The sequence below is a fragment of the Thalassophryne amazonica genome, chromosome 20, assembly GCF_902500255.1.
Source record: "Thalassophryne amazonica chromosome 20, fThaAma1.1, whole genome shotgun sequence".
Lineage (NCBI taxonomy): Eukaryota > Metazoa > Chordata > Actinopteri > Batrachoidiformes > Batrachoididae > Thalassophryne > Thalassophryne amazonica.
Window position 1 is genome coordinate 22,074,371 of NC_047122.1, and position 116,206 is coordinate 22,190,576.

General features: G+C 40.1%; 2 protein-coding genes and 1 pseudogene across 2 annotated transcripts; all 3 read left to right on the plus strand.

Annotated features, from left to right (window-relative positions):
* The first annotated feature begins 599 nt into the window (after window positions 1-599).
* rnf139 (ring finger protein 139) lies at window positions 600-26,668 on the plus strand. Its single transcript, XM_034160452.1, is given in 7 exon segments — window positions 600-843; window positions 846-914; window positions 9,881-10,536; window positions 10,713-10,860; window positions 10,941-11,047; window positions 23,981-24,232; window positions 24,348-26,668. Coding segments are annotated over 7 exon segments (2,112 nt in total). The 5' UTR covers window positions 600-752; the 3' UTR covers window positions 25,137-26,668.
* Window positions 26,669-27,687: 1,019 nt separating this feature from the next.
* On the plus strand, window positions 27,688-61,422 carry LOC117501465 (annotated as a pseudogene).
* Window positions 61,423-78,239: 16,817 nt separating this feature from the next.
* LOC117501467 (transmembrane protein 65-like) lies at window positions 78,240-89,356 on the plus strand. The gene is given in 7 exon segments (XM_034160367.1): window positions 78,240-78,264; window positions 78,393-78,437; window positions 78,543-78,616; window positions 78,692-78,746; window positions 82,645-82,687; window positions 83,144-83,249; window positions 88,582-89,356. Coding segments are annotated over 7 exon segments (477 nt in total). The 3' UTR covers window positions 88,711-89,356.
* The last annotated feature ends 26,850 nt before the right edge of the window (window positions 89,357-116,206 follow it).

Here is a 116,206-nt window from a genome sequence, read left to right on the forward strand (position 1 = left end):
AGGTATAGTTTGGACTATCTGTGACTGAATTCTATGGAGTTATGGGATAAAAACAGCAAGAATGGTGACAAAGGTCAGTTTCATTTTGGACAGGGGTCAAAAGTTAAAGTTGCTCCAATTTTGGTAAAAAAGTGATGCAAATTACTAGTTGAGTTAACACGGTTTTAAAAGGGAATAGTTTGGACCATGTATCATCCTTACATATCATGTTACGGGGTAACATATGTCACATGTCGTAGAATCCAATAGACGTAGACCTCGTTTGACCTTTACTTTGGAGACCAAACATTCAACACTGTCAAAACTATTCCATGTATTAATCCTATTAGCTCAACCCATAATTTGCATCACTTTAATGTAGGTTGCGCCTTTTTGTGGAACTGGCTGATCTTGGACTGACCACATTTTCCTTTAAGACTCTTTTTTCGTATCGTGCGAACTCTGAAGAAATCAGAAGTGCTATTATTCGTTTTCTCTGCCTGACTGGCACTTACTCGAGAATATAGTGCAATAACGGAATCATAACAGAGGAGGGCAGCATTGCGCATGCCAGCGTATAGCCTGCCAGAATTTCATTAGAAGAAGAAGAAAAGGAAACAAGTTCGAACGATCGATGACGTCATTAGCAGGCATGGCGGAGTTGGAAGGCTTTTTGACGTCAAACTGACTGTCGGGGAGGAAGTGAAGGCTTTTGGACTTTGTGTTAATGGACAAGCGGAGATCTATAGGACTTTAGTCGGACTGGAAGCCGGATGGCGTCCACTCAGGCCCGTTTCGGCCAGCTGGCCTTAGCGGTCCTGGACGTGGCTCTAAGAGTTCCGTGTGTCTTTATTATTGACGTCATTTTAACTCGTACTGGGACCCTAATTCCGGATGGGCCGGGACCGTAGGAAAGGTTCTGTTCAGAGTTCTGGGTAAGAAAGTTCCGAGGAATCCGGATTGTGCCGCTAGCGGCTAAAGTTAACTATTAGCTAACAGTGTGTAAAATGGCTAATATGTAACCTCGAAACCCCCGACTCAGCTGCTGCTTCACCTTCCTTGATTTAATAACTACTAAATTATGCTAGCTGCAGTATATCAGGTGTTTTTACCGGACAAAACAGCTCCCGAGTTAACAGCTGACTTTGTAGTAAACTCATAAACACACACTAGCGTGTTGACCGTGGGGATCCACGGGCTCTAGATTGGGTAGTGTTTATAAAATATGTAGCTGACATTTTTCAATGGTGGTAATAAATTGGCCAAAGTTTCTATAATGAGTTGGAATGGTTTGTGATTTCAGAATGTTTTTAGAACCTAGACCTCAAACCGTTTTTAGAAGAACCAAACCCTTTTCTTACTTGTTAATTATGTACATTTTAAAGTTAATTTACTGTCTTGATGTACTGTATTTATAAATTTAGATTCTTCTTATCATATATACACTTCTGTTTTGTCATTTGATTTTTAAACGGACCACAATGGAACTTTTTTACAATTGTGTACTCACATTGAACTTACTAAATTAAATCAGGCAGGCAGTCACGCTTTTAATATATAGATGATTTACCGCTCCCTACTGGATTGGTGTGTAAATCCAGAATGTAAATATCAGTGTTCACTGTTGTTAGCTAATATATGTAGCTTCTCTGCAAATATTAGTCCTATCAGTGTTCGGTTTTGGGGAGGTAATGGTCTAGTGGTTAAGTGTTGGGCTTGAGACCAGTGGATCCTCGGTTCAAATCCCAGCCTGACCAGAAAATCACTAAGGGCCCATTGAATTAATCCACTAGTTGTTCTCGGTGTTTAGTGGGCGCCTTGCATGGCAGCAGCCTCGCATCGGGGTGAATGTGAGGTATTGATGTGTAAAGCACTATGAACGTCTGGCGCTTTTCCATCTGCATCTAAATGCTGTCCATTTACCATTTTTGGTGCCGTTCATCCTTGACCCAAAATACATAAACATACAAAACAGCAAATGTCAGCCTGCACACACGCACGCAGAGCTTTTGTCTTTTCTGCGTTCTTCTTCTTTTTATTTCCGGCAGACTAGGCGTGGCTAGTGCATTGCTGCCCCCCACTTGTCAGAAAGTGCACCTAGAAAACGCAATGCATTATCTACCCTATACTTTATTGTAACACCCTGTGCTCCTCAGAAAATTTGACTGCCATTGCCCTCTTTTTCTGCATTCTGCTATAAGCAGGTGCTTTTAATTTGACAAACAGACATTGAAAGCTCTATACTTTCCACTTATGGCACTGGAAGCATGACACTTAAGTCACTCATGGTAACAGCAGTATAACACTTAAGTAAACCGACTAAACCAATTGAACTACAAAAAAAACAATAAAATAATAACACTAAACACTGTTAAACTAGCATAAACCACAATAATGACATTTAAAACCCCAAACTCCCTTGGTGCATTGCAACACAATGTCCATTGTTTACTGGTTAGCTAAAATTTTTAATTTCTCAAAAAATATTAGTCCTATCAACTTTCTGTTTTTTGCAGCGTTCATCCTTGACCCAAAATACATAAGGGTACCAAATGGCAAATGTCAGCTGTCCCCGGTTTCTCCATGATCAAAGCCATGCACATAGGGGCCACTTGGCTACTATAATATAGACTAGCCGGAACAGTAATTCTGCTTTGGTTACAAGCTTTGACACAAAGATGGACCTTATGATGTGATCACACTGAACTTCAGAGGATTTTAATGACATTTTGGGTACACTGATTAGGGAAGGGTTGATTTAGCTTTGTACCTGACAGGGATCTAATTCGATTTCAGTTGTTTCCATAAACATTAGAATGTTTTTATGAGTTACTCGGCATCAAAATCTTCACACAGATGCACACTGCAAAAAAACAACAACAAAAAAACAAAACAAAACAGATACACTGTTAACTGAATCATTTTCCATGGACAACGATGCATGACCTCAAAGAACCTCTGGGAACGAGAGTAGCTACACCTCCACAAGTCTGGAAATGTAGGACCATGAAGTACAGAGTACTCATTGGAGATAAACCACCTTTAAACTGCACAACAGTAGCACTTAAATCCTGTCCAACGATTTACCCAGACTGACCTCCAATGCAGGGGTGGTGGCCAAGTGGTTAGAGCGCTTGGTTTCAATGCAGAAAGTTCCTGGTGGTCGTATGTCACAAATAGGTGTCAGTTTGCGTTATATGGTCAAAAATACCAAATTTTACATTTTTTGATATTTCATTACAATGTGGAAGTACTTTCAGGAAATCCAATCAAAACAGCAGAACTCAGTTTTAAACGTGAGATTTTAGAGATTAAACATTTCAGATTTAATGGAAAATGCATTAAAGCATGAAGCTGTTTTGTCCGTTTTTTCAAAATAGGGTACCTGTGATGAATTGGTCATATCTCTCTTGATACTCAATACAACTCTGTCTGGCGTTTTGCAAAAAGAAGAAGAAAGATGGCTCTTTCAGATAAAACCATCAACTCTTTAAATTACGTACTTGAAGATCCATGCCCAAGCTTTGAAAATCAACAAAAATATTTACCCTTTTCATGGGCAGAAATTGCTATTTCAATATACAGGACAGTCCAAGTCTCTAATTACACCCAGGAGACTTCTTTAAAAAAAAAGTATTGACATTAACAGGTTTATTGCTCTCAGAAATGCGTCTTTATTCACAGATCAAGTCACTGACATCAAAACAAAATGGAGCAAAGTGTGACTGAAGGAGTGATAGGTATTGTAATTAATCTAAATTAATGCTTTATTTTGACAGCCACAATTTCAATAGTTAATAGCAACAGCCCGCAGTTATTACTTATTTACAAGCTACTTAGGAAGCTAACAATTAGCTTACCGTTATGCTTTGTCTCTTCGTCTCTTTAGCAGCTTGTATCTTCTCGTCCATCTTCATATTGTTGTATGAATTCCCAAAGTCTTCTGTACTTCTCAAGCGTGTTTTGTCTCACCGCCAGCAACTTTCTCTTAAAAACTCACAGCAGTAAACACACGGAGTCCGCCATTGTTTATGTTTGTGTCGCGTATAAAATGACGTCACCGCAGTTTGCTCTGCTGACCCCGCCCACGTTGAAGAGGTACTATTTGCAGTAGAAAACGACGCGCTTGGAACCAAACCGAGTAGAGCTGAGTAGAGTAGAGCCGAGTAGTGCTGGAGCTTTGTAGTAGAAAAGTGCCTTTAAAGCTCAGAGCCCGGTCAGTTTAGTGGACCTGAGATGTTTCAATCTTAAGTGGGAAGCAATTGCACACATAACATCCTCATTGTCCTGAATCTTTCTCAGTCAAGTCTAGCCCAACAAACATCACACTCAAGGATACAGTAACCACTTCATTTTTTTTATTTATTTATTTATTTTACTTTAAGACTCAATAAAATGTTGTTGACATAGAAAACCTATAAAGCCTATTTTGAGTACACAGAAAAATCACAAGAGGTATTGATAAGGAATCAGATCGATAAGCAGAATCGATAATAGCATCGATATTGATTAAAATCTTATCATTACCCATCCCTACCCCCAGGTGTCTCTACTAACATTACCTGTCACTAGAGACACCTGGGGGCAAATCCATGAGCCAAACCTAGGTTTCCAGCTGTATGCAATACATAGTGTATTTACCCCCTCCACTGCCTCCCATCCACCCCTGACTTATTTTAGTTTGTCCCCTAGCTCCACAGCTATTGCCTCAAATAGAGAATGGAGCATATCAAATGAAAGCCAAGAGACAGTAAGGAGCAAAATGGTACTAGATTTATTCAGATGTCTTTCATTACAAACCAAGAAAATCCAAATTGAATGCTGAAAAAATATAGTAGCGTAGCAAATCCTGCCTTTTGTGTATACCTATTTGCGACATACAACCTGGTTCGAATCCCACCCTCGCCACATTTCTCCATGTAACGTGGAGTTGCGTCAGGAAGGGCATCAAGCGTAAAACCTGTGCCAAATCAACATGCAGATCCACCTTGGATAGGCTGTGGCAACCCGAGTGCAAAACAACTTACTTTTACCTTGGCTGGCTCCAAATGTGAGTAAATTAAGTACAACCCCAATTCCAATGAAGTTGGGACATTTTGTAACATGTAAGCAAAAACAGAATACAATGATTTGCAAATCCTCATCAACCTATATTCAATTGAATCCACCACAAAGACAAGATATTTAATGGTCAAACTGATAAACTTTGTTTTTGTGCAAATATTTGCTCATTTGCCATTCACAAGCAAAGATGGGGCGAGGATCACCACTTTGTGAACAGCTGCATGAAAAAAATAGTCCAACAGTTTAAGAACAGTGTTTCTCAACGTTTAATTGTAATTAACAGTCCATAATATAATCAGGAGAATCAGAGAAACTTTGTACATGTAAGCGGCAAGGCCTAAAACCAACATTGAATGCCCGTGACCTTCGATCCCTCAGGTGGCACTGCATTAAAAACTAACATCATTGTGTAAAGGATCTTACCGCCTGGGCTCAAGAACACTTCAGAAAACTGTTGTCAGTTAACAGTTCGTTGCTACATCTACAAGTGCAAGTTAAAACTCTACCATGCAAAGCAAAAGCCAAACATCAACAACATCCAGAAACACCGCCACCTTCTCTGGGCCCGAGCTCATTTGAAATGGACAGACACAAAGTGGAAACGTGGTCTGTGGCCTGATGGGTCCACATTTCAAATTGTTTTTGGAAATCATGGACATTGTGTCCTCCAGACAAAAGAGGAAAAAGACCATCCAGACTTACTGGCGCAAAGTTCAAAAGCCAGCATCTCTGATGGTATGGGGGTGTGTTAGTGTCCATGGCATGGGCAACCTACACATCTGTGATGGCACCATCAATGCTGAACGGTACATCCAGGTTTTGGAGCAACACATGCTCCCATCCAAGCAACGTCTTTTTCAAGGATGTCCCTGCTTATTTCAGCAAGTCAATGCCAAGCCACATTCTGCACGTGTTACAACAGCGTGGCTTTGTAGTAAAAGACTGGCCTGACTGCAGTCCAGACCTGTTGCGCATTAGTGGCGCATTATGAAGCGCAAAATGCGACAACAGAGACCCCGAACTGTTTAACAACTGAAGTCGTACATCAAGCAAGAATGGAAAAGAATTCCACCTACAAAGCTTCAACAATTAGTGTCCTCAGTTCCCAAATGCTTATTGAGTGTTGTTAGAAGGAAAGGTGATGTAACAGTGGTAAACATACCACTGTCCCAGCTTTTTTGAAACATGTTGCAGGCATCCACTTCAAAATGAGCAAATATTTGCACAAAAACAATAAAGTCTGTCAGTTTGAACATTAAATATCTTGTCTTTGTGGTGTATTCAATTGAATATAGGTTGAAGAGGATTTACAAATCATTGTATTCTGTTTTTATTTACATTTTTCACAACATCTCAACTTTATTGGAATTGGGGTTGTACTTATATTTTATGTTTTGCTGGTTTCTTGTGGCATTTTGTAAATGCCAGGAGAAATGCCAGGAGTCCCAGCCCTGCCGGCGCAGCATGGTTCTCAAAACGAGCCACAAACTTCATGCTCCCAAAACAAAAGGAGCTGCAGTGCACATTTCAAGATTTGCAAGCATTTGATGAGGAGAAGAATGTTTGTTTCACTTTTTTAGTAGACATGCTATAGAATTATAACTCTATGGTTTTTGCTGAAACTGCGGTCACCCCTGCTTCATGCTTTTGTCACAGTGTGACTGGAGCTTCAGGGTACCTCACTGTGTCAAAACAGCTGTATGCGATTAATGCATTAATGTTGACAGCTCTTGCTACAATGTCATCTCCTCGAGAAAATCACTGAGTTATTCCCAAATAGCTAGCCTACATTTATACTGCAGTATTAAATACTCAAATTAACTCTCACAATATATAATGTATATGGATCAGAATATCTAATTCATATATGTAATAAAGGATTATTAACCGAGCCAGGGGTCTGTAAAGGGAAATATCAGGCCGAGGTATTCGTACGGACGGAGCGCAGCGAAGTTAATAATTTGTTTGTTATATGGCTGTTATATACATATAAACATGCAAACTTACAGTATCACCCAAATATGCTGCTGATGTTGTTCGGCTCGTTTGCTTTCTTTACCTCTATGAAGAACTTGCTAACAGATGGTCCTGTCATTAGCTGGCAGAGATTTCAGTCTGTGTTTTTTTCCAATGCTGTTGAGATATTTATGGAGTACGTTCATGTCCGACTTGCTTTTTCTAATTGCATTTTTGGCTTCATGGTTTGTAAAGAAAATATGCATTGTGGACCGATTGCCATGGAAACCGGTCCGGTTATGGAAAAATATCTGACCAGTAATCAGCCAGTCAGAGTGCGCATAGCGTCTCAGCCATATAATAATATTCATTATTGTTCGATTTTCAAAGTCAGTCTGGGTCAGTGGCTGAAGTTCCATTTCTTGATCACCAGAGGGCACAGCTGCCCCAAACATTACACACAAGTATTGTTTTGAGGAAGGACAGAATTTCCAAAATGCCACAAGAAACCACCAAAAATAAATAAGAGTACTCGGTACCCATTAAACCTGTGTACCGTGCAGTATGCAAACATGGATAAAGTTAGTATATGGTGGATCAGTGGGTTTCACTCTTGCCTCACAACAAGTTTGATTCCACCTATGCACAGGTCCTTTCTGTGTGGAGTTTGCCTGTTGTCAGCACGGGTTCCCACACTTCAGTGCCGCATGGTTGGGGTTCCGGCTTGAGAGACTGTTCCAAATAACTGATTTGCACATGAGTGCCAATTGTCAACTTTGATATTTTGGAAAATATATGTAGTAACAGTATCAATTGAACTTATCTCCTGCTTCTTTGTGGTCTGAGTAACATGCATGTTTATATCAAAATATTGTAATTAGAAAAACCTGTCAACAGGTCAGAATCTCCACAACCAGATGTCATCACTAAAATGGACACCATGGTGGAGTTTCCTGATGTCATGTGACATTCTTGGTATTGATATTTAGTTATAAAAATAGACGTTACAAAGACCACAAAGAAGCAACAGGTATGTAAATTGGGTTTGTCGTTGGTGTACGTTTTTCACAATATCGTTGACATTTAATGCTCATGCCTGGATCGGTCACCTTGATCCCAGCCGGAATGCCCACCACGTTACACTGGCTTCCTCCCACTTCCAAAAACATGTAGATTAGGTGAACTGGTGACTCTAAATTGGTCGCATTATTTTTGTTTTTATTGACGTGGGAGGACGCTGATTATCACCACTTCTCATCCTGAGCAGTTTGTGTAAAGCGACTTTGGTTTCCTTGAAAGGCGCTGTGGAATTCTACAGTAATAATAATCTTTCACTCCCAAAACTGGCCACCATTTTTAGAAGGGTGCAATGTGCATCTGATATCAGAACAGCACGTGAAAGCATGTCCCAGCTCCTGAGCAAACTTGTAAGTTCCTTTCGCTTAAGTTTTTTAGGAAAAGTGCTGTGATTTTGCTTACATTTTTCTGAAATACATAAAAGTTTGGAATTTTGATCATTGCTTCCACTTCCGGACTGCACTCATTGATGAGCCCTGGCTGTTTGACCTGAAGGAGATATCTCAAGGATTTCCTGCGCCTACTCTCTTGCTGTCTTGGCATCGGTACTACATGACGGAACTGGGTTCTGATGTTAAATGCAACGACTTCAACGAACGTGTCCATCCTTCTCATCAGCTTTTCCCTCTTGTCTCAACTACATCCATGCAGGAGCTCTCACCATGCTCATGCACGACAACTCTGATTACTTTCTGGAGTCTGGAGAAACGTTCATCTATGCTTGCTGCCGAAGTCCCTGCAGCTGCATCTTCATTGTGTTTGTTGCACTCTTTGTAATCATTTGTCTTGTCACCCTTCTTAAATGGGATAAAAGGTCAGAAAGTGGACGGATGGAGGGTTGCACCCTGTCAGAAGTTGAGTAAAGTTGTGGAATTCCAGTACATTTTGGATTTGATTCCTCAAGAAAGTTTGAAATGTTTATCATTTTACTGTGGTGAATAGATCCAACAGGGATTCTGAATAGAGCCCGACCGATATATCGGCCGGCTGATAATATCGGCCGATATAAGCCCTTTTCGAAGTACTCACTATCGGCTGAAATGTTGCCAATAGAACGCCGATAATTTCTCATAAACAGAACAGTTACTGAAATAATGTTTGTCGGCAATGCAAAATGTCCTTGCACCGTCTGTCCAGTAGATGGAGCTCTGACTCCATTCAACTGAGAGCTGCTTACACCCCTGCTTAAATGTGTTCATCGCCGGCCCCTGTAGTTCGCCGTCACACTCCACTGATCGGCTGACAAAAGCGTACAAATAAGTTTATAAGGATCTATATCCTTATCCTGAACCTATATCTAAGTTGTAGCAACAAGAGGTACAAGATCAGATGTATTTCACAACTCTTTTAAGGATATGTATTTGCTAATTTCACAAAGGTATAATTCTTGATTACATGTTTTGAACTTGAAAATTCTTCTCTGTTATAAAGTTAATATGAGGACAAAGCTTCAGCTTTTAGCTCATACCTTTTTTGTTAAGGGTCCAAAACAGAACATTTTATTCATTTTAAAAAAATAATAATAATATCGGCTGATTTATCAGCTATTGGCAAATCAGCCGATTTATCGATTATCGGCATTTTTTTCATCCAAATATCGTTATCGGCATCGGCCTCAAAAAATCTATCGGTCGGGCTCTAATTCTGAAGGGGTTAGAAATGTTGATGCCTTTTTCTGTGACTTTTTTCAATATAATCAAACATAGCAGCCTGCACAGATTACGATTAATTTCTACTACATTTAAGTTTTTGTTTTGTGTGTGTTTTGTTTGTTTTTCATCTGCTTTTGTTGCGTCCTTGTCAGGTGTCCTCGTCTCCAGTGTGGTGCTGCTGCTCTCCCAGAAGGCCTTGTTCAAATTCTACACCCTATTCTTTGCTGTTCTTCTCAGCACGGCAGTCATCCTCATCAACTACTACACCACCTCCCACGTAGACTTCTACCTGGCCTACCACAAATCAGTGCTGGGCTTCAGGTTGCCGCCCAAGAGTGGGCCCACGCTGTGGCTGGGCGTGGCTGGCATCCAGCTCATCTTCTGCGTGGGTTACGTGTTTTTGCTCAACCTTCATTCTGTGTTTGCGGCGCTGGTGGTGCTGGACGTCATGGTCCCCCTGTGGGGGCTGATGATCGAGCTGCCCGCTGACGTCCGGCAGGTGTTGGCTGTGTTCTCAGGCCTGGTCTTGGCCCTGAACACGCTAGTCTGCCTGGCCTTGAGAATCAAATGGTTCTACTACTCGTGCCGGTACGTCTACCTGCTCATCCGGCACATGTATCGGATCTACGGACTTCAGCTGCTGCTGGAGGACACATGGAAGAGGATTCGCTTCCCCGACGTTCTGCGGGTGTTCTGGCTGACTCGGATTGTGGCGCAGGCGCTGATCCTGGTCTACGTGGTGCAGGCAGTGAGAAGAGAGAGCGGTGACCCCATTGGTGGCGCAGCTGATGGGAGCATCAATTCAAAGGTAATATGTGTGCCTTAATGTAGCAATAGTAAAGTAACTTTGTGTAACGAGCTTTGTCCTTTTTGATGTCCACCTTCTTTTGTAGCATACTTGTCGCAGTAGTGAGATTGGGTTTCTTCTTTGCACTCTCCTCTGCTTTCTAATAGTGAATGTGTGTGTGGCGTGGTTTCCTGCAGGGTTACTTCTTGAGCTGGGATGTGTTGTGGGATTTGACAAGTAACCTGATCATCTCTGGCTGCGACTCCACGCTCACAGTGCTGGGAATGAGTGCCGTCATCTCCTCTGTGGCGCACTACCTGGGCCTCTGCATCCTGGCCTTCATAGGTACAACTGCACGTTAGCAGCTGCAGTGGTGTGTGTGTCTGTGCATGTATCCAGTGTTAAGTCTGGTTTCTTGTGTCCAGGGTCCACGGAGGAGGAGGACAAACATTTAGGCTTTGTGGCTCCTGTTCTGTTCTTCATCTTGGCGCTGCAGACAGGCCTCAGCAGTCTGGGTCCCGAGGAGCGTCTGGTATGTCACCTGTGGGCTGAATAGTTCCACAATCATGTAAAAAAAAAAAAAAAAAAAAAAAAGCCACTTCCTTAAGTAGGAACTTTTTCATATGCTCTGTAATGATTTATTCTGCAGGGTTGAACCACTAATTGATTTCGACATAGAATGTTGATTGTTTTCTGGTGACTTATTATCACAGCCAGAAACTGTAAAAAAAAAAAAAAAAAATCAGGTTTTCACTAAGGCTGCGACCAATCCGATCCGGTATCAGGATTGGCTTCCAATACGACAAATATGGATCCAACCTGCGATGTTTTCCCATACGTGATGAGCCACTGTGACTCCTCTCAACTGCTGCTGTTTGCTCTCTGCTTTGTTTGCTGCTGAGCGTGAGGAGGGGAGGTTTCTGAAGCTGAGATGTTTGAGAGTTCTCTCTTGTGCAGTGTTCTAGCTGTGAATAGCGGCACATTTCCGTCCGGCTCTTGGGTTCAGATTTTGTCAAGCGGATTTTCTGAAAAATGTACTGAATTGTTGCTAAAAAAATGTGTGCTGTGAAACGTCAGCTCATATCGCATCTGAGGAGGACAGCTGAACAGAGATTCTGTCCACTGAAAGGGAAAAAAATCTTCAGTAAAATCCTGCGCGTGAGCATCGCTGATGATATATTTAGAAATGTATGTTTTATTTTACAGTTGAAAGTCTTAGTGTTTCCAAAAAGTTTGAAGCTTGCGCAGCTTGAAAACAGTGAGAGAGTGAACGAGAGAGAGAGAGAGAGAGAGAGAAAACACAAACAAGAGAAAGAAAGTGAAACAGAGGGAGAGAGAGAAAACTTAATTTTAAATTTTTACTCTTAACACTTGCTTTGACAATGTAAACATATTCCTCCCATATTGATTGATAGCTTTATTTCAGACTCATAGTCCAGTTTAAAAAAAAAAACCAGACAAACAATAATAAACATACAAACACAGACACAGGTCCTTAGCCACTTAAACGACAACTATACCAGTGCCTCCACATTTGGGAAGTGAACCGGATGGCACTGTAACCAATATTTGTTACTGACAAAATTATTTCATTTTCTGACTTATTTTATCGGCACAAAAATCTCTACATGACGTTTCTTAAATAAGCCTGTAAAGTATTTACTCTGAGACACAAGCAGTTCACTGGCTCTAGTCCATCTGGGCTTTTTTAGCAAGAGTCTGAAGGCATCATTATAGGCCACTCTCAGCCTCTGAAGGCTGGACTGTTTGTAGTTCAGCCACAGATGAGCCGTGTACAGCGAGGTGCAGTATGCTCTGAACAGAGTGACTTTCACACCAAGAAAGCAGAATCCAAACTTTCGTGACAGAACATTAGCCTGTGCATACAACATACGGCACTGACGATACATGTCCTCATCATCTGACAGACTGTCTGTCAGGATATGCCCAAGGTATTTAACACTTGTCACAGTATTTAGGACTTTGCCAGACAATTTAAAATCTGGAAAAAGCATAGCTCTGTCTTCCTTTGTCTGACATATCATTATGAAACTCTTGATAGCATTGAATTTTACATCATGAAGTTCTCCAAAAACAGAGCACACATTCAGCAACTGCTGCAGACCAGCTGAACTAGGGCTGAAAATCACTAGATTGTCTGCATACATTAAGTGATTGACCACAGAATTACCAGCCATACACCCAGTTCTGCAATGGTTTAAGAGTCAAGACGGAAGTCAGACTACCAGATCAAGAATTTTAGCTGAGGAAGCGTCTGCGATTTGAAGCAAAACGTCCTCATGTCAAGCAACCCAGTCCAGTCAAAGATTCAAGCTTCTCTACTATGGAAACCACCTGGACAACTGAGAGCCTACACAGAAATACCTTTCCTTTTGCATTTATAAAAAGGTTTGCTTGCTTCAATCAGTGCATCAGCGATATGAGAATACATAGAAGAAATGTCAATCTTGTGCTTCTCACTAGTGCAGTTGCAGTCTGTACACATCACTGCATCCTTTGGCAGAAGAATATTGCTTAATAGTTGATCACTGTTTGCGCGATAGCAGGCAAGCTCCTCTGATGAGAGGGCAGACCAGTCCAAATATTCGCTTCTACAATTATTGGCAGTTTGGATGACAGGAATTCTGTCAAATTGAATGGACATGCATACAGGAATATGGTCGGCTGTGGCCATTTCATATAAAATCTTCATGCCAGCCAGAGCAGCATGGGCATCATCTGTAGTGATGCAGTGGTCTAGCCACAAGGTAGTATGCCATGCTTCACTTATGTATGTGTAACTCTGGTCTGGCAAAATTACTTTACTTGATAAGGTTAGTTGATTATCTGCACAAAAATTTGTCAGATGATCAGCAAAGATAGAGTTTCTGTCTAAGATATTTGCATTTAAATCACCAATAACATACACACTAGAGGCACTTTCATTCTCTATTAAAACACTTATGAAAGCGAGCTTATCCAAGTACTCTTCTTCATTTTGTTTGCATTCATATGGGGAATAAACATTTAATATCAAAATTTCTTTGTTGTGATGTGACAATCGTAATGCAATACACCAGTCCACCCCAAGCCTGGTGACGCTGACCACAGAGTCCAGTCTCTTATTCCAAAGAATAGCCACACCTCCTGCTATTCTTCCCTTTTTTTATGCCTAAACTTAGGTCAGTTGCAGACTCTCCCGCCCCAAGGAATCTATCATTAAGTGAATTGAGACCTTTAAGGTCTTGCTTGGCAAGAAATCTCTCTTGTAAACATAAAATGTCACAATGATCCAACAACTGGTCCACTACAATACGATGCGCTTTATCCTCCGCACTCTGACTCAAGCGCAGACCATGACAGTTGTAAGATATAACGTTTATAGCCATGATAGCTGTTTCAAGAGTTCGCACCAGCAACAGGCACACTCGTGGCTCCAAGTGTGGTAGCAGCAGCATTAGCTACAATGACCGTGGCAGCTTTACGCGGCTCATAATAACATCTTACAAAAGTTCCATCAGGTCAAAGCTCAGGATCATACATGACGTCTACTGCATTGCATTCTGCAGTCACTTTAAAGGAAGCGTATCGGTCATTAACAGTAGCAATTTTGACACATGAAACATCATACCCAAGTTTGTTTTTGAGATATATGCGCAATGTTTCTGCCTCCAGATCTGGAGAGAATTTTGAAGCAAAGACATTCACCAATTTTGTCTTTATCATTTTTGATATTCCCAGTTGCTCCAGTGCCCACCACAGTCTTGACTTTCCTTTGTCCAGATGTAGAGAGCCCAATGTGGGACGCAGGCTTAGCAGTCACCGGCTCCTTCTGCCGTCACTGCCCGGCTTTAACAACTTTACTCCATTTTGGAGAGCTAGGTGGTAGTGGCGTCGTTCCTTCGCTGAATTCCTCCTGAGAAGGTCTTTCCCCATGAGAAAAGGGTGGCTCCTCAGCTCGAGTAAAGCTGCAAGCCGATTCCACGGCCCTGGTTTCTCCCTCAAAGGAGTTAGCTCAGTTAGCCTCCACAGCACCTGACGGCTTCCCCGCAGCGCGCAGCCCTGCACCGCCGTGGCCCGTGCGCAGTTCCAGGGCGCACACCCAATTGCTCACATCCATCGTGACAGCCCACAGGCTCTCGCTGGCCTCGGCCTGCAGGTTCAGTGTATGTCGCATAGTAGACACTGGAGTAAACCGCACACATCCATGCTTGTGAAAGTCACTGGAGGCAGTTCATCCAAGTAGTGGGATACAAATCTTGGGATATTGTCTCCACACTCATTCATCACTTTGAGGCATGCCTTGATGTTGTTCACATCTTTATTTGTTCCTTTGTGGGACACATTGCGCTGTGAAGTGTCGCACAGGTCAAACAGCGCCTTCTTTGACATTTCAATCTGCTCAGAATCGAATGTATTAGATGCCAGCAGGATCATCTCGTCCTGGCTCAATGTGTTTAATTTCATGTAGAGAAAGTGCAGGAATTCATCCTCAACTATTACTTTCCCATCCGTCGTTCGGTAGATCTCTGGTTTTAACCGAACTTTGACAAAGCCAGGAGCTCCAGGCGTGCGTGTGACCATCCCGTCACCCATCTTGTTGCTGACGTTAACAAGTCAGAAGCTTTGGAATAAGGTGGGAGCTTATTACTAAAAATGAGTAAAATTCTGCGCTGTTTTTATTCGATCCCATATCCATATCAATAAAGCTCCATAGAAATTGAAAATTGAGAAGGAGAGACATACACAGAGAGAGAGTGCTATCTTATCTCTTTAGGTCTATATAAATAAGGCTTTAAAAGTCTATAAAACATAAAAGTACTTAATTCTTTCACCAAAATATCAAAATCTAGGCTTTCATCTTGGATACACTTTCTGGCAAATTGTAGCTCAACTTTCACGTCTCCTTTTTAAGAAAATCCTCATATAAAATCAACAGTAATGATAATAATACAACCCCTGGCAAAAATTATGGAATCACCGGCCTCAGAGGATGTTCATTCAGTTGTTTAATTTTGTAGAAAAAAAGCAGATCACAGACATGACACAAAACTAAAGTCATTTCAAATGGCAACTTTCTGGCTTTAAGAAACACTATAAGAAATCAAGAAAAAAAAGATTGTGGCAGTCAGTAACGGTTACTTTTTTAGACCAAGCAGAGGAAAAAAATATGGAATCACTCAATTCTGAGGAAAAAATTATGGAATCACCCTGTAAATTTTCATCCCCCAAATTAACACCTGCATCATATCAGATCTGCTCATTGACATTGACCCTATGCCATGACATTGACCCTATGTGTCTTTTTGCAAGGAATGTTTTTGCAGTTTTTGCTCTATGGCAAGATGCATTATCATCTTGAAAAATGATTTCATCATCCCCAAACATCCTTTCAATTGTCCAAAATATCAACATAAACTTGTGCATTTATTGATGATGTAATGACAGCCATCTCCCCAGTGCCTTTACCTGACATGCAGCCCCATATCATCGACTGTGGAAATTTACATGTTCTCTTCAGGCAGTCATCTTTATAAATCTCATTGGAAAGGCACCAAACAAAAGTTCCAGCATCATCACCTTGCCCAATGCAGATTCGAGATTCATCACTGAATATGACTTTCATCCAGTCATCCACAGTCCACAATTGCTTTTCCTTAGCCCATTGTGACCTTGTTTTTTTCTGTTTAGGTGTTAATGATGGCTTTCGTTTAGCTTTTCTGTATGTAAATCCCATTTCCTTTAGGCAGTTTCTTACAGTTCGGTCACAGACGTTGACTCCAGTTTCCTCCCATTCGTTCCTCATTTGTTTTGTTGTACATTTTTCGATTTTTGAGACATATTGCTTAAGTTTTCTGTCTTGACGCTTTGATGTCTTCCCTGGTCTACCTGTATGTTTGCCTTTAACAACCTTCCCATGTTGTTTGTATTTGGTCCAGAGTTTAGACACAGCTGACTGTGAACAACCAACATCTTTTGCAACATTGCGTGATGATTTACTCTCTTTTAAGAGTTTGATAATCCTCTCCTTTGTTTCAATTGACATCTCTCGTGTTGGAGCCATGATTCATGTCAGTCCACTTGGTGCAACAGCTCTCCAAGGTGTGTTCACTCCTTTTTAGATGCAGACTAACGAGCAGATCTGATATGATGCAGGTGTTAGTTTTGGGGATGAAAATTTACAGGGTGATTCCATAATTTTTTCCTCAGAATTGAGTGATTCCATATTTTTTTTCCTCTGCTTGGTCTAAAAAAGTAACCGTTACTGACTGCCACAATCTTTTTTTCTTGATTTCTTACAGTGTTTCTTAAAGCCAGAAAGTTGCCATTTGAAATGACTTTAGTTTTGTGTCATGTCTGTGATCTGCTTTTTTTCTACAAAATTAAACAACTGAATGAACACCCTCCGAGGCCGGTGATTCCATAATTTTTGCCAGGGGTTGTATTAAAGCAAACAGAGTTCTCATATCGGATCGGACAAGTATCGGTATCGGCAGATATCCATATTCATGTATCGGGATCGGCTCTGAAGTGAAAAATTGTTGATCGCTGCATCCCTAATTTTCACATTTCTTTTTTTTTCTTTTTTTCGCCCACCCCCCTTCGGAGGGCAACTTTATTATTTAATCATTAAAAACAGTCAGTACATCCCTTTAATAGAGAGGGAATAACAGAGTAAACAGACAAACAAACATACACTAAGGACAAAAGTGACAGACGGACGGCAGACATTAAACAAAACAAACAGAGAACAAAAGTGTGTGAGCGTGCATGTATGTTTTGCGTGTACAAATATGTATGTATGTTTATGTATATATGTCTGTACTGGTATGTGTGTATTGAATGTGTGTGTGCGTGCCTGCGCGTATCAATTAAGTATGTATGAGTGTATATGCAATTGTGTATGTATAGCTGAAACTAGGGTATGAGTTATGGTTGGTGGTCAAGCAAGAGTTACTAAATCACTTTTGAAGGTAAGTGTGTGTCTAATTCCTTAATGTCCAGAGATATACAGTAGCGAAAAATAAGTATTTGACCCCCTGTCAGTTTTGCAGGTTTTCCCACCTACAAGAATGGAGAGGTCTGTAATTTTTTTCGTAGGTACACTTCAACTGTGAGACAGAATCTAAAAAAAATACAGTAAATCACATTGTATGATTTTTAAATAAATAATTAGCATTTTATTGCACAAAATAAGTATTTGATCCCATAGAAAAACAGAGCTTAACAGTTGGTACAGAAACATTTGTCTGCCATTACAGAGGTCAGACGTTTCCTGTAGTTCTTGACCAGGTTTTCACACACTGCAACAGGGATTTTGGTCCACTCCTCCATACCGATCTTCTCCAAATCTTTCAGGTTTGGAGTTTCAGCTCCCTCCAAAGATTTTCTATTGAGTTCAGGTCTGGAGACTGGCCAGGCCACTCCAGGACCTTGAAATGCTTCTTACGGAGCCCCTCCTTAGTTGCCCTGGCTGTGTGTTTGGGGTCATTGTCATGCTGGAAGACCCAGCCATGACCCATCTTCAATGCTCTTACTGAGGAAAGGAGGTTGTTTGCCAAAATCTCGCAATACATGACCCCATCCATCCTCCCTTCAATACAGTGCAGTCGTCCTGTCCCCTTTGTAGAAGAGCACCCCCAGAGTATAATGTTTCCACCCCCATGCTTCATGGTTGGGATGGTTTTCTTGGGGTTGTTCTCATCCTCTAAACATGGTAAGTGGAGTTGATTCCATAAAGCTCTATTCTGGTCTCGTCTGACCACATGACCTTCTCCCATGCCTCCTCTGGATCATCCAGATGGTCACTGGTGAACTTCAAACGGGCCTGGACATGTGCTGGCTTGGGCTGGGGGACCTTGCTGCCCTGCAGGATTTTAAACCATGACAGCATCATGTGTTACTAATGTAATCTTTGTGACTGTGGTCCCAGCTGTCTTCAGGTCATAGACCAGGTCCTCCTGTGTAGTTCTGAGCTTTCTCAGAATCATTCTTATCCCACAGTGAGATCTTGCATGGAATCCCAGACTGAGGGAGATTGACAGTCATCTTGTGTTTCTTCCACTTTCTAATAAATAATCATAACAGTTGTTGTCTTCTACCAAGCTGCTTGCCTGTTGTCCTGTAGTCCATCCCAGCCTTGTGCAGGTCTACAGTTTTGTCCCTGGTGTCCTGAGACAGCTCTTTGCTCCTGGCTATGGTGGACAGGTTGGAGTGTGATTGATTGAGTGTGTGAACAGGTGTCTTTTATACAGGTAACATGTTCAAACAGGTGCAGTTAATACAGGTAAAGAGTGCAGAATAAGAGGGCTTCTTAAAGAAAAATTATCAGGTCTGTGTGAAGCAGAATTCTTGCTGGTTGGTAGGGGGTCAAATACTTATTTTATGCAATAAAATGCAAATGAATTATTTACAAATCATACATTGTGATTTTCTGGATTTTTTTTTTTTGTTTTTTTTTTTTTAGACTCTGTTTCTCACAGTTGAAGTGTAGCTATGATAAAAATTACAGACCTCTCCATTCTTTGTAGGTGGGAAAACCTGCCAAACTGACAGGGGGTCAAATACTTATTTTCCTCACTGTATAGTCTAATAGTAAATTTTTCCAATGAGCAATGTTTGTTTCCCAGTTCATAAGAATAGTCTTTTTGGCGACAGCTAGGGCTACAAGAAGTAGTTTATTATATTCATTATTGCTTAAATTCATATTTGATAAGTCACCTGGTAAACATACAGCTGGGGATAGTGGGATGTGACAGTCCAGAAAACGGGATAGTAATTGTGTGACTTCCTTCCAAAATCGTGTTACCTGTGTGCAATCCCAAGTGGCGTGAATGTAATTGTCTGATTTGTTTTGAGTGCATTGAGAGCAGCTAGGAGAAGGTATGAGTCCCATAATGTACATTTGTTTTGCCCAGTGTAGTGAAAGCTATGAATTACTTTGAACTGAATGAGTTGTAAGTTTGTTATTGGACATCAGGTAAATATTTTTACAGCTTTGGGTCCAGAAGATGGCATCTGGGATAATATGTAGGTCTTCTTGCCATTTTACAGAAGGAATGGATAATTCTGTATATGATGAAGATATTATTCTATAAATTTTGGATAAAAGTTTTACTGGAGAGGAGATGCCAATCAATTGTGTAACTAGAGGGGGCAGATCTACATTGAATGCTTTAATGTTAATTTTTCTCCCTAAAAATCAAGTTGAGTTTAGAGTATGTTAGAAAGTCTGACTCCCTGATGCCATACTTTTGAACCATTTGAGGAAATAACATCATGGTGTTATTGTGACAAAGATGTTGAAGATGTGTGATGCCCTTTTCAATCCATGTGTTAATATTAAGCATTTATTAATAATATCAGGATTATTCCAAATCTGGGTTAATTTTGAAGGTGAGAGAATAATATTGGTAATTTTGTGAAATTTCCACCAGACTGTCAGAGATGCTGCTGTTGTTAATGACTGAAAACAAGGATGGTGTTTAATTGATGTGCTAAGAAATGGTAAATCCGAAACTGAAATATTATTACAGAGTGCTTGTTCGATATCTACCATTTTATATCTGAAGTGTTAGGGTCAATCCATTTGTATATATTGTAACTGGTTGGCCAGTGAATAATAAATGAAATGTGGAGCTTCCAGACCTCCTAATACTTTAGACTGTTGCAAAGTGGACAGTTTGATTCTTGGTACTTTATTTTGCCAGCAAAATTTAGTGATTATGGAGTCTAATGAACTAAACCAGGTAGAGGTTGGTTGGGATGGAACTATTTGAAAAAGATTAATTATTTTTGGGAGTAGTCATTTTTATAATTGCAATTCTGCCCATAAGGGATAGATTTATCCACTGCTGAAGATCATCATTTATTTTTTTGAGTAATGGAGTGAAATTTAACCCAAACAAATCTGACAGCCTGGAGGATATTTTTATACCAAGATATGTAATATGATCAGTACGAATAAGGATAGGTAGTGAGGGGGCACTCACATCCCAACTATCACCATATAGTGGTAGGATTGATGATTTATTCCAATTGACTGAATATTCTGAGATTTGGGAAAATAATTCTATTACTTTCATAGTTTCTTGTAATGATGGTAGATCACACAGAAACGAGAATATCATCTGCATAGAGACTGATCTTATGATGTGTATTTGGTGTGTGGATTCCTTTAATTTGACTATTTTTACAGATGGCCGCTGCTAATATTTAAATGAAAATCGTGAAGAGAGATGGGAAGAGTGGGCATCCCTGCCTTGTCCCCCTGTGTAATGTGAAACTGTGATGTTAATCCATTAGTGATGACAGTAGCAGAAGGTGAAGTATAAAGAATATTAACCCATTTAATAAATGACTCTCCGAAGTCAAAAGCCCTCAGTGCGGCAAACAGTAGAGGCCAACCAACCCTATCAAATGCCTTTTCCGCATCAAGCGCTAATATAAATGTTGTTGTAATGTATTAAATTGAATAGCCTCCGTGTATTGCTGAATGCTTGTCTACCCTTAATAAAACCAGTTTGGGCTAGGTGAATTATGGATGGAATTACGTGTTCAATTCTATGTGATAAAGCCTTACTAATAATTTTTATGTCTGCATTAATGAGAGAAATGGGGCAGTAACTTGATGGCAAAGTTAGATCTTTATTGGCTTTCAAAAGCAGTGAAATTGTGGCTGTGTTCATGTTAGCTGAGAATCTTGATTTTTCTTTTGCTTCATGTATCACATGGATAAAAAGTGATGATAAAATAGACCAAAATTGTAATTTTCACATTTCTGTTGGTCCTTGAGCGAATCATGCATACCAAACACTTCTGGAAGAGAAAAATAACCAACTCTAATTTTAAAGTAGTGATATTTCATTAAAATAAAGTTCTAATTTAACATTTTGCCCAGCAAACCTCTTTGCACAATCCAGAGCTTGCTGTTAATCGTAATAATTTACAACTGTAAATTGTACTTGTCAGGAGAAATTATGTCCTTCCGTGCATCCTTCCTGCAAGCTTTCGTATCTTAAAGCTCAAGAACTGTAAAACTCTCAAAATAAATTTTTTATACATTAATACAGGGAGGTCAAAGCTCTGTCATTTAATTATTTATTTATTTGTTTTACTGACTTTTTCCTTTCAAGTCGGAAATGTACCAGAAGCCCTGAAATGCTCAGTTCTCAAATATGAAAGAAATTCAAAATTCTTTTTTGACAGAGGTATGAATTTTTTTTAAATTTGTTCAGTGTTAAAGATAGGGATTTTTCCTTACTTTGCCCTTTGACCTATGACCTTGAAAATTGAATCAGTTCTTGCCTATCAGGATATGAATCTTCAGTAAAAATTTCAAAGCGATACACGTGAGCCCCGTTAACTCGCGTCAGTTGGGGTCCACAGAATCAGACCGCAAGTTATCTGAAAACGTGAGTTAATAGGTTCGACCAAAATAAAACTTAATCAGCTTACCTTGCAGTTTGAAGTGTGATTCTGTGGTCTCTGAAAGTGGTAAGGGCGTAGTGAATTGTTGTCACCAGCAGAGAGTATTACGCACTATTATAAATGACCGAGTGAGTCGGCACTTGTTAATTCGCTGTTTCGCAATTGTGACTCTCGCGATCCGTGACTCGCGTGAGAGGTCAGTTTCAGCAGCGTTCGGGGCACAATGTAAACAAACCTCTTGAAGTATAGACAACTAGACAACATCGGGGCATGCCAGAAGTCCATCACAGGTGCTACACCTCCACTAGATAACCCTCTCAACTTGGGAGAACGTGTCATAGTAATTGCCGTGAACTTGCTGGATCAACGCCATTCACGTCCTTGCTAGTCATTGTTTACATGCGCCGTGAGATGCTGGAACTCTGCTGGCACTGCAGTGCATTCTGGGAAGCACAGGGGGTTACCAGGGGTATTATGGGAAATGTTAAAGTACTGAATAACGTAAATAAACGTTCTTCATCTGGAGTGGGTTTGGGATGGGTTTTTTTTTTCCCTTCTCCAGCTGCTGCATGTGAGTGATGAGGGGTTTGTCAGTGCGGAAGATTCCTAACGATTTGAAGATTTTGGATGAGACTCTTTGAATCCTTACTGCTGGTTCAGATCAATGTCTTTTATTTAACCAGGTAAAAAAAAAACTCATTTCGATTTAAAACCTCTCTTTCAAGAATGACCTGGCACTGAACAGAGGGCACAAACAGGCAGTCAGAAGCAGACAAAACAGTCTGGCTGTGAGCAGGGAGGACCTCCTGTGGCGCTCAGCCCGCGAGCACAGAGAGATGAGCCGCCCACTGCGACTGCTGCACTGCCAGGATGGCAGATTGGGCCCAAATTTACACGCACTGGCCACACATGCAGTGGGTGCGTGTATGACGAACAGGAGCGAGAGGAGGAAGAAGGAATCATTGTCCAGAATCATCCGCACTGACAATCTCCCCCCCCCAGAAACAGTCCAATCACAATTGACTTAAATACAACAGTCTAAATTTTCAGGGTCCATAACTTGACCATGAGTAAAGCTGAATCGCGACTGACACATGTGCGAGTTAACGCAAGCGTCACATATAAGTCACCTGTATATGAAAAATTGTGGATTGTAGGCTGTTCACAAACAGACAAGTCCAGATTTAAGACACTTATTTTCCCTTTCGTATAGCTAGCATACTGGCATAGTATAGTTCTACAATTTTTACTCTTAATTCATTTTATTAGGAAACGGAGCGTGCTGCGGCCTCAACTTTACCTAAATTCTGGTTCTTTTAGTGAAGCTTAGGGCTAGTGGTTGGCGATCACCTTAGTATTTCTTGTTTGTTAATGCTGACAAATTATACTGTATTTCTTGTCTTTCTGATGCCTGATTGTTTTTTCTCTCTGTTTAATGCGCAGCTCCATCCAGAGATGGGTGTGGTATCTGTTCCAGAAACCCTCCTGTCCTGTGCACAGCAACATTTCCTGTATATTCGTTTTGTGAATTGTTTTGTAGTTTGTGTCTGTAGCATGGCCCAAGCAGTGGGTCACCCCTTTGAGTCTGGTCTGCTTGAGGTTTCTTCCTCAGAGGGAGTTTTTCGTTACCACTGTTGCTCTGGGGGTTAGTAATGTTAGACCTTACTTGTGTGAAGCACCTTGAGGCAATTCTCTTGTGATTTGGTGCTATGTAAATGAAATAAATTGAAAAAATTGATTGTGCCATTTCCATAATATTTTTCATTTTGTTTCATTTTTTTAAACAATTTATAATCTGGTAGAGATTTTAACGGAAGTAGAGTTTGTGACTGGATCAGCTAACCAGGCTTTTACGCCGAGTCTGTGATTGTTGAATTCTTGCATGCAGGACGCTGCCACTTAAAATGCACAAATCCCCCGTTGTTTGTTTCAGAAGTAAAATCTGCGATATTTTGTGGCCGAGGTTTTGGTCACTTTTTTGTCCCTGAATAATTCCACACAAATAACTGCCACTCTGCACCACTTTGCTCTGAAGGTCCACCTGAGTCGGAACATGTGCCTTCTGCTGACGGCCATCCTGCACTTCATCCACGGCATGACCGACCCCGTTCTCATGTCCCTGAGTGCTTCGCACATCTCCTCCTTCCGCCGCCATTTCCCCGTCCTGCTGGTGTCGCTGATGCTGGTCGTGCTCTCCGTGGTGCTCACCTACATCCTTTGGCACTACTATGCCCTCAATACCTGGCTGTTTTCGGTCACCGCCTTCTGCGTGGAGCTCTGCCTCAAGGTGAGGACACCTAAAAACCTGTCAGTTTGAGGGTTCAGAGCCACATTTTAGGAACTGCCAATCTCTTTGCTGTTGATGGGTGTTGAGCACGTGATCTCACCTTGTTTCCTTCCAGGTGGTGGTGTCGCTGACCGTCTACGTCCTGTTCATCGTCGACGGCCTTTCCAGCGTGCTGTGGGAGAAGCTGGATGATTACGTCTACTATGTGCGCTCCACAGGCAACGTCATCGAGTTCCTCTTTGGCGTCATCATGCTGGGTAACGGCGCCTACATCGTTATGTTTGAGTCCGACAGCAAGATCCGCGCCTGCATGATGTGCCTGCACGCCTACTTCAACATCTACTTGCAGGCCAAGAACGGCTGGAAGATCTTCATCAACCGCCGCATTGCCGTCAAGAAGATGAACTCCCTGCCGGAGGTACGCGGCGACCAGCTGAGGGACATTGAGGATGTGTGCGCCATCTGCTACCAGGAGTTCTCCACTGCGGCGCGCGTCACGCCGTGCCATCACTACTTCCACGCTCTGTGCCTCAGGAAGTGGCTCTACATCCAGGACACGTGTCCCATGTGTCACCAGAGAGTTTACGTCGAGGACGAAAGCCGAGACCGAGCGGCCTTCTCCAACAACAACGGGGGCTATGCAGCACCGCAGGACGCCGCTGGCGCAGCCCCGCCGCCGCCAGGTGAAAACCAGCACCCGCAGCCCGCTGCCGAGCAGCAGGCCATCGGCGAGGCCGAGACCATTGGCGTGGCGGCCGCTGTAGGGTCAACGAACGAACAGGAGAACGACCTGCTGGAGGACAATGACAGCATCGAGTACGATGAAGACGAGTGGGGGAGTCAAAATGGTGTCACGCCAATAGATGAAGACTATATCAACGACTCAGACTCCACAGAGGACTGACGACGACTGAGCAATAAACAGAAATATTTAAGTAAAAAAAAAAATCAATAAACCCAATGTCAGCATCTTATTTTGAAAATGTCAGGGAAATAGTTTTTCCTTTTTTTTTTTCTTTTTTTTTTAATTTTTGGGTTTTACTCTTGAAGGGCTTGTTCAAAGTATGGCTGCTGCTTTTGTTCTGTGTGCGTGATGAAGACCAAAAACATTAACACTGTTCCACACACGAGTCATGACACTTCTCCCCTAAAGCACTTAAAAAAAAAAAAATCAGTTTAAATTTTAAGACGAGTGAAGTGGCCCTTTAAATTTTTATTTATTGTCTTTCCATCTGTTGTTTTAAATGTTGTCAAGATGCCATTTAATGAGAAAACCCATGCGTTTCTCAGTCTGCAAAATCAAAATCTGAGGTCATGGGGTCAGGTAATTCAGCATTGCCCCCCCCCCCCCCCCCAAAAAAAAAAAAAAAAAAAAACTGAATACATTTTTGAAGGTATTGTAGGAAATCGGACCAGTTTCTAACTGGATCTGCATCTGTCAGAGGGAGTTTAAAAAAAAAAAAAAACACCTACCTTCTGTTGTAACGGTTGACGTTCCGTCATTGTTTACTACCAGACCTGTATGTGACCTTGCTGACCTTTGAGTTTTTCTTTAATAGCGTGTTTTTTTTTTTTTGTTGTTTTTTTTTGCCGTTTCCCATTAAAATACCGAGGAAAATTTATGATTTTCTCGGTGCGAGCACGTTTAAAAAAAAAAAAGTCAAGTTACTGATTTAAAGTCATACATGTTGAAGCCCGGAATGTTTGTGTCGATTCTCAGAGTAATTGTCACTTAATTTTGCCGATTATTGTTATATATGTGTTATATAGGTACTGAATGAGCACTGAAATGCACATTTGTTTTATTTGTAAACACTGGTACCAGGAGGAGGTTCTTGTTCTGTCCACTGCAGGACGGCTAACCAGGGCCGTGCCTTCCTGAAAGCTGAGTTTTTATTTCTTTGGTTTTCCGTCTCAGGGTCCCTCTGCAGGTCTGGATGTGGACTTTTCCTTTTTGCTGAAGAATTCCGATGCCTTACGGAGCAGCACAGGCACATCCTGCTGCAGCACGACGAACCGTGTGTGTGAATTTTTTAATGGTTCATCGGCAGCAGGCGTCCCACAGAGCGCTGATCCAGGCACAAAAATAAGAAGGCGTCAAACCCTGGACTCTGGGTTTTTTGGAGTTTGTGTTCAGCTTTCAAGCACAATTCCTCGGAGTGTTAAGTTTGGACTTCCACAGCCTGACAGTCTTACGTTAGTGTTGTAACTGTTGGTTGCAGGAGCTTAAAGAAAAAAAAACCTGCACAGGTTCTAGCTAACAATGAGAAAGAGCGGGGGTCTGATTTTGTTTATTCAAAGCTGCTTTTTCAGCCATGAAGGATTGTAATGATCTGGATGATTATTGTAGAAGCTTTTTTTAAACTGTAAACGCTGCTCATTTTTGGCCTTTTGGTTTAAAGAGAGATTTATGTGAATAAAGATGTCTTTCATATTGGCTTTGGCCTTGGTTGATAATACCTTTTGCTGTGGTTAGCTACAGTTTCTGTACAGCTGTTTCCAGAACAAAATCTTTTTTTGTCTAAAAGAAAATGAGAAAACATAAAAAAGGATTTTCTTTCAAGACCACCTACATTTGTTCCCATTAGTGTTCCAACTGCATCACCAACATGATCAAAATTACAATTGTCGTGATCTGATTAAATCAATCAGATTTAGTCTGATCTAGGCTTTTTTTTTTTTTTAAATTAACTGATCGGAATTTGATCAGTTAAACCAGATTCAATAAATAAGTTTACGTTTTCTTTACTTCATTTGAAATGCACAGTACTAGGGTGCGAGCACACAGCGCTGCTGCTGCAGAAAGTTGGTGCTCAGCCGTTTTTCAGATTTCTCCAGAGATGTTCAACTGGATTCAGGTCTGGGCTCCGGCTGGACCACTCAAGGACATTCACAGAGTTGTCCTGAAGCCACTCCTTTGATATCTTGTCTGTGTGCTTAGGGTCATTGTCCTGCTGAAAAATGAACCGTTGCCCCAGTCTGAGGTCAAGAGCAGGTTTTCATCCAGGATGTCTCTGTACGTTGCTGCATTCATCTTTCCCTCAATCCTGACTAGTCTCTCAGTTCCTACCACTAAAACCATCCTCACCACATGATGCTGCCACCACCATGATTCACTGTACGGATGGTGCCTGGTTTCAACAAAATGGAAAAAAGTGAAGCGTACTTTCCTGATGTATTACTATGATTCTGCACTAAGTGAAATTGGTAAGCCATGTGTATATATATATATATATATATATATATATATATATGAAAAAGGTACAATTTTGCATATTTAACAAAGAATTCAGAAGATGAATTTTAAGAACAGCCGTTTAGCCTGTGCGGAGTTTTTTTTTGGGGGGGGGGGGGGTAGGTCAGTTTATGAATTTTAAAGGACAAAAAGTTGCACTCATGCACGGGAGTAACTTTTATTTTGAAAAACATTACAGGAAGTGCGCTGTTGAACTTTGTTTAAATTGACAGCTTTGTACGCTGAAGCTCAACTTCACGTGAAACTCCGGAGCGACGAAAAGACCATGAGACGGTTCGAACGGTGCGCGGACGGTATGGACGGTACACCGAACTGCGGGGAGAGTAACCGACAGTAAAACTCCGGTTTCTTTCCCGTTAAATCCGGAGCGAACACGGACTTGCTGGCGCGCGTGGCGCCGGTTCACCGTCACGGACTTTATAGTTCCGAGTTCGGCCGTAATGCTGAAGCTCTGCCTGGGGAGAGGCTTCCGGCCGCCGGTTCCGGTCCCGGTGCTGAGCCGCTGGATGGGCACACACGGCAGGAACGAGCCCCGGGAACCGCTGAACTCCCCGCAGAGAGCCAAAGAGTTCATTTACCGGCTGCAGGCCAGAGAGAGGATGTGTTTGTTGAAGGAGCTGCAGAACTTCGAGTCCAGAGCCATCGCTCAAGGTAAGGGGCAAAGGGCAAAGGTCACGGCCGACCTTATGTCAGCAAGGCGTCAAACAGTTAGGGCCATAAGTGGGAGCAGAACTATTTTTAAAGTGGCTCAAAAAGAGGTAAAGTCTTGATAGAAATTAATATAAATACCAAAATATTAAGATCTGTATCCACAGACTTATTTTTGCATTTATTCGCGCTGGGAGAGTGGAATTTCACTCATAGTGTCGAAAATGTTTCTGAAGGTGAGGGCTAAAAGGGCAAAGGTCAAGGGCTAATGACATAATGTAAAAGAAGATTGCTTAAGTGGCTTAAAAGACTAATAAAGCTATTTTAATATTACTATTCACATCAGATTTTCTTTGACAAATGAGTGTTGTCACCTAAACATTGAGATTTTGTCCACAGGGTTATGATGATGCGTTTAATTCCACAGTGCGATTGTTGAATTTCAGTAACAGTTCTTCTTTTTTGTTTTTAAATGATAAAGTAAGAACAGAGCAGCTTTTTGAAAACTGGTTACAGTTACGCCGGCTGTGACTTTAAGTCTCGGGACTTTTTCTTATGTCAGCCGTCGTAATTGATGTTTTGCGACTCGGTGTGCGCTTCCAGCTCCTCCTTAGTACAGTGGTAACTATCACTGCGTGTCATGTGGGAAACAAGGGTTCCATTCTCAGACAGAAGGTTTTTTGTTGTTTTTAATTCCTTTCATATCAACCAACATTTTTTGGTTGTTATTTTTTGGGTTCATGTATCTCTGTATGATTTGGGTTATTGAGGTTAAGGTTAGGGTGTGGGTTAGGATGTAGGATAACCTACCAACACATACATCACAGGGCGTGAGGTGGGGGTACACCCTGGGCCACATATAGACAAACACGTGCACCTGCATGCACACCTACTGACAACTTATTTCCATTCCACCTAACCTACATGTCTTTGGATGTGGGAGGAAGCCGGAGCACGTGGTGGGAACCCACACAGACATGGGGAGAACATGCAAACTCCACACAGAAAGGCCACAGGTGGGAATTGATCCCCTGACCTTCTTGCTGAGAGACAGCAGTGCTAACCACTAAGACACAGTGCTGCCTGATAAAAGATTTTAATCATTTTAATTCACAGCTGTAAATTATGCTTGTCAGGAGGAATTCCATCCTTCCATCAAAGTTTCATATCTTAAAACTCAAGAATTATAAAACTCTCCAAAAAGATTTTTTTTTTTATACATTAATACTGGGAGGTCAAAGCTCTGCCCCCCCCCCCCCCCCCCAAAAAAAAAATCATGTATTTCTGACATTTATAAATGCCTTTTCTACTAAATTTTGAGTTTCAAGTAGGAAATGTACCAGAAGCCCTGAAATGTTTAAATCACCCACTAGATGGTGACAAAAGCTGCTCAAATGTGGGGTAAGGTCTTGGCTCTATTCATTTGAGAAGTTAACTTTTGGCGAAAATACAATTGACTGATAGCCCAAAATCTACTCAGGGCAGTGACCCTGATGGATAACTTACTTGTTACTAATTTGGAGTTTTATGTCTTTAGGACAATTAGACATTGAGGTGGAGAGACCTCTGGGAAGAGCTTAAGGGGTCATGAGGTCGTTGCGTAGGTGTTTGGCAATGCTGATTCCTTCTTTAGGGTTCTGCTGCTTCTGGTTGTCTTTGGTACTCCGTCCCTTTGGGGATCGTAGCTCAGCCCACCACCCTGTGATTGGACTTTTCAAGTTTGTGAAGCAACAGTTTGAGTCCACCCATTCTGGTGTCAAACTTTAAGGGATGTTCAGAATGTCAAAATGTTATAAAATGTTTGTGATGGTGATTAATACAACCTCCAGTCAGAATACAGTGGGCAGTGGCGGGCACAGCTAACCAAAAAGTTAGCTTTGATAACTGCTAATCAGCTAACTGGAAAGTTATCTTTTATCACGTTTAACCTATAAACCACCAAAAAATAGATATATTATGCTTTGTGTATTTAACTTTAGTTCATTTGTTAATATTCATCCATTAATACAGTTCCAAAAAAAGTTGCCACGCTGAAGTATTTTCCATTTTGTAATGTTACCATTCCTTCTCACAAACACTTAAGACATTTTGGTGTCTGAATGTGTGGAAGAGTACAGGGTCATCATTGTTTTTTTTTTTTTGTTGTTTGTTTTTTTTTTTTTCTCTCTCTCTCTTTCTCTCATCTCAAAATTCTCCACACATTCTCTACTGGGTACTCGTTTGGACTGCAGGCAGTCCAATCCAGTACCCATACCCTCTGCTTCTGCAGCCATGTCTCGCCAAAATATGGTTTCGCATTGTCGTGTTGAAAAATGCACGGATGTCCCGAGAGAAGATGTCCACTTGCAGGCAGAGTTGTAACTTGTCTTTATTTGGATTTTAATTTTAGCATGAAAATAGTTTTGCACTTTGGTGCAGGATCGCACTCCGCTGAGCACGCTTCAGAATAATACTAATAGATCGCTAATAGATTTGCGAAAACACACGATATTGTTCCATGTTTGATGTTGTGTTCTTGGAGTAGTTATACTGCAGTGCTGGCCTGCAGCGATGCATATTTAATATGTTCCCCTGCTGTGCTCGCAGTTAATTATCTGGATCATCATCTTTTTAGAATGTAAAATATTCTGGATGCTGCAGTCAGCGTGCACGCTGCAGTGCACGCAGTACCTACGCACGGTGTTTCAGTATCCATCTGCTTAGATATCGACTCCATCCTGCAGTGCACATTAACGCGGTAAAACGCTGACCGGCAGCAAACGTCAAAGCCTTTCTTTTTAATCTCGAGCACACTGTGCACGTGCAGAAATCTGCAGCAGGATCTTAATCCAGCTCAGTTTAACAAATGCTGAATTAAGATCCTGCTGCAGATTTCTCTCTGATTTAAAATGACTCTGCTGTCAGACGTTGGTTTTAATCTCCCAGATTCGGATCCACACGCCTCCTGAACAAACAGTTTTCTGAGATAATGTTGTGTAATATGCAGGGTTCCACAGAAACACTTTCCCGCTTGATACAGGTGAGTGAGTGGTGGGATCGGACTCGTGCTCCATGACCCCCGTATTTAATTTTCAGGACCATTTAGAATGATATCTGGTCAAAAACATATTTTAGGGACCTTTGTTGGGGTTTTTTGATTGATTGATTGATTGATTTAGGATAATTGAAACCAGAGTGTTTTAATCTGTGCACGTTTTCATTTTGTTGCAGCCCTAAAATAAAACAACAAATAATGTTATCATTAGTATCAAGAAACACTGACATAGTTTTTGTTTGCAGACGAATAAGTGACTTAATTGAAATAAGCAGGTGGAGAAAATGAATGAATGTTTTATTTACTTATACTTACTTTACACACCAAATTTGGCCAAAAAACATAATGTTGAAGCCTGCACTGTAACTCGGCATGCCGTCAGTCATCCCCCTGCGTTTATTTCCTCTGAGACTTCAGACGGATGAACAGTCTGGTGAGGAGGCGGTTTGGGAAAAGCTTGAAGGCATTGAGATGTTTGATTGACGTATAAATTACATTTTCATGTAAGCGCTCCACCTGCCTCCTTAGATTACCGTCTGAACCTGCCAGATTGGGCACGCTGTGATGCCACACAGCGCCGCAATGATCAGTCATCGCAGCTACGCTCTGGCGCTTAAATGAAAACAGTCAGGAGCAGCCAAAAATGGAAAACTGCAGCAAGCGCACGTCCCAAAATGACTCGTTTACACTTCAAATGTCTCTCCTGAAGTCATGAAATAACCCTCTTTGAAGTGTGACACATTTATTGTTCTTAGATGTGTGTGTAGAGTGCGACTGATATATGGGTTGACCAGTATTATCGGCCGATATGAGCCTTTCACCAACATATCAGCATTATTATTATTATTTTTTTTTTCTGATATGCAAACTTTATTTCCCCCCAGAATAAACAATGCAGAAAGACACTTTGGCTGTTGGAAATGGTGTCATCATGTTGTCCAGCAGATGGTGCAAGGCTGTCAGTCATGGCTAGAAGCCCCCATCACCCCTTGGTCACCTTAGCTGCAAGAGAAAGAGGCAAAGCGGCCAGCTGCCATACATTTTCAATCAGTGTGGTGATTTAGTGACAAGGGACAAATGGTTGCTATGCTGACAGCTAGGCGGAGCCAAAGTAGATGAATCTTTTTTTTTTTGTTAAGTGAAGACCAAGTGGTTAGTGTGTTTGGTTTCAGTGCAGATGGTTCCCGGTTCAAACCCCACTCCTGCCACTTTTCTCTGTGTAATGTGGTGTTGTGTTTGGAAGGGCATCCGGTATAAAACTTGTGCCAAATCAACATGTAGATCTACCTTGGATCTGCTGTGGCGAGGGACAAGGGAGCAGCCAAAGGGACTTTATTGTTATTATTATGCAAATGCTGAGTGATGCAACACGGTGACTGTAATCCAAGTGAAGGCAGTGTGATGTGCATTGGTTGTTATATTTATAGTTATTTATAATGAAGTTCTCATTTGAATTGTCAAACATCCAGCCTCAATTACATTGCATCAGGAAAGTATTCACAGTGCTTCATTTTGTCCACATTTTATGTTACAGCCTTATTCCAAAATGGATGAAATTCATTTTTCCCCTCCTCAAAATTTTCTACACAATACTCCGTAATGACTGACTGGGAAAAAGTTTTGTTTTGTTTTGTTTTTTAAGATTTTTGTAAATTAATAAAAATAAAAAAAAAAACTAAGAAATCACATGTACCTAAGTATTCACATCCTTTGCCATGAAGCTCAAAATTGAGCTCAGGTGCATCCTGCTTCCACTGATCATCCTTGAGATGTTTCTACAGCTTAATTGGAGTCCACCTGGGGTAAATTCAGTTGATTGGACATGATTTGGAAAGAGACACACCTGTCTACATATAAGGTCCCACCGTTGACAGTGCATGTCAGAGCACAAACCATGAATGAAGTCAAAGGAATTGCCTCTAGACCTCTGAGACAGGATTGTCTCGAGGCACAAATCTTGGGAAGGGTACAGATACATTTCTGCTGCTTTGAGCGTCCCAATGAGCACAGTGGCCGCCATCATCGATACATGGAAGAAGTTTGGATCCACCATGACTTTTCCTGGAGTTGGCCACCCATCTAAACTGAGCAATCAGGGGAGAAGGGCCTTAGTCAGGGAGGTGACCAAGAACCCGATGGTCATTCTGTCAGAGCTCCAGCATTCCTCTGTGGAAAGAGGAGAACCTTCCAGAAGGACAAACATCTCTGCAGGAATCCAGCAATCGGGCGTGATCCTCGCACTGGCACACAATCTTGCGTTTACTTGTCGTAAACTGTTGTATACTGTGTGTAGCTGCGTGCCAGTGTGCAAAGAAAATTTTGAAATGCTCAGAATTTCTGGCACGCATAAATTTTGTGCCACTTGTGCACATTGCACAACCTATAAGCAAACCGGGACCAAATAATGCCATGACTGCTTCATGCATGCGCAAAGTGGTTGTGGCAATGCATGCCTTTGAGGGAACAATACGCGCCGTACGTACCATGTCGTACAGTGTACGTAAACAATGCACCAAAAATACTTGAACACGGAGTAAATCAGTTGTGCAATAGCGTGCCATTGCATGCTGATGCGAACCATTTTCAGTTACGTGTTGCATGAATAGTGCGTAACTTATGCGTAAACAGTGTCGAAAATAGGCTTCACGCTTTCAAGCATACCATCTAAATGACGCGCATTGGCGTGACGAATTGCTTGGCAGTGCGGGGATCAAATCGTGCAAGTGTCAAGGTGGCTGTAGAGTGGCCAGACGGAAGCCACTCCTTAGCTCTTGACCTCAGACTGTGGCAATGGGTCAGCTTTCAGCAGGACAATGACCCTAAGCACACACAGCCAAGATGTCAAAGGAGTGGCTTCAGGACAACTCTGTGAATGTCCTTGAATGGCCCAGCCAGAGCCCAGACCTGAATCCAATGGCTGTGCACTAATGCTCCCCATCCAACGTGATGGAGCTTGAGAGGTGCTGCAAAGAGAAATGGGCAAAACTGCCTAAAGATAGTTGCACCAAGTTTCTGGCATCATATTCAGGAAGACATGAGGGTGTAATTGCTGCCAAAGGTGCATCAACAAAGTATTGAACATAGAGTGTGAATACTTATGTACACGTGATTTCTTAGGGTTTTTATTATTATTATTATTATTACACTATATAACAAATTTTTATTTTTGTTTTGTTCCTGGGTACGCAGTGTGTTTTCCTAACCTGTTATGCCTTAAATAAATAGAAAATAGTTGTTATTCCACAGAAACTTTGCTTCTGTGATCAGGACAATGATATTTTGAAATTTGTCTGTTCTCTTCAAGAATATTCTCGATTCGCCTTCACTACTACTCAGTAGTCTTCTAGAATATTCTTTAGCTGCTAGAACGGTCCAGAATTTTCTAGAAGTTTCCAGAATTATCTAGAAATTTCAAGAAACTTTTAGAACTTTCTAGAACATAAAAAAAATAAAAAATCAAAGTTTGTGCTGAATGTAGTCATTTTTCCATAGACTTTAGACATAAGTAGTTGAAATATAACACTTAGAAGCCAGGAACAGAAATTGTTACATAGTGTTATTTTTAACAAATTGACAGAAATTTAAGAAAAACAAAAACCTTTTTTCATGTTGTCATTATGGGTTGTTGTGAGTAGAATTTTGAGGGGAGAAACAAACAAATTTGCTCCGTTTTGGAATAAGGCTGTAACATAACAAAATGTGGAAAAAGTGAAGCCCTGTGAATACTTTCCAGATACACTGTATGGTTCTTTGTCCTAAGGGTTTGATTATAAAATGATATGAATAATTGCCATCTTTTAAAAATGTATATACATATTAGTATTGTATTATTATATTACATTTTTATTTGTTTATTTGTTTGTTTTACACCCTAAAATTGGTGTTAAATCCATAGCAGTCAGGCAGTCGATCCATGTTGTTTAACACATCTTGATATAAATGCCAGAAAATACTTTTTTTTTTCCCATATAAAATAAAATGTCTTAAGTGTGTGTTTGCTTGCTTTCTCTTAGCAGGGTAACTCAAAAAAGTCATGAATGAATTTCAGTGAAATTTGGTGGACAGATAACGTAAGTGATTAAATTTTGGAGGTCATCAAGAATGTATTCTCAAACTAAGATTCAGAAGTGCTTGTTACATAGATATTTAACAGAAAAGTTCTGAGAGTAGCCTTTTGTGAGCAGATGAATAATGTCTTCAGAAATAATTTATGTAATGATTGAGTTGATCTGGGTCATATTCAGAATTAGAAGCATGTTAGAGATCTAGTATCAAAATTAATAAATGGCTCGATGAAATTTTTTGAGCATATTGATAAGTTCTCAGGCTTGATGTAAGTTAAAGTGAGTATTTTGGCGGTGGGGATATGTGACCTTGGCGGTGTCACGCGCTCTGAGTGCTGGTGTCGCAGACGGAACGGTCCCTCGCTAAAAATCAGTCAGACCTGCCTCTACTGCGCGTGCGTCATTTTGGACCACAACAGCACGTCTAAGACAGTCCCTTCACCCAAAGCCATCAAATGGATTAATAGGATTATTAACCATCAGATGACAAGGTAAAACCTCTTAAATCATTTTAAAGTCACTTTTAAGCAGAAACAAGGCTGTTTTAAGCAAAAACCAGGCGATACTCTGACCAGGGGCGTCAGACTGGGGGGGTAAAGGGTACTATGTACTCAGGGCCCAGAACATGGGGGGGCCCACAAAAAACTGGCATTAAATACATTTTTGTGTTGTATGTTATTAATGTCCATACAATTCATGTTGTAAAAGAATATAATTTGAATGAATGTATAAATGTTGCAAAACATAATTCTGCTCTAACAATAATATTGAAAGATCTCTGAGGGCCCTTCCCACCCCTGCACAGTTGTACAATGGTTTAGTCCAGGGGCACAGGTGCCCCCCAAACACACACACACACACCAAACGGGATCTCACAGAAAGAGGTGTTTAGTAGTGCTGAAACAACTAATCGATTTAATCGATTATTAAAATAGTTGTCAACTAATTTAGTCATCAATTAGTTGTTAAATATCTTTGTTTCACCGCAAATGTTTTGTTTCTTCCATATAAATCAACCGTTTCTGTAGCACGGCTTTGCTTTGAACCTTGAACCGATCGAAGCAGTGATTCGCAGATCGAAGCAGTGCTTTGATCTGGTGCTTTGTTGATTCAGTGTTTTATTTCGCTTAATCTTAATTTTTCCCCACTAAAACCCCAAAGAGCATATGTCTGTGAGTAACATTTACCTTTTTATGTTAATCTGACCTGTTATGGTCTTCTGAAACAGTTGATAAATGTATTTTATAACTTAAACGGGACCGATGCTAACGCGTTAGCATGTCTGTGGCGTTTTCCATTTTTAAGTTAGCATGAAGCTGTTGCAGCTGTCAGCACATTTGTTTTCTGTATAATAATTCATGACTCAGCGTTTGTTGTCGTAAAAGAATCAAATGTATTACAAATTGTAATATTTTATTCATTTATTTTTTATATATCAATAATAATAATAATAGAAACAACAATAATCATAATAATAACTAATAATGCCACAATAAAGTTTTAGAGAAACAGACAAAAATAATCTGATAAAACAAAACAGAAAAGATTAAACCAACTAACAATGAACATGAATAAATATAGAAATAACTGTTTCCTGTGAACACCCAGTGACTCTTAAACCTCCACTTCATCCCTGTTTTATTTGTTTAATGACAATTTGTTTCGGTCAAACCACATCTAAGCTGTGTTTTTACACAAGAAAAAAATAAAATGCAGTAAACTGCACATTTGTGTCTTTTTTCATGAAAATATCTTATTAAATATAACATATTACACTTTCATCAGGCCTTTAAAATAGTTTTGTGGACTCTTGCTGTAATATGTTGTCAGTGGTTGAGAGAGTTGCTGTAGGCATCTAAACCTGATGGAAATCTCTTTGTGGTGTGTCGGTGATGTATGTATGTGCAAAATAAAACAAAACGCTACTCCAGGTAAGTTTTTGACGAGAATATAACATAACTTTGTTACAAGGTCAAACGTTGATGTTGTGTGACAAAGTCCTTTTAATAATAACTCACTTAAACAAATAATGGCAAAACTCACATGTAAGTAAAAAAAACAAAAAACAAAATGCTTAATCGAAAAAATAATCGACGGATGAACCATTTAGTAAAATAATCGTTAGTTGCAGCCCTAGTGTTTAGGCTGAAATAAAATGTCTTTCCCAAAAAAATCAAAGTCCGGATTTCAAAAAAGAAGAGAAAAAGGACAGGGAAAGAAAACTAAATGAGGGAAAGCAGCTGCTAACCAAATTCTTTGAAAAGAGAGGTGAGCTTCAAAGCTAGCTGTATTGAGTTGGGGGGTCTGGGGGACCAAATTGCACCATTTTTCTAGAAAATGGTGCAGTTTGGTGCATTCCTGTGCATTTTAACAGAAGGGAATACACCAAATTGCACCATTTTCTAGAAAAATGGTGCAATTTGGTCCCCCAGACCCCCCAACTCAATATTGTTCCCCCAACTTTAAAAAGGGTTCTGGCTCCCAGGTGTGATCTAAGGTATACATGATTCCTAACACATTAGGAATTTGGTGTTTGCATTAATAAAAAAGAACATAACAGGGGGGTTCTTCAATATGGTTAGTGCCTAGGGCCCAGAATTTGGTGCTACGCCCCTGACTCTGACGTTTGAAATGATGAGCTGCATGGCGCAAAGCAACGCCGTGATGAAGCCTTCCAGGACATGTTCGGGCATGTCCAGCTCATGATAATCACACGACTGAAAAGCAACCGGAATCCATCTGAAATCCACCTGAAAGCCATCCTGTGAGACCAACACGGAGGTGGTTTTGTGCCGCGTAATGAACGGCTCCGTGGCGCGTCCCTCCGCTTTTCTTTCCATGAAAAAAACTCCTGTAACAGTGGAATGTGCAGAAAAGGTGCTGATGTCCACGACTTCTGCCTTTTTGTGAAAGTCAGACGATGTCCCGGATCAACAAAGCCTTCACGTTGGAAATGATCTGGTTGTTTCAGCGGGGTCTGAGCCTGTCGATCGGCGCTGGGAGCGCGCCGCACTCTCAGCAGTTGTGGGCCGTCCTTAAAGCGGCAGTAACACTCCTTAATCTGTATAATCCCCATAAAATCGTCCTTGAAAGCCATATTAATTTTCCGAACGGTGTCCACCTGGAGGTCTCTCACAGTTTCTGGAAAAAAATGATGCAGCAAAGCTCCAAATCGTTCATACATTTATTCGCAATAAAAAAACGACGAGAGGGTGGACCAGTGCTCACACAAAGCCTGCTCACAGGCGAATGACGCAACCGACAGGCGTAAAAACTCACGCATGCGCACGAAGGTTCAAGCTTGTCTGATGCAATCACACGTGATTCAAATCCATATGGTTTTTGAAAAAAATAAAAAGGTCGGATACTTTTCTAACAGACCTCGTATATGTAGACGCCTCATAACTTGTTGCAATGTAATCTAGCTTCGCCGCTGTATTGGATGGGTCTTTTCACAACAGGCTTGCACCAGAGTCAACCGCAGTCGATGGAGAGTGAGCAAATTTGCCGGTATTTTATGCTACTTACGGTTGCAATAACTGGCACAGTATAGAAACCAGATTGCGTGGGATTACCTTTCATAAATAAGATTGAACAATAATTTTGGTTATTTTACCATTTGTAATATGATGTTATGGTAACAAACAGTACTTACATGTAACATTATTACACCAGGAACTGGTCCTCTCTCTCATTAGCTGTTTCCATCCAACCAGTATCGCAACTCAAGTGAATTGTTGTTAATGTGACAAAAGGAAGAGTGCATTTGTTTGCATTTCCATCTACTTGTTATGCACTTTTGTTTCATAATTCTTTGGAATTAAGAGGTGTCTGTATTTCACAAAGTAAGGCTACACCACATCTCAAATTTAACTCCACTGGAGTTATAGAATGCCAGCACACACAAGAAGCTGTGCAACACAGTTCTTTTTTTCAAGGCTTTTAGCTCTCCAGCCCCAGTCAAGCTCAACAAGGTAGTTTAAGACCCTGGAACGACCTGGAACTTTCTTTTCCTGGCCTTGAAAGTGAAAGTCTCTGTAACAAATATTAAAGCAAAAATCCACACAGCCTAAGCACTCCCATGTAAAAAAAAAAACAACTAAACTTTTATTAGACACCCCTAATAAAATAAAAAAAAGTTTTTGTTTTATTTATTTATTTATTTATTTGCATGGGAGCACTTAGGCTGTGTGGATTTTTGCTTTAATATTTGTCTCACCTTGATCCAGCACACCGTTCTACACATCTTGGATGTGCGTGTCTTTTTGATTCATCTTTGTAACAAAACCAGCCAGGTGAGCGAAGCAGAGGAAATTAAAGTGATGTCCCGTGTGTGTGTGAGAAAGAAATGAATTCAAATGAACAATCCAAACTTGTTTCTTTACTAAATTATAAAATTAATTTATACATTTATCTATATGTCATACCATATGTCTTTGTTAAAGAGCATAAGACAAAGTCGTTCAGCAGGAAAGTAGGTATTTTTAATGTGTGACAGCATCCTGTATTGTAACTGAATCTCTGCTGTTTCTAACAAACCAAACCGTGGGAAACATTCGGGGAGTTACAGATTTTAGTTGGGGATACACCTTCCTCAGTACAAATAAATGCACTGGGGGCACAATAGGGACCCATCCAAGATGGCAGCCGACTGATAGGCAGCAGCAGTCCATGAGGCATCTACGTATATATTGTCTATGGCCGCATCACACTGATCACTTCCTCCATCTTTTATGTTGAAATAATGCTGAATTTATGTGGAAATGATTGTTGTACAAAAACTTCAGATATCTGTCGCTGAGATAGATGACTGGAGTCCAGTTTGAAGCAGAAACAAAGTGATAATCAGTGAACCGCGGCTGATGACGCATGCACAGTGAAGGCAGGGCGGACCAGTTTTTAGGGGGGACCGTTTGGTTGGCGACACCGGCTAGTTTTGCTTTTGGAAGTACGCCTAATAGTGTGGGTATAAATGTAAATATTTTTGGTTGGACAGTTTCGATGCTTCAAATTTGAAATCTGGAAGGCGTTTGTTTGTTAATGAGTCGCCTGACAGCAGGCAGACGATGGCAGCATCTGCTGATGTCTAATTCTGCTCAAATGCAGCCAGTGTCTGTTTGACGTGAGCAGCGTTCCAGTCACACCGCTGTCATGTGGCTTTCTGCAGTTGACGGGCGCAGTGAGCCGGCGCTCTCTGCTGCATCTGGTACATTGCGCCTCATTATTAATGGCGCCTCATTATTAATGTTCACGTCTGTATCAGTCCATCTGAGTTATTTTTGGACACGCTTTCTCAGGAGGCCAAGTTTGCACTCGTACTGCAATCATTAGGAAGTCGGAATCAGTCCGGGTGAAGGCGGGCTATTCCCACCATGTGCATTTGAAATTCCTGTTTCTCTCAAAAAGAATAAGTCTGCAGCCACTCTAGCGGCCTCATGGGACTGAAATGCTCCTTATGTGGATGGAAGAATCATAGAAAGACTTTGAAGTTCTGATCCAGTACTGAGCATATACAGTAGTGTTCAGAATAATAGTGCTATGTGACTAAAAAGATTAATCCAGGTTTTGAGTATATTTCTTATTGTTACATGGGAAACAAGGTACCAGTAGATGCAGTAGATTCTCACAAATCCAACAAGACCAAGCATTCATGATATGCACACTCTTAAGGCTATGAAATTGGGCTATTAGTAAAAAAAAAAGTAGAAAAGGGGGTGTTCAGCGTAGTTTGAAGTTGATTAGAGAGGGGAAAACTTATATGCAGGTGCAAAAAATTATAGGCTGTTCATCTACAATGATCTCCAATGCTTTAAATTGGACAAAAAAAAAAAAAAAAAAAACAGACGCGTGTAAGAAAATGGAAAACAACCATCAAAATGGATAGAAGAATAACCAGAATGGCAAAGGCTCACCCATTGATCAGCTCCAGGATGATCAAAGACAGTCTGGAGTTACCTGTAAGTGCTGTGACAGTTAGAAGACGCCTGTGTGAAGCTAATTTATTTGCAAGAATCCCCCGCAAAGTCCTTCTGTTAAATAAAAGACGTGCAGAAGAGGTTACAATTTGCCAAAGAACGCATCAACTGGCCTAAAGAGAAATGGAGGAATATTTTGTGGACTGGTGAGAGTAAAATTGTTCTTTTTGGGTCCAAGGGCCGCAGACAGTTTGTGAGACGACCCCCAAATTTTGAATTCAAGCCACAGTTCACAGTGAAGACAGTGAAGCATGGTGGTGCAAGCATCATGATATGGGCATGTTTCTCCTACTATGGTGTTGGGCCTATATATCGCATACCAAGTATCATGGATCAGTTTGGATATGTCAAAATACTTGAAGAGGTTATGTTGCCTTATGCTGAAGAGGACATGCCCTTGAAATGGGTGTTTCAACAAGACAGTGACCCCAAGCACACTAGTAAACCAGCAAAATCTTGGTTCCAAACCAACAAAATTAATGTTTTGGAGTGGCCTGCCCAATCCCTGGACCTAAATCTAATTGAGAACTTGTGGGATGACATCAAAAAAGCTGTTTATGAAGCAGCACCAAGAAATGTGAGTAATGATTTTTTATTTTTTATTTTTTTTTTTTTTTGGACGGCTCTGGTTCAACCCGATTGCTCACTATGAAGGTATGGAATCACCTCATGTAAGGATTAAAATATTCCCCTAAAAAACCACAGTTCAAGGCCTGGTGGAAATTTGAAGTTTGACCCAGATGACCTTAAATTTCACCCAAAGTATTAACCTCGCCGGATCACTTCAGGCATCTGCCGATGTGTGTGCCAAGTTTGGTCCTAATTTGGTTGAAAATGAAATATCTTGACCTTTGCTTGAGAGACCATGACATTTTCCAAAATAAACAGTTAACTGGCAGTTTCCTGGTCAACTTTACTGCACTGACTGTGTTTTGGTAAAAATTGGCAAAAGGACGCGGGAGGAGTCCTAGTTTGGGTTTCTGGTGTTCCGGTAAGATGTGACCTTCACCCCCAATGATTGACCTTGGCAATTCTTGGTCGCACCTAAATATGTGAATCAGGTTTGGTGGAAATATTGAACATATCAAAATGTTGACCTTTTGTCCGTAATGACCTCAACTTTTGCCAAAGCGAACCCTTTCAGGCTCACTGTGAGGTCACTGTTCAGCAACATACAGAGTTTGGTGGAAATCAGTCTGGGAGGAGTTGGGTGACAAATGGACAAACAAACGCTGTTCAAATTGTGATGGAATCAAAAAGATCACAGAAATGGAATGTTGACCTGTAGGTGGTGAAAGAGAGAGCAAAGTCCCTTTAGACTGTGTGGACATGGATTGCGGTTTGCCCAATGATTTCTTGCTGCTCCAGCTAAAACATTTCTGCTTTGGAAGGAACCTTTGTTTCCTCTTTCCTGAAATAACCCTCGACCTTCTGTGCTGCTGAAGACCGTTAGGCTGGCAACTTTCAGAAACTCTGCACAAAGTATGAAATTTGCATTAACAAGTGCACAGAAAAAGTCAAAAGTGAATAACTAGGTCACTTTAATTGGTCTCTGGCCCACAATGCATTCTGTTCTTTGAGGTTTTAATGTGGGAGAACTGAAGGCAGCAGCTTCTTTTTCTGATCACTGGAGCGAGAACGTGAGGCCAAACTGGGAAATTAAAACAAAAATCTAATATTGTGCATAATACGCCAGCAGCCATTGCTCCCATAATTCCTCACTGTGTGTCTTCAGATTTCACAAGAGTTTAGAAAAGGGAAGCAATTTTCTCGTGTCATTTGTCTTCACAATGCAGTAGTCCCAGATTTTTCAAACTAAACTACCCGGCTGCTGATCTGACACTAAGATTTTGTTTGTTTTTTTATGATGAACTGTTGCCACGGGTAACATTTCTTAACTAGTCTAAGTCTGATTTGACTCCTGATTCTCTCCAGGAGAAAATTAAATGAATAAAATTCCCCAAAATCATGGAGGATTCAGAATATTCTTACTGGTACAGACTAGTACCCAACCATATATTGGTTGGCTGATAATATCAGCCGATAAGAGTCATTCACAGAGACATCGGTATTATTTATTTATTTTTACGTATATGGCAACTTTTATTTTACTTAATAAGCACTGCAGAAAAACATTTTGGCTGTTGGAAACTATAAGGGAAACCGGGGCACAGTGAATCAGTAGCTATATCTACAAAACTACATATATATTTGCAGCAGTTATGCCATATTTTTATGAATAAAGACATCCCCCTTATAAACTAGTGTTTTGTTTTTGGTTGCTGTAAGGGTAAAACTAAGTGGCAAGTAAAGTCAGTTTTTTTTTTTCCTATCGAAAGTAAATTTTGTGGATGTCAGTGTCTTTCTATTTATTTCTCATAACAGAGGAAAGGTGGACCAAAAATTATTAGTTAGAAGACTACCCCGTCCAAATGATGAGCATGTGTTATGTCTTCTCCAGACTATCAGCTATTTGATAACATGGCTTGTGTGTCACATGTACCTGGGGCACAGTGAATCAGTCTAGAAAGTGATTTACTGAGCCCCAGGATCAAGTGGATGACAAACATCACTTGTTGAACCTCATGCATTTATTTTTCCATGAATTATTTCTATAACTTGTGTCTATAAACAACTGTTTTCATGTTTGAACAGAAATTATGACAGTTGTATTTATAATAGTTTCTAAAGGACTTGTATCACTAGATAAGACACTCACACTTTACATAGGTGGTTTGCTGGATTATAGTTTGTATATGCATCAGCATATATTTAATAATTTTGAAGAAATCTTTATAATAATGTGTTTTTTCATTATATTCTAAGTTGATTCACTGTGCCCTGTGAATTAGTGTCCAGGGCACTGTGAATCCAAAATTTTAAAATCGATTTTAAACACCTGTAAATTACACTTGGGGAGACATAAACGACACAGCCTTATAAACAATAACTTGCTGTATTAAATCCACAATAGAATGACCTCAACCTATGCATAATGTGTTCATGCTGCCACAAAACATTTCTGATCCACTGTGCCCCGACTTCGCCTATCATTACATAATTTGTTCAGCACAGAGTGTTCTGATGTAATCACCTCTTCATCACATTAGCTACAAGAGATGGAAGCAAAGTGACCAGCTGCCATTCATTATTTTATTTTTTTTTTTCAGTGAAGGCAGCGTTACATGCGTTGCTTGGTTGTTGCTTGTATTTATAGTTATTTATGAAAAATTTCACATTTAAACTGTAAAACATCATGTCTCAATTTATTTGTTTGTCAGAAGGGTTTGATAACTGTTAGGAATCATTGTCACGGTTATTTAACCACGGGGTTCTGTATTGTGTATGTATTATTTACATCAGCCCAGTGATATTTACTAATTATACAGCTTTTATTTTATTTTCTTCTACATCAGCAGTGCGATGTGGTGCTGCTCGTCCCACAGGGTGAGCTGCTGCAGCTGCTCACACTGTTTCTGCTCAAAAGACACTGTTGCATGCACGAACCGTTGCACTGGGATTGTGCACGCCTGCCCGTTGGCGCAATGTTTCATGGTGCGCTAATTCGAACTGTTTTGCTCTGTTTCACTGTAATTTCACCAAATTTGCACTATGTGTGAAGGGGCCCTTATATTTGTGAGAAGCCTTAGCCATTAGGGGAGGTGATGGTCTAGTGGTTAAGCGTTGGGCTTAAGACCAGAGGATCATCGGTTCAAATCTCAGCCTGACTGGAAAATCACTAAGGGCCCTTGGGCAAGGTCCTTAATCCCCTTTGCTCCCAGTGTGTAGTGGGCACCTTGCATGGCAGCAGCCTGACATCGGGGTGAAAGTGACACATTGATGTGTAAAGCACTTTGAGCGTCTGATGCAGATGGAAAAGTGCTATATAAATGCAGTCCATTTCACTACTGCACAGCATTTTATATTTATATATTCAAGGACCATACAAACTATTTTTGGATGTTTGAGCTCAACATGTTTGAGAATTGTAAAAAAAAAAAAAATAAATAAAATAATAATAATAATAAAAAAAATAATAAAAAGAAAAGAAAAAGACATGACTAGGACGTGGAGTCACTTTTTTTAATTCTTTTGTATGGTTAATAGTCTGAGGTGTTGCATTAAGGTGCATTGGTGAAGAACAGTTCCTCACATTCAGCTTTAATCAGTTTGGAAATTTAAATAGAATGAAAATAATATAACAGCTCCCCCCCTTCCCCAAAAACCGCATGTGATTTTTTTATTATTATTATTTCACCAGAGCATACATCATCTTATAGAGAAATGCAATTGTTTGTGATGATGGATTATCAATCAACAATGGAAGAAAAGATATCCAGTGATGCTTCTAGTTGTTGTTTTTTTTTTTTATGAAAACAAAAATGAGTGTGGCAGACGTTACAAGAAAAAGACACATGAAAATTTCTGTAAACTTTATTTCAAAGTTCTCTAAAAACCTTCAATGATTCATAATTGTGAACTCCAGGAATATAGGGAGAGTCAGCTTACTAATATAGTGACTGCAGTAGGGAACAGATGGTGAGGCACTTGGCAGCACTGGCTCCAGGATTGTGAAAAATTCCATGTGACAGATGTTACATCTGATTCATGAACATAACTTGCAGATAAAAAGTACATGTTTTCTGAAATATTTTACTGATTTTCTTAGGAAGAGATTAAATAATCCAATTATTGAAAATTTTACATCAATTTACACTTTTTCATGCAGTTCTGGGTTTAAAAGGTTTTAGGAAATCTGAGGAAACTGTTTCCACTCCTACATACCGGACCTTTATATATATATATATATATATATATATATATATATATATATATATACACTAGCATGTTGCCCATGGGGATCCACGGGCTCCAGATTGGGTATTGCTTATAAAATAGGTATCTGACATTTTTCAAGGTTGAGAATGAATTATTCAAAGTTTCCTATAATGATCTTACATGGTGTGTGAGTCCAGAATGTAATTATCAACATCCGTTGTTCACTGTTGTTACATAATATCTGTAATTTCTCCCAAAATATTAGTCCTATCAATGCTCTGTTTTGGCGGTGTTCATCCTTGACCCAAAATACATAAGCGTACCAAACAGCAAAGGTTAGCGCTCCACAGTTTCTCTGTGATCGACGATGGTACACACACGCATGCATACACATACACAGAGGCCACTTGGGTTTTAATATATAGATGATTTACCGCCTTTTGCTGGAATGACGTATGAGTACAGATTGTAATTATCAACGTCGTCGTCCATTGTTCACTGTTGTTAGCTAATATCCCTAGTTTTTCCAAAAATATTAGTCCCATCAACTTTCCGTTTTGGTGGTGTTCATCCTTTACTGAAAATACATAAGCACTCTCCCTATTTTGGGCACCCAGCCGTCAAAAATGTGTATAATGGCCTCTTACTATGTCACCATCTAATTTTGGCTAAATCCATCTTTTTCTCCAAAATATAGCGAATTATCGTCTCTAGTATACAACTAGCAACTAACTTCCAGTTTTGCATTATGCCCAGTAACACATGATGTGAGTGGTCAGTTGACACCACCTTTTGAAAGGTTGGTTTCTGATTGGTCTGTAATTTGATTCGACATGATATTGTTATGGTATGTCAAATTCAGAAATGTGTTTGTTAATGGATTTTTTATATAAAGTGGCAGCAGCTGTTCAGATTTTTTAATAGATTATACTAGTTTATTGAGTATAAATATTCAATGGTGATCTCTTTTGGTAGCTGCATATCTGGTTCTTATAAATAGTTCATTGTTTTATTATTTTCATGACTTATTAAATTTTTCACTTTTATACTTTGAATAATTCTTGTTTTTGATTTAATTGATCAATAAAATTTAATTTAGTTATTAAATGTGGTTGATTTTGATATGTGTTGACATTCAAAAAGTACAATCATGCTTGCTCCTTCACCAGTTTAAGCATGTGTGCCAGATGGCACATGCTACGGCAAGATTGAAAGAGCTATATATCAATTTGCTGATTAGGTTGTTACCATGCAGAAATCAAATAAGCACACAATATCCAATTAAAAACTAAGAATAGGATAATGTGCAAATAATGAATGTTTGAGTTCAATGGTACGAATATTTCATGAGGTGAAAGCTGGAACAAACCATTCAACGAGGCTTGTTGAATGGTTTGTTCCAGCTTTCACCTCATGAAATATTTGTACCATTGAACTCATAAACATTCATTATTTGTTTTATATAACGGCTAAAATAGATCCTTGTTATTTAATATTTTATGAATTTATAAACAACAGAAAAGGGACTTACATTTTGGTGTTTCACTGCTACTAAAGTCCATATTGTGACGTGTAGTCCGGTAATGCAGTACACTGACTTTAGACTTCCATTAAAAATAAAAGACTTTGTGTAGTTCCTCAGTCCAGCCAAAAATCACATCTGCTGTTCATCTGAACAGCTCTTCATGCATCCAGACAGCTTACAGCGGAGTGGATTTTGTGTGTGTGTGTGTGTGTTACAAGAATTAGCACCGTCAGTTAGCTCAATCAAATCGTCATCTCACTTGTGTCATTGTCCCGCGCGTGCGTGCTCACACAACCGGGTTGGCACTTGTGCGTGCGTGTACTACAAAAAAAAAGAATGTGTTCATCCTCAGTGCAGCGAAAAAAAAAATCACGTCACAAATTAGTCCAGCTTTTCATTCTACTTCCTGCTAACAGCCTCCAGACAGCGCAGTGGATTTGTTGTGTGTGTGCAGAGTGCAATGGTACCCAACGTATGGAACAAATTTGCACTCTAAATGCAATGCAATACAGATGGGACGAATAATCCATGTCATGTGACATACAAAGCACCAATCAAATCACAAGGATCCACTCAGCCGTTATATAATATACAAATAATATATATGTAATCTATATAATAGAAACTATTTCAGAATCTACATAGGTGCACAGTTTATGGGTGCAGAAAGAAGCAGTGCGCCAGCCACAGGGGTTTAAACAAGCACATGCTGTTGTGTGGGCCGCCAGAAGAGGAGGTACTGCTGGCCCACCACCAGAGGGCGCCCTGCCTGGAGTGCGGGCTCCAGGCACCAGAGGGCGCAGCCACCTCACAGGAGCAGCTAGGGTGACAGCTGTCACGCAATCACCTGCAACAGCTGTTACCAATCAGCAGGGGTACATCAGCAGGACCACGTCTCCACCTCTTTGCCGAGATATTGTTCTACCTGGAAGGTAATATTCTCAGCTGACTGCTTGACAGTAACCTTTTGTGATTTTTGTGAGTGATAACAGACCTTTTTTCCAACGAGAGGTGGAGGTAGCTTTCCTGCCGTGCGGATTACTGGGTGCAAACGCGCCCACCTTTAATTGTGTTTTTGTTCCTCGCCAGCAGTACCAGGTCCGACACGCGGAGGCAGTGGCCACCTGGGAGTTCGGGACTTGGCGGCTCCAGTATTCCCGGGTCTGGTGGCGAAGGTATCGTGTGGTTCCGGTTCTGCTTTGGACAGGTGTCTCCTATCTTCGAGCCTGCCCACACGACACCTTTGTGAATTGATTCTGATCTATTGTTGTAATCTGTTGTATTTGTTGTGCACATTCACAACAGTAAAGTGTTGTTATTTGACCTACTCCATTGTCCGTTCCTTTGCGCCCCCTGTTGTGGGTCCGTGTACCGACACTTTCCCAACACATGCAGTGAGTTGAGTCAGGCACACGACACGCACAGGTTCATGGAAAGTTGGAAACCATCACCAAAGAAAAGAAGCCATTACCTGAAAAGAAAAAAGATGACATTTAAACAAGGCAAGAAGGCTGCATTAACATTAATGTCAGGCAGAAAACAAAACATATATAAAGAAGCAAAATCTAATCAGATTTCTATGGTTAAAATATAATATTTGGTTCTCCAGAATGCACTAGAATGCATAATTTAGTGCCTTTTTTTTTTTTTTTTTTTCTCTTAAAATAATTTTTCAGAGGACTGCCTCTGTGGCAGCTCCCCCCGGATGCTGGTCAGCCCCTAAAACTTTGGACACACTGATTTCTTTCTTTGTTTTGTTTTTTTGTTGTTTTTTTGTTTGTTTGTTTGTTTGTTTTTTGTGGACACCCAGAATTTTAATTTCTGCCTAAAACTATAAGCACACCAAATGGCAAATGTCAGCGCTTCCCAGTTTCTCCGTGATCAAAGCCATAGACACATACATGTACACAAAGGCCACTTGCCTTTTGATATATGTACTAGCGGGTTGATTGGGTCATGTTTATAAAATAGGTAGCTGACAATTTTTAAAGGTGGTAATGAATTGTACAGTTTTTATTATGAATTTGAATGATGTGAGTCCAGAATGTTTTTAGAATCTTAGACCTCAACAGTTTTTAGAGGAACTCAACACTTTTATTTCCTGTTAATTTACTGTTTTAATGTGTTTAGGTTGTTGTTATCATATACACACTTGGTATTACTGTTTATTACTTCTGTTTTGTCATTTGATTTTTAAACAGACCAGAATGGAAACAAGAGCAATCAGAGATTTCTGACGTCTGCTAATCCAGATCCAAATCACCTCCAAAATTCAGTGAAGTCTTCCATGCCCTAATATCTATCTGTGGTGCAAATGTGGTGAGAATCCGTGAAGTAGTTTGAAGTAATCCTTCAAACTCTATATAAAGGGAAATCTTGATCCAGATCACCTCCAAAATTTAATGGAGTCTTCCATGACGTAATATATATCAGTGTTGAAAATTTTATTAAAATTTGTGCAGTAGTTTTTTTACTTAATCCTCCTAACAATAGTCCTTCAAAGCCAATATGAAGTGAAGCTTAATTCAGAATCTGGATCCAGATCACCTCCAAAATTTAATGGAGTTTTCCTTCGTCTAATTTAAATCTGTGGTGAAAATTTTGTCAAAATCCGTGCAATAGTTTTGACGTAATCTTGCTAAAAGACAGACAAATAAACACTGATGATTTTTATTGCATCCTTGGCGGACTTAAGTGTTTTCACTGTTTTGTGTCATTCATGTTTTTTTTTTATGTATTTACAATTATTTTATGTACCAACATTGAACTTAATAAATAAAATCACAAATGCACACATACACAAATATCACTTTGCTTTTAATATATAGATGATTTACCGCCTCCTGCTGGAATGGTGTGTGAGTCCAGAATGTAGGCTAATTATCAACATCCATTGTTCAGTGTTGTTAGCCAATATCCATAGTTTTTACAAAAATATTAAAATATTAGTGCTATTAACATTGTGTTTCGGTGGCGTTCATCCTTGACCCAAAATACATCAACATACCAAACGGCAAATCTCAGCTCTCCCCAGTTTCTCTGTGATTGAAGGCACACACACACACAGGCACATCTGTACACGGAGGCCATTTAGCTTTTAATATATAGATGTCAAACCAAAAAAATAAAATGTAAAAATCTGACAAAACTGATCATTTAACTAATCATTTGACTGTCAAAATTCATGTGGGAAAGGGATATTTCCTAATTAATTTGGCTTGTATTGTTAAGTTTGGGGTTTATAAATAACTTGCTCTCTTTTTCAGAATCTATACCAGAAAATAATTTTTGCCTGGTCATGTCCCATTGTTCATGGAATTGACTGTCAGATGTTGTCTGCGGATATCCTGAGATTCTGATTTCATTTTTGTTTCTGCTCTGCTGCAGGAGCTTTAATTCAAACCTCAGCATTTATTAAACGAGCTCCTTGTGTGTTTTTGTTGTTTTTCAGGGGCCGCGGAACCATCGGCACCAACTGCAGCTCAGATCAGATACGGTGAGAACTTTAATGACTTTGAGACACGGGGCAGAGAAGCGACTCAATAAAGAGGTGGTGTTTTTGGCTGAGTGTTGTGTGTTGATATGTTGCCCTTCATTTGCAGTGTTGCTACACAATGCCATCCCCTTCATTGGATTTGGTTTCCTTGACAACGCCATCATGATCGCAGCAGTAAGTGACTTTACTCCAATTCAAACTTGATGTTCGGAGCAGATTATCGCATATTTGACGATGTTCTATTCTCTGGCAGGGGACGCAGATCGAGCTTTCCATTGGCGTCACACTAGGAATCTCCACTATGGCCGGTAAGCGGACCTGAACCTGCTGACATAGATCTGAACTTTAAACTCAGACCAGTCCTACAGAAATGGATCACTTTATTCTCAGATGGTTAAAAGCCTGCTTTCTTTGTCCGTGTTTCAGTGCAGACAGATCGTCTTCTATTTACTTTTGTTTCTGTGGGTTTTTTTGTTTTGTTGTGTTTCAATGTCTGATGTTGACGACACATAGAGTAGCCGGTTTCGGGGAAACGCCACGAAAATCTAAAAAACCAAGATGATTGGTGTAATTTTAAAGAGAAATGTTGAGAAACAAGTGACCACCCATCGCCGTACCACAAACTACAAAAACCAGAGTATGCACCTGAATCGGTCTACGTGAATCCATCAGTTTTTATCCACCCGGTATGAAATACGGGGATGGGGGGGGGGTAGCGATCAGCACTTCTGTCCATTTTCTCTTGTTAGTGCAAAATCTCAAGAACCACTTCACAAATTTCACTCATATTTAGCATGAGGGTGTACTTGGGTGATCCCCAACACGAGTCAGTTATAGTGACCTTGGAGTCAATTTCAAGGTCTCAGCAAAATATTCAGGATATTGTCATTGCCACCATTGTTGGTGCGATATTGACGTACCACTTGGGTGATCCCCCGACATCAGTCAATTACACTGAACTTGGTCAATTTTCACGATCACAACGAGATCCCCAAAATCCCCCGACAATTTGTATTAAACTTTGCATTACTGATTTGTGGGGGCCGGGGGGGATATGTCATCTTGTGATGACTCTTGTTACTGTTGGTCAAGAAAGTAGAAAATAAGTAGTAAAAACAGTATCAAAGAGTATCAGAAAATAATCTTTTGTAAATTAATATTATAACCAAAAAAAAGGAAAAAAAAAACTGCTGTTAGGAACCAGTGTCAAACAGAAGTGTTGTGGAAATTGTTGCTAATTGGCTTTAACGCAATGGTAGCCACACCGCTGGTGGAGACGGGCTGTAAGGTACAGACTAAAGGTTAAATTGGTACCTGGTGCCAGGCCCCTGTGGTCTTAAGTTCCTGTTGTCTCTGGGACACCACATGGAGCTGCTTCTTGATTTTTGGCTTTTATGCCAGATGTCCTTCCTGACAGAACTAAAGATGTTCATGGAGAACAGGAACCAGGAACCTTCTAATTTGGAAGTGAGCACACTAACTGATTGCGCTACTATGCTTATATGAAACAGTGGTGTCTCAGCTTTTAATTAGGCCAAAGGTTACACTCTGTTAACGTCTGACACCGGCGTTGGCTCAGGTGATGATGTCATCCGTCTAAACGTCTTTAACAGTCAACTCTTTGTTGGTGCGTTCTCCCGTGTATCTGAAAATAAAATCTCTGCTTAGGGTCGTACTGCACCATGAAGGCAGCTGAGCTCGCCTTCCCCTCACCATTGGGTTATCCCGTTTCCATGGATACCTGGCTCCAGTTTCCTCTGCAAAGTGCAAATCAGGAGCCGGCAACGGGCTGGAGATCAGTCACTCTGTCGTCCTCGGATTCAGGCTCGTCCAGCCTACTGAGCCGCTGAACCGTTTCTGCTGTTTATTCTTTGACGAGTTACAGCAGCTGACACTCGTTTGTCAAATAAAAAGCTGATGTCAGCAGTGCTGGAAAAATTATTCTCTCTGCTGCCCATCGCCATCAGCGGGTTTTTTCTCTTTGAAGAATTTGGAGAGGGAAAAAAACCCGCTGGAAATTGAAGCACGATCACTTTTTTTTTCCCCCCCACTCATCACAGGTCAAACAGTAAAGAACACAAACAAACTGCTTCCAGAGACTCAAATCGCAGTCAGTGAAATCAAATCTACATTAAGTTCTTCAATTGGAACCATTTAAAATATTCTTCTTCTCTGCTGAGTTTTTTTTCTTCCTTCTTCATGTTTTTTTGCAGAATCACTAATGAGTAAAAGAGCTTATTTTCCTGCCAACCCTCAAATTTACTTAAAGAATAATTGGCCTTTGAATTTACTGCATCCAGCAGTTTTGTGTGAGAATCAGATTATTTGGGGTGGAACCAGGAAAGTGGATTTAAAATAAATACATTTGGAGTCTTTTTTTTGTTGTTGTTGTTGTTTTTTAATATCTGCATTTTTCTTGTCCCCCCAGTGGCGGAACATAGCAATACTGTCCATCTGAAACTCTGTATTCAATATAACATTTAACAGATCTGAAATGAGTTTACCAAATTAGTGCAGCAAGCTAAGAGAATATTTAGAGCAAAAATCCTGCTCTGTTTGATGTGATACAAACCATCAGATTCAGCACAAATTACTCAGACATTACTCTTTTGGGAAAAAAAAACAAAACAATTAGCCCCTTGAATTTTCAATAGGCGGCCAGGTAGGGGTCAATTGAAGAATTACACAGGGGCCAAAATTAAAAATGCTCTAATCAAATTGAAAACTACACTGCATTATTTGTCTGATCATAATGATTCCAAAAAGATATAGTTTGGACAGTCTGTGAGGTAAAACAGCGAAAATGACAAAGGTCAGTTTCATTTTGTACAGGGGTCAAAAGTTGAAATTGCTCCAATTTTGGTGTTAAAAAAAAAGATGTGAATTATTAGTGAGTTAACAGGGTTTTAAAAAGGAATAGTTTGGACCAATGTATCATGCTTATTTATCATGTTACGGGGGGTACATATGTCACATGTCATAGAATCCAATGGATGTTGACCTCGTTTGACCTTTACTTTGGGAGACCAAACATTTCAACACAGTCAAAACTATTCCATTATTATTCCTATTAGCTCAATCAATAATTTGCATCACTTTTTACTAATATTGAAAGAACTTTACACTTCTGACCCCTGTACAAAATGAAACTGACCTTTGTCATTTTTGCTGTTTTACCCCATAACCCCTGACATTCAGTCATAGATAGTCCAACCTATACCTTTTTAGAATTGTTGTGATCAGACAAATAATGTAGTGTCATTTTCAATTTGATTGGAGCATTTTAATTTTGACCCTGTGAAATTCTTCAATTGACCCCAACCTGGCCGGCTATTGAAATTCAAGTGGCTAGTCATTTTTTTTCAAAGAGTAATGTCTAAGGAGTATTTGTGCAACTTTGGTGCTTATATCACCATTAGCAGATTGTTGCAGTTATCTGCTGCACTATGAAGGTCAAGGTCAGGTGTCATGAGTGTTCTTGACCAAATATTGAAGGTCACAAAGCCAAACTAGTGCCTGTGTGCGATGAAGAGTGAACTCTCAATAACATTCCAAGGATTTTCAGACGGGTTTGTCAAATTTGCAACTAACATGCATCCTTTGAAGTTCTCGGGCCAGCTTCAGTGATGGATTGGCGACCTAATTTTGAAGGTCATGGGGGAGAACCTCCCACAACACTGTACTCCCCATAACTTTTCAAAGAAATAAGGGTAATTTACTGAATTGGCAGCAAGGATACATGTCTTGAAGTTTGAGGTCTAGTTGGATGATGAACGGCATTCATCTGTTTTTTTTTTTTTTAAGGTCATGGTGCCAAAAATGTGTTCACGATGAAAACTGACCTCTATGAATTTCCAGGGATTTTATTTGCAACAACGATGCATCCCTTGAAGATCTAGTTCAAATTCTTACTACAATAAATCAGGCTTTCACACAAGTTGTTCCTGGTTGCTTTTTTTTCCTGAATGCCGTTTCACCAATAAAAACTTGGAAACTCGTCTTCACATGATCATTATGATGCACTTTGAAGTTGCCTTGTTACATTTTTGTTTATGGCGACATAACGGCATGAAAATATTGCCCACTGTTCTCATCCCGAATTCACCATAAGACCCTGTTTATTGATGAAAGGTGAATTCAAAGTGTTTTTTTTTTTTTGTGTTTTTTTTGGTTGTTTGTTTTTTTTCTTGTGTGTGTTTTTGCAGCTGCAGCTTTGGGCAACCTGGTTTCGGATCTGGCCGGTCTCGGGTGAGCATGCGTTCAAACCCTACTAACGTTTGTTTGTAGGCAGCTGCAGGTCTGTGTGTTCTTTCCTTTCTTGACACGTTCACATTTCAGACTCCAACAATCTTAAAATTGTTTGTGAGTCGGAGCGTTGATCGTGAATTATTATTGTTTCATAAAGTTTGCAGTTTATTTGGCGCTCACAGTAAAAATAAACAGACGTTCATTCTTCTATTTTAAATTAGTTGTAGACAGCGGAATCATTCTTCTGTTTGTTTGTTTTTTAATAAACGGGTTTTTGTGTGTGTGAACTGTGAACATTTCTTATGAAGCAGCAAACAAATCTTCCACATTGAACAAACTGAGTCCAAATTCTACTTTCTGACTTTTATTGATTATTTGAAGGTGATCGATGAATTTCTGCCTGACAGGTTCGTGTCTCACACTTGATGCTTGTACTTTTTTAATCCTGATTTCCAGTCTCGCGTCGCTAGTGGAGGTTTCTGGCGTCCAAACTGGGGATGCAGGTTCCAGATTTGACACCCAAACAGGTGGACATGTGGCAGACTCGAGTCAGCTCCCCACATGGTGAGCAGCCCCGTTTTTAATTCATTCATTCATTTATTGATGCAGGACCGTCTGATTGCCCGTCAGCACAATTACTCCCAAAGTGAAGAACTGATTTTTCAGTCACGGCCACTGAGCCACAGTTTGGTCCAGATTCTGTATCGGAGCCACTTGCAGAGTGGGGGTGTGGCCTGTGGTGTGGGGTGTGGTTTTGTGTGCAGATTCATGTCAATTTTTTGGCAGAAAACATAAATATAGTCTTCTCACTGCTACTAACCACAAATCTGATGTTGCTGTTTCTCTATTGACGTTTAGAGGTTAAAGGTCACAGTTTGAACTTCTGCAGGGGTCAGATTTTCAAATTGATGAGATCTTCTTGAAAACTATGCTAAAGTGTCCCTTTTGTCGTAAGGATTCACAAAATGTATCGTTTGCCCTTTCTGCCACGTGTGGTTCTTGGAGAATAAATTTAAAAGTTCAAAGTTCACATTGAGAGCCAGAATCTTAAAAGTACCTCATATTTGGTTAAAATCGGTGCATGATTAAGCAACAAGCTACAGGTTGGTTGCTGTGTTCAAGGCAACAATAAATTCATAAAATCCAAGTTGAGATTGGGATATTATATATATATATATATATATATAGATATATATATATATATATATATATAATTATACCACACAATTGTATGCAAAAGTTTGGGCACCCCTGATAATTTTCATGATTTTTCCTTTATAATGATTGGTTATCTCGATCAGAAATTTCAGTTAAATATATCATATAGCAGACAAAGACAGTGATATTTGAGAAGTGAAATGAAGTTTCTAGTATTTACAGAAAGTGTACACTTAAAAATTGGGCCGGTGCATAAATTTTTGGCATCCTTGTCATTTTATTGCTTTGAATACATTTAGCACTAATTACTGGAACACAAAATTGGTTTGGTAAGCTCATTGACCCTTGACCTCCTTACACAGTATCCAATCATGAGAAAGGGTATTTAAGGTGGCCACTTGCAATTGTTCCCCTCTTTGCATCTCTTCTAATGAGTGGCAACATGGGAGTCTCTAAACAACTCTCAAATGACCTGAAAACAAAGATTGTTCAACATCATGGTTTAGAGGAAGGATACAAAAAGCCATTCAGAGATTTCAGTTGTCAGTTTCCAGTGTGAGGAAATGGAAGACCGCAGGCACAGTACTAGTTAAGGCCCGAAGTGGCAGGCAAGAAAAATCTCAGATAAGCTGAAGTGAAGGATGGTGCGAACAGTCCATAGTTAACCCACAGACCTGCTCCAAAGACCTACAACATGGTCTTGCTGCTGATAGTGTCTCTGTGCATTGTTCAACTATGCAGCACACTTTGCACAAAGAATTGCTGTAATGCAGAGGAGCCTTTACTACGTACATGCCACAAAAATGCTTGAGGTATGCTAAAGCACATTTGGACAAGCCAGCTTCATTTTGGAATAAGGTGCTATGGACTGATGAAACTAAAATTGAGTTATTTGGACATAACAAGGGGTGGTATGCATGGCTGAAAAAGAACACGGCATTCCAAGAAAAACACTTAAAATTTGGAGGCGGTTCCATCATGCTGTGTGGCCAGTGCAGGTACGGGAATCTTGTTAAAGTTGAGGGTCACATGGATTCCAGTCAGTATCAGCCGATTCTTGAGAACAATGTTCATGAATCAGTTGTGCCCGGGCTGGATCTTTCAACAAGACAACGACCCTAAGCACTGCTCAAAATCTACTAAGACATTCATGCAGAGGAACAAGTAAAATGTTCCGGAATGGCCATCACAAGTCCCCAGACCTGAATATTATTGAAAATCTGTGGTGTGATTTTAAGCGGGCTGTCTGTGCTCAGAAACCAACAAACCTGAGATGTTTTGTAAAGAAGAATGGTCCAAAATACCAGAATACAGACTCTCATTGGAAGCTATAGGAAGCATTTAGAGGCTGTTATTTCTACAAAAGTAGGATCTACAAAATATTGATGGATTTTTTTTTTTTTCAGTTGGGGTGCCCAAATTTATGCACCTGCCTAATTTTGTTTAAATAATTATTGCACACTTTCTGTAAATCCTATAAACTTCATTTCACTTCTCAAATATCACTGTGTTTGTCTGCTATATGATATATTTAACCGAAATTGATGATCCAAACAACCAATGATTTATAAAGGAAAATCATGGAAATCATCAGGGGTGCCCAAACTTTTGTATACACCTGTACGTGTGTGTGTCTATGTATGTATGTATGTATATGTGTATGTGTATTTGACAAAGTAGAGTCTGCAATTTGGTAGAGTTGGAGATTCTACCAGTAGAGAATGCGATTGGAAACTCTACTAGTAGATTCTTCGATCGGAGACTCTGCTGGTAGAATTGGAGATTCTACCAAATTGCAGACTCTTTGACATATATATGATGCAAACAAAACTAAACGATTTAAGTCATTAAGTAGCATTTGTCAGGGCCCCTTCACACATAGTATGAATAAGTACAAATCAGGGCGAATCATAGTGAAACAGCTCATATGACTGAACCACGAAAACATTGAGCTGACGTTGGGAGGGACACGTGGTCAGGAAGGCATGAACAATCCCACTGCAACAATTTCGTGTATGAGCATGCACAAAACTGTCACAGCGGGAACACAGTGTGAGGAGCTGGAGCATGTGTAACCACATCACGCAGCTGCTGTGGAAAAAAAAAAAAATGCCACCCAGGGGATTTGAACCTGCAGTTTACAAAAGCTCTGAGTGCCGGTCAGAAACTTTACCACTGCGCGACCATCGCTGTCCTATAAAAGGTGCGTAAAGTGGTTGAAATCAACAAGGAGATAAATATTTATTTAATAATAATAATATAATAAATCACACACCATAAAAACACAGCATTGTATTGAATCCCTCTTATCGAGCAGATAATACAAGTATGAACCGTCTGTTCCTCTGTAGATGACCCATGATCACAGATGTACAGTCATGAATTAACATGAATGAAGCAGTGCACTCTTATCATGTCCACATCTGCTGGACTGGTGTGTCCAGTTGGCCCCACATTTGTGTCCAGCCCGACACGCCTGTCCTGTCAACGACGCACATGCAGGACAGACACTGCATCATGTGGAACAGAGCTCATGTGGGTGACGTGACCTTCAGAACGCCCACTGCGGGTTATGATCTGACCATTCATTTTAGCTGGGGCAGCCTGTCAGTGTGCGCTCTCTCGCTGCAGCTGTCCTATCAGCGATATTTGTTTTTATGTATGTCCACATGAGGACAGCAAGCAGATACATGCGCATCGCAGTGGACAGTTGTAAGTTCATGTCTGTCCAAACACAGTCATGTTCCCCAGCTGGGACATCCAGAACCAGAGATCTCAACAGCTGCTGCTGTCAGCGGACACGCCCCCTGTCTGTTCAGCGCACACACCGTGTCACTCTGTTATGTGTAGGGATGGGTATTGATAAGATTTTATTGATATTGATACCATTATCGATCCAATTCCTTATCGATTCCCTTATTGATACCTCCTGTGAATTTTCTGTGTACTAAAAGTAGGCTTTCCAGGTTTTCTATGTCAACAACATTTTATTGAGTCTCAAAGTAAATAAATATAAAATTGGTTATTGGATCCTTGATCTCTGGACATAAATAGAAATAAACAAAATCTGTAGTTTTTGTCAAAAGCATTTCTTTTTAGACATTAATGGCATGAAAGTCACTCCATGCATCTGAGCTGAGCTCAGCTGGCTGCTGGAGTCTGCAGCCATACAGTCGTGGGCTGCTGCATGTCAGCCAGGACATCTCATTTTGGGAGGGGGAAAAAAAAATTTGATCGATTGCAGTTTGTTTGTATTACAGCCTTTGGAAAGAGGTGTCATTTGATTGAAACAGTGATTGGCTTTGAAATTATTCATTCCGAGCGGCAGCATTTGGAGCAACAGAACAGAGGATGATTCTTGTTTCTTTCTCGCAACAAGACAGGAGTCTCAGTCACTTTAATCTGCACAAAAGTGACTCACCATAACATATTTTAATGGCTTTGAGAGGGCATAAGAAGCAGCATTGCCGCTTCTTAAGAGGAGCAAAGCAAAGAACCAACAAAGCAGTGGATCGGAGTACTGCTTCATTGGTTCAGGGTTCAAAGCAGATTCGCGCTGCAGAAACGGTTGATTACAGAGCCGCTGCAGGGTCTGTAATCAACATAGAGAAATGATCATTTTCCCGACAAACGCCCTCAAATAAATGGTAAATGGACTGCATTTATTTGCATTTGAACCCATGATCTTCTGGACTCAAGCCCAACACCTTAACCACAAGACCATCACCTCCCCTAAAAACTCTGAAGGACCGATAAGGGAATCGTTAAACAAAAAGACTATTGATGTCAGTGGATCAAATCATTTCTTAACGATACCCGAAAAGAACCAGTTCTCGATACCCAACTCTAGTTATGTGATCATTATTTTTTAGTCATTTGTTATGTAATTGTGTATGTCGGTAGTGTAGTACTTATTAATATACCTGTCCTGGCTGTGGTCTCTGTGTTTGTACTGTGACATGTCCTGTGCACTGAGCCGTCATTTGTGTCTCTGGTCAGCAGCTAGGAGTCATCTCCTCGTGCTGTGTGCACTCTGACCTGGCTGTCTGGCCCCGCATGTGTTCATGTCTGTCATGTTTGTACATACATATAAGCACCCCCCCCCCCCCCCCTTACACACCACGTGTAGGGGGAGCGGGGGAGGCGCAACACACACATGCGCCACGTGTTTCAGGGGGCGCAACACGCGCATACGTGCAGGACACATGCACCACGTGTGTTACGTTTTGCAATGCCACACTCGTGGGGGCACTTAGACAGATTTCACATCAAGCTCGAAAGTGATCGTCTGCTCACTATTTTCATGTGACCAGCACAAATCGTCACACATTTTCTAAGTGTCAAGCGGGCGGTGTTGGATGTTCATGTGTCACCTGGAATTTGGCTGACACCTGCCGCGAGAGGGATCGAATGTGCTCTCGCAGGGCACTCTGTCTTTTAGCCGCTGATGTGTGCGAATAGCTGTAGCGGCAGATGTACGAGGCGTTGGAGGCAGCTCCGATTTTTCACAAATGGCATGCAATTTGTCCTTCCTGTGCTAGTCGACTTCAATCGTGTTATGTGTGAAGGGGCCCTAATATTACCGTCTTAAGGACATAATGGTAATTTATGTCGGTTGCATATCGGATCACTGAATTTTCACCAACCTGACCGTATGTTGAAATAATTTAGTCTTAACTGGAGTTTGTAATTTCCCACTTGGGGATGTTTCCTGAACACAGCATGTTCTTGTTTTTTAATTCTGCAGGGCAAAGCCATCGGTGTGTCCATCGGCTGTATTTTAGGAATGTTCCCGCTGCTTTTTCTCAACGATGACGATGAGAAGGACAAAGGAACAGCAGCACCAGCGAGTGGTGGCACGAAATCCCACGCCTAACAAACGGCACAACAAGGGAGTCCCCTCCTAACGAAAGAAACACAACCAGAAGGCAAAACTTGAAACACTATTTCATGCCATGAAAGGACACTTTAAAAAAAAAATTAAATTAAATATCGTGAACGTCTTTAAGGCGGAAGAATAATTTGTCAGTTATGGGTGTTATTCATCAACACTTTATTTTATTTTATTTTTTTTAAGATGCAAACTGCTGACATTCAATATTTTTAACTTGGAAAAAAGAAAAAATTCCGGTTGTTACCTCGACATCATTTCAGCTTCATGAAAACCGATGCAGTTGTTTTATCAGACTGTTTTTATTTACTCTGGAACGTCTTGAGCAGAAAAGAGGTGTTCAGTGACGGTGTGTATTTTGGTGTTTCCACTGAATGTTTGCGTGCAAAAAGCTTTATCTTCTCACACTTTTCTGTTACAGTCGGTGCAATATTTAAATTCTGACTTTGGTTTCATCACATTTAAAGTTCCAGATGGCAATTGATGACACATGGAGTTAAATCAACAGATGTCAAACCTGCAGCAGAAATCAAAAATGTTTGTAAAAACTAGACAAACATTCAAAGCTCACAAACCTGCACCACGGTCCAACAGTCTTATATTTACATCTGTATTTGATCTCTTTTTCATTATGGTAAATATACTCCTTTGATCTTTTCTCTAACATTGTTAGGCTCTGATTGCTGATCTTTGATCATGACCTTTAAACCTGATCACTTACCTTTTGCTCCTGATAACTTGTCTGTAATTTTGACCTTTGATCCTGATTGCTAATGTTTGATCTGTCACCAGTTTGTCTCTTTCTTTGATCCTGTAAGCGGGATCCAGGGGCAGACCCTGACATTTGCTCTTTAGCACTGAACGTACATTCTTTTTGCACTGATCCTGCAACCAGCACTAACAATGTGATCAACAATCAAAGGTAGTATTTCTTCCTTGGTCAAAGATCAAGAGCCAGATCAAAGAATCTGACAAATCTTCAGATCAAAGGTGGGATCTGCCCCATAATAGGAATCAACAAAATCATTATCAAGGGCAGAATCATTATCCAAAGGAAATCAGAATCCTAGCCTAAGGATTGAAGGCAGAATAAAGATCAAAGGAACCAGAATCCCAGGAGGATTCTGGTTGCCTGGGATTCTGGTTGCTTTGATCACTCTGGAGGAGCTCGTTGCTAAGCCGCTGCTCCTCCACGTCGAAAGGAGCCGGCTGAGGTGGCTTGGGCATCTTTTTCGGATGCCCCCTGGACGCTTTGCTGGAGAGGTGTTGCAGGCACGTCCCATCGGAAGGAGGCCCCGGGGAAGACCCAGGACACGCTGGAGGGACTGCGTCTCGCAGCTGCCTTGGGAACGCCTCGGGGTTCCCCTGGAGGAGCTGGCAGAGGTGTGTGTGGATCGGGAGGCGGCTTTGCTTGAGCTGCTGCCCCCGTGACCCAACCTCAGATGAAGCAGAAGAAAATGGATGGATGGATGGAACCAGAATCAAAGATAAAACAAAATTCAGTCAGAATGGAAGTATCTGAATAAAAGGAATGAACCATCAAAGGCAGGATTTGATTTTTGATCGGACAAAGGTCAGATTCAGATCAAAGGAATTGCTGTCAGATAACCAAAGCAGGATCCATGCTTTGATTGGGATCTGCACTAAAATTTAATCTGCTCTTCCACTCTAAGGTCTACCTCACCACCAGATGTCATTTTATTTATTACTCTGTGCACCAGCAAACCAGGGTAATGTAATTTGTACAGTGTGTGAGAACAAGATAACTAAAAGATTGCAGGACAGATTTTCACTGAACATGGTGGGATTAATACTTGGGCGGATATCTTGAGATGATTAACTTTTGGAGAGGACTGGACAAAGGCCACGGTCAACAAAACATGGTGCAAAAGACATATTTTCAGCTATATCCACAACCAATAGGGCTAGAGAGATGATCTTCATATTGATCAGAAAAATATTGATTGATTGGTGTCAGAGTTTTCAAGAAGTCATTGTTACCCCACAGCAAGAAGGTCCTGGGGTTGCTTCCTGTCAGGGGCTTTCTATGTGGAGTTTGCATGTTCTCCCTGTGTGTGTAGGTTTCTTCCAACAATCCCAAAAAAAAAAAAAAAGCCACAAGGAAGTCATGTTTGTTGAGAGCACTCTGACGCCTTTCATTATTGAATTTAAATAATTTTTCTCGTTTTGAGTGATCCTGCTGAGACGAGCATCAAACGCACGCTCCTCAGCTGAGGGAACTAGAACAGCACTCAGAGTGCAGACCTGGCACAAGATCACAATGTGGAATGTCAAACATCTTTCAAGCTGTTTGAGTGTCATTTTGTAACTTTATCCACAAATTTGTATGTTTGTGTGTTTCATTCCAGATGAGAGCCAGCATTCTCAAGTTTGGTTAAAAAGTGATTTAATTAGTAAAGCACTTTAAGTCACACACAAAAAATAAATAAATTCAGACTTCTTGACTTCACCCCTTTATCTAAATTCAGACTAGTGGGATTTATTCCATTTGGAATCCTGGTTATAATTCCTAAACCAGTGGTTATGAACTGTTTTCTCTCCAGCTGATGACTTACTGACTGTGGTGCTGTTGCCATGGAAAAAAAGACTGCAGATTTGATTTGTGACATGTTTATCAGACTGAGATAAGTTTCCATAAATGATGAGAAATGATCCGTGCAGGTTATTGATCTAATTGGCGTCTACTTCATGTGAAGAATGAAGTGTGACCTGTGCAAAATTAAATAAATAAATGTCATTAAATAATTACTTGAATGTGTCATTAATTAATTTAAATTGGAGGAGTAATAGTGCCTAAAGTAAATAAATAAATGCATCATTAAATAATTATTTAAATTAATTACTTAAATGTTCTATTAATTAAAATTGGAATTAAATACATAAATATTTAAGTAATTATTTCATGGTTAAAAACATAATTCATTAATTATATATTTCATTGTCCTTGTGTTGCAGTCCATTATGAATTTTATTTACAGTAGTGTTCAGAAAAATAGTAGTGCTATGTGACTAAAAAGATTAATCCAGGTTTTGAGTATATTTCTTATTGTTACATGGGAAACATGGTACCAGTAGATTCAGTAGATTCTCAAAAATCCAACAAGACCAAGCATTCATGATATGCACACTCTTAAGGCTATGAAATTGGGCTATTAGCAAAAAAAAAAAATAGAAAAGTAGAAAAGGGGGTGTTCACAATAATAGTAGCATCTGCTGTTGATGCTACAAACTCAAAACTATTATGTTCAAACTGCTTTTTTAGCAATCCTGTGAATCACTAAACTAGTATTTAGTTGTATAACCACAGTTTTTCATGATTTCTTCACATCTACGAGGCATTCATTTTGTTGGTTTGGAACCAAGATTTGCTCGTTTACTAGTGTGCTTGGAGTCATTGTCTTGTTGAAACACCCATTTCAAGGGCATGTCCTCTTCAGCCTTAGCAGTGTGCATATCATGAATGCTTGGTCTTGTTGGATTTGTGAGAATCTACTGAATCTACTGGTACCTTATTTCCCATGTAACAATAAGAAATATGCTCAAAACCTGGATTAATCTTTTTAGTCACATAGCACTATTATTCTGAACACTACTGTAGATAACGGCTGAGTGGATCCTTGTCATTCCATTGGTGCTTTGTATGTCACATGACATGGATTAATTCATCCCATTTGTGTTGCATAAGTGTGTTCAGCATCTCGGGCGCGCGGGGGCTGATGGGAAGGCATCGGGACAAAGAAATGCACGTGCTTGACGGCGGACGCGTAATCAACGTAATATCGCTCACTACTGCGTGCGATAAATGGCATTTCTCATCAAAAGTAAGCATAATAAATAACAGCACTGACAGCTGTGCACATGGCTTTGTTTGTCCCGATAGCCGCCGACCGGAAGCACGTACCGCACTTGTGTACTGGTCATGCTGAGCTCACTTATTGCATTTAGAGTGCAGTTTGGTTCCATACGTTTGGTACCATTGCACTCTGCACACTTGCATCACGTGCATGTGTGCTCGTGCATGTACATGCATGTGCTCATGCATGCACATGCACGTGTGTGCGTGCACACACAAAACAAATCCACTCTACTGTCATTTGAAGTGCAAATTTGGTTCTGTGCGTTTAGTACCATTGCACTCTGCACACACACACACATGCTTGTGCACACATTTGCACGTGCACACTCTTGCACGTGCAAGCGCACTCACACAGGCGTGTGCGCGCACACATATACACACAAAACAAATCCCCTGCACTGTCTGAAGGCTGTAAGCAGGAAGAAAGAATGAAAAGCTGGACTAATTTCTGACGTGATTTTTTTTTTTTTTTTAATTTTCACTGCACTGAGGATATACAATCTTTTTTGGTAGTACACGCACGCACAAGCGACAAACCGGTTGCACGCTCGCGGGGGACAACGACACGATGATTTGCTTGAGCTAACTGATGCTACTAATTCTTGAACACACACAAAATCCACTCCGCTGTAAGCCACCTGGGTGCATGAAGAGCTGTTCAGATGAAAAGCTGATGTGATTTTTGGCTGCACTGAGGAACTGCACAAAGTCTTTTTAATGGAAGTCCGAAGTCAGTGCACAGCATCACTGGACTACACGTGGAACACCAAAATGTAAGTCCCTTTTCTGTTGTTTTGTTATGTGCCGACGCGGGTTGAGGAGCGGACCTGCGTCTGACTGAACCCAGCGCTAAATAACCAGAAAGCGGTTCCAAAAACAAAACAGTTTTATTTGCCCTTTTGTGCAATACTTCGTGTACAACATAAAAGTGCGTTTGTCTGGCGGAGTGAAGGACGGCGCGCTCTCCAGCGCCCAAAGGGATCGAAGCCCGGCACTTCTGGACTCAACTTCACCGCCAAACACCCTGCAGGTGGACACGACAAACTGACTCTGAAGGATAGATGAGGTAAGTCAACAGCTACAACTAATATCCTTCAAAGGCACACATGATCAGCAACACATTCAGGTCTGAATTTAAGCTTTATGTAAATGAGCAGCCTCTCAAAACAGGTGGAGGATCTTCAGTCCGCACGCCACGGCCGTGAGAAGCGAGCTGCACAATTCTCATCAATGTTCAAATATACTGTGTAACAAAATACCAAATTACTATTAACACTTATTCAGACAATCAATCACCTCTGATATGTGCTGACAGCATGTGTCCCTCACTCGTCCTCCTTCACAGGCACGATATGTCAAACCCAGGCGCGGTCCTCAGCGTCTCACAAACGAACGTCACAAGGTCGAGTTCCCGGCAATTCTGCTTGAATCACTCATGGCTTAAATGCAGAACGCCATCTCATTATCTGCTTCAGCTGAAAGTCTTTAAGTCTGCACGTGAGCATCATGCTGCGACTCATTAGGCCTGCACATGAACATCCTCCACAAGTGCAGCCAATAATGTTGATGAGGGTGAAGGATTCTTCTGCCAGCACCATCTCCACAGACAAAAACCAGTTTGCATACCACCTGGAGAGCAAAGAAAAGAAAACAACACAAAAACATCCAGCCAAACCCCCCAACACACAACAGTTTATAAATTAATAAAATATCAAATGACAAGGATCTATTTTAGCCGTTATATAAAACAAATAATGAATGTTTTTACAAATTTAATTTAAGTTGGAGGACTAAAAGTGCCTAAAGTAAATAAAGAAATACATCATTAAATAATTATTTAAATTTCATTAATTACCATTCAACTCAACTTCGCCTTGTTGAATGGTTTGTTCCAGCTTTCACCTCATGAAATATTCGTACCATTGAACTCATAAACATTCATTATTTGCTTACTGTCAAACTCGGCCATCAAAGTTGGTGGGCGGGCCTAATGCTAATCGAGTCTGATCCATTGCTTTGGTCTGAAGTCGCTGCCTGAGGAGAGACGATAAACGGAGTACCTCCGTGAACGAACGTTGTGGTGAGTAGAGGTGGGCGATACCGGGAATTTTGGTACTGATCCGACACCAAGTAAATACAGGCCCAGTAGCGCCGATACCGATACTTTTTCATATTTAACCTTCATAGATCCAAAGGGTCCAAAGACCTAAGATAGAATTTCACCTAACATTGCACATGACAACAAAATACTTTATCACAATCAACATTTTTGTTGAAAAAAAAATCACAACACAAAACTAAATCTATTGAGGTAGAGGGCTGACAAATCACAATACAGGGGTGCGCTGCTCCGTGTTGTGTGACAGCGCAACGGTGCTCTTACAGACAAAGAGTAGACTTTGATGAATCTGCGCATCCCGCAGCAGTCAGTGCGTGCGGGAGAGAAAAAAAATGCTGGAGTATCGATCTTTTTACACGAGGATCTTTCAATATCAATACCAGCGTTGGTATCGATATTGGGATTGATCCGCCCACCTCTAGTGGTGAGAGATATTTTAACAGAGGATGTGGAAGCAGGACCTGCTGACCCAGAGCATTCAGCAAATAAAACTGAGGAATTTGTTGAAGTTGTTGGACTTTTTTTGCACTTTCCAACCTCAGAGTGACTGTAAACTGAGAAGAAGTGGTACCAGGTCACAACAGGCCCAAAACAGACACGGAGCAGGGCGTTTACCGTTTGATACCGAGTGCAGTCCTGGAGCATCTTTGTGGCTCGCCAGCTGGTCAAATTGCAGCGATGTTTTGAATGTCAGAGGACCATCAGGAGGCGCATGAAACAATGTGGTTTAAGGTATTGACAATAAATTCACAAGTCTTTAGTTTATGAATTGCAGAAATCCATATAGTACAGTATAAGTGTATCTACAGTACATGCACATCTCTGTGTTTGATGAATTACTTATTTTATCAGTATCCAACATCATTGACGTACAGGCCCACAGGCAAATAAAAACAGACTTTGGGCTGATTTTCTTCTGAACTTGATGTTGAGTTCTTACAATGAAGCAGGACACTATTCCACTCATGTCTGCTTGTTAATATCATTCCCAGGGATTCATGCAAATCCAGTTCAGGACTTGGCTGTGAGGAGACCAAAGCCATCAGCCAGGAGTGTCTGCAAACCAACACTCTATCCAACACACACAGGTGATGACACTGTAAACTGTTGGTTTGTGTATAATAGTGTACTGCTGTATGTTGCCACTTATTATTCATATCGATGTAGTAAATAAAACATTGAAGTCAGCAGTTTTCGAGAATAACTTGACGTCGGAATCGAAAATCAAAACAAGTTGCAAGAGATGCGTGGAGGATCAGTGAATTTAACACTTATTAATTCATTTATTTATGTTAATTTATTCCAGGACCCCGCTCTATCACTGATTCAGCTCCAGGATGATCAAAGACAGTCTGGAGTTACCTGTAAGTGCTGTGATAGTTAGAAGACGCCTGTGTGAAGCTAATTTATTTGCAAGAATCCCCCGCAAAGTCCTTCTGTTAAATAAAAGACGTGCAGAAGAGGTTACAATTTGCCAAAGAACGCATCAACTGGCCTAAAGAGAAATGGAGGAATATTTTGTGGACTGGTGAGAGTAAAATTGTTCTTTTGGGTCCAAGGGCCGCAGACAGTTTGTGAGACGACCCCCAAATTTTGAATTCAAGCCACAGTTCACAGTGAAGACAGTGAAGCATGGTGGTGCAAGCATCATGATATGGGCATGTTTCTCCTACTATGGTGTTGGGCCTATATATCGCATACCAAGTATCATGGATCAGTTTGGATATGTCAAAATACTTGAAGAGGTTATGTTGCCTTATGCTGAAGAGGACATGCCCTTGAAATGGGTGTTTCAACAAGACAGTGACCCCAAGCACACTAGTAAACCAGCAAAATCTTGGTTCCAAACCAACAAAATTAATGTTTTGGAGTGGCCTGCCCAATCCCTGGACCTAAATCTAATTGAGAACTTGTGGGATGACATCAAAAAAGCTGTTTATGAAGCAGCACCAAGAAATGTGAGTAATGATTTTTTATTTTTTATTTTTTTTTTTTTGGACGGCTCTGGTTCAACCCGATTGCTCACTATGAAGGTATGGAATCACCTCATGTAAGGATTAAATATTCCCCTAAAAAACCACAGTTCAAGGCCTGGTGGAAATTTGAAGTTTGACCCAGATGACCTTAAATTTCACCCAAAGTATTAACCTCGCCGGATCACTTCAGGCATCTGCCGATGTGTGTGCCAAGTTTGGTCCTAATTTGGTTGAAAATGAAATATCTTGACCTTTGCTTGAGAGACCATGACATTTTCCAAAATAAACAGTTAACTGGCAGTTTCCTGGTCAACTTTACTGCACTGACTGTGTTTGGTAAAAATTGGCAAAAGGACGCGGGAGGAGTCCTAGTTTGGGTTTCTGGTGTTCCGGTAAGATGTGACCTTCACCCCCAATGATTGACCTTGGCAATTCTTGGTCGCACCTAAATATGTGAATCAGGTTTGGTGGAAATATTGAACATATCAAAATGTTGACCTTTTGTCCGTAATGACCTCAACTTTTGCCAAAGCGAACCCTTTCAGGCTCACTGTGAGGTCACTGTTCAGCAACATACAGAGTTTGGTGGAAATCAGTCTGGGAGGAGTTGGGTGACAAATGGACAAACAAACGCTGTTCAAATTGTGATGGAATCAAAAAGATCACAGAAATGGAATGTTGACCTGTAGGTGGTGAAAGAGAGCAAAGTCCCTTTAGACTGTGTGGACATGGATTGCGGTTTGCCCAATGATTTCTTGCTGCTCCAGCTAAAACATTTCTGCTTTGGAAGGAACCTTTGTTTCCTCTTTCCTGAAATAACCCTCGACCTTCTGTGCTGCTGAAGACCGTTAGGCTGGCAACTTTCAGAAACTCTGCACAAAGTTTGAAATTTGCATTAACAAGTGCACAGAAAAAGTCAAAAGTGAATAACTAGGTCACTTTAATTGGTCTCTGGCCCACAATGCATTCTGTTCTTTGAGGTTTTAATGTGGGAGAACTGAAGGCAGCAGCTTCTTTTTCTGATCACTGGAGCGAGAACGTGAGGCCAAACTGGGAAATTAAAACAAAAATCTAATATTGTGCATAATACGCCAGCAGCCATTGCTCCCATAATTCCTCACTGTGTGTCTTCAGATTTCACAAGAGTTTAGAAAAGGGAAGCAATTTTCTCGTGTCATTTGTCTTCACAATGCAGTAGTCCCAGATTTTTCAAACTAAACTACCCGGCTGCTGATGTGACACTAAGATTTTGTTTGTTTTTTTATGATGAACTGTTGCCACGGGTAACATTTCTTAACTAGTCTAAGTCTGATTTGACTCCTGATTCTCTCCAGGAGAAAATTAAATGAATAAAATTCCCCAAAATCATGGAGGATTCAGAATATTCTTACTGGTACAGACTAGTACCCAACCATATATTGGTTGGCTGATAATATCAGCCGATAAGAGTCATTCACAGAGACATCGGTATTATTTATTATTTTTACGTATATGGCAACTTTTATTTTACTTAATAAGCACTGCAGAAAAACATTTTGGCTGTTGGAAACTAATAAGGGAAACCGGGGCACAGTGAATCAGTAGCTATATCTACAAAACTACATATATATTTGCAGCAGTTATGCCATATTTTTATGAATAAAGACATCCCCCTTATAAACTAGTGTTTTGTTTTTGGTTGCTGTAAGGGTAAAACTAAGTGGCAAGTAAAGTCAGTTTTTTTTTTCCTATCGAAAGTAAATTTTGTGGATGTCAGTGTCTTTCTATTTATTTCTCATAACAGAGGAAAGGTGGACCAAAAAATTATTAGTTAGAAGACTACCCCGTCCAAATGATGAGCATGTGTTATGTCTTCTCCAGACTATCAGCTATTTGATAACATGGCTTGTGTGTCACATGTACCTGGGGCACAGTGAATCAGTCTAGAAAGTGATTTACTGAGCCCCAGGATCAAGTGGATGACAAACATCACTTGTTGAACCTCATGCATTTATTTTTCCATGAATTATTTCTATAACTTGTGTCTATAAACAACTGTTTTCATGTTTGAACAGAAATTATGACAGTTGTATTTATAATAGTTTCTAAAGGACTTGTATCACTAGATAAGACACTCACACTTTACATAGGTGGTTTGCTGGATTATAGTTTGTATATGCATCAGCATATATTTAATAATTTTGAAGAAATCTTTATAATAATGTGTTTTTCATTATATTCTAAGTTGATTCACTGTGCCCTGTGAATTAGTGTCCAGGGCACTGTGAATCCAAAATTTTAAAATCGATTTTAAACACCTGTAAATTACACTTGGGGAGACATAAACGACACAGCCTTATAAACAATAACTTGCTGTATTAAATCCACAATAGAATGACCTCAACCTATGCATAATGTGTTCATGCTGCCACAAAACATTTCTGATCCACTGTGCCCCGACTTCGCCTATCATTACATAATTTGTTCAGCACAGAGTGTTCTGATGTAATCACCTCTTCATCACATTAGCTACAAGAGATGGAAGCAAAGTGACCAGCTGCCATTCATTATTTTATTTTTTTTTTTCAGTGAAGGCAGCGTTACATGCGTTGCTTGGTTGTTGCTTGTATTTATAGTTATTTATGAAAAATTTCACATTTAAACTGTAAAACATCATGTCTCAATTTATTTGTTTGTCAGAAGGGTTTGATAACTGTTAGGAATCATTGTCACGGTTATTTAACCACGGGGTTCTGTATTGTGTATGTATTATTTACATCAGCCCAGTGATATTTACTAATTATACAGCTTTTATTTTATTTTCTTCTACATCAGCAGTGCGATGTGGTGCTGCTCGTCCCACAGGGTGAGCTGCTGCAGCTGCTTACACTGTTTCTGCTCAAAAGACACTGTTGCATGCACGAACCGTTGCACTGGGATTGTGCACGCCTGCCCGTTGGCGCAATGTTTCATGGTGCGCTAATTCGAACTGTTTTGCTCTGTTTCACTGTAATTTCACCAAATTTGCACTATGTGTGAAGGGGCCCTTATATTTGTGAGAAGCCTTAGCCATTAGGGGAGGTGATGGTCTAGTGGTTAAGCGTTGGGCTTAAGACCAGAGGATCATCGGTTCAAATCTCAGCCTGACTGGAAAATCACTAAGGGCCCTTGGGCAAGGTCCTTAATCCCCTTTGCTCCCAGTGTGTAGTGGGCACCTTGCATGGCAGCAGCCTGACATCGGGGTGAAAGTGACACTTGATGTGTAAAGCGCTTTGAGCGTCTGATGCAGATGGAAAAGTGCTATATAAATGCAGTCCATTTCACTACTGCACAGCATTTTATATTTATATTCAAGGACCATACAAACTATTTTTGGATGTTTGAGCTCAACATGTTTGAGAATTGTAAAAAAAAAAAAATAAATAAATAATAATAATAATAAAAAAAAATAATAAAAGAAAGAAAAAGACATGACTAGGACGTGGAGTCACTTTTTTTAATTCTTTTGTACGGTTAATAGTCTGAGGTGTTGCATTAAGGTGCATTGGTGAAGAACAGTTCCTCACATTCAGCTTTAATCAGTTTGGAAATTTAAATAGAATGAAATAATATAACAGCTCCCCCCCTTCCCCAAAAACCGCATGTGATTTTTTATTATTATTATTTCACCAGAGCATACATCATCTTATAGAGAAATGCAATTGTTTGTGATGATGGATTATCAATCAACAATGGAAGAAAAGATATCCAGTGATGCTTCTAGTTGTTGTTTTTTTTTATGAAAACAAAAATGAGTGTGGCAGACGTTACAAGAAAAAGACACATGAAAATTTCTGTAAACTTTATTTCAAAGTTCTCTAAAAACCTTCAATGATTCATAATTGTGAACTCCAGGAATATAGGGAGAGTCAGCTTACTAATATAGTGACTGCAGTAGGGAACAGATGGTGAGGCACTTGGCAGCACTGGCTCCAGGATTGTGAAAAATTCTATGTGACAGATGTTACATCTGATTCATGAACATAACTTGCAGATAAAAAGTACATGTTTTCTGAAATATTTTACTGATTTTCTTAGGAAGAGATTAAATAATCCAATTATTGAAAATTTTACATCAATTTACACTTTTTCATGCAGTTCTGGGTTTAAAAGGTTTTAGGAAATCTGAGGAAACTGTTTCCACTCCTACATACCGGACCTTATATATATATATATATATATATATATATATATATATACACTAGCATGTTGCCCATGGGGATCCACGGGCTCCAGATTGGGTATTTTATAAAATAGGTATCTGACATTTTTCAAGGTTGAGAATGAATTATTCAAAGTTTCCTATAATGATCTTACATGGTGTGTGAGTCCAGAATGGAATTATCAACATACCGTTGTTCACTGTTGTTACATAATATCTGTAATTTCTCCCAAAATATTAGTCCTATCAATGCTCTGTTTTGGCGGTGTTCATCCTTGACCCAAAATACATAAGCGTACCAAACAGCAAAGGTTAGCGCTCCACAGTTTCTCTGTGATCGACGATGGTACACACACGCATGCATACACATACCAGAGGCCACTTGGGTTTTAATATATAGATGATTTACCCGCCTTTTGCTGGAATGACGTATGAGTACAGATTGTAATTATCAACGTCGTCGTCCATTGTTCACTGTTGTTAGCTAATATCCCTAGTTTTTTCCAAAAATATTAGTCCCATCAACTTTCCGTTTTGGTGGTGTTCATCCTTTACTGAAAATACATAAGCACTCTCCCTATTTTGGGCACCCAGCCGTCAAAAATGTGTATAATGGCCTCTTACTATGTCACCATCTAATTTTGGCTAAATCCATCTTTTTCCTCCAAAATATAGCGAATTATCGTCTCTAGTATACAACTAGCAACTAACTTCCAGTTTTGCATTAGGCCCAGTAACACATGATGTGAGTGGTCAGTTGACACCACCTTTGAAAGGTGGTTTTCTGATTGGTCTGTAATTTGATTCGACATGATATTGTTATGGTATGTCAAATTCAGAAATGTGTTTGTTAATGGATTTTTTATATAAAGTGGCAGCAGCTGTTCAGATTTTTTAATAGATTATACTAGTTTATTGAGTATAAATATTCAATGGTGATCTCTTTGTAGCTGCATATCTGGTTCTTATAAATAGTTCATTGTTTATTATTTTCATGACTTATTAAATTTTTCACTTTTATACTTTGAATAATTCTTGTTTTTGATTTAATTGATCAATAAATTAATTAGTTATTAAATGTGGTTGATTTTGATATGTGTTGACATTCAAAAAGTACAATCATGCTTGCTCCTTCACCAGTTTAAGCATGTGTGCCAGATGGCACATGCTACGGCAAGATTGAAAGAGCTATATATCAATTTGCTGATTAGGTTGTTACCATGCAGAAATCAAATAAGCACACAATATCCAATTAAAAACTAAGAATAGGATAATGTGCAAATAATGAATGTTTATGAGTTCAATGGTACGAATATTTCATGAGGTGAAAGCTGGAACAAACCATTCAACAAGCCTCGTTGAATGGTTTGTTCCAGCTTTCACCTCATGAAATATTTGTACCATTGAACTCATAAACATTCATTATTTGTTTTATATAACAGCTAAATAGATCCTTGTTATTTAATATTATATTTATAAACAACAGAAAAGGGACTTACATTTTGGTGTTTCACTGCTACTAAAGTCCATATTGTGACGTGTAGTCCGGTAATGCAGTACACTGACTTTAGACTTCCATTAAAAATAAAAGACTTTGTGTAGTTCCTCAGTCCAGCCAAAAATCACATCTGCTGTTCATCTGAACAGCTCTTCATGCATCCAGACAGCTTACAGCGGAGTGGATTTGTGTGTGTGTGTGTGTGTTACAAGATTAGCACCGTCAGTTAGCTCAATCAAATCGTCATCTCACTTGTGTCATTGTCCCGCGCGTGCGTGCTCACACAACCGGGTTGGCACTTGTGCGTGCGTGTACTACAAAAAAAAAAGAATGTGTTCATCCTCAGTGCAGCGAAAAAAAAATCACGTCACAAATTAGTCCAGCTTTTCATTCTACTTCCTGCTAACAGCCTCCAGACAGCGCAGTGGATTTGTTGTGTGTGTGCAGAGTGCAATGGTACCCAACGTATGGAACAAATTTGCACTCTAAATGCAATGCAATACAGATGGGACGAATAATCCATGTCATGTGACATACAAAGCACCAATCAAATCACAAGGATCCACTCAGCCGTTATATAATATACAAATATATATATGTAATCTATATAATAGAAACTATTTCAGAATCTACATAGGTGCACAGTTTATGGGTGCAGAAAGAAGCAGTGCGCCAGCCACAGGGGTTTAAACAAGCACATGCTGTTGTGTGGGCCGCCAGAAGAGGAGGTACTGCTGGCCCACCACCAGAGGGCGCCCTGCCTGGAGTGCGGGCTCCAGGCACCAGAGGGCGCAGCCACCTCACAGGAGCAGCTAGGGTGACAGCTGTCACGCATCACCTGCAACAGCTGTTACCAATCAGCAGGGGTACATCAGCAGGACCACGTCTCCACCTCTTTGCCGAGATATTGTTCTACCTGGAAGGTAATATTCTCAGCTGACTGCTTGACAGTAACCTTTTGTGATTTTTGTGAGTGATAACAGACCTTTTTTCCAACGAGAGGTGGAGGTAGCTTTCCTGCCGTGCGGATTACTGGGTGCAAACGCGCCCACCTTTAATTGTGTTTTTGTTCCTCGCCAGCAGTACCAGGTCCGACACGCGGAGGCAGTGGCCACCTGGGAGTTCGGGACTTGGCGGCTCCAGTATTCCCGGGGTCTGGTGGCGGAGGAAATCGTGTGGTTCCGGTTCTGCTTTGGACAGGTGTCTCCTATCTTCGAGCCTGCCCACACGACACCTTTGTGAATTGATTCTGATCTATTGTTGTAATCTGTTGTATTTGTTGTGCACATTCACAACAGTAAAGTGTTGTTATTTGACCTACTCCATTGTCCGTTCCTTTGCGCCCCCTGTTGTGGGTCCGTGTACCGACACTTTCCCAACACATGCAGTGAGTTGAGTCAGGCACACGACACGCACAGGTTCATGGAAAGTTGGAAACCATCACCAAAGAAAAGAAGCCATTACCTGAAAAGAAAAAAGATGACATTTAAACAAGGCAAGAAGGCTGCATTAACATTATGTCAGGCAGAAAACAAAACATATATAAAGAAGCAAAATCTAATCAGATTTCTATGGTTAAAATATAATATTTGGTTCTCCAGAATGCACTAGAATGCATAATTTAGTGCCTTTTTTTTTTTTTTTTTTCTCTTAAAATAATTTTTCAGAGGACTGCCTCTGTGGCAGCTCCCCCCGGATGCTGGTCAGCCCCTAAAACTTTGGACACACTGATTTCTTTCTTTGTTTTGTTTTTTTTGTTGTTTTTTTGTTTGTTTGTTTGTTTGTTTTTTGTGGACACCCAGAATTTTAATTTCTGCCTAAAACTATAAGCACACCAAATGGCAAATGTCAGCGCTTCCCAGTTTCTCCGTGATCAAAGCCATAGACACATACATGTACACAAAGGCCACTTGCCTTTTGATATATGTACTAGCGGGTTGATTGGGTCATGTTTATAAAATAGGTAGCTGACAATTTTTAAAGGTGGTAATGATTGTACAGTTTTATTATGAATTTGAATGATGTGAGTCCAGAATGTTTTTAGAATCTTAGACCTCAACAGTTTTAGAGGAACTCAACACTTTTATTTCCTGTTAATTTACTGTTTTAATGTGTTTAGGTGTTGTTATCATATACACACTTGGTATTACTGTTTATTACTTCTGTTTTGTCATTTGATTTTTAAACAGACCAGAATGGAAACAAGAGCAATCAGAGATTTCTGACGTCTGCTAATCCAGATCCAAATCACCTCCAAATTCAGTGAAGTCTTCCATGCCCTAATATCTATCTGTGGTGCAAATGTGGTGAGAATCCGTGAAGTAGTTTGAAGTAATCCTTCAAACTCTATATAAAGGGAAATCTTGATCCAGATCACCTCCAAAATTTAATGGAGTCTTCCATGACGTAATATATATCAGTGTTGAAAATTTTATTAAAATTTGTGCAGTAGTTTTTTTACTTAATCCTCCTAACAATAGTCCTTCAAAGCCAATATGAAGTGAAGCTTAATTCAGAATCTGGATCCAGATCACCTCCAAAATTTAATGGAGTTTTCCTTCGTCTAATTTAAATCTGTGGTGAAAATTTTGTCAAATCCGTGCAATAGTTTTGACGTAATCTTGCTAAAAGACAGACAAATAAACACTGATGATTTTTATTGCATCCTTGGCGGACTTAAGTGTTTTCACTGTTTTGTGTCATTCATGTTTTTTTTTATGTATTTACAAATTATTTTATGTACCAACATTGAACTTAATAATAAAATCACAAATGCACACATACCAAATATCACTTTGCTTTTAATATATAGATGATTTACCGCCTCCTGCTGGAATGGTGTGTGAGTCCAGAATGTAGGCTAATTATCAACATCCATTGTTCAGTGTTGTTAGCCAATATCCATAGTTTTTACAAAAATATTAAAATATTAGTGCTATTAACATTGTGTTTCGGTGGCGTTCATCCTTGACCCAAAATACATCAACATACCAAACGGCAAATCTCAGCTCTCCCCAGTTTCTCTGTGATTGAAGGCACACACACACACAGGCACATCTGTACACGGAGGCCATTTAGGCTTTTAATATATAGATGTCAAACCAAAAAAAATAAAATGTAAAAATCTGACAAAACTGATCATTTAACTAATCATTTGACTGTCAAATTCATGTGGGAAAGGGATATTTCCTAATTAATGTGGCTTGTATTGTTAAGTTGGGGGTTTATAAATAACTTGCTCTCTTTTTCAGAATCTATACCAGAAAATAATTTTTGCCTGGTCATGTCCATTGTTCATGGAATTGACTGTCAGATGTTGTCTGCGGATATCCTGAGATTCTGATTTCATTTTTGTTTTCTGCTCTGCTGCAGGAGCTTTAATTCAAACCTCAGCATTTATTAAACGAGCTCCTTGTGTGTTTTTGTTGTTTTTCAGGGGCCGCGGAACCATCGGCACCAACTGCAGCTCAGATCAGATACGGTGAGAACTTTAATGACTTTGAGACACGGGGCAGAGAAGCGACTCAATAAAGAGGTGGTGTTTTTGGCTGAGTGTTGTGTGTTGATATGTTGCCCTTCATTGCAGTGTTGCTACACAATGCCATCCCCTTCATTGGATTTGGTTTCCTTGACAACGCACATCATGATCGCAGCAAGTAAGTGACTTTACTCCAATTCAAACTTGATGTTCGGAGCAGATTATCGCATATTTGACGATGTTCTATTCTCTGGCAGGGGACGCAGATCGAGCTTTCCATTGGCGTCACACTAGGAATCTCCACTATGGCCGGTAAGCGGACCTGAACCTGCTGACATAGATCTGAACTTTAAACTCAGACCAGTCCTACAGAAATGGATCACTTTATTCTCAGATGGTTAAAAGCCTGCTTTCCTTTGTCCGTGTTTCAGTGCAGACAGATCGTCTTCTATTACTTTTGTTTCTGTGGGTTTTTTTTGTTTTGTTGTGTTTCAATGTCTGATGTTGACGACACATAGAGTAGCCGGTTTCGGGGAAACGCCACGAAAATCTAAAAAACCAAGATGATTGGTGTAATTTTAAAGAGAAATGTTGAGAAACAAGTGACCACCCATCGCCGTACCACAAACTACAAAAACCAGAGTATGCACCTGAATCGGTCTACGTGAATCCATCAGTTTTATCCACCCGGTATGAAATACGGGGATGGGGGGGGGGTAGCGATCAGCACTTCTGTCCATTTTCTCTTGTTAGTGCAAAATCTCAAGAACCACTTCACAAATTTCACTCATATTTAGCATGAGGGTGTACTTGGGTGATCCCCAACACGAGGTCAGTTATAGTGACCTTGGAGTCAATTTCAAGGTCTCAGCAAAATATTCAGGATATTGTCATTGCCACCATGTGTTGGTGCGATATTTGACGTACCACTTGGGTGATCCCCCGACATCAGTCAATTACACTGAACTTGGTCAATTTTCACGATCACAACGAGATCCCCAAAATCCCCCGACAATTGTATTAAACTTTGCATTACTGATTGTGGGGGCCGGGGGGGATATGTCATCTTGTGATGACTCTTGTTACTGTTGGTCAAGAAAGTAGAAAATAAGTAGTAAAAACAGTATCAAAGAGTATCAGAAAATATCTTTTGTAAATTAATATTATAACCAAAAAAAAGGAAAAAAAAAAAAAACCTGCTGTTAGGAACCAGTGTCAACAGAAGTGTTGTGGAAAATTGTTGCTAATTGGCTTTAACGCAATGGTAGCCACACCCGCTGGTGGAGAGGGCTGTAAGGTAAGACTAAAGGTAAATTGGTACCTGGTGCCAGGCCCCTGTGGTCTTAAGTTCCTGTGTCTCTGGGACACCCCATGGAGCTGCTTCTTGATTTTGGCTTTTTATGCCAGATGTCCTTCCTGACAGAACTAAAGATGTTCATGGAGAACAGGAACCAGGAACCTTCTAATGGAAGTGAGCACACTAACTGATTGCGCTACTATGCTTATATGAACATGTGGTGTCTCAGCTTTAATTAGGCCAAAGGTACACTCTGTTAACGTCTGACACACGGCGTTGGCCTCAGGTGATGATGTCATCCGTATAAACGTCTTTAACAGTCAACTCTTTGTTGGTGCGTTCTCCCGTGTATATCTGAAAATAAAATCTCTGCTTAGGGTCGTACTGCACCATGAAGGCAGCTGAGCTCGCCTTCCCCTCACCTTGGGTTATCCCGTTTCCATGGATACCTGGCTCCAGTTTCCTCTGCAAGTGCAAATCAGGAGCCGGCAACGGGCTGGAGATCAGTCACTCTGTCGTCCTCGGATTCAGGCTCGTCCAGCCTACTGAGCCGCTGAACCGTTTCTGCTGTTTATTCTTTGACGAGTTACAGCAGCTGACACTCGTTTGTCAATAAAAGCTGATGTCAGCAGTGCTGGAAAAATTATTCTCTCTGCTGCCCATCGCCATCAGCGGGTTTTTCTCTTTGAAGAATTTGGAGAGGGAAAAAAACCCGCTGGAAATTGAAGCACGATCACTTTTTTTTTCCCCCCCACTCATCACAGGTCAAACAGTAAGAACACAAACAACTGCTTCCAGAGACTCAAATCGCAGTCAGTGAAATCAAATCTACATTAAGTTCTTCAATTGGAACCATTTAAAATATTCTTCTTCTCTGCTGAGTTTTTTTTCTTCCTTCTTCATGTTTTTTTGCAGAATCACTAATGAGTAAAAGAGCTTATTTTCCTGCCAACCCTCAAATTTACTTAAAGAAATAATTGGCCTTTGAATTTACTGCATCCAGCAGGTTTTGTGTGAGAATCAGATTATTTGGGGTGGAACCAGGAAAGTGGATTTAAAAATAAATACATTTGGAGTCTTTTTTTTTGTTGTTGTTGTTGTTTTTTAATATCTGCATTTTTCTTGTCCCCCCAGTGGCGGAACATAGAAATACTGTCCATCTGAAACTCTGTATTCAATATAACATTTAACAGATCTGAAATGAGTTTACCAAATTAGTGCAGCAGCTAAGAGAATATTTAGAGCAAAATCCTGCTCTGTTTGATGTGATACAAACCATCAGATTCAGCACAAATTACTCAGACATTACTCTTTTGGGAAAAAAAAACAAAACAATTAGCCCCTTGAATTTTCAATAGGCGGCCAGGTAGGGGTCAATTGAAGAATTACACAGGGGCCAAAATTAAAAATGCTCTAATCAATTGAAACTACACTGCAATTATTTGTCTGATCATAATGATTCCAAAAAGATATAGTTTGGACAGTCTGTGAGGTAAAACAGCGAAAATGACAAAGGTCAGTTTCATTTTGTACAGGGGTCAAAAGTTGAAATTGCTCCAATTTTGGTGTTAAAAAAAAAGATGTGAATTATTAGTGAGTTAACAGGGTTTTAAAAAGGAATAGTTTGGACCATGTATCATGCTTATTTATCATGTTACGGGGTAACATATGTCACATGTCATAGAATCCAATGGATGTTGACCTCGTTTGACCTTTACTTTGGAGACCAAACATTCAACACAGTCAAAACTATTCCATTTATTATTCCTATTAGCTCAATCAATAATTTGCATCACTTTTTACTAATATTGAAAGAACTTTAACTTCTGACCCCTGTAGAAACTGAAACTGACCTTTGTCACCATTTTTCCTGTTTTTACCCCATAACCCCTGAACATTCAGTCATAGATAGTCCAACCTATACCTTTTTAGAATTGTTGTGATCAGACAAATAATGTAGTGTCATTTTCAATTTGATTGGAGCATTTTTAATTTTGACCCCTGTGAAATTCTTCAATTGACCCCAACCTGGCCGGCTATTGAAAATTCAAGTGGCTAGTCATTTTTTTCAAAAGAGTAATGTCTAAGGAGTATTTGTGCCAACTTTGGTGCTTATATCACCATTAGCAAGATTGTTGCAGTTATCTGCTGCACTATGAAGGTCAAGGTCAGGTGTCATGAGTGTTCTTGACCAAATATTGAAGGTCACAAAGCCAAAACTAGTGCCTGTGTGCGATGAAGAGTGAACTCTCAATAACATTCCAAGGATTTCAGACGGGTTTGTCAAATTTGCAACTAACATGCATCCTTTGAAGTTCTCGGCCAGCTTCAGTGATGATTGGCGACCTAATTTTGAAGGTCATGGGGGAACCTCCCACAACACTGTACTCCCAATAACTTTTCAAAGAAATAAGGGTAATTTACTGAATTGGCAGCAAGGATACATGTCTTGAAGTTTGAGGTCTAGTTGGATGATGAACGGCATTCATCTGTTTTTTTTTTTAAGGTCATGGTGCCAAAAATTGTGTTCACGATGAAAACTGACCTCTATGAATTTCCAGGGATTTTATTTGCAACAACGATGCATCCCTTGAAGATCTAGTTCAAATTCTTACTACAATAAAATCAGGACTTTCACACAAGTTGTTCCTGGTTGCTTTTTTTTCCTGAATGCCGTTTCACCAATAAAAACTTGGAAACTCGTCTTCACAGTGATCATTATGATGCACTTTGAAGTTGCCTTGTTACATTTTTGTTATGGCGACATAACGGCATGAAAATATTGCCCACTGTTCTCATCCCGAATTCACCATAAGAACCCTGTTTTATTGATGAAAGTTGAATTTCAAAGTGTTTTTTTTTTTTGTGTTTTTTTTGGTTTGTTTGTTTTTTTTCTTGTGTGTGTTTTTGCAGCTGCAGCTTTGGGCAACCTGGTTTCGGATCTGGCCGGTCTCGGGTGAGCATGCGTTCAAACCCGTACTAACGTTTGTTTGTAGGCAGCTGCAGGTCTGTGTGTTCTTTCTTTCTTGACAACGTTCACATTTCAGACTCCAACAATCTTAAATTGTTTTGTGAGTCGGAGCGTTTGATCGTGAATTATTATTGTTTCATAAAGTTGCAGTTTATTTGGCGCTCACAGTAAAAATAAACAGACGTTCATTCTTCTATTTTAAATTAGTTTGTAGACAGCGGAATCATTCTTCTGTTTGTTTGTTTTTTAATAAACGGGTTTTTGTGTGTGTGAACTGTGAACATTTCTTATGAAGCAGCAAACAAATCTTCACATTGAACAAACTGAGTCCAAATTCTACTTCTGACTTTTATTGATTATTTGAAGGTGATCGATGAATTTCTGCCTGACAGGTTCGTGTCTCACACTTGATGCTTGTACTTTTTTAATCCTGATTTCCAGTCTCGCGGGCTATGTGGAGGTTCTGGCGTCCAAACTGGGGATGCAGGTTCCAGATTTGACACCCAAACAGGTGGACATGTGGCAGACTCGAGTCAGCTCCCACATGGTGAGCAGCCCGTTTTTAATTCATTCATTCATTTATTGATGCAGGACCGTCTGATTGCCCGTCAGCACAATTACTCCCAAAGTGAAGAACTGATTTTTCAGTCACGGCCACTGAGCCACAGTTTGTGTCCAGATTCTGTATCGGAGCCACTTGCAGAGTGGGGTGTGGCCTGTGGTGTGGGGTGTGGTTTTGTGTGCAGATTCATGTCAATTTTTGGCAGAAAACATAAATATAGTCTTCTCACTGCTACTAACCACAAATCTGATGTTGCTGTTTCTTCTATTGACGTTTAGAGGTTAAAGGTCACAGTTTGAACTTCTGCAGGGGTCAGATTTTCAAATTGATGAGATCTTCTTGAAAACTATGCTAAAGTGTCCCTTTTGTCGTAAGGATTCACAAAATGTATCGTTTGCCCTTTCTGCCACGTGTGGTTCTTGGAGAATAAATTTAAAAGTTCAAAGTTCACATTGAGAGGCCAGAATCTTAAAAGTACCTCATATTTGGTTAAAATCGGTGCATGATTAAGCAACAAGCTACAGGTTGGTTGCTGTGTTCAAGGCAACAATAAATTCAGAAAATCCAAGTTGAGATTGGGATATATATATATATATATATATATATATATATATATATATATATATATATAATTATACACACACAATTGTATGCAAAAGTTTGGGCACCCCTGATAATTTTCATGATTTTCCTTTATAAATGATTGGTTATCTCGATCAGAAATTTCAGTTAAATATATCATATAGCAGACAAAGACAGTGATATTTGAGAAGTGAAATGAAGTTTCTAGTATTTACAGAAAGTGTACACTTAAAAATTGGGCCGGTGCATAAATTTTGGCATCCTTGTCATTTTATTGCTTTGAATACATTTAGCACTAATTACTGGAACACAAAATTGGTTTGGTAAGCTCATTGACCCTTGACCTCCTTACACAGTATCCAATCATGAGAAAGGGTATTTAAGGTGGCCACTTGCAATTGTTTCCCCTCTTTGCATCTCTTCTAATGAGTGGCAACATGGGAGTCTCTAAACAACTCTCAAATGACCTGAAAACAAAGATTGTTCAACATCATGGTTTAGAGGAAGGATACAAAAAGCCATTTCAGAGATTTCAGTTGTCAGTTTCCAGTGTGAGGAAATGGAAGACCGCAGGCACAGTACTAGTTAAGGCCCGAAGTGGCAGGCCAAGAAAAATCTCAGATAAGCTGAAGTGAAGGATGGTGCGAACAGTCATAGTTAACCCACAGACCTGCTCCAAAGACCTACAACATGGTCTTGCTGCTGATAGTGTCTCTGTGCATTGTTCAACTATGCAGCACACTTTGCACAAAGAATTGCTGTAATGCAGAGGAAGCCTTTACTACGTACATGCCACAAAAATGCTTGAGGTATGCTAAAGCACATTTGGACAAGCCAGCTTCATTTTGGAATAAGGTGCTATGGACTGATGAAACTAAAATTGAGTTATTTGGACATAACAAGGGGTGGTATGCATGGCTGAAAAAGAACACGGCATTCCAAGAAAAACACTTAAAATTTGGAGGCGGTTCCATCATGCTGTGTGGCCAGTGCAGGTACTGGGAATCTTGTTAAAGTTGAGGGTCACATGGATTCCAGTCAGTATCAGCCGATTCTTGAGAACAATGTTCATGAATCAGTTGTGCCCGGGCTGGATCTTTCAACAAGACAACGACCCTAAGCACTGCTCAAAATCTACTAAGACATTCATGCAGAGGAACAAGTAAAATGTTCCGGAATGGCCATCACAAGTCCCCAGACCTGAATATTATTGAAAATCTGTGGTGTGATTTTAAGCGGGCTGTCTGTGCTCAGAAACCAACAAACCTGAGATGTTTTGTAAAGAAGAATGGTCCAAAATACCAGAATACAGACTCTCATTGGAAGCTATAGGAAGCATTTAGAGGCTGTTATTTCTGCAAAAGGAGAATCTACTAAATATTGATGTATTTTTTCTGTTGGGGTGCCCAAATTTATGCACCTGCCTAATTTTGTTTAAATAATTATTGCACACTTTCTGTAAATCCTATAAACTTCATTTCACTTCTCAAATATCACTGTGTTTGTCTGCTATATGATATATTTAACCGAAATTGATGATCCAAACAACCAATGATTTATAAAGGAAAATCATGGAAATCATCAGGGGTGCCCAAACTTTTGTATACACCTGTACATGTGTGTGTCTATGTATGTATGTATGTATATTAGTGTATGTGTATTTGACAAAGTAGAGTCTGCAATTTGGTAGAGTTGGAGATTCTACCAGTAGAGAATGCGATTGGAAACTCTACTAGTAGATTCTTCGATCGGAGACTCTGCTGGTAGAATTGGAGATTCTACCAAATTGCAGACTCTTTGACATATATATGATGCAAACAAAACTAAACGATTTAAGTCATTAAGTAGCATTTGTCAGGGCCCCTTCACACATAGTATGAATAAGTACAAATCAGGGCGAATCATAGTGAAACAGCTCATATGACTGAACCACGAAAACATTGAGCTGACGTTGGGAGGGACACGTGGTCAGGAAGGCATGAACAATCCCACTGCAACAATTTCGTGTATGAGCATGCACAAAACTGTCACAGCGGGAACACAGTGTGAGGAGCTGGAGCATGTGTAACCACATCACGCAGCTGCTGTGGAAAAAAAAAAAAAATGCCACCCAGGGGATTTGAACCTGCAGTTTACAAAAGCTCTGAGTGCCGGTCAGAAACTTTACCACTGCGCGACCATCGCTGTCCTATAAAAGGTGCGTAAAGTGGTTGAAATCAACAAGGAGATAAATATATTTATTTAATAATAATAATAAAATCACACACCATAAAAACACAGCATTGTATTGAATCCCTCTTATCGAGCAGATAATACAAGTATGAACCGTCTGTTCCTCTGTAGATGACCCATGATCACAGATGTACAGTCATGAATTAACATGAATGAAGCAGTGCACTCTTATCATGTCCACATCTGCTGGACTGGTGTGTCCAGTTGGCCCCACATTTGTGTCCAGCCCGACACGCCTGTCCTGTCAACGACGCACATGCAGGACAGACACTGCATCATGTGGAACAGAGCTCATGTGGGTGACGTGACCTTCAGAACGCCCACTGCGGGTTATGATCTGACCATTCATTTTAGCTGGGGCAGCCTGTCAGTGTGCGCTCTCTCGCTGCAGCTGTCCTATCAGCGATATTTGTTTTTATGTATGTCCACATGAGGACAGCAAGCAGATACATGCGCATCGCAGTGGACAGTTGTAAGTTCATGTCTGTCCAAACACAGTCATGTTCCCCAGCTGGGACATCCAGAACCAGAGATCTCAACAGCTGCTGCTGTCAGCGGACACGCCCCCTGTCTGTTCAGCGCACACACCGTGTCACTCTGTTATGTGTAGGGATGGGTATTGATAAGATTTTATTGATATTGATACCATTATCGATCCAATTCCTTATCGATTCCCTTATTGATACCTCCTGTGAATTTTCTGTGTACTAAAAGTAGGCTTTCCAGGTTTTCTATGTCAACAACATTTTATTGAGTCTCAAAGTAAATAAATATAAAATTGGTTATTGGATCCTTGATCTCTGGACATAAATAGAAATAAACAAAATCTGTAGTTTTTGTCAAAAGCATTTCTTTTTAGACATTAATGGCATGAAAGTCACTCCATGCATCTGAGCTGAGCTCAGCTGGCTGCTGGAGTCTGCAGCCATACAGTCGTGGGCTGCTGCATGTCAGCCAGGACATCTCATTTTGGGAGGGGGAAAAAAAATTTGATCGATTGCAGTTTGTTTGTATTACAGCCTTTGGAAAGAGGTGTCATTTGATTGAAACAGTGATTGGCTTTGAAATTATTCATTCCGAGCGGCAGCATTTGGAGCAACAGAACAGAGGATGATTCTTGTTTCTTTCTCGCAACAAGACAGGAGTCTCAGTCACTTTAATCTGCACAAAAGTGACTCACCATAACATATTTTAATGGCTTTGAGAGGGCATAAGAAGCAGCATTGCCGCTTCTTAAGAGGAGCAAAGCAAAGAACCAACAAAGCAGTGGATCGGAGTACTGCTTCATTGGTTCAGGGTTCAAAGCAGATTCGCGCTGCAGAAACGGTTGATTACAGAGCCGCTGCAGGGTCTGTAATCAACATAGAGAAATGATCATTTTCCCGACAAACGCCCTCAAATAAATGGTAAATGGACTGCATTTATTTGCATTTGAACCCATGATCTTCTGGACTCAAGCCCAACACCTTAACCACAAGACCATCACCTCCCCTAAAAACTCTGAAGGACCGATAAGGGAATCGTTAAACAAAAAGACTATTGATGTCAGTGGATCAAATCATTTCTTAACGATACCCGAAAAGAACCAGTTCTCGATACCCAACTCTAGTTATGTGATCATTATTTTTTAGTCATTTGTTATGTAATTGTGTATGTCGGTAGTGTAGTACTTATTAATATACCTGTCCTGGCTGTGGTCTCTGTGTTTGTACTGTGACATGTCCTGTGCACTGAGCCGTCATTTGTGTCTCTGGTCAGCAGCTAGGAGTCATCTCCTCGTGCTGTGTGCACTCTGACCTGGCTGTCTGGCCCCGCATGTGTTCATGTCTGTCATGTTTGTACATACATATAAGCACCCCCCCCCCCCTTACACACCACGTGTAGGGGGGAGCGGGGGAGGCGCAACACACACATGCGCCACGTGTTTCAGGGGGCGCAACACGCGCATACGTGCAGGACACATGCACCACGTGTGTTACGTTTTGCAATGCCACACTCGTGGGGGCACTTAGACAGATTTCACATCAAGCTCGAAAGTGATCGTCTGCTCACTATTTTCATGTGACCAGCACAAATCGTCACACATTTTCTAAGTGTCAAGCGGGCGGTGTTGGATGTTCATGTGTCACCTGGAATTTGGCTGACACCTGCCGCGAGAGGGATCGAATGTGCTCTCGCAGGGCACTCTGTCTTTTAGCCGCTGATGTGTGCGAATAGCTGTAGCGGCAGATGTACGAGGCGTTGGAGGCAGCTCCGATTTTTCACAAATGGCATGCAATTTGTCCTTCCTGTGCTAGTCGACTTCAATCGTGTTATGTGTGAAGGGGCCCTAATATTACCGTCTTAAGGACATAATGGTAATTTATGTCGGTTGCATATCGGATCACTGAATTTTCACCAACCTGACCGTATGTTGAAATAATTTAGTCTTAACTGGAGTTTGTAATTTCCCACTTGGGGATGTTTCCTGAACACAGCATGTTCTTGTTTTTTAATTCTGCAGGGCAAAGCCATCGGTGTGTCCATCGGCTGTATTTTAGGAATGTTCCCGCTGCTTTTTCTCAACGATGACGATGAGAAGGACAAAGGAACAGCAGCACCAGCGAGTGGTGGCACGAAATCCCACGCCTAACAAACGGCACAACAAGGGAGTCCCCTCCTAACGAAAGAAACACAACCAGAAGGCAAAACTTGAAACACTATTTCATGCCATGAAAGGACACTTTAAAAAAAAAATATAAATTAAATATCGTGAACGTCTTTAAGGCGGAAGAATAATTTGTCAGTTATGGGTGTTATTCATCAACACTTTATTTTATTTTATTTTTTTTAAGATGCACAAACTGCTGACATTCAATATTTTTAACTTGGAAAAAAGAAAAAAATTCCGGTTGTTACCTCAACATCATTTCAGCTTCATGAAAACCGATGCAGTTGTTTTATCAGACTGTTTTTATTTACTCTGGAACGTCTTGAGCAGAAAAGAGGTGTTCAGTGACGGTGTGTATTTTGGTGTTTCCACTGAATGTTTGCGTGCAAAAAGCTTTATCTTCTCACACTTTTCTGTTACAGTCGGTGCAATATTTAAATTCTGACTTTGGTTTCATCACATTTAAAGTTCCAGATGGCAATTGATGACACATGGAGTTAAATCAACAGATGTCAAACCTGCAGCAGAAATCAAAAATGTTTGTAAAAACTAGACAAACATTCAAAGCTCACAAACCTGCACCACGGTCCAACAGTCTTATATTTACATCTGTATTTGATCTCTTTTCATTATGGTAAATATACTCCTTTGATCTTTTCTCTAACATTGTTAGGCTCTGATTGCTGATCTTTGATCATGACCTTTAAACCTGATCACTTACCTTTTGCTCCTGATAACTTGTCTGTAATTTTGACCTTTGATCCTGATTGCTAATGTTTGATCTGTCACCAGTTTGTCTCTTTCTTTGATCCTGTAAGCGGGATCCAGGGGCAGACCCTGACATTTGCTCTTTAGCACTGAACGTACATTCTTTTTGCACTGATCCTGCAACCAGCACTAACAATGTGATCAACAATCAAAGGTAGTATTTCTTCCTTGGTCAAAGATCAAGAGCCAGATCAAAGAATCTGACAAATCTTCAGATCAAAGGTGGGATCTGCCCCATAATAGGAATCAACAAAATCATTATCAAGGGCAGAATCATTATCCAAAGGAAATCAGAATCCTAGCCTAAGGATTGAAGGCAGAATAAAGATCAAAGGAACCAGAATCCCAGGAGGATTCTGGTTGCCTGGGATTCTGGTTGCTTTGATCACTCTGGAGGAGCTCGTTGCTAAGCCGCTGCTCCTCCACGTCGAAAGGAGCCGGCTGAGGTGGCTTGGGCATCTTTTTCGGATGCCCCCTGGACGCTTTGCTGGAGAGGTGTTGCAGGCACGTCCCATCGGAAGGAGGCCCCGGGGAAGACCCAGGACACGCTGGAGGGACTGCGTCTCGCAGCTGCCTTGGGAACGCCTCGGGGTTCCCCTGGAGGAGCTGGCAGAGGTGTGTGTGGATCGGGAGGCGGCTTTGCTTGAGCTGCTGCCCCCGTGACCCAACCTCAGATGAAGCAGAAGAAAATGGATGGATGGATGGAACCAGAATCAAAGATAAAACAAAATTCAGTCAGAATGGAAGTATCTGAATAAAAGGAATGAACCATCAAAGGCAGGATTTGATTTTTGATCGGACAAAGGTCAGATTCAGATCAAAGGAATTGCTGTCAGATAACCAAAGCAGGATCCATGCTTTGATTGGGATCTGCACTAAAATTTAATCTGCTCTTCCACTCTAAGGTCTACCTCACCACCAGATGTCATTTTATTTATTACTCTGTGCACCAGCAAACCAGGGTAATGTAATTTGTACAGTGTGTGAGAACAAGATAACTAAAAGATTGCAGGACAGATTTTCACTGAACATGGTGGGATTAATACTTGGGCGGATATCTTGAGATGATTAACTTTTGGAGAGGACTGGACAAAGGCCACGGTCAACAAAACATGGTGCAAAAGACATATTTTCAGCTATATCCACAACCAATAGGGCTAGAGAGATGATCTTCATATTGATCAGAAAAATATTGATTGATTGGTGTCAGAGTTTTCAAGAAGTCATTGTTACCCCACAGCAAGAAGGTCCTGGGGTTGCTTCCTGTCAGGGGCTTTCTATGTGGAGTTTGCATGTTCTCCCTGTGTGTGTAGGTTTCTTCCAACAATCCCCAAAAAAAAAAAAGCCACAAGGAAGTCATGTTTGTTGAGAGCACTCTGACGCCTTTCATTATTGAATTTAAATAATTTTTCTCGTTTTGAGTGATCCTGCTGAGACGAGCATCAAACGCACGCTCCTCAGCTGAGGGAACTAGAACAGCACTCAGAGTGCAGACCTGGCACAAGATCACAATGTGGAATGTCAAACATCTTTCAAGCTGTTTGAGTGTCATTTTGTAACTTTATCCACAAATTTGTATGTTTGTGTGTTTCATTCCAGATGAGAGCCAGCATTCTCAAGTTTGGTTAAAAAGTGATTTAATTAGTAAAGCACTTTAAGTCACACACAAAAAATAAATAAATTCAGACTTCTTGACTTCACCCCTTTATCTAAATTCAGACTAGTGGGATTTATTCCATTTGGAATCCTGGTTATAATTCCTAAACCAGTGGTTATGAACTGTTTTCTCTCCAGCTGATGACTTACTGACTGTGGTGCTGTTGCCATGGAAAAAAAGACTGCAGATTTGATTTGTGACATGTTTATCAGACTGAGATAAGTTTCCATAAATGATGAGAAATGATCCGTGCAGGTTATTGATCTAATTGGCGTCTACTTCATGTGAAGAATGAAGTGTGACCTGTGCAAAATTAAATAAATAAATGTCATTAAATAATTACTTGAATGTGTCATTAATTAATTTAAATTGGAGGAGTAATAGTGCCTAAAGTAAATAAATAAATGCATCATTAAATAATTATTTAAATTAATTACTTAAATGTTCTATTAATTAAAATTGGAATTAAATACATAAATATTTAAGTAATTATTTCATGGTTAAAAACATAATTCATTAATTAATTATTTCATTGTCCTTGTGTTGCAGTCCATTATGAATTTTATTTACAGTAGTGTTCAGAAAAATAGTAGTGCTATGTGACTAAAAAGATTAATCCAGGTTTTGAGTATATTTCTTATTGTTACATGGGAAACATGGTACCAGTAGATTCAGTAGATTCTCAAAAATCCAACAAGACCAAGCATTCATGATATGCACACTCTTAAGGCTATGAAATTGGGCTATTAGCAAAAAAAAAAAATAGAAAAGTAGAAAAGGGGGTGTTCACAATAATAGTAGCATCTGCTGTTGATGCTACAAACTCAAAACTATTATGTTCAAACTGCTTTTTTAGCAATCCTGTGAATCACTAAACTAGTATTTAGTTGTATAACCACAGTTTTTCATGATTTCTTCGCATCTACGAGGCATTCATTTTGTTGGTTTGGAACCAAGATTTTGCTCGTTTACTAGTGTGCTTGGAGTCATTGTCTTGTTGAAACACCCATTTCAAGGGCATGTCCTCTTCAGCCTTAGCAGTGTGCATATCATGAATGCTTGGTCTTGTTGGATTTGTGAGAATCTACTGAATCTACTGGTACCTTATTTCCCATGTAACAATAAGAAATATGCTCAAAACCTGGATTAATCTTTTTAGTCACATAGCACTATTATTCTGAACACTACTGTAGATAACGGCTGAGTGGATCCTTGTCATTCCATTGGTGCTTTGTATGTCACATGACATGGATTAATTCATCCCATTTGTGTTGCATAAGTGTGTTCAGCATCTCGGGCGCGCGGGGGCTGATGGGAAGGCATCGGGACAAAGAAATGCACGTGCTTGACGGCGGACGCGTAATCAACGTAATATCGCTCACTACTGCGTGCGATAAATGGCATTTCTCATCAAAAGTAAGCATAATAAATAACAGCACTGACAGCTGTGCACATGGCTTTGTTTGTCCCGATAGCCGCCGACCGGAAGCACGTACCGCACTTGTGTACTGGTCATGCTGAGCTCACTTATTGCATTTAGAGTGCAGTTTGGTTCCATACGTTTGGTACCATTGCACTCTGCACACTTGCATCCACGTGCATGTGTGCTCGTGCATGTACATGCATGTGCTCATGCATGCACATGCACGTGTGTGCGTGCACACACAAAACAAATCTACTCTACTGTCATTTGAAGTGCAAATTTGGTTCTGTGCGTTTAGTACCATTGCACTCTGCGCACACACACACACATGCTTGTGCACACATTTGCACGTGCACACTCTTGCACGTGCAAGCGCACTCACACAGGCGTGTGCGCGCACACATATACACACAAAACAAATCCCCTGCACTGTCTGAAGGCTGTAAGCAGGAAGAAAGAATGAAAAGCTGGACTAATTTCTGACGTGATTTATTTTTTTTTTTTAATTTTCACTGCACTGAGGATATACAATCTTTTTTGGTAGTACACGCACGCACAAGCGACAAACCGGTTGCACGCTCGCGGGGGACAACGACACGATGATTTGCTTGAGCTAACTGATGCTACTAATTCTTGAACACACACAAAATCCACTCCGCTGTAAGCCACCTGGGTGCATGAAGAGCTGTTCAGATGAAAAGCTGATGTGATTTTTGGCTGCACTGAGGAACTGCACAAAGTCTTTTTAATGGAAGTCCGAAGTCAGTGCACAGCATCACTGGACTACACGTGGAACACCAAAATGTAAGTCCCTTTTCTGTTGTTTATGTTATGTGCCGACACGGGTTGAGGAGCGGACCTGCGTCTGACTGAACCCAGCGCTAAATAACCAGAAAGCGGTTCCAAAAACAAAACAGTTTTATTTGCCCTTTTGTGCAATACTTCGTGTACAACATAAAAGTGCGTTTGTCTGGCGGAGTGAAGGACGGCGCGCTCTCCAGCGCCCAAAGGGATCGAAGCCCGGCACTTCTGGACTCAACTTCACCGCCAAACACCCTGCAGGTGGACACGACAAACTGACTCTGAAGGATAGAAGAGATGAGGTAAGTCAACAGCTACAACTAATATCCTTCAAAGGCACACATGATCAGCAACACATTCAGGTCTGAATTTAAGCTTTATGTAAATGAGCAGCCTCTCAAAACAGGTGGAGGATCTTCAGTCCGCACGCCACGGCCGTGAGAAGCGAGCTGCACAATTCTCATCAATGTTCAAATATACTGTGTAACAAAATACCAAATTACTATTAACACTTATTCAGACAATCAATCACCTCTGATATGTGCTGACAGCATGTGTCCCTCACTCGTCCTCCTTCACAGGCACGATATGTCAAACCCAGGCGCGGTCCTCAGCGTCTCACAAACGAACGTCACAAGGTCGAGTTCCCGGCAATTCTGCTTGAATCACTCATGGCTTAAATGCAGAACGCCATCTCATTATCTGCTTCAGCTGAAAGTCTTTAAGTCTGCACGTGAGCATAGGCCTGCACATGAACATCCTCCACAAGTGCAGCCAATAATGTTGATGAGGGTGAAGGATTCTTCTGCCAGCACCATCTCCACAGACAAAAACCAGTTTGCATACCACCTGGAGAGCAAAGAAAAGAAAACAACACAAAAACATCCAGCCAAACCCCCCAACACACAACAGTTTATAAATTAATAAAATATCAAATGACAAGGATCTATTTTAGCCGTTATATAAAACAAATAATGAATGTTTTTACAAATTTAATTTAAGTTGGAGGACTAAAAGTGCCTAAAGTAAATAAAGAAATACATCATTAAATAATTATTTAAATTTCATTAATTACCGTTCAACTCAACTTCGCCTTGTTGAATGGTTTGTTCCAGCTTTCACCTCATGAAATATTCGTACCATTGAACTCATAAACATTCATTATTTGCTTACTGTCAAACTCGGCCATCAAAGTTGGTGGGCGGGCCTAATGCTAATCGAGTCTGATCCATTGCTTTGGTCTGAAGTCGCTGCCTGAGGAGAGACGATAAACGGAGTACCTCCGTGAATGAACGTTGTGGTGAGTAGAGGTGGGCGATACCGGGAATTTTGGTACTGATCCGACACCAAGTAAATACAGGCCCAGTAGCGCCGATACCGATACTTTTTCATATTTAACCTTCATAGATCCAAAGGGTCCAAAGACCTAGGATAGAATTTCACCTAACATTGCACATGACAACAAAATACTTTATCACAATCAACATTTTTGTTGAAAAAAAAAATCACTCAACACAAAACTAAATCTATTGAGGTAGAGGGCTGACAAATCACAATACAGGGGTGCGCTGCTCCGTGTTGTGTGACAGCGCAACGGTGCTCTTACAGACAAAGAGTAGACTTTGATGAATCTGCGCATCCCGCAGCAGTCAGTGCGTGCGGGAGAGAAAAAAAATGCTGGAGTATCGATCTTTTTACACGAGGATCTTTCAATATCAATACCAGCGTTGGTATCGATATTGGGATTGATCCGCCCACCTCTAGTGGTGAGAGATATTTTAACAGAGGATGTGGAAGCAGGACCTGCTGACCCAGAGCATTCAGCAAATAAAACTGAGGAATTTGTTGAAGTTGTTGGACTTTTTTTCTGCACTTTCCAACCTCAGAGTGACTGTAAACTGAGAAGAAGTGGTACCAGGTCACAACAGGCCCAAAACAGACACGGAGCAGGGCGTTTACCGTTTGATACCGAGTGCAGTCCTGGAGCATCTTTGTGGCTCGCCAGCTGGTCAAATTGCAGCGATGTTTTGAATGTCAGAGGACCATCAGGAGGCGCATGAAACAATGTGGTTTAAGGTATTGACAATAAATTCACAAGTCTTTAGTTTATGAATTGCAGAAATCCATATAGTACAGTATAAGTGTATCTACAGTACATGCACATCTCTGTGTTTGATGAATTACTTATTTTATCAGTATCCAACATCATTGACGTACAGGCCCACAGGCAAATAAAAACAGACTTTGGGCTGATTTTCTTCTGAACTTGATGTTGAGTTCTTACAATGAAGCAGGACACTATTCCACTCATGTCTGCTTGTTAATATCATTCCCAGGTGATTCATGCAAATCCAGTTCAGGACTTGGCTGTGAGGAGACCAAAGCCATCAGCCAGGAGTGTCTGCAAACCAACACTCTATCCAACACACACAGGTGATGACACTGTTAAACTGTTGGTTTGTGTATAATAATGTGTACTGCTGTATGTTGCCACTTATTATTCATATCGATGTAGTAAATAAAACATTGAAGTCAGCAGTTTTCGAGAATAACTTGACGTCGGAATCGAAAATCAAAACAAGTTGCAAGAGATGCGTGGAGGATCAGTGAATTTAACACTTATTAATTCATTTATTTATGTTAATTTATTCCAGGACCCCGCTCTATCACTGATCTCCTTGGTGCTGCATGGCCTCTCCATGCTGGATTATAGTTTCGGACCTGTGCCACGATGTTCACCCCGTCATACCAGTGTCAGTGCAGAAAGCTACATGATGACTACAAACCAGAATTGGTCTCCACTTCTCAGCTGTACATTTAGGAGCTTACCAATTGTAAATAATAATTGTAATTAATAAAAAATTGTAATGTGCTATCAAGTTATTAAATGTTTACTAAATGTTAGTGTCATTCACAAATGTAAAATAAAAATTTTAGATCTCAAATGAGTGATTCTTCTCATACTCAGTATACACATATAACTAACTATATACAGTAAAACAGAACTAGGCCAATATACTAACTATTTACACTACAGCTGTGTTGTGCCAAAGTACGGAGGTTTGATTCTGGGGGTGAATTCACACTAATTTGAAAGAAGACATAAAATGGTGCTTTATTCAGCAGGAATATAATCTTTCAAATCAAGTCATCCCTGGAAGTCGGTCACCACACAGCAGTTGGTCCACAGCTGGTTGACTATCCCAGGTCAGAGGAAGAGCGCGTTCCCAAACACGGTCAGAGGGAGAGCATGTTCCCAGACATGGTCAGAGGAAGAGCATGTTCCCAGACATGGTCAGAGGAAGAGCGCGTTCCCAGACATGGTCAGAGGAAGAGCGCGTTCCCAGACACGGTCAGAGGGAGAGTGTGTTCCTATACAGGGTCAGAAGGAAAAGCGCGTTCCCAAACACGGTCAGAGGGAAGAGCACGTTCCCAAACACGGTCAGAGGGAAGAGCGCGTTCCCAAACACGGTCAGAGGGAAGAGCGCGTTCCCAAACACGGTCAGAGGGAAGAGCGCGTTCCCATACAGGGTCAGAGGAAGAGCGCGTTCCCAGACACGGTCAGAGGGAACAGCGTGTTCCCAGACAAGGTCAGAGGAAGAGCGCGTTCCAATACAGGGTCAGAGGAAGAGCGCGTTCCCAGACACGGTCAGAGGGAACAGCGCGTTCCCAGACAGGGTCAGAAGGAAGAGCGCGTTCCCAGACAGGGTCAGAAGGAAGAGCGCGTTCCAATACAGGGTCAGAGGGAACAGCGCGTGCCCAGACAGGGTCAGAGGGAACAGCGCGTGCCCAGACAGGGTCAGAGGGAACAGCGCGTGCCCAGACAGGGCCAGAGGGAAGAGCGGGTTCCCAGACACGGTCAGAGGGAAGAGCGGGTTCCCAGACACGGTCAGAGGGAAGAGCGCATTCCCAGATGTGATACTCCTTCAGTCTGTGAATGGCTGCTTCCACAAGGATTCAAAGTCGGGCGACTGCTCGGGTTTTCAGAGAATCTTCTTTGCTGAGCCGTGCTGTGGCTTAGGAGTGAAATTAACTAATTTATATTATTTCAGTAACAATTATCTGCACATTTTAAAAACCTTAATACTAACGGTCACAATTTTCATTTGAAATGTTGATTTTGGGTCTTGCCCACCCGTCATCTTGAAAGGTGGTAAACTTCAGCCTCCAGCTGCTGTCTGCAGCATCAAGTGCACCTGTATGAGATGAGAGAAGGTAATGAAAATGAGAAAGCTTTCTACAGCTCAATATTTACATTTACTTGCTTGTGCGTGTGTAATTTATTGATTAATCAAATATAAAGAGAATGGGTACTATACAAAATACTGAAACATCTTTACACATAAAAAATAAGAGAACAGAAGGGGGTTATTGTAAATTATTTATATACAAGAGAAGAAAATAATACAATAATTTTATGATAAAAGAAACTAATCTTGAGGCATTATTGGGATCAATCAAAGATAGATGAATAAAACATACCCGGCTGAGGATCCAGGTATGTTTTATTTAACCTGATGCACCTATTTCTTTTGGAGACTTTTGTCACTCAGCAATGAGTGAAATCCGAGGTTTGTTTGTTTGCTGGAGCTGCAGAGCGGCACGAGGCCAGCAGCATCCTGCCTTTTAGTGGTTACAAATAAAGTTAATTTTGATGGAGTATCTAAACCACCGTGGAGGTGAATAGCGCCACCCGGTGTGTAGGAATGTGTTCAGGGGCTCTGCATCAATCCATTATCTGGAATCAATCTGCTGTGATTTGATGTGCAGGTTAACCAATCAGGTGTTAGAAACCCGCCCACTGACTTTGATGGCCGAGTTTGACAGATAAAAATAATTCATGATGCACTGCAACACAAGAACCATGAAATAATTAATTAAATAGTGAGATAATTATATATGTTTTTGACCATGCAATAATTAAATACTGAAATAATTATTAATGTATTTATTTATTTAAGTTTGGCACTTTTACTCCTCCAATTTAAATTAATTAATGACACATTTAAGTAATTATTTAATGATATATTTAATTAATGACACATGTAATTAATGGCACATTTAAGTAATTATTAAATGTGTCATTAATTAATGACACATTTAAGTAATTAATTAATGACGTATTTATTTATTTAATTTTGGCACTCATATTCCTCCATATGTTTGTTTTGGTTGCCATGACACCTGACGTAAAATCGCTCTGACGTCATTTTTCACTCAGCAACGGTTAACACTTAGTTCACACAACTAGTTAGCAGTTGGATGTGCTTGGAACAACATCTTGACCTGTTTGCAGCAAAGCAAGACTTTCTACAGTTGGACTTTTACGATCTTCAGACCAGCTAACTTGTTTACAGGTATGTAATGACTTTTATTACGCGATCATAGTCACTGGCAACCTCCAGTAATACCTTTTTAAAAATTAATAAAAATGACAAAATCAGGTGCAGCTGCGTTTTTAACTTTTAATTATCAGTTGCAGTTTGTGTTTCACTTCAGGATGTTTCTAATCGTACATTAATATCTGGAGTAAAAATAAATCAAGAAGGCTTCTGATACTTAAATCACTTTGTAAACATTTGTTTACAGTTAAACTCGGCAATTCTTTCCTGAGTTATTGTTTCAAAAGAAATTATTTTAATATAGCCATTATTTATTTATTTATTGTTGTAGGGTTTTTTATTTTATTTGTTTTGTGTGGTTTGGTTGCCATGGGTGACACCTGACATAAAATTGCTCCGTCATTTTTCACTCAGCAGTGGTTAATAGTTAGTTCACACAACTAGTTAGCAGTATGTGCTTGGAACAACAATAACAACTGGCAACAATAACAACTGGACCTGTCTACAGCAAAGTTAAAAATTTTTTTTTTAAATATTCGCACCATCTGACTTGTTTTCTGTTTATTTGCTTTCACAGTTCCAGAAAAAACATATAGCTATGATTGGCGAACTCTGATAAAACCTTTCAAAATAACTAATACATGAATAAATAGTAATAAATCAAGCACAGCACACGCCTTCAATAACTATTTCTGATTATTGTGAACATTCAAAGTGTCTTTCTCTTGAGTTTTGGGTAACTTGATGCTGTCTGTGGGTCTGTTGTTCAAGTAAATAAAGACAGAGACAGACATGGACATTTATTCAGATACTGTAACTGTTTGCTGGTTAAAATGCATTGAATTGAGCAGTATTTTAGACATTACATTTTTAAAAATAACAATGGAAAGGATTTGTCAAATATTGTATCTGTTTTAGATTTAAAGTCACATAGAGACATTTAAAAATATTCTGTCATGTTAAAATAATTTGGAGAAATTAAAGTGATATTCCACCAAGTAACTACAGATTTACTCGTTTGACTTTATCCATCAGTGAAGCATAAAAGCCACGTTCTATATGTGACGTGATGCAGATGATCATTTTCACTTTCTCCATCTCCAACTTTCACTTTGTCAGTTTCCAATTTCTTTCTTTTTCTTAATTTATATAGCAGCAAGTCACAACAAAGTTGCCTCAAGCCGCTTCACACAACCCCTAGAGCAAGCACACAGACGACACTGGTAAGGAAAGGAAATAATGAATAAAAGTTTCAGCTTGTTTGTTAGTTTGTTTATCTCTGAATTTGTTTTTCCACAGATGGAAGATCTTGAACTTTTTCAGAAGACTCTCCGAGCCATCCTCCAGATGAACAAGGGGCGACTGTCACTGATCCGACTTAAGTCAGAATACAAGCTGTTGACTGGAGAACACATCGCCTTCAGGCGCATGGGACACAGATCGCTGATGTCTCTGCTCCTCAGCCTGCCCTCCATCATCCGCATGCGGCAGAATCGATTTGGAGAGGTTTGTGATTTGTTTATCAAATGGTCAACTTGATCGGTGTCTGTCAGCCACATTTCAGAAAGAAAGAACTTTTTAAAACAGGCAAATTTCTGCCAAACACACACACACACAAAATAACTTTTAGAATTCACAACTGAAGAATTCGTATCAACCCCCAAGGATCAGTTTCACTGGTCTACAGCCAAAATGTTTCTGAAATAAAGATAGTCAAACTTTCCTAATGAAAATGTTTGAAATTGTTGATTGGCTGTAGTTTTAAGAAATGCTGCTACTGTGCTACTAAGGATTAATATATAACCATTTTGCTGATTTTTAAAGTATTACAAAAAGAGAACAGGTGAAATATTATACAAACTGTCAGAGAAACATAAAAAAGACCTATGTTTATGATTTTTCATGAAAACTCTACTGTTAATACAATATAATTATGTAGACGCGAAATATAAAACCTTGTATATCTTGGAAACAGTAGCCAATTAGCCATTGTTATTGTCATATTTGAATTCAACATGCCAAAATCCATAATAAATAGCATATTTTATTTCTGAAGCAGACAACTTCTAGATATTTGTATACCAGTGTTTACTATTAAATGTGAAGATTTTTTTCTTGCCTTTTGTTTTACCAACATTAATTGTGAGACTCAGAAATCTAAAACAGAAACTCCAATATAAATAATATATGTTCTTAATTTTAGCAGCATATTACATTCCTTTTATTTGAGGAATAAAATCATTTCTGACATGTCTCTTGTCAAACATAAGCAACTTCAGGTTGATTAAATCAAATCTGATCCAAAAACTACATGGTCTTGAAGTGAAATTTGTATCAAACTCTGTAAAATCACTTTTACATTTTCTTCTTGAAAGAACTGAACCAAACCTCTGATTGCTGATGTCTTTATTAGATGATGGAAGTTGGGTTGATTCGCCGTAAACGGAAGAAATCAGACTTCAGTCACATTTAAGCAAGGGATCTTGTGAGATCCTAAAGGAAAACCAAAGAAAGGACAAAACAGACTGACTGAAGAACCTTCGTGTGTCCATTGGTGGACATATTTCTCAATCATATACCTACTGCCTGTTGAATATTTTTCACATCATAATTAAATTTCCAGTTTAACTAACCATCAGATGCTGAATGTTCCAACCTCACACAGAGGAAAGTGATGAAATTGGGGCTGTAGCTTCTGTTTCACAACATATCTATAAGACAAGGTGCATAAAATAAACAGCTGACAGCGTAGAATTATGAAGAATAGCTGCAATATTTTGACAAATAAACTTGATGAGCTGAATGCAGCAGCTGGTGTCTCACGGCAAGATACAGCCAACATGTGAAAATAAATGTTTGTGATTTTTAACTTACCCTGATAAAACAATATGTGCCATTATGACACCATCCAGTATCCATATAATTACACCAAATACTGATATTTTACTGCTGGTTGTGGATTTTACATATCAATGTTTGTTTTTGACTCTTTTGCAGATGATGTGCTTTTCTTCCACCGAGCCCCAGACAGACAAGGTGGGAAGCCCTCAGCATATCTCCAAGAAAATGAACCAACCACACCAGATCCACAGCGACGTGAGGGTCAGACCAGCTGCACCGCGCGTACTCAACGGTAAATTTTGGTTTTGGAATATAATCTTTTAATGGGGAACTGTGGGATTTTTCAGCCTGGGCATTATTTTTTATACGTTTTTAGGTTAAACATTTCACTTGGGACAAAAACAATTTTAACTGTTCCATTGTGGAGTTGGAACAATGTAACGGTACGGGGCAAGCTCAAAGTTAACCCCTTAATGTCGGAACAGAATCAGCGAAAGTCTAATCAGACACGTCTGGTCGGTTGAAGAGACTTTCTGTGGATGTACACGTGTGCATGTTTTTCTCAGTAAATGTCAAAAAAATGCTCTTTAAAATGAAGGTGGCCAAGTAGTTTGTGGACTTGTTTCCGGCGTGTAGGGTTGTTGGTTCAAGGCCACCCTAGCTGGTTTTCCATGTCGTGGCCTTAAACACTTACTGAATCCACATGCAGCTCCATTGTGGATGTGCTTTGATGACCCGAGGACAACGGGAGAAATGTTAATTCACCCTCCTTTCACTTTGCTGTCGCTGCTGCGCACGAAGAAATTACAAGTTGATTGTCGCTGAGGGGCTCGTTCTTCTGAATGATTCCGTGAGGCCGCTGTCCGTGAATTGTTCTGTAATTTATGTTTGTAACATGGCCCAAGCAGAGGGTCACCCCTTTCAGTCTGGTCTGCTTGAGGTTTCTTCCTCAGAGGGAGTTTTTTCTTACCACTGTTGCTCTGGGGGTTGGTAAGGTTAGACCTTACCTGTGTGAAGCGCTTTGAGGCAACTCTGTTGTGATTTGGCACTATACAACCCCTGGCAAAAATTATGGAAATTAACACCTGCATCAAATCACATCTGCTCGTTGATATTGACCCTATGCCATGACATTGACCCTATGTGTCTTTTTGCAAGGAATGTTTTCACAGTTTTTGCTCTATGGCAAGATGCATTATCATCTTGAAAAATGATTTCATCATCCCCAAACATCCTTTCAATTGTCCAAAATATCAACGTAAACTTGTGCATTTATTGATGATGTAATGACAGCCATCTCCCCATTGCCTTTACCTGACATTCAGCCCCATATCATCAATGACTGTGGAAATTTACATGTTCTCTTCAGGCAGTCATCTTTATAAATCCCATTGGAACGGCACCAAACAAAAGTTCCAGCATCATCACCTTGCCCAATGCAGATTCGAGATTCATCACTGAATATGACCTTGTTTTTTCTGTTTAGGTGTTAATGATGGCTTTCGTTTAGCTTTTCTGTATGTAAATCCCATTTTCTTTAGGCGGTTTCTTACAGTTCGGTGACAGACGTTGACTCCAGTTTCCTCCCATTCGTTCCTCATTTGTTTTGTTGTGCATTTCTCGATTTTTGAGACATATTGCTTTAAGTTTTCTGTCTTGACGCTTTGATGTCTTCCTTGGTCTACCAGTATGTTTGCCTTTAACAACCTTCCCATGTTGTTTGTATTTGGTCCAGAGTTTAGACACAGCTGACTGAACAACCAACATCTGTTGCAACATTGCGTGATGATTTACCCTCTTTTAAGAGTTTGATAATCCTCTCCTTTGTTTCAATTGTCATCTCTCGTGTTGGAGCCATGATTCATGTCAGTCCACTTGGTGCAACAGCTCTCCAAGGTGTGATCACTCCTTTTTAGATGCAGACTAACAAGCAGATCTGATTTGATGCAGGTGTTAATTTTGGGGATGAAAATTTACAGGGTGATTCCATAATTTATTCCTCAGAATTGAGTGATTCCATATTTTTTTCCTCTGCTTGGTCTAAAAAAGTAACCGTTACTGACTGCCACAATCTTTATTTCTTGATTTCTTATAGTGTTTCTTAAAGCCAGAAAGTTGCCATTTGAAATGACTTTAGTTTTGTGTCATGTCTGTGATCTGCTTTTTTTCTACAAAATTAAACAACTGAATGAACATCCTCTGAGGCCGGTGATTCCATAATTTTTGCCAGGGGTTGTATAAATGAAAATAAATTGAAATCGAAATAAATTGAATGATTCTGGAAACTTCTTGAAAAGCGTAATCCCACAAACAAACAGATTAACGTATCTGAAAACAAACTCCTTTCCAGCTGTTTCTGCTGCTTGTTGTTTATTGTACATTTTTCTTTCCATTTGAACCATAAGTGACATTTCTGGATTAGAAATGAGCAGACAATCAAGATGTTTCTGAGTCAGGCACTCTGAGGATCAAACCCCTTTTCAGGAAAAAACAAAACATTCTTCATATCCATGTTTTTAATTTTTATACAGTACAAATGTTGCACGTGCAGCATCATCTTAGAATAAATATAAAATTACATTAAAGTCATGACAAAGGTTTTCAGACAGTTTGGAAAAGTCTGTAAAACTTTTGGTTTGGTGCTTTGCATAAAACAACCCTGAGCCATATTTACCTGATACAACTTTAAACCTGAGGAAATGTTTGTGTGCAGGTCCTGAGTCCAGGAGAGATGTGGACATTTATTTTGTCAGTGTCTCATTGTGTTGCCACCTTTAGTTGAATTATTATTGTGTTTGATGGATCAGATTTCTGCAGATCTGAGTGAGACAGACACATGTCTCTGTCTCAGCAGGTCTGCACTCTAGTTGAAGACTGTTTCTCTTTCTTTCTTTCTGCAGACAAACCTCTGACCCCTCGCAGGCCGTCCAACCCCAACGGAGAGAATGTCGGCGTCATCACGACGAGGGACATCAGGATGGTCCCATCAGAACGGAGGTCCTCACGGCCGCCTTCAGCACAGTGAGTGAATGATGTGATTTAGGGTTGGACTTACACACTTGCATTGGTTCCTTGTGTCTTTTTTATGACTCAGTAAGAGGACTTATTGTGGGCATGAAGACAATAACAGCTACGATAGTCTGACATTTGACCATATTGACCGTGACTTCACCCAAATGATTGACCTCTTGCTGACCTAGGCAAGGCGATTCCAGAGTCTAACTCACATTTGCTACAAATTCATTCATTCATTCATTTTTGCCAGTTATCTGGGTCTGGGTCATGTATCAGCAGACTAAGCAGCTCAACCCAAACTTCCCTGGTCTGACCTTTATCCCCCTTCAGGAGAATCCCTCTGTGTTCCCAAGCCACCTGGGAGGTAAAATCCCTCCAGTGTGTCCTGGGTCTTCCCTGCAGCCTCCTCCCACGTGCCTGGAAGACTTTGTGGGGGAGATGACCAGGGGGCTTCCTCAGTAAATGCTTTCAGTCTGAAAGATCCATGGCTCTACTCCAAGTCTCTCTCGCTGTTAAAATGTGTCACCCTGTTCCTGAGTGTAATACTGGAATACCATACAAAAGGACCTCATTTCCCTCTTATTCATGATCTTGTTCTTTCAGTCCCTACCCAAAGCTCATGACCATTTGGAGGTGCTGATTGTCATCCTAGTCGCTTCACGTTGAGCCTCAAACATGCCCAGTGCACATCAGAGTTCTCAGTCTGACACCAACAGAAACACATCTTCTGCAAAAAGCAGAGATGTGATTCTGAGGTCACCAAACTGGACACCCTCCAATCTCTGACTGAGCTTTGAAATCCTGTCCATAAGAAAAAACAAAAATCACAAACAGGATTGTTGACAAGGAACAGCCCTGGGACAGTCCTGGGACAGAACAACCCCTACTTTGGTTGCATGGAGACCCGATTGTGATTTGAAAATCAAATTCCTTTACCTTGACCTTTGTCAAAATTAATTATTTCTGGGCAGTTTCAGGGTCAGCTTTCATTGACATGCCAAGTTTGGTAGAAATCAGCAAAAGGACCTGGGAAGAGTCAGCCAACAATGACGTGAAGACATGAGCTCAGCCCCAATGACGGAGGTCAGGAAAATGTAAACTTGCTGGTTAATTCCAAAAACCACCTCCAAATGTGTCCCACATTTTAGGTAAATCAGACTGAGAAACTTAATTTTTTTTACTTTTGACAGCAATGACCTTCACCGATTTAATCTGACCTCGGCAATTCCAGAATCCAAACACAAAATTTTGACCTTTCACCCCCTTGACCTTGACCTTGACCTTTGCCAAAACAAACCCTTTAGGGGCAACTCTTGGAGCTGACTGTCATCCACACATCAAGTTTGGACAAACGTTCAGATGATGATCTGATGTTTGAGGGTAAATCAGTGCCTGTGGAGAACAAGAAGAGGGAACAGTGAGGGAGTGAAATAGTTGAAATGTTGAATTAAAGCTGAGATGAAACATGTCGCACACAGTGAAGTGATGGTAAAGTATCACAGAGACAATCATCTGATGAATTCTTTCCCATCCTCCTCCTCCTCCAGGCCTCCTTCCTCCCCTGCAGCTCTCAGCCCAGAACTGAAGCTGAAGCTGGAGGAGCTGCTGAAGACGTTCCCTCGTGGACTGTGGGCCAACGCGCTGCCAAAGGTTTTCCAGGACAAATACAAAGTAAGTGACATTCAGAAACACTCCACCTGCTTTTACCTTCTTCATCATTCAGAGCAGCTGTAATCAAGAAATTACTTTACAAAACACCATGTCATTAAAAACAGACCTAATGAGTGTCTGTGAGAACTCTTCTGAAAAGTTACCTGATGGACTTTTAACTCTAATCTATTTGTATTTTTTCCAGACCAAACTGCCTGAATGCATCCTGGAAAACCTGGATCTCCTGAAAGACGTCTGGGACATCATCTGCCCACTGCCTGATGACCCCAAGAAGGTCATCCTGTACAGCAGGATGACCTTCTTGGGTTAGGAATCTACTAAATAAAGACAAAACGTCCTCAAATTTACTGTAGTAATTGTGTATGAGCTAAAGTATATATGAAGATAAAACACCTGATGGTAGGGTGTAATACCAGTGATAAAGATAGGGGATACAAATTCTGGCAGGGTGACAGATGGTAGCTGCCAGAAAATGTATCCCCTATGCAACTGTACTAAATAAAGACAAAACTTCCTCAAATTTACTGTAGTAATTGAGTATGAGCTAAAGTATATATGAAGTTGAAAAGCTGATGGTAGGGTGTAATTTTAATTTAACCTTTATTTAACCAGGCTAGTCCCATTGAGATCAAGATCTCTTTTGCAAGGGAAACCAGGGTAGTTATAAAGTTTCCACTTCACCTAACTTGTATGTCTTTAAATGTGGGAGGAAACCGGAGCACCCAAAGGAAACCCACACAAACACAAGGAGAACATGCAAACTCCACACAGAAAGGCCACAGGTGGGAATCGATCCCATGACCTTCTTTCTCTGAGGCAACTGTGCTAACCATGAACCCACCATCCTTATTAATCTATAAGATACAGACAAATATTAGGGGTGGTGGCCAAATGTTTAGTGCACTTTGTTTTAGTGCTGAAGGTTCCTGGTTCGAACCCCACCCCTGCCACATTTCACTGTGTAATGTGACGTTGCATCAGGAAGGGGATCTGGTGTACAGCTTGTGCCAAATCAGCATGCAGGCCCACCTTGCATTTGCTGTGGTGACCCTGAGTGTAATCAAGGGAGCAGCCAAAGGGACTTAATATATTGTGTAAATTATAGCAAAACAAAACAAAAAAAGGTTTAATATCAGCATGTCCATGCCAATTCAACATGAAAAAGACCATCAAAATTACAGATTTAAACTTTAAAATTTACATATATATATATATATATATATATATGTGTGTGTGTGTGTGTGTAAAACCATTTACATATTCATTGTAATTTTGACAGAATTCCCCTGGCAACCATAGCTGCCAGAATTTTTCTGTAAAAACAGCTTAATTTTTTTACAGTGTAAAAGCTGAATTTTATTTATTGTAAACCAAAACAACTCATCACCCACATCATGTTGGTCTGCTTATCTTTTATTTAAAATAGAAAAGGTCAGACAAGTACAAGTGTACAGTTTATAATTGTTGATAGTTTAATGTCGAATAAACTAACTGAACTGAAGAAAGAGTGAAGGTTAGGTCCATATTCTGAATTCTTAGATGAATTTGGTGCGTTCATCTCTAACTTGTCAACTCGTGTTTTAACATTCTGATGTGACTTTAACATTCATACAAATAGGAAAATTGGGGATTAAAATTTAGAGAAACTTAAATTTTTTTTTGCAGAGATGGAAGTATTTTGAGTCATAAATGTGCAAATCATAAATTGAGATTAATACCTGAAGATTGTAGATCTTTTTGAAACATTTGAGCTGCTTCTTAATTGCATTCTGTGGATGGACAATCTCAAGTGCCACAAATTTTCTTAATTTTTGCATGTATTTAATATTTGCCCCTTCTGTTACATTATGGGGACAATTATTTTTATCACTCAGTTTTTCTTATTTTGATGAGAGCAAGCATCATGGTTGCATCAGATTCAGAATTTGTCATGATCATGATTTCCAGCATCGAGAAACGATTAAAGACTTTTAATGCCACCTGGTGGCCAAATGGCAGTACTACTAATGAACATGAGTCTTAAAATGTAATTTTTTTTTCCTCATCAATATGTTGTTTAAACAGACAGCAACTTTTAGAGGTGGGTGATACCGGGAATTTTGGTATTGATCCGATACCAAGTAAATACAGGCCCAGTATCGCTGATATCGATACCGATACTTTTTCATATTTAAGCTTCATAGAGCCAAAGGTTCCAAAAGACCTAGGATAGAATTTCGCCAAACATTGTACGTGACAACAAAATACTTTATTATCACAATCAACATTTTTGTTTAAAAAAATATCATTGAACACAACTTAAAACAAAATCTACTGAGGTAGAGGGCTGACAAACCACAATACAAGGGTGCGCTGCTCCGTGTTGCGTGACACAGCGCAGCGCTGCTCTTACAGAGAGAGAGAGTAGAAATTCATGAATGCGTGCGGGAAAGGAAAAAAAGCTTGAGTATCGATCTTTTTACACAATGATCGTTCAATATCGATACCAGCGTTGGTATCGATATTATCGATATTAGGATCAATCCCCCCACCTCTGGTAGCTTTGACTCTGGCTTCTCAGGCAGTCACCAGAGGCCTCATGTACAAAGCGTGCTTATGTACTAAAACCTGGCGTACGCCGTCTGCACGTCCACGTGCAAAAATATCAAAAATGATGTGAGCGTGGAAAGGTGTGGTGCGTCACGCAAAAATCCTGGTTGGCGTAGGGTCAGAGTTGTACAGAGTTGGACCTGAAAAAGAACAACTCAGTTAACACAGAAAATAATCACGCAGGAGACACTGAATTTCTTTTCCTGAATCAGGAGAGAGCAAAACGAGTGTGACCCCTCAACACTGACTGTCTCGTCAGCTCTGAAGGGCCCCGCCCACTTACTTCCTGTATTTATTAGAATAACTTGCATACAGACATATGGGAAAGACAAAATACCTAACAAGTAGCGCCACAAAGTATATTCTCACATCAATATGAAATTGTTATGGCTTTAAAACCTCCAGTCTCACAGGTCTTTTCATAACAGCCTGCAACCCTGAACTGGCATGCATGTCACACCACTCTCTTCTCAAGGCTGGACTGTTAATTAAAATGCACATCTGTGCTCAGCAAAAACATGGTCTTTAGCAAAACAGTCTACACTTTCACACCTGCCATGTGAGCTGGTAATAGAGAGTAATATTGTGAGCGAGTAATATTAAATTAAACACATTATATAATTGAAACACATGTATATAAATGTGTATATGAAGAATGAGATCAGACAAAATCAAAGACAGCAAATCAAAGTAAAGACATTAATAATTGATAATATATTGAAAATTCCTGTCACGTACGCACGTTTCTACAGCTATTGTTCCACTGTGGACATGTAAAGGTGATGCTCTGAACTGTTAATAGTGTGAAAACAAGAAGTCATCAGAGTGATGTGCACATCAGAGACACAGTGATGAGCCGTTCCCCTGTTGGTTCGTCGTGCTGCCCTGGTGGCTGCCCTTCCTGGCCCCTGTGCCCTTCCGCTGCCCTTTTTCTCCTGGATTCTCCTGGGGCCCTGCGTCCTGGACCCATTTCTGTCGTTGCATGCGCCCAGCTGTACTTTAGTCTTGGTCCAACACACCAGCCATAGTAGTGATCAGTTATTTAACTGTGATCTGGGTCTCTGTGTGTGGATGGTTGTGTGTTTGTGGCTGTCAACCACAATTCGGTTTTGGGTGTTCTCAAGGGGATCAAGACTCTGGTGTCCTAGATTAGAGGATGGATGCTCACTAATTAGACAACAGACTGTTGCTGTCACTACTTGTTCATGTGTGGTTTTGGTAAGTTGTATCGTTGGGGCCCCGTCTGCTTGGTATCTCACTTCTCATCACTTCACAGTTATTGTCTTCACCACTTGTCTTTCATTCTTGTCTGTCTTCGTGTTGTTATGGTGGTCAGCCCTTTCTGATAGAAGTTGTCGGTTGGCTTTGAATAGGATGTTATAGGCTGATCGGTAAGGGCGGATGGGGGTCACACACGCACACCATATTCACTCATGCATAACATACCTTCTGTCCTACAAGAATAAATTGCATATATGTGTATTAATGCAGGGCCGTATATAGGAATGTGAAAGGGGGGGGTTCAAATCCTTGAGTTGGGGGTTCAGTGGGCCGCAGGGCCCCCGGTGGGGCCGAGGGGCAACGCCCTCGTGGGGGGCGAAGCCCCCCGAAGCAGAAGCTTTTTGAGGATTTCGAGGGGTAAAAAGCTACATAAATTTCATTTGAAACCCAAAATGTATCATTTTAGGAAATACATTTTTATATACAAATAGTCCTTGCTTGGGATTGGATCAGTTGCCATAAGAACCAAGATAACATTAATGCAAACTTTATACCTGCCTGTCGGTTGCGAATGATGCAACCGACAGGCGTGAAAAAACTCATGCATGCGCACGAAGGTTCAAGCTTGGCTAATGCAAGCGCACATGATTCAAATCCATATAGTTTTTGCAAAAAATAAAAGGTCGGATAGTTTAACAGACCTCGTATTTAGCGGTATTAATATTCGCGTTTACATTATGAATATGTACGTTATGTATTAAAATAGCGGTATTTAATTTAGCGACTTTGTTTAACTCGCGAAATTTGCATAATAAATCCCACGCGAATATTTGCACCTTTACAGTATTTGCAACAGGAAGGAGAAGCTCCCTTTATTTCTCAGCTTATACATACAAACATGTTTTTACAAACCAGACAAGTGTAATTGTGTGTCTACATGGGTATTTACAAGCCTACTAATCTGTTTGATATCAGAGGAGGATATAGGGACCAGGGAGCACAAATTCTCAACCCCCATGGGAAAAGTTTATCTAGCAGTTTCCCCTTTCATCACTTAAGGGATTACTCTGGCAGAGGAAATTTAAACTTGAGGGTATGTGATAATAGCTGTGTAACAGTTAGTGCTTGTTGCTTATTATCAATGAAAAGAAAATACATAACGTTGATATCCAGATCAGAAAAAAATCAGCAGAAAAAAATCAGCAGAATTCTCAGGGGGGTTCAGTTGAACCCCCTGGACCCCCTCTATATATGGGCATGTAATGTACATAAATGGTACTGCCAGTGCGGCATTTACCATTACTATATATGCAGACAGGGGAAAAAAAGAGGATTTGGCTGCATCCTGAGCTGGGCAGACAGACATTTAACATGTAAGGGTGTTTTATTCAAATTTGCAACTCATGAATGTTTTGAGCTATTTTATAGCCTGCAGTCTTTTGATATCAATTTCAATTAAAGAGGCACTTGTAAAATATTAATAATTAAATAATATTTTTTAAAAATGGCTGTTTGTGCAAAATTTTGTGCAGGGGAGTCTCAGAGGGGTTCTTGCCCGGGTAGTAATTCAGTGTAGAACCGCCAATGTGGATAGTTTAAACTCAGTGCTCAAAGCTACACTCAACATGATGCACCACCTTTATTAAAACCACGCCCCCCACCCCAAAACACAGTCACCTTAGTTCAGTGATTACTTGCGTGACCTCAAGCATAAGCATCTAAATTCTGGGTCTTCTAGTGAAGCTTAGGGCTATTGGCCGGTGATCACCTTAGTATTTCTTTTGTTCTTGTTTAATGCTGACAAATTATACTGTATTTGTTGTCTTGCTGATGCCTGTTTCTGTTTTTTTCTCTCTGTTGGAGGTGCGGCTCCATCCAGAGATGGATGTGGTGTCTATTTCTGAAGTCCTCCTGTCCTGTGCACCAGCAAAATTTCCCGTATATTTGTTCTGTGAATTGTAATTTATGTCAGTAGCATGGCCCAAGCAGAGGGTCACCCCTTTGAGTCTGGTCTGCTTGAGGTTTCTTCCTCAGAGGGAGTGTTTCCTTACCACTGTCGCCTGTGTGCTTGCTCTGGGGGTTATTGAGGTTAGACCTTACTTGTGTGAAGCGCCTTGAGGCAACTTTGCAGTGATTTGGCGCTATATAAATGAAAATAAATTAAAATTGAAATGTTCAAATCATAAGATGCACAAATGGACATCAGGCTGGAGGCGCGGTGCGCGATGGGGAGGCTGATTGGTGGTTAAATAATTTATCCATGTAACTTACTAACGAAAATCAGTGCATACACATTTGGGCATGTGCGCATTCAAATGTTTTTTTGTTTGTTTGTTTTATTGTTATTATTAATATGTTTTCTTTTTGTTCTGGACTACAGATGAGCCTCTTAACAAGCCCCCGACTGTGTTCAGTATTTGTCAATAAAAGCTTATGTAATGTTCATGTCACACACTCAGTCCTGTGCACTGAATATCTTTTTACTTCAATGTGTGTGTGCAGCTCAGTTCAGCATTTACACACACAAACATATACATATTTAATTTCCATTTTACGTGACAGCAATCTGAGAGAATGGCGATCTAACCACAGCGTTTATTGTTTTTGTACATTTTCTCTGAAAGTTCTTTAATTTTTACACACAAAAAAACAGAGAGGATGGTGGGCTTCATCAAACACACTTATAATACCATCAGCATGACACAACCAGACTATTTGAATACATTTGCATATTCTGATAGAGGAGTTAACAGGATTCTTAACAAGTAGAACAACAGGAGCCAAAGTTTGATTTGTGTTAAATACTTTAAATTGGGGCCAAAATTAAAAGAAGGCCAATCAAACTTGGCCAAACAGTCAGAAAAACATGAAAAAAAAATTGTTCAATGTAATATTGTTAATATTAATATTTCTCATTGTTGCTTTGTTTATGAGCGATTATTTTTAAAAAAAATTGTTGACGTAAAGGGTTTAAGACCTAAAATCCAAAACTGAGTTTAATGAGGGAATAACGGCAACAAAAAACTTTCAGTTCGATGACCAGTTTTCTACGATTTTTAATTAGTTTGCTAAAACACAGAAAACAGGAACAGTTCATATATTCATGAAAAACACAAAAAATATTGTTCAACAGAAAACACAATTTGGCAGAAACGCAAAAATCCACATGATTATCAAACTCGCCAGCTCAGATTTAGCAAAAAATATCTGCATCTGCTCAATTAACTTGAGAATTTGTTGTTGGACTCGTTTTTTGGGGGACTCATACTTTACACCCGTGACTGTTTGCTGGATTCAAACACGAATGTGGGTCAATGTCATCAAAACCACCTGGTTTCCAGTTTAATAACCGCTTCTTTTTTGGGGGGGTTCAAACCATCACAATGGTTAAAAAGTTTGTGGCCAATTCAGAAGAGAGTCTGGTTCCTGTTGGTGGGAAAAGGCCTCAGACCTCCTCCACCAGACAGTTTTGTGACCACTGGGGGGAACTGCGGTAACTCAAACATTCATTCATTGTTATGGTTTTAAATGTTTTTCTTTTTCTGTTAAAGTATGCCACGTTTGTCCAACTAGCTTAGGACATAGGAGTGATTAGCCAATCAGCAATCAATGTGCAGTTTGTTGGCCACACCTCCTCCACGTCCATAAACATGTTTGTAACCCTAACCCACTCATCTGCCCCTAACCATGTAAAGAGAGGATCTTGGTGCACAAATTGACTCAACGATCCAGATTAACTCTGTACAGGAACTGATACACACATACGCGTTTAATGACTTTCTTGTTTTTGGACATTGCAATCCACAATGACTGTCCTTCCCTAAAACAAAATCTGAAATAGTATGAGACAGATTCATGTGGGGCCTTGGTGAGTCTAAGTCTGGTTCGATTTGGTGAGTGAGTCAAAAACTGTGCCACAATAATACACGTGATGTGTTTACTCTGAATGCCCCCCAGGGCCTGACTTCAGGTTTCAAGCATGTTATCCAAATAACTTTTCCACCTACTTATCTGGCCCGTGTTTTTTTTTTTTTTTTTTTTTTTTTTTTTTTGTCATCCGGCTAACTGGCAAAGTGACAGAAACGTTAGCGCAGTTATAGAGACACATCAAAAGACAAAATTTTTGTTTACAGGAAAACAGATTTATGGACCCGCGTGAGGGATCTCCCTGTTGCTAAAATCCCGTTCTAGTCAGCAGTGTGCGCAGATCACAGCTAGCTGACATGGTCATCACAGGTTTGAAGATTCGGCTTCATTTGCTGGTTGGGCAACTGCCCAACCAGTCCCAGCAGAAGACTGCCCCTCCCTGAGCCTGGTTCTGCTGGAGGTTTCTTCCTGTTAAAAGGGAGTTTTTCCTTCCCACTGTAGCCAAGTGCTTGCTCACAGGGGGTCGTTTTGACTGTTGGGGTTTTACATAATTATTGTATGGCCTTGCCTTACAATATAAAGCGCCTTGGGGCAACTGTTTGTTGTGATTTGGCGCTATATAAAAAAAAATTGATTGATTGAATTGATTGATTTGCGCGTTAACACATCAGCTACATGACTGAATTCAAAAGCCTGCTTCGAAAAACAAAAGGGATGCAAAACTGACGTAAACACGTCAGACTGCTACCACAAAATCTAAAACGCTACGAATCCCTGCTGGACAAAAAGTATTTTGCAAAACATAAACGACAAACAAAGAAAAATATTATTCCGAAAACCATTCCAACTAAAAAAAAAACAAACAAACAAAAAAACATGCAGGTTAAAATTCTATCCATTAAAATGACAGCTACAAAATAAAATACAAACGTTTAAATATTATAAATTAATGTGGCCAATTTAACAACGCAATGCAGAGTCAGTTTGATAACCATGCCAACACCGTTTATTCAATTAGTGCATATTAGCTAACCAGCTAACGAGTTCAGTCTGTAACTAGTGAAGCTCTTTAACAACTGGAAGTTACACATTAATACATTTGTTACAGTTTTACATTTTATCACTTGCTCTTTTTAAGTATAAGTTTGAAAAAAAAAAAACCTGCTTTCTGATTGCCCCCCCCCCCCCCCCCCACACACACACACACACAAATACACACACAGTAAAATTTACAAATATACATTGCCAATTTAAACTATTTCTTAAAACACTTTAGCATTTTGGGCTTATTGAGGTTTCAAACTATAATTTTTGATCTACCAGCTTGAGTTCTTTGAAATTAATTTTATTATAAACAATCTTAAGTGCTGACATAGAGTGGACATTTCTCCGTGATGCATTCGTGTGCCGCAGTAAAAGATGTGTGCTGTTTATGATCATCTGTTGGATTTGAAGATGAAAATTGTATTATACGAGTATGAATCTAATTAAAATACATTAGCATTTTGTTTTGTTGCTGTCACCTTTGTTTAAATGTATCCTACGCAACTGCCCAAACGCAGATGTGATTAAAAAAGTTATATACTCCCCCTGTTTTTGTTTGTTTTCTGCCCATGAATATACAGTGGCTTGCAAAAGTATTCAGCCCCTTGGTATTTCACACATTTTAATTTGTTTATGGCATTTCAAATACAAAAAGTAAATCAGGCTTCTCAACCCAAAATTTCTAAAATAATTTTCCTTAGGCTCAAACAAAGTACATCTCTACAACTTCATATAAATTACTTAAAAATATAAAAGCCAAGATGATGGGTTGCATAAGTAATCAGCCCCTTTGGTATAATACCTGAAAATAATCGGTTTGCCAGTTTTCTTCAGACAAGTTAGGGGATGGATACATGAACATTTCCAAGTCACTGAATATGTCTTGAACTTTATTTAAATCAGTTATGAAATACAAACAGTATGGCACTCTATGGTAAATCTGTGCGGAGTAGACAGTTCTCAAAAATTGAGTAACTTTGCAAGAAGACGGGTGAGGAAAGCCTCAGTGGTATAGAGGGTTTTATTAAAAAGAAGACCTGAAAGTTGAGCTACAATTTGACAGAAGGTAATTTGAAATGCAAGCCTAGATTTGATGTTTTGGTGAAAGAAAATCCTCCTCTATACTGCTTCATCATGAAGCTGTATAACTGGGGATACAAAATACAAAACATGCATTATGCACAATTTCTCCAATCACAGCCACAGAAGCCTGTAATTTCTTCTGGGTTGTCTTGGTGG